Consider the following 135,941-nt stretch of genomic DNA (forward strand, 5'->3'; position numbering starts at 1 on the left):
AAGGCTATTTATGACCTCATTTTGCTGTTTCTTTTAAAGACCACTGCCCTTTCATTACTGCCCGTTCTCATTTTAGAAAAGAATTCCTATCTGCAATCTTATGAAGGCATTGCTTTTGGATGTAAAGAGTGGCTGCCCAAGGAACTATGCAAAATCTTAGTGTCAAAGAAAGATCCTTAAAATTATTTATGAGGACCATAATTCTGTGTTTTTCCTTAGCTCATACTGAACGTTCTATATTACCAGTTCTAAGATAAGCATTTTTTCACATTGTAACCTCTGAAATTGGTCAATCTCCTCGGTTAGGAAGATCCCTCACAGAAGGAAATGGCTATGCACTCTAGTATTCTTGCCTGGAGAATCCCACGGATAGAGGAGCCTAGCAGGCTATAGTCCATGGGGTCACAAAGAGCTGGACATGACAGAGCAACTAACGCAGTAATAGTAACACACTATCCTGTAAGCCCAGTGGCTATTGTTATTACCTGCTCTTGTGCATTTTCACAATCATAACTTGTAGAATGCATATTGGTGGTACAGTGGAGCACTTTTTATCACTTAAGAAGCAGGGCTATAGTGAGAAAGTGGACAGTGGGTGGTGAATCAGATGAGGTTAACAATGTTACTAAAACAGGAGACAAATTCTTTTGTGTAGAATAACTCTTAGATCAAGAAGTGCTCATGCTCAGACTCTGGTCATGTCTGACTCTTTGTGACCCAATGGTCTACAGCCCATCAGGCTCCTCTGTCCATGGGATTCTCCCAGCAAGAATACAGGAGTGGGGTGCCATTTCCTCCTCCAGGGGATCTTCCCAGCTCAAGGATCAAACCCATGTCTCTTACATCTCCTGCATTGACAGGTGGATTCTTTACTATTAGCCCCACCTGGAGTTTCTAAATTTAAACCTTCCACCAAGACATACACTCCTTGTTGCCAACACAGTTTTGATGCCTTAAAAAAGTTCTATAAGAGCAGTCTATAAGGAAATATTCAATTCCCAACTCTCTTTCTTATTTGCTAGGTTGCCTGAAGGCAATTTTCCTCCACCTTACTTTCCTTGAACAGATATAGGTTTGGGAGTAATTTCAACAGTATTCAACAATGAATCTGCTCTTCAAAAGTTTGATAATGTGATCACTTCAACAGGAAAAAACAGAAGACATACATTCTGAAAAAAAAAAAAGATATACATTCTGATTATAACTTTATACAAATGCATGCTTACATAGTAATAAGGTTCAGAAGTGAATTTTGAGTAATACCTACAATCTTATTTCCTGAATTTTAAAAATAACACTCCCATAGCAACTCCCCTCACTGACCTCCACTGTAACAACCCAGCAAGTAACCAGTTCTCTCTCCCCTTTCTAAACTATTCTGCATGGTCCCCATGCACACCAACCACATACTAGTAGTCTACCTTCTGTGCATAAGCACTTTTGTTGCCCTCTCTCTTTGGATCAAGCAAACAAAATATGAATATGAACTACAGAACCAATAGACTTGAACTAATGAACCTCTAGAAAACATTTTACTCAACAATTTCAAAATACACATACTTTTCAAGTATACTCAGAGCATTTAAACACACTGTCCATATATACGGGAACATAAAGCAAATTTCAAGTAATTTTCAAGGGCTGGAATTGTATAGATCTCACTTGCCATGGTGTCATCAAGTTAAAAATCAGTAATTGAAATATAACATTTGGAAACCAAGAGAATCACTTCTAAATAATTTGTGGACCCAAAGAAATATAATAATGGAAATTCAGATCTATCTTGTAATTGAATAATGTTTCTTTATTCTCCAAAAGCTGTTATTAAATTGAAGATGCATCTTAAAATCAATTTAATGTAGCTTAAAATCAATATAATAATGGAAATTAGAAATAAATGATAATGAAAATAACACTATAGTCAATTCTATTATTGTCCCAAATAGTTTCTAACTTCCCTGCATAAAAATAACATCCCTGACACTTTCTCTGTCTTAACTATTTTGTTTTTCTTCATAGAACATAGCACTATATAAAAATTACATACTTATTGGTTAATCTGTTTATGCTTTATTGACTCTGCCAAAGCCTTTGACTGTGTGGATCATAATAAACTATGGAAAATTCTGAAAGAGATGGGAATACCAGACCACCTGACCTGCCTCTTGAGAAACCTGTATGCAGGTCAGGAAACAACAGTTAGAACTGGACATGGAACAACAGACTGGTTCCAAATAGAAAAAGGAGTACGTCAAGGCTGTATATTGTCACCCTGCTTATTTAACTTATATGCAGAGTACATCATGAGAAACACTGGATTGGATGAAGCACAAGCTGGAATAAAGATTGCCGGGAGAAATATCAATAACCTCAAACATGTAGAAAGTGAAGAAGAACTAAAGAGCCTCTTGATGAAAGTGAAACAGGAGAGTAAAGCATCTGGCTTAAAGCTCAAGATTCAGAAAACTAAGATCATGGCAACCAGTCCTATCACTCCATGGCAAATAGATGGGGAAACAGTGGAAACAATGGCTGACTTTATTTTTTGGGCTCCAAAACCACTGCAGATGGTGACTGCAGCTGTGAAATTAAAAGACACTTACTCCTGGGAAGGAAAGTTATGACCAACCTAGACAGCATATTAAAAAGCAGAGACATTACTTTGTCAACAAAGATCCGTCTAGTCAAGACTATGGTTTTTCCTGTAGTCATGTATGGGTGTGAGAGTTGGACTGTAAAGAAAGCTGAGCACTAAAGAATTGATGCTTTTGAACTGTGGTGTTGGAGAAGACTCTTGAGAGTCCCTTGGACTGCAAGAAGATCCAACCAGTCCATCCTAAAATCAGTCCTGAGTGTTCATTGGAAGGACTGATGTTGAAGCTGAAACTCCAATACTTTGGCCACCTGGTGTGAAGACCTGACTCATTTGAAAAGACCCTGATGCTGGGAAAGATTGAGGGCAGGAGGAGAAGAGGATGACAGAGGATGAGATGGCAGGATGGCATCACCGCTTCAATGGACATGAGTTTGGGTAAACTCCGGGAGTTGGTGATGGACAGGGAGGCCTGGCTTGCTGTGGTTCATAGGGCTGCAAAGAGTTGGACACAACTGAGCAACTGAACTGAACTGAACCTGTTTATCTTCCTCAGCATAATGTAACTGTCTGGAGAACAAAAACTTCACCAGTGTATCTCAAGTTCCTGGCACAGAGTATTCATTAAATATCCACTGAATGAATGAATACTGGTATTACTTTACTATTTGGATGTTCTCTTTATCAATATTAATTCTCTTCTTTAATATGGGTTTGCTTTCAGTTCTTCTCTGCTATTAATGTTGTAATGCCCTTCTTTTTGTTCATCAAAGCATGATCTACTTTTCCTATCTTTTAATTTTTACATCAGTTTATCTTACGTTTATCTATTCCAAGCAACAAATTTTGCATATCTTACTTTTTCTTATGACTGTGCCATGTGACTTGTGGGAATTGTAGTTCCCCAAACTGGGATTGAATCCAGGCCCTCAGCAATGCAAGTGCAGAGTCCCAACCACTGGACTGCCAGGGAAAGAGAAAGTGAAGTCGCTCGTGTCTGACTCTGAGACCCCATGGACTGTAGCCTACCAGGCTCCTCCCTCCATGAGATTTTCCAGGCAAGAATACTGGAGTGGGTTGCCATTTCTTCTCCAGGAGGCCTTCCCGACCCAGGGTTTGAACCCGGGTCTCCCACATTGTAGGCAGACGCTTTACCATCTGAGCCACTGGACTGTTAGGGAACTCCCTGCATATCATTTATAATTCAAGGACCTTTGTCTTTTGTAAGCAACATAAGGCATTTACATTTTTTTGCTGTCTTATTTCTGTAATCCTGCTTTATGTTCCTTAAGTTTTGTTTTCTTAGTATTTCCTTCCCTCCACTATTTTATAAAAGTTATTTATTTTCTCAGAGGAAGGGATAAGAAGTAGGGAATGGTGGAAGAAGTTACGACTTCCTGATCAAAAGCTAGTAAGGCCTGGGACTTCCCTGGTGATCCAGTGGTTAAGAATCTATCTTCCAATCTAGGAGATGTGGGCTGATCCCTGATCAGGGAACTAAGACCCCACATGCTGTGTGGCAACTAAGCCTGCACATCACAACTAGAGAGAAGCCCATGCACTGCAATGAAGAGCCACACTCTGCACTTAAGACCCAACACGGCCAAAAATAAAGAAAGAAAGAAGCAAGGCAGGCCTATATTAGCTCCCATGTCTTCTTCCTTATGATACATTTCCACCAAATTCCTGTTCTTAACCCCATTTTTCCTGCTGCTTTCTATATGTGTTTGTTGGTTTGGGAGCTGGACCCTTCAGGCCTATAAGGCCTGTGCTTGCCCAGCTTCAAGGCTGAAGAGCCAGGAGTCAGCAGCAGAGACTCAGTGTGTGACAGGCCGGGACCTGGGACCTTTGCTGCAATGTTTGCACCTGGACAAACGTCTCCTCGAACAATATAATACAAAGAAACTGTAAGGGACTAAACGTAACTGCGTGCATGCACAATTTAGGCAAATTCTGGACAAAAATACAAAAAGTCCAAAAAAAAAACCCAACTGCTGCTTCTGGAGAGCTGAGAGTAAAAACAAGGTTTCAGTCCCCACGGACAGAGGAGCCTGGTGGGCTACAATCTGTGGGGTCACAGAGTCGGACATGACTTAGCAAAAAAAGAAAACAAAACAACCAGGGTGTATCGGGACAAAAAGCAAGGTACTGTGCATGCCCCCTGGACTCAACACCAATAAAGAGGTGAGCAAAACACCTAAGCCACCGCTATGGCCTGACCTCTGGACTACCCCTACCCTTACCCCATATAAGAAACCAGCTCTCCTCACCTCTGGGAGTGAGCAAGGGAACTGTTACTTATTTTCTCTCCCCACTACTGTGACAGGCCTCTTATCAATTTGTGTTGACTAGGGAAGGCCAAGAACCCTGGTCAGTATTAAATGGTTTAATAGATCATGGGGACTGAAGCAAGGTCCTGGAGTGACACCCCACCATGGGCAGTGGTGAGCAGGCAGGACAAGACGGCAGTCTACGCCAGAGCGCAGGGAGATGACCAGTGATGGGGGAATTGACATCAGGTGGGCTCATTAGTTACCAGGGAAACTAGTGGACAGGCACACCACTCACTGCCTCTTTCACAGAAACAATCACCAGCTGGGGCCTGGAGCAAGCCTACTGTAGGAAGGTTAGCCATGTACACAGGGTGCTGGTAGGGCAGGCACAGGATGTACAAGCAGCAAGACAGCAGCCCTCTTGAGTGGCCTGACCATTCAGTGGTAAACTTTACAGTCTCATCCTTATGTTACAGAATATAAAGTTGAGATTTTTGACTGAACTAGAAAAGTCCATTGCAAGAATGAGGGTAGTTGTTTGGACTTTGCATCTTTCCTGTGGAGGAGAGAAGCATGCTTTTGTTTCAATGAGAGCAGTTGTGAGTGGCGCTGTTCTTGCTGGTGTTCTTTGGACGTACAGCTAAAGGAGTGGCTATAAATGTTGAGCACCAAAAAGATGGACCCTTGAGGATGGAGTGGATTGGAACTCATGATCTTTCCTGAACCTCCTTTCAGTTTACCTTTTTTAGTGTAACCACACTTTCCAGGTTCTCGGAACCTCAGGTTTTAAAGACAAGTTGGGTTCTGCCAACTAAAGGCCCGGTGCCAATTTTTTTCTGAGCACTGCTTTGACGTTCAGCATTTGCTTTGGAGGTGTCAGCGAGATTGGCTGTAAAGGTAGTGGCAGTGTAGCAGCCAGTGTCCTTGAAGTCCAAGGTCCAAGGAAATCTCCTGAATCCCTCCCTTCCTGGCTATAGCAGAAGGAGCAGCTCTGCTGGCTATTGGTAGCATTTATTTGGAATTTTCCTGAAGACCCATTGTCAAAGAGCCTTGACCTTCTAATGACTGAGAAGACATCTGACTTCCTATATTCAGTCCTTTTCTTCTTAAACTAATGTTTCCTGATTCTTAAAATCAAACCCTGATTGATAAACTGAAATATCCAGAATTCTATATCTTTTACCAGATTCATGTCATTTCAGAGAAGTGTTTGAAATGTTTAGTCAGAACTTTTCCCTCTAGGTGATAAACCTAGTTTAGTAAATAATTAACCTTTGGAGCTAATTATTCCCAGTTATTCTAAGTATAAATGCATGCTACAAAATGTGGTCAAACAAGCTATTTCATCTTTTAAGGAAAAGAACTTTCTCGGAGTTTCAACACAGCTATTCTCTGATGGTTTTTAAGTGATTGGACAGGAACATAAAAGTATTGCAGTCTGATTTTCAGAAATGTCAGGATTTTCATTATTTTTATTTTCCAAACATCAGTTTAAAAGAACATTAAAAGCATCAGTAATACAAATCTGGCTTAATGGTTAACATCAGAACAATTATAAAATGTTTGAATCACATACTTTGCATCACAATAAAGCATTAAGAGAACTAATTAATATGCCCTGCTTAATTAGTCATATAAGTGAATTCTCATTACTTGTATAAAAGTTTTCATTTTAGCCCTTATGGAGAAGTTATATATGCCTATTTATATCTTTATCTCCAGGTAGATATAGATATGGCTAGACATATATAACTTATGAAGAGACAAGTTACATATTCCTACCTCTATATCCATATCTACATATACCTACATATAGACATAGATACAGAGATATAAAGAATCTAGCCCACTATGTACTTCATGCAAGTTAAATCCATAATTTCTTGATGAGCATAAAGAGACTGAAACCTCATATGCACATGCTTAATTTTCTTTATGCTATGATTTTTACCTGCCAAACATGGGTCAAAATCATCTCAAACTCAAAAGTCACAAAGGAAACCTGTAATTTTTAGTTTTACAAGTACAATAGAAAATTTTTAAAAATATCTTTTATTGAGTCACATTTGAAATGCTTGGCCAAAAAGAGATTCATACCTTAAAAAGTATGAAATAGCTTCTTGATTAATGTTATTACTTAAAAGCTGTTAGGCTTACTGAAATAAATACCAGGTTCTGAATTTAGATAAATGTTTAATTCCTAATTTGCCACCATTCTTCAAATGATCTTGGGAGAGGATATTAGATTTCCTAATTCTTTGTTAAAAAGAGGTTATATACCAACCTATTTCATGGTAATATTAACAAATGAAAACAGAGTTGTATTAAAAATATAAAAGCACAGTTGAAATAGGTCATAGTGACTTCCAAAAATAGCATTCAATTACCCAAAAAAAAAAGTGAAAGTGGATATTTTTTCTTCTGTTATAAAATTTAATAGTAAAAATAAAGGATAGAAGGGAGAGAGGGAAGGGAAGGAGAGAGTCCTAAAAATTGAATTTAAAAACAAAATAAAATCCATATCTCATACTTAAACCTTGGAAATAGAAATGACTGGTTGATACTGGAAGGTCAGAATTATTAGACGAGACTGAGGAGAGTTCTAATTGAGTATTAACTATCTTCTCCATGCCTCTCATAATCTCTGATTTTAGGAACAGCATGGGAGAGGATGCTATAACCTGAACACCTTTCATCCAAAGGGACAAAGTGCCTTCCAATCTGTAGTAACAGTTCTTGAATATAGCAATTTATAAAGATAGGTTTTGTATCTTGATGCTCATCTTTTCTAGAAGCTATAGTTCCAAAATCGTACTGAGTTCAAAAATCAACTACATCATGAAAACATTTCTACATTAAAAAAATAAGTTTACAGTTGTTATGCTAGGCATCACTGAGTATATAATAAAATTAGTTTTAAGTGTAGAGATACTTAATCTATTTCCCCTTACTGCCCATTTCCAGTTTAAGATTCACGGGAGAGAAGTAACACAATTAGTTTGAAAACAGATCATCTTAAGAATTTTTCTACCATGGTAATATATAAACAAAGATCAAAAAAATTTTTTCTAAATAGTTATTTAGATACTCTTTGTCAGGTTGTGAACAAACCATCCTCACACAGAAGGAAAGCATAAGTTGAAACACCCCCATTTCATCCTTACACCTTCTTAGACAATAATTAAAGATTGTCTAACACATACAACAGTCTAGCCCACTTCCCACATAACAGAACAGCACCCTAATGAGATGACCACAGTTAGCGCCTACTCTCCCAGGAAGAGCATCACTCTACTATAGATGCAGTCCTCTTCACTAAGTTTCTTGGGTAAGATCATTCTGAAATAGAATAATTCATTTTTAGCAAGAAAAAACGGATTTCTTTTTGAAAGAACTATACAGCTACTCAGCTGACACAAAAGAATAATATCTATAATTAGAAATGGTAATAATCATAGTACTTTATTCTTAGATGACTGTCTTATGAAAAGAAAGTAACTAATGCTTGTGCATTTTTGGTAAATATAGCTAAAAATAATACATTTCTGATTTAACAATGTATTATTTATTCCAATAAGCCTGCTACCAAAAAAGAAAAATATTGACCCCATTTGAACGCTTCAAAGGATTAAAATTTATAATCCAGTTAATAAAAATAATACCTCAGTAAAGATGATACCTTCATAGTCTTTAAAAAATCCAGCTCATACTTCAAAGAATCATAACATTGGCTCAAATGATCATAATCAGTTCCTTCCCTACTTTAATACAGTAGCAAAACCATTCCCTGGCATCTATTTAAAAATTTAGTACAAAAGATTGGAGTACAGGTCAGGTGTAAAATAATAAACTTTTTCATCAACTCTTAAAATGTCAAGAAACTGCAAAGCAAACCAAGAGATGCCAATACTTCAGACAAAAGATAGTCCTAAGTGTCAACTGTCTAGGTCTTTAAGTTTTGATGTACCTCTGGTCTCCCAAAATTTTTAAAAAATCAATTAGTATCAGAAACCAAAACAGTTTATATAAGATTCGCTAGCCTCCACGACTCTAAACAGAGGGGACTGGAATCTGCTTGGCTGATGTGCTGTCATATTCTTGCATTAAATCATTAGTGGTGTGATAATGCATGGCAATATACGAATTGGCAAACCCAAAGGAGTTTACTGGCTGTAAGTTATGTGGGATGCTCTCCTCCTGGGATGGGCTGCTGTTGTAGATACTGTAGTACGGCTCAATTCGAGTGTTGATGGGGGTAGAGCTGCTCTGACCATAGTGTTGATGTCCAGCAGACATCTTAGGACTGACCACACTTTCCTTTGAGTGACTTGGGCCACAGGCCTGGTCCACAAATTTCTTCTGGGGCTTTGGAGACAACATGTAGGCAGAATTCGTTTCATGATGGGAGGATTTGTTTCTGTTGACTTCGAGGTTCCCTTTTCCCATGGCACGAAGTCGGGTCTTCTGTTTGCAGCAGAAAAAACCCAGGCCGATGTACTGGAGGCACCACAGCACTTTCCTTCTCAGCCCTGCACTGTTCCGAGAATATATAAAAGGGTTTAATCCTGACTTGAGAAATATAAGCGTAAACCCCAACAGTTCAAACTGGTAAAGGATGAAGCTTCCATTGCTGGACAGAACCACCTGCACCAAGGAAATCCCCAGCGGAAGACAGCACACCAGGACCGAGAGCACAATGATCACACAGGTGACCACTGCCCTGGAGTCCTGAGCCGTGGACAGATTGACAGCCGATACCAGCTGCAGCCGGCTGGCCGCAGGGGTTGGCAGCTGGTTGGGACTCTTGGTGTATCCGTGGGTCTGAACGTGCTGCAGTTTGTTGTAATTCTGGTTCCTGTACAGAGCCGGCATGGTACACTGGATAGGCTCGCCACCTCCCTTCACAGGGGCCCCCATGAAAGGCTGTGGTCTGGAAGCGTCAACAGTGATCACAGCGGGGCACTTTCTGACTTGAGCATTCTTCCGCAGTGTCTGAGCGATCATAACGTAGGACACGAAGACCACCGCCACACAAAAGGTGAAGTCGACCACGTAGAGAGACAGGATGGCTTTCCCTTCTCCGGCGATCAGACTGGACATGGGAAGGCAGAGGTGCGACTTGCTGGTTTTCAGGGTGGCCAAGGTGGCGAGGGTGAAACTGGTGGTCCAGAGGAGCAGAGTGAGGAGCAAGGTGCAGGGGAAGGAGGCCGTGCGGTTGGGCTGCTTCCCCAACACCATGCGGAGCCGGTGCAGGGCAATCACCGCCACTGTCTTGAGGGACATGATGATGAAGCCCGAGCTGGTGAGGTGGAAGGTGAAGCAGAAAGTGTCCGGTATGCCACTGGCTGAGCTGAAGAACAACACGAAAGTGAACATGGGGGCTGTCACGCCACAAATGAAGAGGTCACAGAAGGACAGGTTCAGGATCATGAAATCAAAGTTGGTTCTGAATTTCCTGAAGGCCGGATCGAAGAAGGACAAGAAGACAATGAAGTTGCCATAAGAGCCCAGGCAGAAGATGACTGCGAGCAGAAAGGTACAGGTGACCAAGGTGGCCGTGTGGACGGGTTCCTGGAGACCCTCCTGGATACTGGTACTGTTTCCTCCCTGGGCGTGAGGCACGTGGAGCAGGGTGGTGTTGGGCACATCCTGAAGGTGGCCTGTTGAGTTCATCTTCAGAGACGACTCTTCCTTCTGTGGGAAGGCAGTCAGGGCCTCAACTCACAGACGAGCGACGACTGACAAAAGGGGCCCAAGGCAGAAAAGCCTGCGCACGAAAATGCATCCCCAGAAACAGAAAGGAATGAATGGAGACAGCAGAGCGATCTCATGATCTTTTACAAAAGCACTAGGCTTTTTCAGCTCTGACCCAGTGCCCAGAAAGCATTTCTCCTCCCAAAGCCCCACACAGAAAAGACATAGGTACCTTGAAATATATTTATCCAGCTATGTTTAGGTTTTAGGACACAGGGGTTTTCAAACTAGTTTAAGCATCAGCTGGAGAGCAGGTTAAAAAAGAGAAAACAAGATACTGAGGCCTCGCCCCCTTGAGATTGTAATTAAAGGGTGAGTGTGCAGACGTTACCTTCAGAAATTCTGATACCAGACATTGGACACCAAGAATATAACCTCTCTACCAAAGAGATCACAGTCTAGTTGGAGCAGATCAATCTATGTAATTACAACCAAATGTGGCAAATCAGTTGATGGCAGTGAAGTGTGGAGAGAAGAGAAGGGGGGATTGATCCAGGCCAGGGAGGAGGCTGAGAGAGGCTAAGGGGGTCTTCATGAGGAGGGGCTAGGTGGGTGAAAGGTGAGGGGTATGGAGTGGGGGACAGACAGGCTGGGAGAAGGGAGCAGATCTTCACAGCAGGACTGAGGCAAGAAACAGCATGTGCTTGACATATAAGCAAGAGTGAAAGTCACTCAGTCATGTCCGACTCTGTGCTTTGCCCATGGACTGTAGCCTGCCAGGCTCCTCTGTTCATGGAATTCTCCAGGCAAGAATACTGGAGTGGGTTGCCATGCCCTTCTCCAGGGGATCTTCCCAACCCAGGGATTGAACCCAGGTCTCCTGTACTACAGGCAGATTCTTTACCATCCGAGCCACCGGAGAAACCCATAAGCAAGAGGGTACCACTGAAGCATACTGTGGCCTTTTACAAAACTTCCACACATCACTAACAAATCCAATTTATTTCTCTAGGAAGAATCTTTTATTTTCCATTATTTATATTTTCTCCCTGCTTGTGATTTCTTGGCCAACTCCATATTCTCCTCTGGAAAAGAACTTTGTGTAGGACTATATAAATGGAAGTAATGAATGATGTCAGAATTATATTTGAGATTTTTACCAGTTTGCTCTGTAAACTCTATATAAATGTGAGTTATCATGATCCCAGCAGGAATATCCTCATGATGAAGCAGGATGCATACATTCACCCAGTACATGCATTCATCCAGTTTATATCTACGTGTGTACTCTCTGCCAGCTTTCCATCAGGTACTCTGGGTGCATAGATGAGCACGACACGGCATCTACTTCTTTTTTTTTAGCATCTACTTCTAAAGCATAATTTATTTTTCATTTTGGTCTTTTAACTTTCTCTTCCCATCTTGCAATGAGATTTAAAATACCTTCACACAGTCTTTTGTTGTTCAAAATCGCAAAGCCCCATTGGCCTGATGTCCACCCTTCTCCCAAAGATGCTTCCAGTGGTACATCCAAAGAACTTGGCAACAAAAAAGAATGTGCTTTAATTCATCATTTTAAGAATAACCAATGGTACTGGGGAGGTCCATGGGTGATGTTCAGAATATTTAACCACCAGCTCAAGCTGAGTCCCAGGGCCTCCAGCGAAGCCAGGGGTAAATCGTTTAGTTGCTGAATCATGGGGTGCAGAGGAAGGGGCCAGATCAGTGAGGGATTACTGGGGACCACCCAATACAGAAGTCTCCCAGCATTCAGCAGTAGGTACACCTGTGCCAGCCTCAGACACATTTCAGTCCTGGGGAGATCCAGAAAACTAACTGGTGTCCTTCATGAAGGAAGAAGATAACCTCTTCTATATTCTCAATGGTCAAAAAGTACAGATCATGAAAATATCATGTATTTCTCCACTGGGAAGTAGGACCAACTTTTCTGTACTTCCCTTGTAAGAGTTCTATGGGAGAGAAGAACTAGTCCTGATCTTTAGTTTCCTGATGATTAGAATTAAATAATAATAATAATGGACAGCTTATTGTTTTCACTTAAAGACTGTGTGCCTGTTTCTGAACACTTTATAATACCTGTGTAGTGAAAGAAAAAAAAACTTTTACTGTTAAGTTTTTGTTAATTGGAAGATTGGGGTTAACCAATGAAAAAGGAAGTAGAAAAGAAAATCCAATTTGTAGAAGCAGAAAGGTGATACTCCTGTTTATAGAAAATTCCCCTGACTCTGAAGAGGGAAGCAGGAATTTGGTTTGGGAATATTAAAAGGATAAAGTCTGGAATTAGGATGCTAAGAGAAATATCGAGTGAGTGATAATAAAGGACAGGGTGGGCTTCCCTGGTGGCTCAATGGTAAAGACTCTGCCTGACAGTGCAGAAGACATGGGTTCAATTCCTGGCCCAAGAAAATCCCACATGCCTCGGAACAACTAAGCCTGTGTGCCCCAACTGTTGAGCCTGCGTTCTAGAGCCTGGGAGCCACAACTACTGAGCCCATGTGCTGCAGCTCCTGCAGCCTGTGCACTCTAGAGCCCGTGCTCCACCAGCGAAGCCATCACAGGGAGAAGCCCATGCACCACAACGAGAGAGTAACCTCTGCTCTCTGCAACTAGAGAAAAACCCCATGCAGCAACAAAGACCCAGCACGGCCATAAATATATAAATAAATGAAAATTATTAAAAAAAAAAAAAAAAAGAAGTGGTTGATGGAAGTTATGAAGAGTCCAGGCTGGGAGACATTTGGAAAGGGGAAAATAGAATGATGAAGCATCAACATTAGCCAAAGATAAGAGGCAGAAGGAAAAAAAAGTTTTGGAGGAGTTGAGGGGCAACTTTTACTTTCTCTCCAATTATAATTTTTTCAATAGATTGATAAAAGAATTCTGAGTCAGGAATTCTGGGGCAGTATCATCATTAGTATGTTCCCTTTACTAAGTGCTTGTGATGTGCCGGGCACTGCTCCCAGTGCTCCACACTATTGACTTATCAGATCGTCACAACCCTAAGACAGACAGTATAACTTATCTCTGTTTTACAAATGAGGAAACTGAGGCAGAGAGAGCACCTATCTTAAAGAGGCAGAGCATGGATTTGAACCTAAGCAGTTACTCTCTAAAGGCTGCACACCACCAAGCTAAACAAAATAGCAATCAAGGCAGGGAGTCCCAGGTCAGAAGACAGTTACAGCAGCTATAATGCACTGGGTGGTTATTGTATGCCAGAGACTTCTACTAGAAGCTTTATATAGGTTATCAACTTTATTTTATTCTCATTATAATCCTATGAAGTAGGTATTGCAATTCCTTCCCAACTCAAAGTTCCATGTACATATCTGTATATATATTTGCATGTACCTTTTTGGCGAGGTTGAAAAATTATTGTTTGGTATAAGGTAATTATAAATCACTCTGATTTGGGATAATTAGGAAAAAAAGGAAGGAATCAGAGACAGGGAAGAGAAAAGAGAAAAAGAAGAAGACATATCAGAAGTAAAGGTTTTGGCAGAGAAACTTTTGAAGTAATAAGGAAGTGAGGGGAAAGTAAACCTATGTCTTCGTACTAACTTTTGAGACTTTAAGAAAAAGGAGGCTGAGATAACAATTTGGGACAAAGCTATGCTGGCAGAATTATACAACTCAGTTATTTGGGGTGGGGTGTAAATGAATGCATCTGCTACTTATTCCTAAATATTAAATAGAGGTTACCAACATTCTTTTCAATGCAAGCATACAAGCTACTCTTTATCTCTGGGAGCATAAACAGGGCCTGGAAGAAGATGCAATAAAAACAATAAAATCAGAAAACTTTTAAGTTGGAACATCAGTCTTAAGAAGAAGGCATATTGGACATAATAAAAAGGAATGAAATCATATCATACGCATCTTATTACAACTAAGGAGGAGAGACCCTCAAGTAACTAGTAAGCGAGGACTAGTAAGTGAAAATGTACATCAATGATTTCGCATTATGATATGTGTGAAGAGCCTCTGATAATTTAGTGTGTTATCTTAATAGTTTAGTACATATTCAAACATTTTACATGAGCTTCTACAAGTCAACTCATGATCTGGTTTCTTCCAACTCTCCGCACCCCCCCGCCCCGCACCAAATAATGCCTTCAATTCCTCCAGGGCAGGCATTTTCAGACTCTAACCCTCACAAGAGAACAAGGTTTTGTACTACTGTTATTACTCCCACTGGATTTGTATTGAGATATCTGGAAAACGGCAGGGAAGTCAGATGACTTGTCCAAGGTCACTAAAACTCAAGCCAGACTTATCTGCGTTTCAGAGGCCATGCTCTTTCTCCCCACTAAACTACTTTTGAAGCCCGGAGCGGCTGATGGGGTCGGGTCGGGTCGGTTGGTGAGGGAGATGGGAGGCTGTGGAGCATCCTCCTGAGGATGAGGCTGGACTAGGAGACTGCTGGGAGGGCATGGCGACCCCGATTGGGCACTTGAGATGGGTAGGGGCTCCGGGGCTGGAGAAGGTTATGGAGGAGGGCCTAGGCCAGTCTAGGGAAGCATGTAAAGGATTCTGGAAAGGGTCGGTGAGGTGAGGAGGGTTCAGGCAGGGTATGGGTGGTGGAGGAGGGGTTCCACAGGCCCCGCGGGGCCCGGGGACGCGCAAGGCAGGAGCGAGATGGTTTCTCCGCAGGCCTCGCCAGGAGCGCAGGTGCGCGGCGGCCGGGCCCGAACCCACGCGGCTGCTGGCTCCCTCACCCGGCGGCCCTCCCAGTGCCCGCGGGGTCATCCTCCTCCGGGGGCCCGCGGCCTCTCACCTGCCTGGTGGCCGCAGCGCCGCCCCTCCTCCTCCATCTCGCAGCCCAGACCCCAGCTTCGCCCGCCGCCCCGGCGGATGCCGAGCTGGAGGCATCATGGCCATCGCTGCCGCCTCCGCGCATCCCGGGAGCCGCGGCGAGCCGGGGCGCGGAGGCGCAGTCACGGAGACGCCGAGGGCGCCGCCCCCTCCGCTGGACACTCGGGCTCTGTGCCCCGCCTGCCCCCGCGCCCTGGCCGCCTCGCTGGCCTCTTGGTGCACCGGGGCCGGCAGCTCCCGCCGCCGCGACCTCCGTGCCCCGCGCCGCGCGGTCTCAGGAGCGCCGTTTTGCCGCTCGGGAAGTGGGGGCTCCCTGAGGCTGGCAAGAGCTGACATATGGAGGAAGAGGGGGGCGGGCTGGGTGGAGAGGAGGGCAAAGGTGGGGGCGCCGATAGCACACAGCGTGACCCATGGGGGCCTTGGCCTTAGAGAGTGAAGACCGTGGACAAGGCGGGGTGGCGGCTTCACGTCGGTCTTAGCGGGGTCCAGGGCCCTCCCTTGGCTTCTGGCCGGCCCGCCACCGCCCACCTCTCCCCATTCCTGGTGCTTCCAAGTGCGCCTGCCTAGCTCCTCTCTACGCTGCAGCTAATACTTTGCCCCTAGATTAAACTGGCGTCCCCTTCCAGGGTGGTACCTGGAGACCCAGAATTTGTAAATCACGTCATTGTAACAGACTTCAAGTCAAACCAACTTTAACATTATTATTTTTTTTTTTTCCTTCTCTCAGCTCACTGGGAGGTTAAGTATCTATTAGGAAACAAAAGCAAATTGCAAAAGTACCCATGCAAATGGGTAGGAAATGGGCAAAAGCCAAGAAATCATGGACATCACTTAATGCCATGTTGAATGTAAAACATCTTGAAAAGCCATGTATGCAAAACTAGATAAGCTAGTTTTAGTAAGAAAGAACAGGAACCAAAAAAGTAACCAACCTCCCATCCTACAGTCCAGTGTGTCCAAAATAATGAACTCATTATGTGGGTTGTAGTCTCAAGAGCAAACAAGTAGCATTCCCAAGTATGTTTGCTACTGGGAGACAAAAGGAAGAGGGTTAAGCCCTTTTTTGCTTGTGTGCCAGCCTGCTAACTAGGATCTTGAAAATTCCATTCAAGCGAAGTACTTAGGGTATTGCCATTGAAACTCTTTATTTTGGCTAACGGTTATCTTTTAAAACAGAACTGTTTGGTACCAGCAAGTACCAAAGAATTTGATTTATGTGTATAATGTATTTTCCCTAAGTAACCGCTCCCCAACTCTGCTTTCATCAAAAGAAAAATCAAGAGGGCTGGATAATTTATGAGGTAGATATTCTGTCCAGGAGTTGATTGTGCTATCAGAATTTACAAATAACTTCAAGGAAAATTTCCAATTCCCACAAAAGTCTACTCCCCTACCACTTGCAGCAATTCTAATCTATGTTGTAATAGTGACCTCAGAGGCTAGGAATAATCGACCAAAAAACATCGTTTAGTATTTAGAGTGGAATTGCCATTCAAAGTGGAAACTAACCTAATGTTACACTCCTCTCCATATAAATTAGCTATTGCATAATTCCCAGCTCGTTTCCCAGCATGTGGCCATATGACAGAAGGATAATACAATAGGTCTTGGCGAGAATGCCACGAGTTACACTTAGGGGAAAAATTATCTCATACTGGACACACACACAGTCATAAGTTGTAAAAGATCAGACGGTCTAGAAGAGAGAATCTGGAATCACCAGTTCCAAAACTAGTATCAACAAGACTAAAGCTACTATAATTATGTCTACAGAATGTACCAGCAGTGTGTCAAATGGGAAAGAACACTGGCTTCACAGTCAGAAAGTGGAAAATCTACAAATAAACAAGCAGGGCTGACTAAAAATGTTAAGATAGGGACAGACTATCAGTTTGCAGGGAAACTACCATTCTGGTACACATTGACAATGGAAACTGACACGTGCGCTTTGAGGAAAGAACATCAGAGCCCTAAAAATGTTTAAATTCATGACCCACAAATCTCACTCCTTGGAATTTATCCTAAGGAAATACTTGAATATAAGAAAGTTTTAAGCATGAAGGTATGAAAATGTTCACTGTGGTGTGATCTGCAGCAGAGAAAGCTGAAAACCTTGATGTTCAACTATGATGGAATACTCGTTAACAGGACAGGTGGCCTTTGGCCACAAAAACAATTACAAAGACTACAGAAAGTTAATTTTTCCAGTAAGACAAAATACCTCACTGGTCTTTTCTGGCCACATTACTGATCATTCACAGTAAGAGAAGTAGGTAAATTTTCCTCCCAAATTTTGAAACACAACTTGCAAAGTCTTTCTTTTTTAAAGTATGCATTTGGAAACTAAAGACGATTTATTGGCTCTTACAACATTAAGAATGCAGGCTTTCTCTTTCCCTTACTTCTACCTACCACTCGCCCCCACCCCAAACTGGCCTTAACTAAGTTTTCCAGGCCCAATCAGCAGTTTGGTCTGCCTTCACACACCTTTCCCCAAAGTCTTAACACTCAGTTCAGTTCAGTCGCTCAGTCGTGTCCAACTCTTTGCGACCCCATGAATTGTAGCAGTCCAGGCCTCCCTGTCCAACGCTGGCCTTCCCTTAAAATGGTTCCTGCTGTCATTCTCCATCTTTTTGAATGCAGCATATTTAGACAACAGTTGCCATTCATCCCTTTTCTCCCGCTCCTCCTTTTCATTCCTGAGGTCACTGACAGAACGTTTAGGAGGTAAGTAATTCCCAATATAAGCAGTTAAGGTATCAAAGTAATAAGCAACTGCTAAACCTGGTATTAGAATCACTGGGGGCATTTTAAAAACTCATTAAGGTACCTTGATTTTAGGTCTCGAACGGGCCTTCGGGGTCTTCACCAGTGGTTCTCAATCATGGCCACACAACTGAAGCATTGACGGAACTTTTAAACACTGATACCTGAGTCCCAACCAGAAAAACTCTGATTGAGGGCCACAGTGGGTACCTAGTAGGTTGTATTTTTAAAATTTCCCCACTTTAGGAATCTCACCTAAATACAGCTTAGCTAGGACGAAAGTGAAGTGGTCAATATAACATAAAGCCTCACTGCTCAAAGTATGATTTCAGGACCAGGTATCAGTATCATAAGCTGGGAGTATGAACTGAAATTCACATTCTAGGCCCATCAATCTGAGAATCAATCACCCAGATAAGTGTTGTCGAACTTTCCATGCTGACAACACTCATGTGCCTACTGAACAGGGTAACCACTAGCCCCAAGTGGCTAATGAACGTGTGAAATGTGGCTATTGAGACTGAGTAAGTTTTACTTTAAATGTAAACAGTCACATGTGGCTACGAGCTACCATAGCTGGGCAGGTCTGATCTAGATGATTCACTCTGGTCAGAGGGCATGAATTTATAGATCCAGATCTATGAATGCAAAAGATAGTCACCGGCTCCAGAACTGTCTTCTCCTTGTAATGAAGACCAAAAACCAGGTGTTAAAAACAGTCCATTTATTGGGTTTTAAACTAGTTACACAATTGAAATAATCAGGTTGGCACTACTCTATACAGGGATTACGCCTGTGTATGCTGACACTTAAATACTGTACCAGGACCTCTGCTGTGCTTAGGCCTGTAACAAGTCATTCAGCAAGTAGATACTAAAAAATATACCGTAGTGTTCCTTTAAGGAAGACTGTACAGGGTGTGCTGCAAGATGACATTCACCACCTTGTGAAGTACTTCAACCTAGAAGATACCTTGCATTCTATAAACTGGTCACAGGCAAACACGTGGTGTTCGCATTTAGAGATACACACAAAAAAGTTACATAAAAATTCAGACATTCTAAGGATAAATGAACTCAAACAAACCCACACCTCAGCTTTTGGAGCATGAAAAGATAAAGAAAATAATTTAAAAACACACAAAAAATGCCATTCAATTGGTACAAAAGCCAAAAGTCACTATAATAAAGAGCTACATGTGAATCTTTACAAGTTAATTACACAATGGTGTTTTGTAAGAGGTTGCATCTGTACAAAGTCTTGCCAATGCTGTCTCTACAGTTTATACAGTCTTTTACATATATGTAACATTTATTAAACAAGTCAATTAAATATTAAGACTTATTAGTCTCTCAACGATTCTGCAGGCCAAAAAAAAAGGATAGGGGGAGGGAGAAAAAGATTACAGAATTTCCACAAACACAGCAGTCTTCCATTAGTAAAGTATAACAGTTTTCAAAGAGGGTCAAACAATATTTGTAAAGAACACAGGTAAAAATCATTCAGTCAGGGTTTTTATTGTTGTTGCTGTTTATTTTCAAAATCACACACTTGTATACATACATAACAATCAATCAAAAATTTATTCACCAAACCCCTGGTTTTTCAGCAACTGCTCTTCTATTCAGCACCAAAAACTCCAGTCTGTGGGCGACACGTGGACACAGGCTTCACTTCTGTGTCTGGGTCGAGCAATCCATCAGGTCCTTGGCTGAGTTCGAGACTTGCCCTCTTTTCTTTCCCTCTTCATGGCTCTCCAGGCCCAAGGCTCTCAACGCTTCAGATTTATGGCTCACAGCCCTACCACCATCTAAACTCAACAGTCATTTGGAAAGAATTCAAAATAATTTGAGATGAATGAAATGACAGGACCTGTGTTACAGATGGGCATTCTCCATTCCAAGTAAATGGTTTCATAATGAGTTCCTAGACTCTGTCTGGTCTTGTACGTCATGATCATACTGGGTAATTATTTCTAGTCTGAAACATTGTGGCTTTGTCAGATGCCTCAAAGAAAAAGTGATCAATATACTGGAAATACTTCCGGACAAGTTAGGAAATCAAATGGCAGCTGAGAACCTGTGGAATTCAGACTAATTAGACCAGACAAAGAAACCACCAAAACGATGAGAACTCAACAGTGGCAGAGTTTTTAAACCTGCAGAAAACCACCACAGATGGTACCTGAGGATCTGGAATTTTTGATGAAAAGAGCTCGAAGTGAGGACTACTCATCTGTATCAAGGAAGAAAAAGGGTGGGGGGGGGGGGCGGGGAGAAGCTTCAGTTAGACAACAGAACATCCAACTCAAAGAGGCAAATAAATGAAATCTTTTTTCATCCTATTTCAATAGAAAGGCTTCTGGGTCCTACCTCTTTAATACAGAATGGATAACAAATACTTAAGAACCGAGATGAAATATTTTCACAACTGTAGAACCCAGAATCCCTAGGACAACCCAAAATGGCCAGGCCCCACTCAGAGGCAATTATGAGTAAGAGCTCTTTTCTTCTATTTAACCATAAGCCCATAAAAGCTGTCACATCAATTCTCTGCTTAATACCTAAAGCAGAGAAAAAAAAGTATAAAATTCTCCGGGAACTTCCACTGGGTCACAGCAAAAGTCGTGAAAACAGACTTTTGTATGCTTCGCTGCCTCACCTTTCTATGCATAATAGCAGGGTGACACAAGGAGATCGGTGAGAACGAGCAGCTGGTCGTCAGTGAATTGCTGTTTGTGTTCTTGCCAGTTGTCATGGTGTGTCCTTCGGAAATTGGATAATGTCTTTTTTACAGTCATCTGTAGGATAAGCAACCCACATACATTTCACTTTAACCTCTCCAGGATTATGTTCAGGATACCTTTAAGTAACAATCCTTCGGGACTTCAGATCTTACACTTCACCAAGCGCTACACAACCAATAAACCAAACTTACCTCAAAAAGCCACCACGATTATTTCTTTAGAATTGGTACTAGCTTCACTTTGGGACAAATGACTAGAACTCATACCACATTGTTAAATCAGTTTCAATATATAGTTAATATATACTTAGTCAAAGTGAAAAGAACAAAGTCATTGGTCTTTCAAGTTGTTTAATGTAGGAACACAGGTGTTCAGTAAATAATACCATCACATTTTCCTGTTTAACATTAGCCTTTGGTTAGATACTTCCTAGGTATAAAATGCAAGCGAAACAGAAGTATAAAATTTAAATATCCTGACAATACTGGCAATACACTTTGCTTCCACTGGACTGGGAAGGGCAGAAGACATGGTAATTTTCTTGCTAACAAAAGATCTCAAATATAGAAAACAGTGGGGTCTCTGCAAGACTTTAGTAACTACTGACGAGCAGACTTGGCTCTGGCAGAGGCAGTAGTAGTAACCTCATCGAAGATGACGGCCCAGAGTATACAGAAAATTATTAGTCTAAATGGTTTCTTAGAAAATTATCACTGTTAATATATGTGCAAAGAAACCAACAAGGGAGAATTTTACCTCGATTGGCTGAGGGTCATTCAGATGTGCACTGAGATTCATAAGGAGCTGGGGCATCCAGGTGGGAACATCATAAGGACTAGAAAGAACACATGCACCCAGTCCCAGCACCCCAGCATGGCGTTTCACCAACTCTGCAAAGAAAAAAGCATTTATATAAACAGATATGTACAGGACTCTATTGTACTTGCTACAGTGAGATAAATTAGTTTTCAATTATGCTAGTTGTTTCCAATGTGTGAATTTCTACCTTTAAATGACCCTGGATATGCACACATTATCAAAAACATGCTTTTAAGCCTAAATTAAAACATCCTGCATCCTATATTTTATAGGCTCTCTATTCTTTCTTTTCAGTGATACAAGTTAAAGTGTTTTCAAATTCTCAGTACAGACCTAAAAATACTTTGGTACTTAATTATTAAAAACAAAGTGTTCAACTTAAAAAAAACTAGAATTTATTGTATGCTGGTATTTCATTTGGACAGAGGAGTCTGGTGGAATACAGTCCATGGGGTCACTAAGAGTCAGACACAACTGAGCGACTAACACTTTCACTGTTATGTTATTGGAAATTCCCGTTAGGTAACTATATGACATAATTAAAACCCTGCTAGACAAAGAGAACAGACTTGTGTTTTTGGGGGGAGAGAGAAGATTGGATTCTGGGATTACCAAAGGGAAACAACTGAATACAGGACAGATCAACACTAGGGTCCCCCTGTACAGTGTGGGGAACTATATTCAACACCCAATGACAAACCATAATGAAAAAGAATATGAAGAAAAAATATATACAACTGAGTGATGGGATTCCAGTTGAGCTATTTCAAATCCTAAAAGAGGATGCTGCCAGCAAATCTGGAAAACTCAGCAGTGGCCACAGGACTGGAAAAGGTCAGTTTTCATTCCAATCCCAAAGAAAGGCAATGTCAAAGAATGCTCAAATTGCCGCACAATTGCACTCATCTCACACGCTAGTAAAGTAATGCTCGAAATTCTCCAAGCCAGGCTTCAGCAATATGTGAACCGTGAACTTCCTGATGTTCAAGCTGGTTTTAGAAAAGGCAGAGGAACCAGAGATCAAACTGCCAACATCCGCTGGATCCTCAAAAAAGCAAGAGCGTTCCAGAAAAACATCTACTTCTGCTTTATTGACTATGCCAAAGCCTTTGACTGTGTGGATCACAATAAACTGTGGAAAATTCTTCAAAAGATGGGAATCCCAGACCACCTGACCTGCCTCTTGAGAAACCTGTATGCAGGTCAGGAAGCAACTGTTAGAACTGGACATGGAACAACAGACTGGTTCCAAATAGGAAAAGGAGTATGTCAAGGCTGTATATTGTCACCCTGCTTATTTAACGTATACGCAGAGTACATCATGAGAAACGCTGGACTGGAAGAAGCACAAGCTGGAATCAAGATTGCCGGGAGAAATACCAATAACCTCAGATAAGCAGATGGCACCACCCTTATGGCAGAAAGGAAAGAACTAAAGAGCCTCTTGATGAAAGTGAAAGAGGAGAGTGAAAAAGTTGGCTTAAAGCTCAACACTGAGAAAACTAAGATCATGGCATCCAGTCCCACCGCTCCATGGCAAATAGATGAGGAAACAGTGGAAACAGTGTCAGACTTTATTTTTTTGGGCTCCAGAATCACTGCAGCCATGAAATTAAGATACTTATTCCTTGGAAGGAAAGTTATGACCAACCTAGACAGCACATTAAAAAGCAGAGATGTTACTTTGCCAACAAAGGTCTGTCTAGTCAATGCTATGGGTTTTCCAGTAGTCATGTATGGATGTGAGAGCTGGACTATAAAGAAAGCTGAGCACCGAAGAATTGATGCTTTTGAACTGTGGTGTTGGAGAAGACTCTTGAGAGTCCCTTGGACTGCAAGGAGATCCAACCAGTCCATCTGAAAGGAAATTAGTCCTAAGTGTTCACTGGAAAGACTGATGTTGAAGCTGAAACTCCAATACTTTGGCCACCTGATGCGAAGAGCTAACTCACTGGAAAAGACCCTGATGCTAGAAAAGATTGAAGGCAGGAGGAAAAGGGAACAACAGAGGATGAGATGGTTAGATGGCATCACCAACTCAATGGACAAGAGTGTGGGTAAACTCTGTGAGTTGGTGATGGACAGGGAGGCCTGGTGTGCTGCAGTCCATGGGGTCGCAGAGTCGGACACAACTGAGCGACTGAACTGAACTGAGTTACTTTGCTGTATAGAAAAAATTAACACAACATTCTAAATTAACTATACTTCAATAACACAGATCAGATGCTTTTTGGCTATGACATTTAAATTTCTCTTTAAACATGACACAGTCAATCAGATCTCATTGTCTTGTTTACCTTGATGCTCAATTAGAGTGCAAGCTTCTATAGAATGAGTCTTCTCACACTCTCACCAAATGCCTAGTGAAGTAATGATATTCCCCTCTCCAAATGAAAGCAAGAATTGGTTTGTCTACTTAGTTTCTTCTCTAAGTGTGTGTGTGCTATGTGTGCTAAGTTGCTTCCGTCGTGTCCAACTCTTTGAGACCTTATGGACAGTAGCCCACCAGGCTCCTCTGTCCATGGGACTCTTCACACAAGAATAATGGAGTGGGTTGCCATGCCCTCCTCCAGGGATCTTCCTGACCCAGGAACTGAACCCGTGTCTCTTACGTCTCACTGGCAGATGAATTCTTTACTACTAGCACCACACATAAGTTGTAAATTCTAAAAACAAATATTTTAACCCTCAAAAATAACTAATTCTGGATACCTCTCTTTATAAAGCAATTTCAGGTGAGTGGGTACAGACTTGATTTACTCTAATAGCTGTATGCAGCAGTGTACACATTCCTTCGCACCTTTCTCAATTTTAGCTTTTATATCCCAGGTCTTCCCTTCTATATATGCAAAGCTTCTCAAAAGCAGCTATTCCTGGTACCTAGCATGCTGCTAAGTTGCTTCAGTCGTGTCCGACTCTGTGCGACCCCAGAGACGGCAGCCCACCAGGCTCCCCGTCCCTGGGATTCTCCAGGCAAGAACACTGGAGTGGGTTGCCATTTCCTTCTCCAATGCATGAAAGTGAAAAGTGAAAGTGAAGTCGCTCAGTCGTGTCCGACTCTAGCGACCCCATGGACTGCAGCCCACCAGGCTCCTACAAGCATCCAATAAATATTTGTTGAGCAAGCCTGGTTAATTCCCAAAAGGTATTTTCTACCAGTATTGTTACCTGCAGAAGGAATGGTATCTCCTACAAAACCAGGGTCACGCTTCCTTTTCTTCGGTAGTTTTGTTTTGCAAAGTTGCTCAAAATGAATCTGCATAGGACTGTCCATGGTAAGGAAGTTACACTGTAACAGACCACTTAAGGTGGTAGCAGCCATTTCTCTAACCTGTAGAGATAATCACTTCCATTAGACTTGAGATCCTAAGCCTGGGGAGGTGGGGAGGGTGGTGTGGGAATTGGGTGGGGACTTTCCCTGATATTTGTATTCAAACTGTGTGAATGCTCTTTTGCAGTTTCTTAATGGAGAATCCATCAGGCTCTTAAAGGGTCCTGGCCTCAAAACAGATGAGTCACTAACACCAGGCTTACAGAAAGTAAACGCTTACCCATGCTATAAAAAATTTTCCGTACATTCTTTTCCCACTGACTGAGTTTTTCTTATCTGGAGTTTAACTGTAAAAGCAGTGCCAGAGCCTGACATTAAAATAAAACTTTCCTAGACTCTACATCCCTTAAAACAACTGCCGTTGTTATTTTCATTGGTAATAAAGACACAAGATAATTTCTATAATTGGCATACACAGTAGAGATTTATATCCGTTTTAATTCTTACAAACTTCATAGGCTGTTTTAAGACTATAAATACAGTCTATAGAAATACTAATAGTTTTTTCAAATTGAAGTGGGAACTCAAGTTTTGGGAAGACAAAAAAAAGCTGTAAAAAGTTATACACATCACAATAGTTTCTCCTAAACAGTTGTAAGGAAAGGCAGTAATAATTTGAAAAAATGCTTTGCCACTTATTCCTTCAAAACATTTTTTCTTCAATTTTTCAGTGTGACAGTTTGGGGGTACTTAACATATTCTTTGCTATTTTCATTATAATATATGAAATACATTATAAAATTTTTTATTATTTCATACTTGGTTGCATAGAGTAACAGCTAAGTTTAAGCCTACTACATGGAATAAAATATAAACATAATCTATAAAAGTGTTCTAAAACAAGATTCAGAAAACAGTCCATTTTGCTATAATATCTAAAGGTAGGAAACACTGTCCTTGGAGATTTCCACCTTTCCATTTCTATTCTTTAATGAAAAAAAAAAAAAAAACAAACCCTCTAAAACAATTTACAGAGAGCTGCAAATATTTTAACTGGAGCTTGTCAGAGTTATGGCTACGGTGTAAGTACTCAGTAACTCGACACATCTGCTCCAAAGGACACAAGCAAGCTGGAATGCAAAATTAATAGGCTTCCAGTCCCAGTTTCCTATAGATACAAATGTATTTTCAGTGCTCTCAAATAAAATATATATAATCACTGGGAGTGCTCCACTATATGGAAAACCCATAAAGTCCACAAAATAAAATAAACAAAAATTTCACAAAACTTTCAATTACTTTTTCTTAACCTAAGGCCAATTTAGAAAGTTACGTCTTATTCCATAATTATCACATCATGCTTTTCTTGCATTAGGCTGATGTGAACTAACATGGTCTTTTTGTACAAATATTAATGTTTCCTTAGCAAAAGCTGACTTCGATTTCTCTACCAAGGAAAATAAACAGGGATAACAATCTTTTCTTAAATCTACTGAATAATAGCACCTATGTGTAGATTTTCATTCTCTTGAAACTGCTCTCATACACATACCCATTAGCCCTTTAAAAATCAGTAAAATAAGTAGAGCGTTATCATTTGCAATTTCATAGATAAGAAGACTTTGGTTCATCAGTGTTATCTGCCCAACTGCAAAGAGAAGCCAGAACAAGAATGTGTCCAATGTTTGTTTACACTTGGGGTATCAAAAGTAATTACAAAGGGCTATGTTAAAATTAAAGTTGCTTTACATATTAGTGTGTAAATACTCTTTTAGAGGCACCAAAATGCTTTCTTTAAATTTATTCAAATTTCAGTTTGCTATAACTTAAATTTTACCTCTAGCTGTTCATCCTCCAAAAGACTTATAACCAGCCACCTGATGTCTTTAACTGCATCTTCATTGTTTAGGAAAATAAAGAGGTTATAAAACACCATGGTCTGGAGGTAGGTCAGCACTGTGTATCTAGCATGCCAAGAACTGCTTCTTGCTGTCTGTGAATGAGAAATTAGTAGAAATGACCAGAACATGAGATGACAGTGGCATTATCCACAAATAATAGAAATTTGCAATGTAACTCTACTTTTACAAGTACAGCCAGAGCAAGCTCATCTTGTATTTCCTTCTAAACAAAAGGGCACACAAGCTGTCTCAGGTGAAGTTAAGTATTCTGAATATACGAATGAGAGTGAAAGGAAAGGAACACATGGATGAAAGTCAATTTTAGAAGAGTTATTTATAATTAATGACTTAACTCCTCCAAGGGCTGCATATTGTTGTATTTTACTTTTGATAGTAGTAGGTAGGGTAGTTAAAGCAAACAAAATGGAGAACTACTATAGTCTACTGCATAAAAAAATACCATTTGAGGCTATTAAAAAATATTTTTCAGTTGTAATCAAACTTAAAAATCTGAAAACTGAGGGAAAGTGTCCATTTTCTATATAACACACATAATAACTGGGTAAAGCTGAGCACAGAGTCACTAAAAATGCAGCTATGGGACTTCCGTGGTGGTTAAGACTCTGAGCTTCCACTGCCGGGGGTGCAGGTTTGATCCCTGGCTGGGGAACTAAGATCCCACAGATCCCACATGCCATGCAGTGTGGCCAAAAAAAAAAAAAAAAAATTTAAATTTAAAAAAATAAATAAATAAAAATGCCAGAAAATAGACACTCACTTAGGTCTTTTTACCACAAATCAGAAAACAGAAATGAATAAAATAAAGGGGAAATGGTAAAAGAGAATGCTCACCCCCACCCCAATAAGCACTTTGTATCCAAGGTGTTCCAAGAATTAGCTCCTTATGTATACAGAAAACATGGGGGTTGAGTGACCTGCACAAAGTCACAGACGTTGGTGGCAAAGCCATGTACAGATTCTAAATCTGTTTCTTTGGCTGACATATGTCTTCTCTCATGCTAAAAGAAGATTCACAATGAATGCAAATAGCAGGTATTGTGTGTGTGTATCACAGGTGACTTTGTGAAATTCTTAGAATGGTAAACCAAAATTCTAACCAAAGATACAAGTTTCTGATATACACTCTTACTTGATTTAGCACCTGAAGTACCAAAGGCACTTGATGAGGGTAAAGCAACCCCTGAGACATTAGTGATAAACATAACTTTGCATCTCTTTTCAGTTCATCATAGCTATTGTCATTTTCCACTGGGGCAATCTAGAGAACAACAAGAACAAAACAAAACAAAGACATAAATTAAAAAACAGCCAGTAAGTACAAAGGCATCCTTACATGAAAGAAATCACATTTTTAACAACTTCTACAGAAAAAACAAACATATACAAAACTAAAGAACAGTTTAATGAATTCCCATGAATCAACCAATTCTTCAACAATGACAAATTCATGGCTATTCCTTTCATTTTCTGCTCCCCTATTGTTCCCCCTGCCTCAATTATTTGAAACAAATACCAAACATATTTCATCCATAAGTATTTTATTTTTATCACTGAAAGACAAAGTCTCTTATTTAAAAAACATGTCATGAAATTATACATAAAAACTCATTACAGCTAAAATATGTTCAGTAGTGCTCAAATTTCTCCAAGTATTTCATACATGTTATCACAATTACTCTGGGGGAATCTGGTTCAACATAATAACCATACAACACTGCATTTGGAATGTCTGTTAATATTTAAGAACAATCTATAAATTTCCTCTACCCGCTTTCAAAATTCCTTTCTTTTAAAACAAGGGGGATGGGGCAGGTCCTTTGTTTTTACAGTCTCCCTTATTATGACCTCCCTTTCCTGACTACATTCCTTTGCGGCATCCACTGGCTCTAGTTTGTCCTATAAAGAAGCCATTAGATCCAGAGGTCTGATTTTATTCAAGTCTGACTGGGCACAATATAAGTATTAATAGTACTGTGTATTTCCTTCACTTACATCCAGTTTTCTCTTTTTGCGATGAACTATTATAAAAACATAAGTTTCCAAAATAGTGACACTCATTCCTTCTTCGTTGTTGCCTAGAATGCTTTATGGGCTTCTCTGGTGACTAGTGGTAAAGAATTCACCTGCTGATGCAGGAGACATGCGTTCAATCCCTGGATCAGGGAGATTGGAGATCCCCTGGAGAAGGAAACGGCTACCCACTCCAAGATTCTGCCTGGGAAATTCCATGGTCAGAGGAGCCTGGCGGGCTACAGTCCATGGGGGTGCAAAAGAATTGGACATGACTTAGCAACTAAACAACAGTGGAATGTTTTATACAAAAACCTCTTTCTTACTCAGAATGACTTCCCTAACCTCCAGATGTGAAAAATGAAACAATTTTTTAAAGTATCATTAAGAACCAATGCATTTCAACAAATTTGATGGTTTTAACCCACTGTGGTTACTCTTTTTTATAGAGCTCAAACTGGCTCCAAGTCCTTTGAACAACTACAGCATCCTTGGTTTCTGGTATGACAAGATGACCTAGGTTTATTCTGTACATTTCTCGGTTCAAACCATATTTTTTAAAGAGAAAGAGATCATGTATTAGCACACTTTTTCTTTTGAGTATCTGAATCTTGAAGAGAAAGATGCAAGGAGACAGCACCCTGAAGAGACTATTAGATGCTGTTACCCAGGTCTTCAGAGCTGCTGTGGTTCCTACTCTGTTCTTAAGCTGTTACTTCCATTCTACGAACTATGCAGGTATCTCTGAGTAATTGAGCTAATTTACTAGTTTTGTTGGCACAGTCACTTAGTTTCTAATGCTTACAACCAAAATACAAAATAAGAATACAATGGTATAAAAAAGGAATGATCCTAATCTTTCTTTTGCGTTATCATACAAATTTATTATTTTTAGTGTATCACAGATCAGATTCAACTGCCATTAAACTGTGCTAACCTGTAGAAAGTGCTGCTCCCTTAAGATGGAAACACGTCCCCTCTCTCGCCCTGACCATTAGCATTTGAGCTCTTGATTATTCCAAGTTAAAGTCTGGTTAAAGACTTGTAACAGACATTTTACACTGTGCTCTCTAGGTCACAGGCACTATCTTATTTCCACCTCGTGAGGGATACTGCTATTATTCACACTACATAGAAGAAGATAACCTTAGATGTTCAGTAGCTTGTCTAAAATCACCAAAAAACAGCGCCTGTCACAGAAAGGATTTTAAACGAGATCTCTATTCAAAGCCTGTGCTCTGTTAGTTATTCTTGGTTAAAAATCCTCTTCTCTCATTCTGAAGCAAAATGGAGAATCTTAAAGTAGAATACACAAATAACTGAAACTTGCACCTTGTATTTCCAAGGGTTATTTTGGGGAAGGGGGGTATAAAACTGCTTTTCATGGGACAGGAAAAACAATAGTTCATTTAGAATCAAATAAATACCTCAAATATGTCCAAAACAAAACTACTGATCTCATCTCCACTATTTCTGTGCTCCTCCTACAGTTTAGTCAATGGTATAGTCCCCTCTTTATCTTTACTCTGTACATCTCATCTGTCTACACAATAATGCTGTTCATCTGTGCTGTGAGACCTGCATAACCCGGACCCCTTTTACCATGAAGACCTAAAAGAGGTTCTCAACCTCAATATTTGTATACTGAGGTCACGTGTTAGGCCTGTTACTAGCAAACTATGCAGTACAGTATTCTAGTGATTTACAGTTTTTATAAATTTCAAGTGGATTCAAACCATCCTATCAATCTCATTCTCATACACTATTTGCTTGCTGACTTTTTCTCTGAGTGAAGAAAAGGGGTGGAACTCCAGCTGGTCTAACATTCATTGCATATTACCCACTAACAAAACTATAAGCTCATATTCCATACCCACTGTGAAAGGCAGTGGAAAAAACTTGAAGCACCACTGCCCTAAAGACAAATCAAATCTACACCAAGGACTCACAAGTTACAAAGGCATATATATACATATACTAATAGCCACCGTCCACTTTTACATAGAGAAGACCCCAAAGGTATTCTGGGCATCAGGCCCTACAGGGCACTTTAAAAAGTATTTTAGTAGTGAATCCTTTGAAAATTACCAGGAGTGTTATCTTTTGGAATCTCCTAAAGACAAAACCGGAGAAGGCAATGGCACCCCACTCCAGTACTCTTGCCTGGAAAATCCCATGGATGGAGGAGCCTGGTAGGCTGCAGTCCATGGGGTCGCTAAGAGTCTGACACAACTGAGCGACTTCACTTTCACTTTTCACTTTCATGCACTGAAGAAGGAAATGGCAACCCACTCCAGTGTTCTTGCCTGGAGAATCCCAGGGACGGGGGAGCCTGGTGGGCTGCTGTCTATGGGGTTGCACAGAGTCGGACACGACTGAAGCGACTTAGCAGCAGCAGCAGCAGCAGCAAAGACAAAACACACTGTGGCAGATCAGAAGTTTAGCATGCCATTTGCTTATAAATAGTAACAAGGGCCCTGGTTCTTAAACAGCAACAACTGGACTGACCAGTAGCTATCACATAGTGGTGATATTTGTACTAAGCCTTCCCAATCTGCAATAAGACTATACTTATCCACAACCAACCACAGCATCACTATCAACTATAATTCTGGAAACTACTACATTAATCTTAGTTTACCAGCTTCAATCACTGAGTGGATGAATGATTAAAACCACCTCAGGTTGTATCTTGCAGCAAATAAAACTTCAATATGATCAATGGAGACAGGTTACTTTCTGCAAGTGTTCGTTAGAACCAACGATATACAGTGCCATTCAACATTATAAAATAAATACAATATGCACGCACGTTAAGTCACTTTAGTCGTGTCCGACTCTTTGCGATCCCCATGGACTGTAGCCTGCCAAGCTCCTCTGTCCAAGGAGTTCTCCAGGCAAGAGTACTGGAGTGGGTTGCATTCCTTTCTCCAGGGAATCTTCCTGACCCAGGGATTGAACCCGGGTCTCCCACATTGCAGGCAGGCTCTTTACCATCTGAGCCACCAGGGAAACCCAAATACAATATACTGAACATTTTGATTTTTGGATTTATTACACATTGAATTAAAAAGTCAGAAACAGTTATATTCAAAAATGCCACTGTAACTTTCTTTTAAGCAAGCAGTATTTTCCTAAACTATTATTACTTGCAAATTGGCTCTCAGTGAAACAATATTCTGTCTTTAGACTTTTCACATTAACTGTCAAAATCTTACTCTTACCTAATATTAAAAAGATAATTTCAACAAATATTTAACTCAACGGCACAGGAGCGGCAGCTGCGACAGCGCAGGAATGGCTGAGAGAAGCTACCCCACGTCCAAGGTCGGGGCGGCAACCGAGAGGAGCTACCCTACGTCCAAGGTCAGGGCGGCAGCCAAGAGGACCTACCCCACATCCAAGGTAAGGAGCAGTGGCTGTGCTTTGCTGGAGCAGCCCTGAAGAGATACCCCATGTTCAAGGTAAGAGAAACCCAAGTAAGATGGTAGGCACTGAGAGAGGGCATCAGAGGGCAGACAGACTGAAAACACGATCACAGAAAACTAGCCAATCTGATCACATGGACCACAGCCTTGTCTAACTCAATGAAACTAAGCCATGCCCTGTGGGGCCACCCAAGATAGATAGGTCATGGTGGAGAGGTCTGACAGAATGTGGTCCACTGGAGAAGGGAATGGCAACCCACTTCAGTATTCTTGCCTTGAGAATCTCATGAACAGTATGAAAAGGCAAAAAGACAGGATGCTGAAAGATGAACTCCCCAGGTCTGTAACTGCCCAATATGCTACTGGAGATCAGTGGAGAAATAACTCCAGAAAGAATGAAGGGATGGAGGCAAAGCAAAAATTACACCCAGTTGTGGATGAGACTGGTGATAGAAGCAAGGTTCGACGCTGTAAACAGCAATATTGCATAAGAACCTGGAATGTCAGGTCCATGAATCAAGGCTAATTGGAAGTGGTCAAACAGGAGATGGCAAGAGTGAACACTGACATTCTAGGAATCAGCGAACTAAGATGGACTGGAATGGGTGAATTTAACTCAGACGACCATTGTATCTACTACTGTGGGCAGGAATCCCTTAGAAGAAACGAAGTAGCCATCACAGTCAACAAAAGAGTCTGAAATGCAGTATTTGGATGCAACCTCAAAAACGACAGAATGACCTCTGTTCATTTCCAAGGCAAACCATTCAATATCACGGTAATCCAAGTCTAAGCCTCTACCAGTAACGCTGAAGAAGCTGAAGTTGAACGGTTCTATGAAGACCTATAAGACCTTTTAGAATACCCAAAAAAGATGTCCTTTTCATTAGAGGGGACTGGAACGAAAAAGTAAGAAGTCAAGAAACTGCTGGAGTAACAGGCAAATATGGCGTTGGAGTACAAAATGAAGCAGGGCAAAGGCTAATAGAGTTCTGCCAAGAGAACACACTGGTCATAGCAAACACCCTCTTCCAACAACACAAGAGAAGACTACACATGGACATCACCAGATGGTCAATACCGACATCAGATTGATTATATTCTTTGCAGCCAAAGATGGAGAAGCTCTATACAGGCAGCAAAAGCAAGACCGGGAGCTGACTGTGGCTCAGATCATGAACTCCTTATTGCCAAATTCAGACTTAAATTGAAGAAAGTGGGGAAAACTACCAGACCATTCAGGTATGACCTAAATCAAATCCCTTATGATTACACAGTGGAAGTGAGAAATAGATTTAAGGGACTAGATCTGATAGAGTGCCTGATGAACTATGAACGGAGGTTCGAGACACTGTACAGGAGACAGGAATCAAGACCATCCCCCAAATATACCCATTTGAATGCAGAGTTCCAAAGAATAGAAAGGAGAGTAAGAAAGCCTCCCTCAGTGATCAATGCAAAGAAATAGAGGAAAACAATAGAATGGGAAAGACTAGAGATCTCGTCAATAAAATTAGATACCAAGGGAACATTTCATGCAAAGATGGACTCAAAAAGGACAGAAATGGTATGGACCTAACAGAAGCAGAAGATATTAAGAAGAGGTGGCAAGAATACACAGAAGAACTGTACAAAAAAGATCTTCACGACCCAGATAATCATGATGGTGTCATCACTCACACTCACCTAGAGCCAGACATCCTGGAATGTGAAGTCAAGTGGACCTCAGGAAGCATCATTACGAACAAAGCTAGTGGAGGTGATGGAATTCCAGTTGAGCTATTTCAAATCCTGAATTATGATGCTGTGAAAGTGCTGCACTCAATATGCCAGCAAATTTAGAAAACTCAGCAGTGGCCACAGGACTGGAAAAGGTCAGTCTACATTCCAATCCCAAAGAAAGGCAATGCCAAAGAATGCTCAAACACAATTGCACTCATCTCACATGCTAGTAAAGTAATGCTCAAAATTTTCTAAGCCAGGCTTCAGCAATACATGAACCATGAACTTCCAGATGTTCAAGCTGGTTTTAGAAAAGGCAGAGGAACCAGAGATCAAATTGCCAACATCCACTGGATCATGGAAAAAGCAAGAGAGTTCCAGAAAAACATCTATTTCTGCTTTACTGACTATGCCAAAGCCTTTGACTGTGTGGATCAGAATAAACTGTGGGAAATTCTGAGAAAGATGGGAATACCAGACCACCTGACCTGCCTCTTGAGAAACCTGTATACAGGTCAGGAAGCAACAGTTACTGGACATGGAACAATAGACTGGTTCCAAATAGGAAAAGGAGTACATCAAGGCTGTATATTGTCACCCGGCCTATTTAACTTATATGCAGAGTACATCATGAGACATGCTGGGCTGGAGGAAGCACAAGCTGGAATCAAGATTGCTGGGAGAAATATCAATAACCTCAGATATGCAGATGACACCACCCTTATGGCAGAAAGTGAAGAACTAAAGAGCCTCTTGATGAAAGTGAAAGAGGAGAGTGAAACAGCAGGCTTAAAGCTCAACATTCAGAATACTAAGATCATAGCATCCAGGCCCATCACTCCATGGCAAATAGATGGGGAAACAGTGGAAACAGTGGCTGACTATTTTTTGGGGCTCCAAAATCACTGCAGATGGTGACTACAGCCATGAAATTAAAGGATGCTTACTCCTTGGAAGGAAAGTCATGACCAACCTAGACAGCATATTAAAAAGCAGAGACATTACTTTGTCAACAAAGGTCCGTCTAGTCGAGGCTATGGTTTTTCCAGTGGTCATGTATGATGTGACAGTTGGATTATAAAGAAAGCTGAGCACCAAAGAACTGATGCTTTTGAACTGTGGTGTTGGAAAAGACTTGAGAGTCCCTTGGACTGCAAGGAGATCTAACCAGTCCATCCTAAAGGAGATCAGTCCTGGGTGTTTATTGGAAGGACTGGTGTTGAAGCTGAAGCTCCAATACTTTGGCCACCTGATGAAGTGCTGACTCATTTGAAAAGACCCTGATGCTGGGAAAGATTGAGTGCAGGAGGAAAAGGGGACGACAGAGGATGAGACTGTTAGATGGTATCACCAACTCAATGGACATGGGTTTAGGTGGACTCCGGGAGTTGGTGATTGACAGGGAGGCCTGGCATGCTGTGTTCATGGGGTCGCAAAGAGTCGGAAATGACTGAATGATTGAACTGATCACCTAATGATTTTCCTGTGATGACTTTTTTTAGAGATGTACACAAATCATACAGCCTGAAAACTTATCAACCCTCTGATAATAATTTCTTTTGAAGGTCAAAAGGGGATGCAGCTTTAATTTCAGACATAAACTTACCTTAAAGAACAAAGGCAGAAGCTGAAGTTGTTCTGCGACTGCTGTAGAGAATGATCTTCCTGCACTTGCCATCAGCCATTTCAAAACTTATGGAAACAAAAACAAAGAGTCAGTCTTCACTACTGAGTTAGAGACTACATAAGGTAGAATAATTCTATGATATAGTGCAACCCAGAAAAGCACTCTGAGAGCTCTTCAATGTAAAGAAAGAGATCATCTGTGTTACTTCACAGATTTGATCAGCAGTGTGACAGGATCCTAAACAAAGGTTATCAACCAATCCAGGGAACTGAAATCACTTTCAAAAGAATCAATCGGCTAGCTATTGATAACTATTTATCTACAAACAACCACATGAAGTACAGATGAAAACCAGCCTTCAAACATCCTCACAAAGCAAAATGATAATGAAATTGGTTGTTTACACTCCTAGTAAAGATCTACAACTCAAAAACAACAAAACAACCTAATTCAAAACTGGGCAAAGACCTTGACATTTCTCCAAAGAAGAAACAAAAATGGAAATGAAAAGAAACAAAAATGAAAAATGAGGGCAATGTAAATCAAAATAAGATACCTTCTTCACACCTACTAGGAGAGCTATTGTCATAAAAACAGAAAACAAATGTTGGCCAAAAGGTGCAAAAGTTGAAATCTTTCTAATACTGCTGTTTGGAATATAAAATGATGAGGCCACTGTAGAAAATACCTTGGTGGCGCCTCAAAAAATTAAACATAGAATTACCCTATGGTATAGCAATTCTGCTTTCAATACCCAAAAGACATGAAAGCAGAGACTCAAATATAACTTTATATTAACATTCATAAAAATACTATTCATAATAGCCAAAAGGCATAAGCAACCTAAAAGTCTATGAATAGAAAAACACTGAAAACATTACACAAAGTGAAAAAAGCCAGACATAAAAGGAGAAATATTTTATGATTCTCCTTACATGAGATACCTAGAATAGGCATATTATAGAGACAGAAAGTAGATTGAAGGTTGTCTGAGGCTGAGGGAGGGGAGAATGAGGAGCTATTTTTTAACGGGTACAGAGCTTCAGTTTTGCAAGATGAAAAGAGTACAAAGATGGGTGAAAGTGATGGCCATACAATAATGTAAACTATTTGATGCCACTCAACTGTAAATGTTATATTATGTACATTTTACCATAATAATTAAAAAAAGAGAAAAAAGTCAGTAGGATAATCTAAAGTATCTGTTTTTAAAGGGGGTTTCTACTAACTTGAGCCACTCACTAGTTTTTAAGAGTTTAATGCCCTGGGTTCGTTCATCTTCTTCACCAATTCCATTTTCTTCCATAACATGGTTCTGAATTTCTTCATCTACATCCATGAGGGGTTTCAACTTCTCTAGAATTCGAGCAGTAAACTCAGGGACACGAGGTGATGCTGTTGGTGCAGTGTTTGGCAAAGAAACATCTATCATGAATATATAGGTCAGCACACTGTAAAATAAAATATATATAGTAAGAATAGATCCCACATTATGGATAAAACTAAGGTTCAAAAGTATGACCCAACCAAAGTAAATCTGCCCAGGACAATTCCTGGAGAGGAACTTGTGCCTACAACTTGTGCCTGTGCCTACAACTCTGAGGTATTAAAAACTGCAGTGTGGCAACCACTCCCCACTTGCTTGTGAGCACAATACCATTCTATTTTACATTCAGAAAGTGCAAGTGTAGTTGCTCAGTCAAGTCGGACTCTTTGGGACCCCAAGGACTGTAGCCCACAGGCTTCTCTGTCCATGGAATTCTCCAAGCAAGAATACTGAAGTGGATTGCCATTCCCCTCTCCAGGGGATTGTTCCAACCCAGGAATCGAACTGTGGTCTCCTTCCGTTCAGAGCCTCTCATCTAAGGTCCCACAATACAATATAAAACAAAATCTGAAGAAAAGTATATCACAAAACTCAACAGTAACATAAACAGTATGTATTATTTGACACCAAAATTTAATAAAAAGGACTCAAGAGGTATACCATACCACAGGGAAAATAATACCCACCTCCCTATTCTTTCCCTAACATTTTTGTAAACCTGGGTGAGTTTGGGCTCCAAATACTTCAGTAGTCTATGCAATAACTCAGGCACTCTCCACTCTTGCTGGGCAAGGCCGCCTTGGAGGACATAGAGTCGACTAAAAATCAAAACAAATGAGAGCTGGGTTAGTGCCCCTCTCCACCTTTGCCTGTCCCCCACTCCCCCACTCTGTGGCATGTGGGATTTTAGTTCTGTAGCCAGGGATCAAACCCATGCCCCTTCAGTGGAAGTACAGGGTCTTAACACTCGAACACAAGGGAAGTTCTGCCTTTACATGTTGACAGTCTGTATTCTACCTAAAACTGTTTCATTTTCAAGCTGACAGTATAGAACAGCATCTTTAGGAAGACTTTATTATTTTTTTCTACATCATTTTCTCTGTATTCCATTTCATCTCCACTACTATACAGACAAAAGAAACAGACTTTAGAATACTCACTGAGTTAATCTCTAAGCATTAGAAGTTTCCTTACTAATTAATATTAATAATAAATGACTTTTCTTATTAACAGGATTATCTAGATTTCCTTCTATTGTTCAGTAATTTGTTTTACAGCTCCTTATGCCCAAGTATATTTTTCCTTAAAAGGATTACTATCTTCTTTCCTAATAGGAAAGTATAAAAAATTAGATCATGTGATAAGGAAGTTAGTAATATCATAATGGTACAAAAGAGCAGTCCTGATAGAAAAGATGTTAACAATAGAGTAGGCTGGACCTACTTTTTGTTTGAACTGCTCAGGCTGCCTTCATTTCTCCTACTTGTTCTCAAGTGAGAAATAACTCTACTTAGCATCATAGGTTGTATGTAAATGGACTATGGTCATCACTCAGAAGAACGGGGTTACGATATGTAGCTGTTAGAGGTGCAGAGCTTCACTTCCACTTCTACATCAAGAACAAAGATGTTATCTTTTGTTAACCTCCTCAGTTTCCTTCTTATTTACCATGCATCTACAAAGGATCCTCCTTCACCACTCAGTGGTGATTCCAACAGCAGTTCAAAAAGCCAATGAAGTTTCCGGGGATCTCTGCTTTCCTGTGTTGAAAACATAAAGTAGCAATTAAAACAGGGGCCATATAATTCTGCAAATAAATCAGACATCCTTACTTTAGAAATATAAACAAACCTAAGTCTTGAGGAAGAAAATCAAATTAAAACTTATGGGTGAGTCAAATCCAAATGTAGCTGATGTTAGGAAGAGCAACAGTGAGAAAACTGTCAGCTAATCAGACTGTTTTAAATCAAAGTACAACTGCTCTGCACGTTTCTGTTGTCAAAAATGACACCTATAACCTTGTATCATCTGGCTTTTACTATATATAAGTGACACTTCTAGGTATATGAGTTGGCTTGTCATTTAATCTAAAAATGCAATTATCATGGCAAAGAAGGTATAATTATTACTTAAGAGTTATCACTCAAGGCTTGTTTAAAAGGCTAAACAGCACCATCTCTCCAGTTATGTAAGAGGACAAAATTTCAGGATCAAGAAATATGAGATTTTACATATTTTGAGATAGGGTATGAAATAGTTTGAATAGATCATTAGTGAGACACAAAAATGAAGAGAAAACTTACACAGGATGTTGCTATACAAGTTCCCCAGTCGTTGTAAGTTTCTACTGTAATGTTGGACAATGCTGTTCGAAGTAGAGGACATAGAAGTTCCCAAAGCTTCTCCACCTACTCAAATAAAATATAGAAGTTAACGATACTCAGAACACTTTTCTTAAACTATCTGTTCCTGCAAACCCACACATACAAATACACAAACTGATCTTTCCTTTATTTCTTAAAAGACCCAAAGAATTGAAGAAGGTACCATGATACATGAAAACATGGCCAGATAATACGGCAATTTCCTCCCCTCTTCCCCCCGCAAAAAAAAAAAGAAAAGAGGAGACAACTTATATGGTTCTGTACAAAATCTCTCCTACTATTGAGAAGTTATCTATTCAAATGTCTGAATAACATAGTACACTGAGCTAAAACAAAACCTCAATCATCTCTGTATTTTGCATGCTTACAGTCACAGGATTGAATTCTAATACAGGAACCAATGACATTTCAATACAATTTAGTATTACCTGAAAGCATCATCTTTACATTCCAAGTTTTGGGTTATTATAAATAGCATTTAAAAATGTGTTCCAGTTACACAGGCAGTGAATATATGGGTCTAAACACTGAACTGCTTCTCATAGTTTAGTGAGAGCACAAATATCCTTGACAAAATGCAGATTCTGATTAATTAGCTCAGGATGGGTCTTGAGATCCTACTTTTCTAATAAACTCCCAAGTGATGCTTAAGCTACAGGCCCATGAACCCTACTTTAGTCAAAAGGACCTATGTTAAGACAAATGGGGAAGAGATGGTTTGTGATAAAATTTCCAGTTTAGCATTAGACTCTGAATAAAAAGGAAAACAAGCTATATTTTATAACAACTAAAAAGGAAAGGAGCTGTATTCTGGGATTGAGGTAACTCAAAAATGATAGAGAAAGGATGACAAGGCTACATATTAACATATTTACATAAAACTGCTTCATGATATACCAGGAAAATGGCAATGTTACAATCTAACAAATTCTTTTATTTAATACATGATTTGAATAAGTATAAAATAATATATTAATATATTAAAAAGTGTTCATAATCCTCCTACGTGTAATTAAGTATGAATGTTTTCAGGCATTCTGAACATTTTACCAGGTTACTTTCAGTCTAGTGCATTTTGCTAGGAAAGAAACTAACCTTGAGGTGGATATGTAAAACTTAATCTTACAATTCAAAAGAGGGATACTCAAAACAAGGCTGTCAAATTCAAAACCATCTACAAGACCAAATGAGTAAAGCAGCACAGAGGCTAAGAGAAAAGACTTCAGGAGAAGCTAGAGAGCGCCTCATGAAGGGAGACGCTCATGCACAGCCCCAGCCAACTGATACAGTGCAGCAACATGGGAGCAGGGTTCTAGGAGCTTCCTGTTTTTCAAGAGAAACTAAAGTTCTTTTTGCATGACATACCTGGATGGAAAATAATTCAAATTGTAAAAGATATTCAGTGCCACCTACAGAACATGACTCTGTGACCTATACTCTAAAGCAATGGAGAGTCAAAAGTGAAAGCCGCTCAGTCGTGTCTGACTCTTTGAGACCACTTGGACTATACAGTCCATGGAATTCTCCAGGCCAGACTACTGGAGTGGGTAGCCTTTCCCTTCTCCAGGGGATCTTCCCAACCCAGGGATCAAACCCAGGTCTCCCGCATTGCAGGCAGATTCTTTACGAACTGAGCTATCAGGGAAGAAAAGCAATATGGAGTCAAGCATTTAATCTTTTAGGTGCTAATATCATTTTTTTTTAAAAGATGCGTGTCTCCTCGGTGCAGCAGTGAAAATGTTTTGATAAACACATACTCTGCTGTCCATTTTGGAGGGCATGGGCACCGCAGGCTGACCCCGTGGAGATGAGATAAGCACACAGGACCACTGGCTGCTCCACTGCTGTTCCCACCACCATCCCCGTCAGACACCTGTCCGACCACCTGCCGCCTCACTCCCTCAGCAGGACTGCTGGCCCCAAGGTGGCACTTGAACACAGGCAGAGGGGCAGAGGAGGCTGAGGGGACTAATCCAGGTGTTAATACCCAATGCGTTGGGAATTGCTACACAAATGGACAATGCAACTTTAAGAAATGTGCTCCACAAATTACATCACCTTTTCAAATGTCCAATGCTTAGAGCCTCTGATTAAGCCAGCTATAATTTCTGCAACACATCGCTGGGTGCTCTCATGTGAATCTGCAACCAAACGTTCTAAATGGGGCTTCAGAACTGGGAGGAAGGCATCATCAAAATTTCTGAATATACCCTATGCAAATAAAGAAAAAGTTCTTCAGTACTCAAATGACTACATCTCCATTATAACATGCTCATATTTGTTTACTATATTACTACTGTGCTTAAAATAATCTATGTTCTCACCTTAGAACTTAACTGCTTTAACAATGTAAGTTAAAATGATAAAACCACTTGTTATTTGCCACATCACATTAAAATATAATCAATGAAATAAAACTTAATAATCTTTCTGATCTTACAAATATCACACACACCTCAAGAAAAATCAAACAAATATGAAATGCATACAGTCTTGTGGGTTTTGGTATTTTATCTCTACTGCTAATTACAAATATTAGAGATAAACACTAAAAAGCCTGGTTTTTTGAATCCTAAACCTTAAGCCAAGATGAATACGACAGGCATTACTTCTAAAGTAATTTTAAATAAAGGTAACAGGTGACTAAACTCAAACTTTGATCAAATACTTTACAACTCACAAACCTACAAACTGAGAATCACTAAGCTTTATGAAAAGGGTATATAAATAACAGTTACCTTAAAGAGGCAAAAACGTCGAGGATTAAATTTATCTTTTCCTTTTCTGTCTTCTAAAGATAGAAAGGTAATTAACTGTTCGACAAATTTAGGATCAGAAAAATGATCAAATATAATCTGTTCTGCCTATAAAATTGGAAAAAAAAAAAGAACATTCAGGGATTAAAATTTATTCAAAATTATTTCCATATTTATAAACTACCATAAGTTAAAAGTAAACTTTGTTCAGAATTACAGAAGCTACAGCATAAACGTAACTGAGGAAGACATAAATTTAAAATTCTTCAAAATGATAAAGAAGTTCTATGAAGACTGAGAGGTTCCAACTTAAATCTATAAATAATTATTTACTGATTATCCACCATTTATATGCAATAAAAAACTAAAAGTCAGTACCTAAGTGAGTGCTAATTAGGCAGTTGAGAGTGACTTAGAGACATAAGCCTTGTGACAGCTGGTCCTAAGAGAAGGGAGGAGGGTTGGGGCAGGGGGAGAAAGGGAGTATACATTTGCCAGCACTTACTGTACTACACTGCAGGACACAAATTTGGGGGAGAAAAACGTGAACTAAGTTCTAATAAATCAATAGCCAAAAGCAAGACGCATGTGAACCAGGTGTGTTCACAAATGGTGAAATTAGATGCTTACCTCTGTCAAATCCTCCCTGCTTCTGCCAAGCTTAGGTTGCTCCTCCACACCAGCATAAACAACCATATTCCTACACAGTAAGAGTTTGTATTGGTAACACACGTAGATAGAAAACAACATTAGAGCTTCATGGATAAAAAGCATGAGATGTCCACCAGCAGACGAATGGGTAAGAAAGTTGTGGTACGTATACACAATGGAATATTATTCAGCCATTAAAAAGAATACATTTGAATCAGTTCTAATGAGGTGGATGAATTGGAGCCTACTATAGAGTGAAGTAAGTCAGAAAGAAAAACACCAATACAGTATACTAATGCATATATATGAAATTTAGAAAGATGGTAACAATGACCCTATATGCAAGACAGCAAAAGAGACACAGATGTATAAAACAGTCTTTTAGACTCTGTGGGAGAAGGCGAGGTTAGGATGATTTGAGAGAACAGCACTGAAACATGTATATTTTCATATGTGAAACAGATCGCCAGTCCAGGTTCGATGCATGAGACAGGGCGCTCAGGGCTGGTGCACTGGGATGACCCTGAGGGATGGGATGGGGAGGGAGGTGGGAGGGGGTTCAGGATGGGAACAGATGTACACCCATGGCTGATTCATGTCAATGTATGGCAAAAACCACTACAATATTATAAAGTAATTAGCCTCCAATTAAAATAAATTAAATAAAATACAAAAAAAAAATCTATCAGGTCGCGCATCCTAATAACATAGATTACTAGGGTCAATAAAAGACAAAGAAGTATTTCTTGGGGCTGGTTTAGACAGGTGTAGTATTTTTTTAATAGGCAAGAATATAATTCAAAGCAACTATTAACAAACTCCTTAGAAGTGTAACGGTAGGACTAAGAAAGTCTAAGGGAAAGACAAGAATAGAGGCAGGATGAGGCACAGCACTGACAAGAACAAAGAAAAGAAGAGCGGAAAAGCTAGAGATTGTGTATCTTTGGTGACAGAGTGCCTATGCTTCAACAGCCTCAGAACGTCCACAGAAATCCAGATGACAAAACAAATTTTATTGAAGATAAGCTGTTCAGTAGTAAGGTGCGTGGCAAGCTGCAACTTACTGTGGCCAGGTGTAGTATCCCCAATGAGTTTTTTCCACAAAGCAACTTGACTCCCATTCTTTTTTAGTTCTTGGTATGCTTTTGCTATCATAATGCAACCAGTGGTTATCAGGCCTATCACCAGCAACAATCTGGGTGGGTTTAGGATATCCACCTAAGAAAAAGACAATTACATTTGATGAACTTCAAAATATCTGTGCAATAATTATTCTCAACAACCAATCCATAGTGCTAGTGTGACTTTATCTTCCTAACAAGATTCTATGAAAATTCAGTCAAGCAAAAAACCACATACATATGAAGCATTTCAAATCAGAAGAGGAAAAATGGGCTTATCATCTACTAAATGGTGCTGGGATAGTTATCTGAGGGGGGAAAAAAAAAATCAAGTTTGATCCGTACTTCATTCCTTTTACCAAAATTTAAAAAATTGTTAGGTTTGATTAATTCAATTAGGCTTGACTTAATTACAAAGCTCAAAGAATTCCCATGTATTCTTCAACCAGATGGCTTCAATTTTTACATTTCACCATGTGTACACTTTCACATTCTCTCTCTGTTCCAAAATAAAGATGGTGGCGCATAGCTAAACTCCCCTCCTAAAATGGGGTAGGGAGGAAAACTGAAGATAGCTGTTTGAATATCTCAGGAGTTACCAGACATTAAAAAAAATTTGATAGTCAAATGATAAATTTGGTTAGGATTTGGCATGCTCACTGCTGAGGGCCTGGGTTCAATTACTGGTCGCAGAACTAAGATCCCAGAACTAAGCATGAGGTGCAGCCCCCCCAAAATATTTCCCCTTCCAAAATCAAATTAACTTTGCCCCTAAACATTTATTGATGAATTAATGGTAATGGTATTTAAGTCTGTGAAATACTGTTTGAGAAATAACTAGTACAACTGCTTAACTGGTGAGATAAATAAGAAGTAGATAATGTGTATCCAGAGTGTGTAAAAGGTACACATTTTACGTATTATGAAGACATAAAGAGCCATCTGTTTTATAAATATCGTTATCACTAGTTTTTACCAGGTCAACTGTTTTCCCTTTATAATATTATTTCATACTTAGAATTAAAATCTTCCTAGGGGCTTTCCCTGGTGTCCAGTGGCTAAGACTCTGTACTCCCAATGGAGGGAGTCTGGGTTTGATCCCTCGTCAGAGAACTAGATCCTACATATCACAACTAAGAGTTTGCGTGCTGCAGCTGAACATCCAGCATGTTAAAACAAAGATCTTGCGTGCTACAACTAAGCTCTGGCACAGCCAAACAAATATCTTTTTTTAAGTAAAAAAAAATCTCCTATACTTCTATACTTGGTACAGAAAAATATGTGGATCAAGAACTATAATTTATTCATTTCAAAGAAGCTTTCCAAGTCTGACTAAGAAGTACTATTCATCACATTTGGTAATACTTACTGATTTCATAGGGACTGATGGTCAGTTTTTTGTGGGTTCTTTTTAGCTGCTTAAGAATGCCAGCAACAGCTGAGATTGCCATCTAGAAAAGAAGCAGGTAAGGTACATTTTACATCTCTCAAAGGGCTGCTACCTTGACCCAAAGCAGAAGCTGAGTTTTGTTTCTCTCAAAAGCAGAGAAATACCTCACCCACTGACGGCACAGTCATGTGAGTGCTAACTCTGATTTGGGCTGAGTCGTTTGCAGTTCTTACTGTTGAACCCTCAACCCATGCAAGGCTCTGCCTAAACAACCTGTATCCTTTCTTTGTTCCTGCTTATTCTTCCTATCTCAGCCTAGACATTTCTTCCTAGGGATCTTTTCCCAATGTGCCAGGCCAGGTCACCCGCCTCAGATAGTTTTCAAGTAAAACCAAAAATCTTTATCCCTCAGACACCTTTTCCTTCCTGTAACATGTTATAATATACCTGTGGTTAATTTTTCAAAGTCAGGCTGTCCAATAACCTATAAACGTGTTTCCTGCTATATCCCCAGTGTTGAAATTCACAGCGTCTGAGAACACCTCTTCATGTATTTGTTGGATGAATTATTACCATCTCTGATCCAAGAGAGGTAGATTTCAAATCAATATACTTCAACATGTAAAAATTCTCAAACGCAAGATCATAGCTAAAATAAAATATGTACCTTTCGAACTACAATTGCATCATGGTTGAGATTCTCAACAAAAAAACGTATGGCACGAAGAGGCAACACTCTGTCATCTCTCAAGAGTAGAGACAAAAGCCCAATGCCTATATGCTCAAATTTCCAGGGCCTGAAAAGGGGAGAGTGGGAAAAAAATCAGAAAACACACTAATAGTCATTCATGGTCTTCAGGGTAGAAATCCCCTATAACATTGAAGATAAAAGCATTGGGAATTAAAAAAATACTTTTTTTGCACTTACAAATTTCTCTGCTCCACACCATCTAGCAAAGTGTTAACCAAATTTTCATAGTTCCTTAAAAAAAAAAAAAAAAAATTCAGGTGAGCTACTATTTTAATACAATGCTAAGATGAATATCAAAAATGTAATTCAAATTCCTACCAAATTCACCGTCCTCATTACCAGACTATAAAGGGTCTGATGAAAAATAAGCCAGAGTGAAGTAAGCAGACGGGTGACATGGAAATGAAAATAAGAAAAGAGAGGAAAAAGTAGAGAGAGAAAAAAAAAGTAGTGCTAGGTACACTGAGCAATTGAACTGTTCCTGGGTGGGCATTCAAAAGGAAATCTGTGAGTGGTGATCAGGAGTGGTCTACCTACACAACACCCAGGTATACATGAGGTAGACTATAAAGTTTTTTATTTATATAGAAATGCTGGGAAAAAAATTAATGAGTACATTTATAAGGCAAAGAAAATAATAAAGTTGGGAAAGCTCCTGCTTAAGTGTTACTGCTGAAGTACTTTGGTTCCAAAAATCTAAAAGCAATTTACTAATATCGTGATAACAAATTCATATAAATTTGATCAAAAGCTTACTACTGTAAGAGCTATGACAGGATAAATATTGAACTTAAATTTAAGATTTAATGAGTGGAATATGTATACTATAAGAAAAATTAATTCATGTTGAAAAAAACATATGACATGATTATTTTAAGATGGTGTTTTTCTATCTCCATAGCTAAAAGTGACAAACAGATCTTCACAATAACTACCTAATATTTTGGTATCTCTTCAGTATTAATGTGTAAATTTCATTAGGTAGTTATAGTGCATCGCTATTTGAGAGAGATTTACAACCTACTGTCTATAATGTTACACATTTGGATAAGCAGGCATTAATAATTACCTCAGGGCATCAACATTCCTCCCTTGTTGGCGTTTAAGTCCTTCTTTAATTTCTTCTGAGCTAAGCATTGTCTGGTTGATAGAGGGGTTTTTTGATTGTTGAAGTAATTCTGCTATTCCAACACATGACTCTGGAATCTTATTAAAAAGAAAAGCCAGGAAGAAAATGAAGTATGGACATACCGTGGATAAATCTTAACAACATTATGCTAAGTGACAGAAGCCAGATATAATTGGCCACAAATTGTATAATTCGATTTACATGTAATCTCCATAATAGGCAAATTAACAGAGAAAAAGAGCAAGTCAGTAGTTTCCAGAGCCTAGGGGTATGGGGACAGAGAAGGCGATGGCACCCCACTCCAGTACTCTTGCCTGGAGAATTCCATGGACGGAGGAGCCTGGTGGGCTGCAGTCCATGGGGTCGCGAAGAGTCGGACACGACTGAGTGACTTCACTTTCACTTTTCACTTTCATGCATTGGAGAAGGAAATGGCAACCCATTCCAGTGTTCTTGCCTGGAGAATCCCAGGGACGGGGGAGCCTGGAGGGCTGCCGTCTATGGGGTCGCACAGAGTTGGACACGACTAAAGCGACTTAGCAGCAGCAGCAGCAGCAGGGGTATGGGGAAATGGGAAGCAACCATTATTGGGTATAAGGTTTCTTTATTTGAGTAATTATAATGTTCCAGAATGAGAGTACTGATGGTTGTACAACCCTGAGAATAGACTATTGTGATTATAAGCACACAACTGTTTTGTTAAAAAGGTTTTTGTATGTGAGTTACATCTCAAGTTTAAAAAAAAATTTAAAAAGAAAGTATAATCTGACAGTTACAAATAGAGTATATTTTGCAAAAAAGGTATACATTTAGAGCAGAGGTTTTTAAAACTGAGGACAGATGTAAAACAAAATAATTTCAGAAAAGAGGGGGATTCAACTGTACTCACATCTCTTACCCATCCCCAATTCTGTTGGGTGTGTAAATAGGCATTTGAAAATTTTTAGATGATAATCTGCTCTGCATCTTCATCTTAGCTCTATTGAACCCGATACTTACTTTTTCATTTGTCAAATCATCCAATTTTAATTTTCACTATAAATTATGAACCCTGTAGTCAATCTTCTGTGACTTTGACTAGTGAAACTGACCTCCTAAAACAGAACCAATTTTCAGAAAAATGAGGCCACAGATATACAGGGAATAATGGCAAATACCAACAATGTAATCTACTTTGTGGCCTCTTGGTAGAAAACCACACAGTTCTCTCCTGGCCATGCTTCAACTTTCTACTTCTCCCTGCCATTTACAGTAATGATCACTAAAGCATTAAAAGGAAAGAGAAATAAAATGCTTAAAAAAAAAAAAAAGAATCAAATGCCAAGAAAATGATTACTGAAAAATAGACAAGAAAAATCAGAGCATTTTAACAAAGCAGTGTTTGCACTAAAGTTTGAATTTAAAAAATGATTTTGCTTACTGTGAAGTCCAAGCCAATTGTTTCATATTGCCGATGAATCTTTTCTGCAAGATCATCAAACAGCCTCACTATCGATGGCTTTTCCAGGGACATTGCTTGGCTAAGCCCAGAAGAAACAATTGCTGGCCAAGTCTGTACAATACAGTCCCAATCATGAAGGTTTGCCAAGCATACACCACTGTGATTTCCAAGGAGACAATACAAGGCACCCTGCAGGGAAAAATGAAGTTGAAAACTAAGGCATGGTTTAGTTGTAGCCAACAAACCTACATGTGGTTTTCACATCTACTCAACACTGATTATTTAAATGCTTGGTATTGGTTAGTAAAACAGGTTCACACATTTAACATGTTACTTAAGTGCAATCCATTAATATTTTCTCTAAGTCATTTAACAGATGGTTAGCTCAAAGAACGGCTATTAGTATAGAAATGTAAAGATTTGCTTTTATTAGCTTCCATTCTAATTCTCTGCTACTACATTTATAAAGGCTGTGAAATCTGCCACTCTTTGCATTTTAGGGTATAATGCCTGAAGTACTTAAAAAAACAGTAGTTAAATCTGGTTGCCAAAGATCTCCCTAATTATATAAAAATTAGGTTACTTAATTATACTGCATACTTTTTATTAATACTAATAAGGTCCATATAGTCAAAGATATTATTTTCCAGTAGTGATGCATGGATCTGAGAGTTGGCTGCCAAAGAATTGATGCTTTTGAACTGTGGTGCTGGAGAAGACTCTTGAGTTCCTTGGGCTGCAAGGAGATTAAAGCAGTCAATTCTAAAGGAAATCAATCTTAAATATTCATTGGAAGGACTGATGCTGAAGCTGAAGCTCCAATAATTTGGCCATCTGATGCATAGAGCCAATTCATTAGAAGAGATCCTGATGCTGGGAAAGATGGAAGACAGAAGAAGGGGATGACAGAGGATGAGATAGTTGGGTGGCATCACTGACTCAAAGGACATGAGCATGAGAAGCTCTGGGAGAAGGTGAAGGACAGGGAAGCCTGAGTGCTGCAGTTCGTGGCGTCACAGTCAGACACAACTGAGTGACTGAACAACAACAAATAGGAGTTCAATTAATCAAAATGATTCTGATGACAGTAGATTCCTCTTTTTAAGGTACCCTATTTTAGTGACGATGTCCTCAAAGGCTCAGCGAGCAAAGACTGCCTGCAATGCTGGATACACAGGAGATGCAGGTTCAATCCCTGGGTTGGGAAGATTCCCTTGAGGAGGAAATGGCAACCCACTCTAAATATTCTTGCCTGAGAAATACCATGGACGGAGGAGCCTAGCGGATTACACTCTATACGGTCGCAAAGAGTTAGACGTGACTAAGTATGCATGCATTTTAATAAAAAGAGACATTAGGATCAAATCATTTTATTTCCTGAACATTCACAATTCCAATCTGGCTTCTTAACCACCTTGGACTCTAATCCTCTTTAAGGTTCTTATAAGGTCACTGTAACTTCGATTTTACTGATTTCACAGTTTCCAATTTTAATCTTACTTGACCTGTCTGATTTTGTCCATTTAAACTGCTCTCAACAACATATCACCCAGTGAGTTAGACTGTCTATAACCATCTTGAATTAGATACCTGCCTTGGGGGTCAGCAATTCCATCACTGTGAAATTCTTTCAACTTTTCTCCACAGCTGAAAAATTTTGCAGTAAAAACAAAAACACTGTACCTTGAACTGCTGTTGAGTGACATCTTGTCTATCAGGTCGTAAGAACCCCAAAACCAAGGGAATGATATCTCTGCAACAGAAGTTATACGCTCCCAAGGCAGCAAAAAATGTTTGCTGGGCCTTATTTCTGACCTAAAGAAAGAGTAATGAACAGACGCTTATTAAATGGCAGAAAAACGACAAAAAAAATTCCATATGAATGTTTAAAACAAAGCAGTAGTAATTTACATGCTGTTGTAATAACAGAAAAATATACCAAAGCACATAACAAAAATGAGTAAATAATCATCTTTTTATCAGAAGGAAAGCAAAGTACCACCAACTACATCCAAAGTTTAAGTTACACTCATTCAATCATTTTTGGTAAAAGAGAGACTGAATGGAACTGATATGCATTTGTTCAGTAACATAATCAGCAGACTATTAAACTTTTTATTCTGAGTTATTCTTAATGAGAAAAGTCAGACTGTCTTTTGTGTCTACATGAGGAAAATCAAAGACTTTCCAAAACACAAAACAACTTAAACTTTTTAATGCAAACCTTAGGTATAGGCCACATATTTTGAACCCAAACAAAAGATTCAGTATAAATTCATAACCCATGAACTAAATGAACTAAATTACATTACTAAATGTAATGAACAACAGCTCATTATAGTAAAAAGCAATACACTGTACATTTTTCAAACTTTTAAAAATAATACTTCAGGCAAAATCTCTGGGTTAGACTGGTTTCCTAATTTACAGACTCACTGGCTATTTATAAATCTCTTATGAATTTTTGGTCCTATGCTACCTAAAAGGATGCACCCCACAATTCACATGGTATCAGCTTCCTAAACTCGGGCATAATGGCATGGAAGAATTATATGGTCTTCAAAGGCTGGTATTCATAATATGATTTAAGTGGTATCAACATTACACTAGCTACATTAGCATTATCTACCTTAGTTATATTTTTCAAAAAAAAATTTGAGAAGCAATTATAAACAGCAAAAATAAATGTTATTCTAAAAAGAGAAGCAAAACTAATTTGAATATATTTGTAATTTAAAACAAACTTTTGGTGCTAATAAATTATTTAAATCCCCTTGTTAAAATGGGGATACTTAATTTTTTAAAAAAACTTTTTATTCTATATTAGAGTGTAGCTGATTAACAGTGCTGTGACAGTTTTAGGTAGACAGCAAAGGCACTCAGCCATACACGTACATGTATCCATTCCCCTCCAAAACTTCCCTCCCATCCGTTCTGCCACCTAACACTGAGCAGAGTTCCACGTCTTTTACAGTAGGTCCTTGTTGGTTATCCATTTTAAACACAGCAGTGTACACATGACATTCCCAAACTCCCTAACTATCCCTTCCTTAAAATGGGGATACTTTAGATGGAGTGTTACAAAATGGGTAAGAGGGGGACAGGCCCAGAGTGTGTGGACTAGCCTTACCTGACTGTATGAACTTGTAGATAAACGAAGAAGATCTCTAATCATCTCTTGATGTATCTTTTTGTATTCGCAACCCTCAACAGTTAGTGTTCGCAGCTAAAAAAGAGACCAGTGTAAATCAAATCTCAGAGTTTTTAGTAAAAGTTCATTTAATTATGACATAACACCAATAATTAAATATGTATCTGAAAAAACTGTCATTTAAAAAAAGTCATCATGGTGAGTTCCTTGGTGGCCTAGTGGTTAGCATTCCAGGTTTTCACTGCTGTGGCTCAGGTTGAATCCCTAGCTGGTAAACTGAGGTCTCACAAGCCGCATGCAAGGCATGCCCCTCCCCGCAAAAGGTATCTTGATTTGAAAAAGCTATTTACCTCATGCTGCAACATTACTCTGTCAATCAATAGTGCTCTGATATGTTGTTTTTTCCCATGGAGCTGAAAAAAAGAGTAGCAAACACTTCAACATCTTCCATGAATGCCTCAACAATGGGGTCCTCTGAATCCCTTAACAAAAAATTAGCTCAAAGAAGGTACAGGAAGGGCTTGTGGGCAGTATTTTGTAGGTATTTCACTTATACTAAAATAATATGAGACATATTTAAAAATATATTATTAATTTTATGGCTAATTATAGGAATATTCCCTTTAAATAGCTCATCCAACACTCACTTTTTCTGATGATTTATTAACAAATCCATGTGTGGGAGAGCAGTGCAGCTGGTCTTTATTCACCCAAATACAATACTAACACTATAAATACAACACCAGCCCCTAAAAAAAGTTGACTCTATTACATTTATAAATAGCCTTTCTGGGTAATTGTATATGTTTACTATGGAATATAACATCCTTTACTTTTGTAAAAATTATCTTTAAAATTTTCCCCTACCCTCAATCTTCTACCCAGTCACTAAAGGAAGAAGTCTGGAACCCAGATTCCTCTTTATCTCATTGGTTATTAGTTCAGTTCAGTTCAGTCGCTCAGTTGTGTCCAACTCTTTGCGACCCCATAAATTGCAGCACGCCAGGCCTCCCTGTCCATCACCAACTCCCAGAGTTCACTCAGACTCAAGTTCATCGAGCCGGTGATGCCATCCAGCCATCTCATCCTCTGTCGTCCCCTTCTCCTCCTGCCCTCAATCCCTCCCAGCATCAGAGTCTTTTCCAATGAGTCAACTCTTCACATGAGGTGGCCAAAGTACTGGACTTTTCAGCTTTAGCATCATTCCTTCCAATGAAATCCCAGGACTGATCTCCTTCAGAATGGACTGGTTGGATCTCCTTGCAGTCCGAGGGACTCTCAAGAGTCTTCTCCAACACCACAGTTCAAAAGCATCAATTCTTTGGCACTCAGCTTTCTTCACAGTCCAACTCTCACATCCATACATGACCACAGGAAAAACCATAGCCTTGACTAGATGGACCTTTGTTGGCAAAGTCATGTCTCTGCTTTTCAATATGCTATCTAGGTTGGTCATAACTTTTCCTCCAAGGAGTAAGCGTCTTTTAATTTCATGGCTGTAGTCACCATCTGCAGTGATTTTGGAGCCCAGAAAAATAAAGTCTGACACTGTTTCCACTGTTTCCCCATCTATTTCCCATGAAGTGATGGGACCAGATACCATGATCTTCATTTTCTGAATGTTGAGCTTTAAGCCAACTTTTTCACTCTCCTCTTTCACTTTCATCAAGAGGCTTTTTAGTTCCTCTTCACTTTCTGCCATAAGGGTGGTGTCATCTGCGTATCTGAGGTTATTGATATTTCTCCCAGCAATCTTGATTCCAGCTTGTGCTTTTTCCAGCCCAGCGTTTCTCATGATGTACTCTGCATATAAGTTAAATAGGCCGGGTGACAATATACAGCTTTGACGTATTCCTTTTCCTATTTGGAACCAGTCTGTTGTTCCATGTCCTGTTCTAACTGTTGCTTCCTGACCTGCATACAGGTTTCTCAAGAGGCAGGTCAGGTGGTCTGATATTTCCATCTCTTTCACAATTTCCCACAGTTTATTCTGATCCACACAGTCAAAGCCTTTGGCATAGTCAATAAAGCAGAAATAGATGTTTTTCTGGAACTCTCTTCCTTTTTCCATGATCCAGTGGATATTGGCAATTTGATCTCTGGTTCCTCTGCCTTTTCTAAAACCAGCTTGAATATCTGGAATTTCATGGTTCACGTGTTGCTGAAGCCTGGCTTGGAGAATTTTCAGCATTACTTTACTAGCGTGTGAGATGAGTGCAATTGTGCAGTAGTTTGAGCATCTTTGGCATTGCCTTTCCTTGGGACTGGAATGAAAACTGACCTTTTCCAGTCCTGTGGCCACTGCTTAGTTTTCTAAATTTGCTGGCATATTGAGTGCAGCACTTTCACAGCATCATCTTTCAGGATTTGAAATAGCTCAACTGGAATTCCATCACCTACACTAGCTTTGTTCGTAGTGATGCTTTTTCTTTTTTTAATTTAAATTTATTTATTTTAATTATAGGCTAATTACTCTACAATATTGTATTGGTTTTGCCATACATCAACATGAATCCACCACGGGTGTACACGTGTTCCCAATCCTGAATGCCCCTCCCACCTCGCTCCCCATCCCATCCTTCTGAGTCATCCCAGTGCACCAGCGTAGTGATGCTTTCTAAGGCCCACTTGACTTCACATTCCAGGATGTCTGGCTCTAGGTCAGTGATCACACTGTGATTATCTTGGTTGTGAAGATCTTTTTTGTACAGTTCTTCTGTGTATTCTTGCCACCTCTTCTTAATATCTTCTGCTTCTGTTAGGTCCATACCATTTCTGTCCTTTATCGAGCCCATCTTTGCATGAAATGTTCCCTTGGTATCTCTAATTTTCTTGATGAGATCTCTAGTCTTTCCCATTCTGTTGTTTTCCTCTATTTCTTTGCATTGATGGCTGAAGAAGGCTTTCTTACCTCTCCTTGCTATTCTTTGGAACTCTGCATTCAGATGTTTATATCTTTCCTTTTCTCCTTTGCTTTTTGCTTCTCTTCTTTTCACAGCTATTTGTAAGGCCTCCCTAGACAGCCATTTTGCTTTTTTGCATTTCTTTTCCATGGGGATGGTCTTGATCCCTGTCTCCTGTACAATGTCATGAACCTCCGTCCATAGTTCATCAGGCACTCTATCTATCAGATCTAGGCCCTTAAATCTATTTCTCACTTCCACTGTATAATCATAAGGGATTTGATTCAGGTCATATCTGAATGGTCTAGTGGTTTTCCCTACTTTCTTCAATTTCAGTCTGAATTTGGCAATAAGGAGTTCATGATCTGAGCCACAGTCAGCTCCCGGTGTTGTTTTTGTTGACTATATAGAGCTTTTCCATCTTTGGCTGCAAAGAATATAATCAATCTGATTTTGGTGTTGACCATCTGGTGATGTCCATGTGTAGTCTTCTCTTGTGTTGTTGGAAGGGGGTGTTTGCTATGACCAGTGCATTTTCTTGGCAAAACTCTATTAGTCTTTGCCCTGCTTCATTCCGTATTCCAAGGCCAAATTTGCCTGTTACTCCAGGTGTTTCTTGACTTCCTACTTTTGCATTCCAGTCCCCTATAATGAAAAGGACATCTTTTTTGGGTGTTAGTTCTAAAAGGTCTTGTAGGTCTTCACAGAACCGTTCAACTTCAGCTTCTTCAGCGTTACTGGTTGGGGCAAAGGCTTGGATTACTGTGATACTGATTGGTTATCAAGCCCCTGCCAATTCTTTCGTTTTCAAGTCCCCTTAACTCCACCCTAGCACAGGCTATGCTTTCCCATCTGAACTATTACTAAAGCCTCTTGACTTCCAGGCTTGTTTGCCTACTGCTTATTCTTACAGCAGTGGCAGAGCTTTTTAAAATCCACTGAATTTAATATTGATCCTTTCAATATTCACATCAGATCTACTCAAGAACTTTTAATGACTTCCCCACTGCTGAATGTAAAACTGGAGCACATTCTTGGGACAAAACTAGAACTGACCTAGTTTACCTCCTGCCACTCTTACCTACAACTAGTGTTCCCTAAGGCATGCCATGTTGGTACATCTCCCTGCCTTTCCCCATGTCAATCTCTTTGTTTAAAATAAGAAGTACCCCATGCCTAAACAACAAACTCGTAAACCTTTACAGTCTCAATTTCCAAAAAAAGTCTCCCAATGAAGAACTGTGCTATGATCATCAAATGGTTGATTTAAGTTATTCTTTCTTCCGTGCTTCCAGGAAATCTTATATTGATCTCTCCTGGAGAACCAATTAAGATTAAATAAAACACAATGCTTTAAATTCATGCCTATGGACAATTCCTACTTTTCATCCCTTTAGGCTCTTATATGATAGTGAGAATGCAGTTGCCAAGTTATCATACTCCAAATTGCCATTGAGAGTTCGGAGACTAGCACGGAAATTGACAGAAGAGGTTCCAGTAAAGTATATTTATTTCCAGGATCCTTTTGATTATACCAGGATATAGTATTTGAAAATCTACTATTTTTACGTACAGGGAAACTTCCTCTGTATGCTGAACAAATGCTAAATTAGATGGTTATATCAGTATTATATACCTTTAAAATAAATTCTGAGTTTTAAGTGAAAATACTGACCCGATTTTCCATTGATTTCTTTACTAGGTTAAAGCTTTTCCAACGAGAGTCAAATTCATGCTTGTGAGATCCTTGGAACTGCAAAAGGTCTCCAATAATCTGTGCCAAACAATTTCAGATTTTATATTTAATGAGTTGTCACATCAAATCTGGTCATATTAATAACCATGCAACTGTGTAAATAACAATTGTACCTTTATGATAAGAAATAAGGACTTGGTATCATCTTCTGAATTATTAAGTATGTGGTCTATAATAGGAGGAAAAGAATTTTTGTTAAAATATTTTAAATTACCATAGGACTCCTGATATACTAAAAAAGAACGGGGGAAAAAAAAACCCACCACCTGATATTCTCACCATTTATAATTTTTAAATGGTTAAGTAAAAGCACATATGCTATAAAATTTCTAAATACTTAGTAAAAAAAAATAAATACATGTATGTACTTACTAAGAAGTTTCCTTATGACCCTAGCAATTGTTTCTCGGTAGTTCTCTCTGGATAGATCTATTTTTAAAAAATGAGAAAAGGCATTTTACACACACTGAATGCAGCCCAGAGCTTTCAAGTTTATACTAACAGTTATGTCAAGAAGAGATAATGTATCCAGGAAGAAAATAAATGGGTCATGGAAAAGAATCTAAAAAAAGTAGATACATATGTGTAACAGATTCACTTTGCTGTACACTTCCAATTAATACAACACTGTAAATTAATTACAACTATATCTCCAATAAAAAAAATTTTTTTTAAATGGGTCTGTCTTTATCACAGTTGGTTAGTAGCTTGGCATGATACAGAATATCTTTCAAAACCTGCACAGTTATAAGAACCTGCTTATAAACCTTTATTATTAGGCAGGCAAGGAGGAGGGAGACAAAACTGTCTCTGCCAATATTTCAGAGGCTCTAGTCACTAATTACGGACCAAAAATGCATAAGATTCTTTAATCAGCTGTGGTGACCCAAATCAAACAAACAAAAATTACATTAATTAATATATGCAATGAACTCCAATGTTAATCCAGCAATAAGGAAGTGTTAAATTTATTAATGTTAGATTCAGAACATTAAATTAATGCTAAATGTTTTGCATAAATCGAATATATAAGGGTTTAGCTCAAGTATAAAATAACAATTCTAACCATAAGTGAGCATTACAATATATGGAAGTCTCCCTTTGCACATAGAAAGCATCTATCCTTTAATGGCTATTCTTTATATAATAATTTCCCACTTTCTCCAGAAAAAGCAAAGATAATATTGTGTAATTAATATTCATTTTACATAGAGACTAGAAAAGTTGTAACTACAGAATTATCCCATCTTAACTCTTATAAAGTAACTGATAAAAATAATCCACACAGATTTACTCAGATTAGGATTCACATACCATATTCAAGTCCAGTATATAACTTTGTCTCTTCCAAAGACACCATACTTGGTACCCTGTATAAAGACAAGAATGCCTGTATTTATTAACAATACCAAAAAGGAGGTTTAAAGGGAAAAATGTCATTGCTAGAATGTTTAGATGATCATCTTTAACACAGATCTCTCATCTTCAACACTTCAATTCTTTACTCTAGCCTTCTGAAGACTAATGGTCTATCTGTTTCAGTAAATACAGTATTATTCATCTTCAAAAAAATGTTAATTAAATATAATGACTTTTGGGGGGATTCACTGCCCAAATGAACATAACACTGATATTCAATATACAAGTGTAAAAGCTTAAGACTGATGATAAACATTTATACAAGAAAAAGTAAACTTTCAATGTTATAATAATGGTTAAAATAAACACCAAAAAAATCACCATCAAATTTTACTGTAAAATATACAGCAGACAAGCTTCTTTAGATAATCATTACTCTTCCTCTTACAACCAGCTAAAGTGATCTCTCCTAACATCTGCAATAAAATATCACTACTTCTGAAGATGTTCAGATGTAAAAATACTACATTCAAAGTCACATTTTAGGTACCTAAGGACAGATTCTACTGGGGAATATGAATTTTTATATCTGAAATATAAATTTTCTTTAATGAAAAACATTTTATTTCAAAATATGATTCAATTCAATAACTTTTTATAAACAAAGATTTTAATACTTTCTAGGAAAAGGAAGAAAGGAGCAAATTGCCAAGGAAATATGAGATAAGCATATCCTATATAGGCCTAATTAGTAATAAATAGAGGTTTTATAATTATTGCTTGTAATTCATGAACTACTACTTGTAAAGAAGAAAAACACTATTTTTAAATCAACACCCCCCGCCGATACTGTATTTTTTTTTTTTAAGTTGAGCTAAGTTATCTCTATCCTAATAATTGGTTGCTATGGATTCTGGGATTTATCTAAATGGGTAAATAACATTAAGATTACTAAAACCCAATTATTTAACTATGTTCCTTGCTATGATGTAGCGCCTAGGACGGCAATAGTACTGTCTCAAGTTTCAAAACTAAATCTACAGAATATAAACAAAGAATGGTAATATTTCTTAATATAAAATGTTAATTTGCTTTTCAGAGAATTTCAAGTTCAAATTCAAATTCTTCTTAAAATCTTGTTTTCACTCCATAAAGTTTCAGCTTTTGGCAACAGCATGCAAACTTGAACATTCTGTAAAAATGTGTATGATTGAAAAATATATATGCATAGAGTCTAGTCAGTAAAAAATAAGATCAGATTCTTTCACAGTGAACTTCAAGGGGAGTTCAATATCTTTACTGAAATTAGATTTCACCAAGAAAGAGAAAAGGCTGTGCTCAAAGAATAACAAGCATTAGGCATAAAACTGTTAATCCCCAACCCCACAGAGCAAGGGAAGTACTTGTCACAAGCTATCACAGGAGAACACAGGTCTCCTCCTTGCTGCTAATAAACGTAATACAACTGTACCTTGCCCACCCCATGCCTAGTACCACATAATATTGAACCAAGCATGCATTCTAATTATTGTCACAAAACTACTCTTAACAAATGAGTTTTTAAAAAGCAATCTCTATAATAAACTATCCTGAAAATTTTTGTACTGTATCAAACACACAACCAAACAAAAGGCTATCAGTTAGGAATCTGAAATATTTTTTTAATATGCCTTTCTGATTCTACTACTGCCAATTAGACTGCTGCTGCTGCTGCTGCTAAGTCGCTTCAGTCGTGTCCGACTCTGTGCGACCCCATAGACGGCAGTCCACCAGGCTCTCCCGTCCCTGGGATTCTCCAGTCAAGAACACTGGAGTGGGTTGCTATTTTCTTCTCCAATGCATGAACGTGCATAGTGAAAGTGAAGTAGCTCAGTCGTGTCCGACTCTTCGCAACCCCCTGGACTACAACCTACCAGGCTCCTCTGTCCATAGGATTTTCAAGGCAAGAGTACTGGAGTGGGTTGCCATTGCCTTCTCCGAATTATACTGTAACCATATTTAAAAACAAGTCTCATCTAAGGGTCCCAATGCTAATTGTAAAAATCCATGTGTCACTCTGAACTGTTTCCCTATCAGAAAATTGAAAATATTATCACTTATTAAACAATTATTTAGAAACATATCAACCTGTATGGGATTTTAAAATATTTAAGTAGTTTATTTAAATTAAAATGGCTTCAGCTTTTACTTTTAAAACCTGAATTAAAACACATCTTACATATCTCAAGTGCATAGAAGGCATCTGTTTAGACATATATTTCAGCTTCATCTGTTTTTATCCATCTCAAGTTTCTTTTATGCTTATTTATCTAAGATTCAGCTTTAATTGATCTCTTATTTAACAAATTAATTAAACTGTACTGACAACTTTGACACTGAATGTTTCTCAGTACAAATATTTATATTAAATATTTCTTCTGATCTTTCTTTAAAAGAAGAATTTTCTAAAAGAAATCTCTCTCCATTACTCATAAGACTCGTATCTCTTTGTGGCTACTACATTTTAAGTCTATGTGTGCTGGGCTGTACTCTCCCATACTTAAAACTGCTCTTGTAACTTTTAGTTATGTACATAATCTTTGCCAAGTAGATTTAAAGTGCCATCAACAATTATAGATCTGCATTCTGACTAAATACTGTAGTAACAATACATATAATTTAAATCAAATACCATGACTCCTCCACCTCAAGTGAAATTCATTCTACTCATTCATTGGTTCATTTTTACAAACAGTAATATAAAATTCTGACAAACTCAACACAGCGTATTATAAATAATAGTAACTATACAATAATAATCAAGTTAAATCAGGTTCACAGCAACTACACAGTACCACCAAGCCACCTAATTTGTAACAAAATGTGTTTAACATTTGCACCACTTAAAAAACAAAGTTTTCTACAACGATGTTATTTGTACCACAGGATGACAATCTTTAGATCTGATTAGAGTAGAACTATCAAAATAATCACTGGTGGGAAAGAAAGGATGATGAAAAAGGAAGAAATGACCAATAACATAAAAACAAAATATACAATACAAACCAAATACGCAAATGGAAGCTAGCTGAACTGTCACAGAACTGCAAACAATAATTCTTCCTGTCTGTAAGTGGAAGAACAGCTTACCCTTCCCCAAATCCCTCCCCTCCCAAATGAAAACAAACATAAAAGGTATAAAAGCCAAGCCCCTAACAGATCTTTTTTTTCCCCTCAAGGTAACAAGTGTTTCACAACAGACAACTGACCTATTTCTGTGTTCTGTTATCCTGTTCAATCCTGGGCACCGGCAATAGCTATAAACACAAATGAAAGGCTGGCTCTTGCTCTACCATGTGAAACGGTTTGCCAAGTAAAGAGAACCTTACATACCGCTAGGTTTAAAATGAACTCGGAGCCTAAGAACTACTTCCATGTCTGACACACAAATTTTTAAAAATCAATGAAAACAGTCAGAAGGTGAAATAAGGAGAAAACAGGGTTACTCACCGTGGAGTAGTAACTGTTTCCTTTTCTGTGTGCAGCTCCCCCAGCAGAGCTGGGTAGTTTCCTGGAGGTGCCAAGAGAGGTTAGCTAGCCCTGCCCCTCAGCGCATAACAACACATCCTTTCACATATTCATGAAATGGTCTCAACTCTTAGACCTTAAGTATGAATTTTTTTCTTTCCAGTAAAAAGTTAGTAAAAGCTGAGATCCTAAGAATGATTTAACTAAGAATGACTTAACAGATCTATCAGAGAAAAGGGGGCACAAAGTAAAGAAGAAATATTTGAGATGAAAAATGATGACTCCTCTACCTTGAGTAACCCTGTTTTTACAGATGTTAGTTTTTTGCGTCCTGCGATAGCTGGTTAGACCTAAAAGAGTCTAAAAGAATGGACTGCAAAAGGAGAAATTAATGACGATTTGAGGATTAAAGGCAAGTGTCCAAAATTCCTATATGACCCTGAAAAGACATAATCCAATTTCCACACCTTTAAAGGCAGAACTATGAGTATAAATTATATCACAGGTATTTCTATGACATCATTAACTAAAGGTTCCAAGAGCAAAATAGAGAGGTCACATTTTAAGATTAATTCAGTAACCTTGGTATCTGACAAAACTGTTAAAATTTCACACTGAACTAAAATAATTTACTCTTAATTACCCTCAAAGGCCCTTATTTCATCCATCCTTTGAAACAGTAAAATTTATAGTATGTACAAGATACTTAGTAACCTTATAATGCAAAAGGCCAAAAAGTACAATGGAGATACCATTAGGTATGTAATTAATACTTAGGACAATCAACTCATCTCATCTAAGCTTTTCATTTTTTTTTTTTCAGTCTCTATAATTACACAGCACAGAAAATTGTTTTTCACATGTGGTAGCTATTTCCCTCAACAATGGGGTTTTGAGACCATCCCATATACTTTATCAGGAACTAAGAGTTCCTTACAGGAAAATTCAGAACTAAACTCATGGTTTTTTATTTGCCAGCAGACTAATACTACTAATACATGTGCAAGACAAACTTAATAATAAGTGATCTGACAAAAAATAATTAAAGCAGCTAGAATATTTTACCTGAGATTTATGTAAAAAAAAAAAAAAAAATGTAAGGTTAATTTTTTTTAAAAAAGAACTAAGGTGCTAGGTGCTTCCAAAAATTGGTCTGGTATTTCAGAAAATGCATTATGTCCTACAATAGCACAGCCAATTACCACAGTCACTCTTGACATTAACAGGAGTGACTTCCTCAGACATCTCAGGCATTACACTAAAGCACTGGTCACCGTTACGTGTTTCCTTTTCTCCCCAACTAGGTACATTTTATTCTATCTCCTTTGGAGTAACTCATGTCCAAAATAGAGAGTTCTTTTCATCTCCTAGTTTCCAACTGACCTGCTACTGATCATCTCCAAGAATTATGCTGCAGATCTTCTTCCTTCACACTAGGCAGTATGATTTACCATCACAACAATGCACCATCAACTGACACTATTTGATTAGCTCTTTCAAATCAATTTACACTGAAGAGATTTTAATAATTATTGACTGTACTACGATAAGCGTTTTAGAAATTTAAAAGGCCAACTTTGTTTTATTATACTTTGGTGAAAACTATCTTACTATCTGCAAAAAAAAGGTGAAATGTTATATAAAGTCAATGTAAAAACTCACACATTGCCAAAATAAATTAAAATTTCAGACGAAGGTGATCCCAGTTAGAAGTTGGTTTAAAAAAAAAAAGAATTCTGTTACAAACTAATTCAAGCCCAGGGAAGACTTTACAAACTCTCTTTTCTTACAATTCAAAGGCAAAGAAATGCTCATTCATCTCTGACTGTCCTTTGTATAATCATGACCCTGAGTAGGGTATGTAACTACAAAGAACCCTAAATATGTGTATCGTTCAAGGATTAAAATGACTGAAGTTTTCCTTGTTTTATATTTTATTTCATTACTATGTGCTATTAAATATACAAGAAAACATTTTATATTTAAAATCAAAACATTAAAATATATATAAACATATTTATATTAACGTAATTTTGTATTACTTCATTATATTTTATTACGTTAAATTTTTACTCTAAGTGAAAATTCTAAAATACAACATGTTGAACAAATATTTATTTATTTATTCATGGTTGTGTTGGGTCTTAGTTATGGCACAAGAGCTCTTGGGTGCGGCGTGAAGGCTCTCTAGGTAAGAAACATGGGTTCTGCAGCCCCGTGGCAAGCGTGATCTCGGTTCCCCAGCCAAGGATGGATCCCATGTCCCCTTAATTGGAAGGCAGATTCTTAACCCCTGGATCATCTGGGAAGTCCCTAAACACCACACTTTTAAGTCTAAATTATCTTTCCTGGAAAAAAACCTATAAAGGGATACTCGTGTCAATTTTATAGCTTATAATGTACAGTAAAGGGGGTCTTAATACACTTTTTATAATTAGGCACTGTTGTCCTTATTGAAAATGCATTTCATTATATACAAATCTAACTAGCTTTGTAATAACCAAATATATGGAACTTTTGTCCTGACGTACATTAGTCGGAGAGGATAAAGACTTTGCTTCCTTTTACTAACATAGAGTACTTGGCTCTATGCTGATATGGACTTCAACCGAAACCTCGAAGCCTCTTGAGCTGACCCTTCAGAAATGTATCCTAATCATCATTCAATACTAAAGAGTCCTCTAATTACATACACAAAAGGTACATGCCTTTGTTCTTTGACAAACTATTGAATTAAAGGACCACCCTTCTCCACATGTTTAAGCAGAACTAAGTTTACTGATATAATCAATTGACGTGTGAAGCAGCTTTTTGGTACGCCTTAGCCTTAAGTTATGTTCTCACTATATTATATATTGTTAAAGAGCATCAGGAAAATCAAAACCATTTCTGTAGGTCTCTCACTTTAAAACAGTGTTTAGAATCTCTTGAAAAAGTGAATTTTGGTAAAGTTGCTCTTATATCAAACTATAAAGCTTGATAAAAAACAAAAGTTCTTTAAAAGAATTCAGTAAATTTCTAGACAAACTTAAAATTGATTTCCTTACCTGAAATGACCCTCCTTCTCCCTCTTAAATCTAATGAGTAATTTAAAAAGTTCAGTACCTAGAAACAGTTTTTAGATAAGTGAAATAAGTGGGAATTATGAATAAAGTATGACTCCAAATGACTAACTATGTAGGAAACAGAAAGACAAGCAAGCCATTTTAAAACCCCTCCTTGAAGCTTAAGATTCTTGTTGCAAAATCAACAAATGATTCTCCCCTTGTGTTCTTCTCAGAAGGCAAGGGTTCCTTCCTTATTTTTGTGTGATTTTCAGTAACTTTCTCAGCAATAAGATATTGGAGTTCAGAGAAAATGATCTAAGATGGGATGCTGAGACTAGCATCTACATACTTGGTAAGTGACCTACAAGTTGGATATTGCTGATTTCATTTTAATTTTTTCAACTTAAATGGTAGTACTGACAATGGGCTAAATCAAGGCATTCATTCAAAATAATACTCTGAAAAGCACTTAAATTAATAAAAGCAACTTGGTGGGTCTCAAAGGTTCAACATCCATGAAAAACAGAGAACAAATTGTTATTAAAAATAAACTACCCCAGGTTTTTTGCTACAAAATCCTTACCAGTGGTAGACAAAAAAAAGTGCTTTTCTTTCTTTTAAAAAAGAATTTATCTCAATTAACTCAGTAACCTAACAGACTTAATAGCTGTAAGTTGATATTTTATAACTGATTATCACTAGAAGTTATTTGATCCTAGTACCATATGCAAAACCTGAATAAAGCCCTAAAGTTTATAGACCTAAACTGTGCTCAGTTATTTTTAGCCTAACATTGACAAAAAGGTTAAAGTTATACAGAAACAAACCAATAACAGAACCAGTGACTCATTATGTGACTAAGTCTTAAAATATATGCCAAATGGCAAAATAGCAAAATATATAAAATAGTTATCTTTACTTACAAGTTAGTAACCGGCTCTCCTTTCAATGGAGGTAGGAGGTTTCCTGAGCCAATTAAACAGTTGTGGACTATAGTCAGACTCTGCAGAACATCATCTCTAGAAGAAATAAAAACCATTTTCATATTTGAGAAGACTCCAAATCTCTATTTAACAAAAAGCCTTGCAGAGTCTAAGGTGAAGTACAAGAACTTTTTTATCAAGTGGGAATATACAAAATTAAGCCATAAAAATGATGAACATTTTCAGTTTACCCACTTAATAGTACAAGATAATTAAACAGATATTTACTGATAATATCAGACCTACTTACATTTAAATAATCTAAATAATCACAAGTAACAACAACTGCTTGCCCTTTGTGAAGCAATTCTGAATCTAATTCCCTGTTTATCCAAAGATCACAACCATTAACAAAAGGGAAAACTATTATAGAAGATTCCCTACTACAGTCTATCTTTTAAAATGGATGAAATAGGGCATGGCAAGCCACTCCAGTATTCCTGCCTGAAGAATCCCCACGGACAGAGAAGCCTGGAGGGCTACAGTCCATGGGGTTGCACAGAGTTAGACACGACTGAAGTGACTTAAGACAGGGACTGCTCTGGCGGTCCAGGTTAGGACACAGCACTTTCACTGCTGAGGGCCCAGGTTCAATTCCTGGTCAGGGAACTAAGATCCCACAAGCCATACAGCAAGGCCAAAATTTTAAAACAGACTAGGTAAACATTTACTCCAAAAAGCAGTTCAGAGTAACACACAGCTGACATAAGTCAACTATACTTCTTCCTCTTCCAAGCCCATTCCTAGTGGATTTGCTTATTAAAAATCTCTTGTTATTTGATACATACTAATTTTCTTACTATATATAAAGCAGTCTCAAATAACTGTTTGTTGTTAAAGCTCTTTGGGACAGAAAAAAAAAAAAAAATCGCAGGGATATTTCTCTAGGTAATAGTAATACCAAAATATGAATGTCTAAAAAGAAATGAGCCAGTAAAAGCTACAGTGAATCTAGAAAAACAGGCATTTCCTTACAAAGCAGGCATATTCATACACACTTCCCAAAATATGCACAAGTGAAAATGCTAAGCAGAAGGCACTAAAAGCAAACTAGAAAAAACTCCGAGCTTTCCTATTTCAGATCTTTAATTATGAGAAACTTTCTGTTGCTAAACTATAAACCATCTTAAATGATTTTCTAATCACATTTATGGGAGGCATCCAAAACACACCTTGAAAATGAATACATCTGATATGCCACAGAGAGAGGGAGAAGTGTGAAAAGAATGTTTTAGTCCACAACTATACACCACTAACTGATTATAAAGGAAAACTAACCTAGACATTTCGAGTTCTCCATCCCCACAACGCTGGAGTTTGATGAGCTCAGGCTGAAGGAAAGAGTCCAACAGATAGAAGGCGAAAGCCACCTCTTCAGAAGAAGGAACATGCCACTGGATTCCCAAATTCCACAAGTCCCCTGGTTTACCCCAGTCCTACAAGACAGCATTTAACCAGCAATTTGAGAAGCTGAGGTGGGGGGAGGGGGGAAACACACACACATAATTTCAAAGGCTTAAAAGAAAATGTATAAGCAAACCAAACCTAAGGCAACAAATGCACACCAAAAAAACATTAGACATCACATGATTCCTTCATTATCATTCCTAAAAAAGGCCTCCCTGAAGAGCCACTCAAATGTGAGTTTACTGAAACAGTCACAGTAAGTTTCTGTGAGGCTATTATTGCACTCTGCCCTCAAGTTACATCTCACTTTTCAAGTTTAAAACATTTTAATTATAGTTTTAGTAATCTATGTTAAAAATAAAGAATTTTTTTTTTTTAAAAAGCAACACATTTGTACACAACAGGGGAAAAACCCACACTTTGAATCCCTTAGAAAAATAACCCAATATATTCTGGAATCCTAGATTATTGAAAATGCTTGCCTTGATAGGAAAGTATTCAGAAGGAGGCTTGTCAAAGCCGCCTGGCACACTGCAGTACTCGGTAGGGTAGATAAGTGTAGTAGAACGAAGAAGGTGATGCAAAAGGTTACAAGACAGAGTGTAACCCTGCTTACAGGTTAAATGTAGGGTTCTTTGGAGAATCTTTACAAGCTGCTCCCTATAAAGAAGCAACTTCTTCCCATCCACTCGAGTAATCTAGGAAGAAAACATTTGAAGATACTCTGTTTAGAAGATCAGGAATCAATATTTAAAGTCTATGTTTGGCTACTAAAGTTGTCTAAAATAGTGACAATGTTTCTTAAAATGGATTTAATTAATTTTAAGATTGTCATTTTAATTATATTCTAACAATGAATCTTTCTTAACATCAAAAACACATTTTCTGTGTTTAGGCTCTTAAGTGCCATAGTAACATCCTTTTCAAGAGTGTACCCCCTGAAGAGACAAAACTTAATTGGATTTCTCTGTTCTTTGGTTCCTGAACTAAATTGTACAGGAAACTGAAGTTTGATTGATGGCCAAATTTAAAATATGGGGAAGGGGAAGATGCTAAATCTGATAAACTTTTCAATTAATGAGTTATCCACATTAGAGTAAAAAACATTAGGCATGAAGTAGTCAACCATTATCATACTCCTTTCAAAACAAGAAAATGGGATTATCTGCTTTTTGTAGTCAGATTCAAGTCTTTCTAACTTTACATGTTTGAAAGTCAATTTTTCAAAAACAGAGGATACATCCTCAGAGCAACTCAACATTTTCACAGAAATATTTTCTTATTCCACAGATTTACAATACCTCAGACAAAAGTTGAAGATTCCATAGTAACTCCTTATCTAGCTCTTCTTCATTTAACACATCATCATCTAAAAACAGCAAAATAGTATCAGTGGGGAAAAAAAACAACATCCAATGAAATCCATCATTTAAAAATATTTATATTTAATACTTCTAATAGCTGAGAAAAGTCTGTTTTAGGAAGCTTTTCATTCTTTCGTTGTTAAGCTGGGCCTGCTCCAGCGGAGGTGGAAACTCAATTTTCAAAAGATAAACACACCAACCAGGACTCCTGCCCCTTCACGTCTCACAAAATACCTTTTATTTTTATGGCAACCTCTGAATGGTTCTTGTATGTATGAAAACATTAATTTAATAGGGTAAAATTTCTAAGCTACCTGTCAATCTGGATGATAACCTTGTTTTAAGCAATTTCACCCCAAACTGCAAAATTAAAACACCGCACAGCTTAGAGAATCTGTTTTCATCAGTAGAGTTGTAGACACCAAGAAAAAGTTCCAAAATCATAAATATAGATAATAACCTTAAGACTTACTCATTGTAAGCTGAGTTATAACACCGCAGCAGTGGGGAACAAATAGCTTCAAAGATTCCTCTGGGCAGCACTGAAAACATATTTGTTTGTATAAGTCAGTTTTTTTTGAGAGGCACAAATATTTAACAGTCACAAGTACACACCAGCACTATTTTCAGAGACAAATAAGGGCTGTAAGCAGGTATGAAAGAAATATGTGTATTTTAAGAATGACAAGCATGTCTAAAATAATTAACCACATAAAACTGCTGGCTACTGATTCATTACTTCATCGGTCCAAAAACCCCAACTCACCTTGACTGCAGCACGGCACATGTCTGCCACCATGCGTCCTGCGACTCTTGTTTCAAATATATGTGAAATAGAAAAATTAAAAACCTTCTGAAGGGCCACCTATTAAAAGATAATGTAAAAATGAAAATGTCTAACTAGCATTTTTTAAAAAATGAAACATCTTTTTAAACATGAAAGAAAATGTTACTCAGACTATACTAAAAAATAATCAAGTAGGAAAAATTTAACCACCTGAATATATAAAGATTTAATAATATTACATTCAGGTCTATAGAACAGCCTTTGTACAAGACCCTAATGTGACCAAAACACTTGAGGCACAAGATTTTATTTGCTATAGAAATGCTGAACACAAAACTAAAGCTGCTGGAAGCAAACGCAATTTAATTATCTTGCTGATCAATTTAAAACAGAGGGAATATTGAGGAGTATCTAATATTTAGTTTGTTATTCTGACAACTACAAACTGTAAGTATTTCTCTCTCCTCTAAATGATGTGAAGCATTCTACTTAATTTTACAATTAGATAATTTTAATTACTGAATGAAGGAATTAGCTCTAGACATGGATTGACAAGGCTGAAAATTATAAACAACTCCTTTCAGAAGACTCTGGTTAAATAAGAGATTATTTATGTTAACTTCTTTATACTAACATAATCTTAGTAAACATCTCATGCAGCTGTAAGGCAGTTTAGCTTTTAACAAGGACAAACACTGTATAATGATAATCTCAGATGGAGAAAGAACAAACAGAAATGGAAACAAAGTAAAAGGAATAAAAATATATAAAGTTTCTTCACAGTCAACTCTTGTTATGTGTAGTAGTTATGCTCTACAAAATTGCTGTGGGCACTGAATTAGCAAATACTGAACCAAAGTTCTTAGTGGAAACACAGGATTAAGTTCCCATAAGCCTCTCATTACATTTTCATCAACTGATGGATACATAATTTTATGTTTCTGTTTGAAGATGCCTTTTTTAACATATATTTATTGTTATTATTTCGGCCATACCACACAGCATGTGGGATCTTAGTTGCCCACTGGGGACTGAACGCATGCTCCATGCAGCGGAAGCATGGAGTCGTAACTATCCAACTGCCAGGAATTCCTCATCTTTTTCAAATTTTCAGATGGAAAGGAAGGAGAAGCTGGTGTGATATGCACACAAGTAACCTGAAGTTCAATTTTTAAAACATCAAATAAAAATACAAGTTGGAATTTAGCTCTCTGCAGCAATGCACTCTTACCATAAATATTTCTTTGGAACATTGTGTGAGGATTGTACTAAACGTAGAAGACAGACCTAATTCGACCAAACTCTCCAAGTGAGTCATTTTCTCAGTCTCTGTCTCTTCTCTTGTTTGCTCCAACGTGCTACTTTCTATGAGTCCAAAGCATCTAAATAACCCAAAGAAAATAAAATTTTAGCAACTAAAAACTGGCTTAACTTTTTTGGTTGATTTGATTAGATGAATCTCTATTGTCAAGATAATGCAAATGATAGGTATTTCATTTGTACATGGCTCACAAATCAATTGTCCCTTTGTTACCTCAGAAGAAGCACCACCCTTGCATAGTAATTAAGTACAGGTTGCAATGCAGAGCAAGGCTACAGTCTGCTGAGACAGGACATTGTTATTTTTTAATATCTATCAGATATTAAATAGATCTATTTAAAAGATTTAAAAGATTTAAAAGATAATATCAGATATTTAAAAGATAATATCAGATATTAAATAGATCTGAGGTACTTGCTTACCTGTCCATAAACTGTAAGACGAAATCCTCAAATTCAGCTGTGGCAGAACAAAGTTCTCGCTCTACCTGTAATATGTCAATGTGCAGAAAATTTTCAAATAGGCTTTCATTTTTTCCCCCAGAATAAAACTCAACTATAGTCTACAAAATATGTCTAATACTACATTATTACACTGAGCACTGTGAGAAACAGCACCAAATTCCCCTATCAACTTAGAATAACTCATCTACTTCCCAGGAACCAAAATAAGTAGTAATTAACATATTTTGTAAGGGCCAAAAACAGAAGTTCAGGCAGCCATATTTTAAAAATCAGTAACGGTTTTCAAACTGATTGTGCATGTATAAAGGATTATCTCACTAGCTAACCATCTAAATGCCAAAAGTAAGGTAATAACATACATGTCACAAAGAAAATAGTTCTGAAAAAACCAGACAGTAATGATGCTAATTTCCTCAACAGATTTATTCCTAACATAAAATGGAAAAACAAAATGCCATCACCTTTTGCTTAACAAGACAAAAAGTTGAAATACACCATTTCATTTCAGTTGTTTACTGGAATAGCCTATTTTCACCCACCCTCTTTGGTGGGTGCTCTGCAGACTATCCTACCAGTGATGACCTGGCCCTCCATTCATATCATTCTAGTCACAAAACAGTAATTTTAATTTGTCAGCACCTCTGCAAAGCTGCTTTTAAACTTTCAAGTATTACTATTCATATACAGTAGGAATTAGAACTCAGCTGACCAATCTTTTTACAAGCAGAAAGCATCCTTACTTCTGTGAGGTCATTCCTTTCCTGCAGTACAGATGAACAATCTACTAAAGGCACCAGGGTGGAAAATGTTGCTATAAACTGGAATGTGATCTATGGAAAGACGCAAAAGAGCAAACATTAATTACACAGAGTTCTAATTCCAAAGTACACATATACCATAAGCTACTATCAAGTGCCAAAGAAATTATTCTGAGGGAAATACCACAACAATTTTTCTGAAAGCTTTTTGCTTAGAACTGAACATTTTAAGGTTCCTCACAATTAACTAGCTGTTAACTGAGTAATGAAGTTGTACTAAATTTATTTTCATACAGTTATTTATTAGATTTAAGCACAAAGTTCTCTAACCTTTGGTCACTAAGAAGTTACTTGGCTTCCCACCAAAAATGTAATATTAACTAAGTGCAGATAGAAAATGCTAATGGAGAAGCTGGAGACCAGGGAAGAGGGAAGATGAACAATATGTAAGTCAGGTTTGTATATTAAGGGAATCTAGCAGTTCACACCCAGTAATTTTTATCATGCTCCTTGTGACCAGTGCAAAGAGAAGTACAAATAATCATATGCTATCATTTTTAATGGACCTGCTTACACAGAAGAGGAAATCTATAATAAGTTTAAAACACTGTATGATCATAAATGCATTTAAGTTACGGGAAATGACCTAACCTAAGGAAGACCTGATATAGGTCAACTAAGTGTTCATGGATATAAGCTTGGGCATCTACAGGTATAATTCTGCTACCATTGAGAAATTTTACACTTTACTGTGTTCTAAAGAATATCTGAAGAAAAAGTAACAGGATATCCACTTACACAATTAACACTTACACAGCAAACAGAATCACGAACATGCTCACCATGCATTTACTGAAGTCATTCGGGTCCACCCCCGGCAGCGCTCTCATCAGCAGAGGTAGCATGTGTGTTGGGCCTTCAGGAAACCACCTGCCCCCGGACACCAGACTGCGGGCTACTCCAATGACACAACTTAGAGTGGCTGTGAGCTGGTGGGGTTCTGTTAAAGTCTCTAGTGCAGGATATGTTCTGCGGTTTGAAAACAGAATTAAAAACATTTTCCATGACAGATAAACATATGTAACACATTGAACAATTTTACTAAATTCATAAACTGCATCTTGGATTAAAGGTTTGTCCGCTAGCAGAGTATTCTGAGTGAACGTTTGCTTTCAAGGTTAACAGAATCACAGAAATAAAGGAAAGGTACATGTTTCCCTAATTCCCTGACATCTCACCACAGTTCCTCATGCCGATTCCACAGTATAAATAATATTAGCTGGTAGATTTCTGTATTCTTTCAGCATCTTAACCCGTTCCCACATTCCAACAGGACTGCATCTAATCTAATCATCAGTGATTATTAGAAATCAGCAATAACACACAACTATTCCACTCTTCCCTTTTAAAGGAAAAAACAATCTTACTAAAATGTTCAAGTGTTTCCTATTTTATACTTTAAAAAAGGATTGTGTTCTAAAGTTGGAAATAACTTCTCAAAAACAGAAGAGAATATTCTTAACAGTAGAGTGAATAAAACAGGGGGACTAAGACAGATGCAATCTTTGATCACTAAGTCAGTATTTAAGAACTAAGAACACTCACTCTATGGTTCAGTGATTTCACTTTTGAGACTCTCTCCTACAAGGGAAAAAAGTCCGAAATGCACTCAGTTTAAGTTCTTCTTAATAGAAAAGGTAAATAAATAATAAGGAAATTTCTAAATAAAGTAGGAAAAAAGGAGGATTTCTAACTAGAATTAAAAAATATAACCAAACCTATGTTTATTTTAAAAGATGAATAAAACAAGCCAAAAATGCTTTAGCAGAGATGTCTTCAGGAGATGTAAAATCAAGTGTCTAAAATTTTTTACTTTTTAAAAGACTTTAACTTGGAGATTCCCTAGCAGTCCAGTGGTTAGGACTCGATGCTTTCATTGCCTTGGTGGCCCAGATTCAATCTTTGGTCAGGAAACTAAGATCCCACAAAGCATGTGGTGTGGTTAAAAAAAAAAAAAAAAGGTTTCTGTTTTTCTAAAAGAGAAAAAAAAAAAATCTACAAAAAATGCTAGCCAAGCCACTTCTAAACAGGACAAAATTAAAACTAAGTCTCAAAAAGTATCATTGCATTGTCAATTTTGTCAATTTAGCATCTTGGTTGAGATTAAATTTGTCCAAAAATTAACTACTAAAGAAAAACGTGACAGATAATCGTATTTGTATTTATAAGCTTTGTTCCTTCAACTAAAAATTTATCTCACCAGTCATAATTCACCACCTGGAAAAACAATGAAATAAGGCAAAACAAAGGGAAAGCAAAGGAATACCAAAACACCTCAGAGTTCAAAATTTTAAATCTGCAAACAACTGAAGTCGTCCCTTGAGGCAAGTCTCTCCTCTCCAAAGAAAATCAGGGGACTCGCCACTGACCAAGAGCTCCTGCTGCCACGTGGAGACCAAGCGGCAATGAAGAGTGAAGGCTGAAGATAGAGCAGAAACTGCCTAACTTTCTCATCCCATTTCCTAATTAAGTTGGACACACTCGAAGTTTCAATGCCCTAAGACATGTACACAAAAAGACAGAGGAGGTTGGAATAGTGACGCCCAACTTAAGTATTTATGGCAAAGAAGACAGGGCAAGACAGCACAAGCAACTCCAATTACAAATAATGGAGCCTCATTTTGGTAGGATACCCTTCGCCAAGTAAACGTCACCAATTTTCCTTTCTCAACAGTGAGTCAGAAAACAGGCTGTCATCTGCATGCTGCCAGTAAGGACCTTGGACAAATCTGAGTCTTAGGAAACTCAAGCCATTAGATTCCTCTGGGCTCCAAAATCTAACATTCTTCTGCTTTTAACAAAGCCATTTAGAGAAGAATCCTAAACCTGAAGTTCAGGCAGCAAAGAATGAATAAAAGAAAGCTTAAGCAATCTGCTCATGAACACTCAAGACCACTGAGAGTGGCTCTCTCCTGTGAAGCACACCAAGCTTGTATTATGTCAGCCATGGGGCAAATGGAGAACTATTTTTGTTACTATTCCAACATACAAAACAAAATGAATACAATGAAATTGACACAGTAGAAATAATTCACACAAAGTTATACATACAATACATGAAAATAATAAAGCTAAACAAATTTTCTTCTCTATCACTGACCCTAAGAAGCAGACATCCAGAATTATTGTCACTGCCATGTTCTCAATATTTAGTGACACTCACATTTTGTGAAACAAAACAGCCAGAGGTTTATTTATGAGCAAAAACTTCAATAACTAAAATGAGCACATAAGTCAAAATATTTTACATAAGTCAAAATATTCATTTCATGTCAATTTTTTCTCGTCAATAAATCTTTATCAAGTTACCAATCATTAGGTTAAAATATCTTGTTTCCTCTCTAGAAACAGGAATAAGTACCAAGATAGCAAAACAAGCCACAGAAAAGAAAAGAAAGCCAAGCTGAAGAGTAGAAGAGACAGATAACCAGAGTAACAGTGAACACAGCTGAGGCTTCAAGGAAACATGTGAATCTACACTTACCTTTCAAGTACAGGGGGTATTACTAACTCCGGTCTCATGAGTGCAAGGTTCTGCAGAGCCTGGGCTGCTTCTAAACTACCAGTTTTGCTAAACATAGCCAAGAGGACAGGCTGAATAATGCATTGTACAAAGTCTGTAACATCTTGATCTGTAAGCTTATGGCTATCAGGCACAGGAGTTAACCAAGAAGGTTTCTTGTATCTTTCACGATGTAATCTTCTAACAACACTGTTTGGCAACCGCTGAAGTAGTTTCATTAACTTGTTCTGGGGACACAGAAGCAGAAGGTCCTAGGTAGGTTGTCATTCTCACAGAGATACTCACAGTTCCTCTCTACTGTCCCAAGTAAAAATTTTTCAAATAACAGCTTGTATAATAATTTTTAAATACAACCTATCTTTTTATTTTTTTAATTTTATTGAAGTATAGTTGATTTATAATGCTGTTAATTTCTGCTGTACAGCCAAGTGACTCAGTTATACACATATATTCCTTTTCATATTCTTTTCCTTTACGGTTTATCACAGGACATTAAATATAGTCACCTGTGCTACACTAGGACCTTGTTGTTTAACAGTTTGTATAATCTTATTACAAAGAACCTGTATGGTCTAACTAGGTAGAATAAAATACTCTTACCGATTAATCATCGATAATAATAAACACTTTCAAATTTCAGTTTTAATTTCTAGCATCACATGAGTCTTTCATTACTTGAAAAGCCATAACCCAGCAACTTAAAAAAAAAGCATACACACAATAAAACCGAAAAGATGATTCCACTGTTTTGTGGCATTCTGTCACCAGTTACTAGTATTTATTTCTATATGTTCTATAAACACGGCACCTTAATGTAAACATAATCATGCTCACACAGGAAAAGCTTAGTTGAACGACAGAAAATGTACACAATAGGCAAGTAGTCACATGTGACTATATCTTAAAATAAAATTCCAAGCCGTCAGAGTAAAATATGAACATTACTCACCAGCCAGCGGCCATTATTTGAAGGATGGTAAAAAGATGTGATGCTGTTAAACAAACCAGCCAAGTGCTTTTGCACTAGCTTACTTGGTCCACCCTGTTCAGACAAAAGAGCAGCAACATTAGTACCCACGTAATTCTGTAAAATTCAAGGGGTGAACAGGCCCAGGCCTATACACAAATCACTAACGTGGCTCACATTCATCCTGCTGGCAAAAACCAGTTCTACCTCTGAATAAAAGTCAGAAGCAATTCCCAGATGAATTTCATACAAGTCAATTCAAGACAGTCTACTAAAAATAAGGGCAACTTATTGAAATCGAATTATAAAATGGAAAAGATATCTTTCAATTCAGAGTTAACAGTATCTTTTACTGTTTGCAGTTAAATAACTTTTGCAGCTAAGGTATTCATCTTAAAATAACCAATTATGCCACAGTAAGCATAAAAAGCATTCCTTAAATGACTGAAGAACTGAAGAATTTCTCATTGCAGGAAATATAGATTTAGACAAATGCATTCACATATTTATTAGTACTTCTAAATGTTTAAAGTGATTAAACTTGTTATATTTGACCATATTTTGACTCAAAAGAAAAAGATTTTTTTTTTCTTAATCTATTACCAAAACAAACACACAAAACAACCAACCAAAAGCAATATAACTAGGGTTGCAGGGGGAGGGGGAAAGGAGAAAAAGGCTAACATTCACTTTACCAAGTTGAACAACCTTGGGAATACAGGACTAAAATATAATAATAAAGGCCTTGAAACTGTCTGTTTCAAGATGATCTTTTTCAAGAAACAGCACAGATTCATAATGTATGCAAATATCAAGTCACTGTGTCACATACTCAAAACTAACATAGTATTATACATCAACTATATTTTAGTTAAAAAAAGAATCAGCACAGACCTAAAGTAGACTATCCAGTTACACCAGGAGCATTTCTTTCTGCTGAAATGAAACCCACACTCACATTTCCCAATTTAGATCAAACTATTGAGACCATAATTCCATAGCAAAATACCAACAAAATTTTCAAACTTCTAACAGTAATTAGCATTGTTGACTTTTAATTATATTAAATGTTCATATTTAACAGAAAATGAAGCTGCCAATACAAACAATTGTGTGAGCAACAGTAACTAAAATGATACCAATCACTATCTAATCCTGTGGCCCCTAAGGTCCAAGTTTCAACTCACTGCTTAAAAAAGATAATAAGTATCCAAATGTTTTTGCTCTTACAGAATATCAGAAAGAAAATGGAATTTCCCCTCTGTTTAATAATAAAATAACAACCAAAAAAAGAAAAGCTTGAAAGTTTCTTTTCTTTTAATCTTACAATGAAATTTACTATCTAAACTTCTGAGTTTCTCTGCTGGCTCTGTGGTAAAGAATCTGCCTGCCAATGCAGAAAATACAGGTTCGATCCCAGACCTGGGAAGACCCCATATGATCTGGAGCAACTAAGCCCGTGTGCCACAACTATTTAGCCTGTGCTCTAAAGTCCGGGAGCCACAACTCCTGAAGCGCATGCGCCCTAAAATCTGTGCCCCACCACAAGAGAAGCCACCAAGGGAGAAGCCCGCACGCTGCAGCTGGAGAGCAGACCCCACAGCTACGAAAACCCAGCACAGGCAAAAATAATATTAAATAATTTAAGAGCCGAACTTCTCACAACCATTCTGTCTTTTCAACAAAAACAGCCAACTGAGCAGTGCAACCAGGGAGAAAATAGCAAACACAGAACAATATCAAGTTATCACATGCTGCTGCTGCTAAGTCGCTTCAGTCATGTCCGATTCTGTGCGACCCCAGGGATGACAGCCCACCAGGCTCCCCCGTCCCTGGGATTCTCCAGGCAAGAACACTGGAGTGGGTTGCCATTTCCTTCTCCAATGCATGAAAGTGAAAAGTGAAAGTGAAGTCGCTCAGTCGTGTCTGACTCTTAGCGACCCCATGGACTGCAGCCTACCAGGCTCCTCCATCCATGGGATTTTCCAGGCAAGAGTACTGGAGTGGGGTGCCATTGCCTTCTCCAGTATCACATGCAGAATAATTCAAAAAGGAGATAACTGTGAGGCAATATGAATGAAAACTTAGAGAATTATGGTATAAAAGTTGTTCTAATACTCTTATATGAAAGATGATATAAAAAGGTAGATTGTATTTTTACTTCTCTTCAATGATGTCAGAAAAATAATCCTTTATGCTTCTCTCCCTTCACTAAAATTATTTTGTCAACAAGCTTTGTGTTCAGTGTAATGTTTTATGTGAACACTGACAATAAATGCATTAATACTGAGAATATGCTAAACTCTGCTTTCAAATCTCACCTTCACCAATTTGACTTGGGAAAGCTCTTTTACCCACAACTCTGGTTCTCAGTCTGTAAAACTGTTACAGACATTCTGAATCTCTTGAAACTCTGCCCCCCTACTTAGAGTATAACTGACCTACAACACTGTTAGTTCTCGCACATAACATAGTGATTTGATTGTTCTATACATTACAAAACGATCATTATAAATCAAAACTCTGAACTTCTGACCTTACTTTAAAGGTCCATTATTTAAGGAGATTTATAAATGGTACATTATGACTACATTCTGAGTCTGAGAAACATAAGTTTACTGCATCAGAAAATATCCAAGAATCAAATGACCAACTAAGCCACTAATTTAGACTTATGCAATTATGCAGAATTTCTGTATGGTTAACCCCAAATTTATAGGAACTATATAAAACAAACAATGTACTACAAACCATCATGGCAGTGATCCATACTACAGCATGTCCTATATCATAAGCATTTGTTAAAAATCTTGGAACTAACACTTGACTGCTTCCCACTGGGAGGTTCAAGCTTCTCAGAATTCTTGTAAATACCTTTAAAAAGAAAAAAAGAATTAAGGATAACTATTGACAAATAGAAAGTAATTCGTTCATTAAATAACCTACGTGTTGTATATTGGTGTTACGGTATATATTTTCATTTGATTGGTTTTTATGACATATTGTTTGGTAATCTGCTTTATTCCTTAGGAATTCATATAAATAACTGTATACCTTTTTAAAATGACACTCTGAGGTCACAGGCATGCAGTTACGAAGCACTCATATTCAGGTACCCCAAAACAGGCCAGTGGCACATAGTTAAGCATAAAAAGGCAAACAGTAGGTAAGTGTAATTCAATGTGAAATATTTTGACTACTTTCTGCCTCTCTAAATGCACACAAAATTATTCTTCCTATGCTTTCATTCCAAGCCAAGGATGCACAAAAATATTTTCTAGCTGATTTCTCTACCTCTTTCAACTTTAAGACTTGATTTTCCTCTAAGAATCTGCATTTTAATCAGTCATGTAATATCTTAATACAATTAGATTTATATTTAAAACATAATTAAATATGTCAAATACGGGGGCTAAAGGTGGGAGAAATTTACTTCTCCATCTTAGTTTCTACTGGCTGGCAACAGAGGAAGGCAGCACAAGCACAGGCACTCGGAGCATTTGCCTTCCGCTGCTCCCCAGCCCTGCTCTAGTCCCCGTGTGCACCAGAACCAACCACAGCCCGACCACGATCCTCCTGAAGCTCCAAGGTGATTCCCTGCATGGTAAACAATACCCAAGATGCAACACCCCTAGAGACATTGTCCAGCTTTACTTACTCTAGGAAGGTATACAATGTGATTTTAAAAGTGGGGAGTACTCTAGAAGAACTAACAATATAGTACAAAAAATTCACTGGAAGGGACCAATGTATGACACCTTGAATAATATTCTTAGTACTTTATAAATTACTCACTCTGAAACTTAAAGAGTTCATGCCCTCCATTGGTAAGACAAAAAAAAAAAAAAATCAAACATTTATGATAGCTTGATATGATCTAATTACTTTCTGAAAAGAAATGACCCATCCTTATAAATTACTTATGTTTTTACTAACAATCAAAGCATTTGATTTTTCTGTGGTGCTAGAAATCAGCAACCACACACACTTCTCCTTAAAGATATGAAGATGATGTCAGTGCTATTGTACTTGTTCAAATGTTCTTACCTTTGGTACATATGGATCCCAGTCTATGTACCCTATATTATCTGTAGCCAATCGAGCAAAGAGATTTACTAGTTGCTGAAAGTAAACAAAAAAGAAACAGTTAAGTAAATATATTTGTTGTTTTTAGGGGTCACAGTCACATCTTTTATCCATTTGTTCTTTTCAGAACAATTGTTATTGGCACAACTGAATTTAATATTTATATCTCAGTCTTTTCAAATCTCCAAATTTAGGTCCTGATTCTCATCACCCATATAAAATCAAATGCAGCTGAAATGCTTATTTTTTAAAAAAGGAGATGACAAAGCATCATCCACAGTGCAGAAAACAGGTAAAGAAGCTTTTAATCAAATACACGCAGAAAACATCCACCAGGTGTCCAGCACCACACGAATGGGGGTCCAACAGGGCCTTCCTCTTCACCTACTTCACAGTACATGCGTATACTTCCAGATGGTGATAAAACCAAAATAAAGAAATGTCTAGTTCTCTTGCTGCTAAGCCGCTTCAGTCGTGTCCGACTCTGTGCGACCCCAGAGACAGCAGCCCACCAGGCTTCCCCGTCCCTGGGATTCTCCAGGCAAGAACACTGGAGTGGGTTGCCATTTCCTTCTTCAATGCATGAAAGTGAAAAGTGAAAGTGAAGTCGCTCAGTCGTGTCCGACTCTAGCAACCCCATGGACTGCAGCCTACCAGGCTCCTCCATCCATGGGATTTTCTAGGCAAAAGTACTGGAGTGGGGTGCCATTAGAATACAGCAAATACAATTCTAAAAAACTGATTACAACATCGCTAGTAGCCAATTTTAAGGAACTGAGAAGGGGACAAGGAAAGATGAGATGGTTGGATGGCATCACCAACTCAATGGACATGAGCTTGAGCAAGCTCCAGGAGCTGGTGATAGGACAGAGAAGCCTGGCTTGCTGCAGTCCATGGGGTCGCAGAGTCAGACACGACTGAGTGACGTAAGTTACTTATCAAATGATCTGATAGTTACTTCCAAACTAAAATGTATATAAGAAAAAAATGGGATACTCACCCCCTCCCACTGTGGGAGATTTTGCACTGAAACCCAAAGGCCAATTAATTCATCAAACCAAAGTCTGAAAAGAAAAATGTTATGAATAGCAAGTGATTTACAGAAAGTGGTTTAAAGCCAGGTATCTTTTGTATTTTTTTTTAATCTATTTTTCTCACTGATACTATACCACCTAGAAAAAATAACACTGAAAGTTACAAACTTAATGGAACAAAAGATTACTTTTCTCTGAATATTCCCTTTTCAATTTATTTAAGCTAAAAGGAATAATCTCATCAAATTTCTACTTCATTGCTAAATAACTGTCTGTCCCTATCTAACACTGGTAAGCTTCTCCTTCCTCTCCATGCCCTTCTCCTTTAATGCTTTCCTTTTACTACCTGTTCCTGCAACTCTCCCTTACTCTTTTCTTTAATAGGCCAACTAGTAATTACACCATTAACTAGCACTACAGTAATAGTTCCATAAAAGAAATGAGTCACAAAGTGTTAGAAGCAGTTAAATTAAAGTGGGAAAAAATATTTCAAAGTAAAGAAAGTGAAGAGAATACAGGGGCAAAAACACACTTGAATATTAACAAATTTTCACAAATGTCAAAGAAATTAAAAGTTTTTAGAAGTTTGTAATTAAAACTAAAATTTCATAAATATATAGCTAGATACAAAATTTCTGACTTGACAGATATAAAAGATGTGACATCTCACTATAGAAAACATAGAAAAGAGAGATGGTGGGAGGGCCAAGCATAATAGCCCTTCCACCCATAATATACTGATATGTTCTATTATCCTTCTAGTTTTTTTTTACACCTGTTACTTTTTTCATAAAAGTACAACCTAAGTATTTTTCATTCTAGGGTTTATTATATACCTGCAGTTATGAGAGAGAGAGACCCAAGAAAAACTATACTACATGATGGGAGTTAAAATCGAGGTTTAGAAAAATATTTTTCCCTTCCCTAAACTCTATGCAATGTAACCTTTCCATCACTGCCTATTTATTGAAATTTTCAATTCCTTTTTGCAGTTATCATTCTTCCTTTCCCAATATCTTTGAAAGCCCACATCTTATGTGGCTTGATATATAAATGCCTTATTTTCTCTTTATCTGCAAACCGATATTTAATTGTTTTAGCTTTCACACACATTTCAAGTGTAAGAAACATAATGCTTGAGTTGGTCATTTCTTTTTTACTTATTACTGTACTAGTTTGCCTACATACATACATATATATATGTATATGTGCATGTGTGCATACCTACACATATGCATTCCCTACTATATTCTAGAATCTATCGATACACATACACACACGCATATATATATATACACACTTACTTAAAACCTTTATGATGAAGTTCTGGAGGAAGGGAGGTAGGAAGAAATATTTCAAAATAAGTGATGGCCTTTTGCATTGTTACATCAAAAGGACACATTAAAGGCCGCCATTCTTCTAGCATCTCAGCTGTGGCATCTGCTGGAAAATACCTAATAAAAAAGAAAGTTTTCATGTATTTGGTCATTGACTAAAAGCTCTACATCATTATATGACTGACAAAAAAGGGGGAGAAGGGGAATGTACTCATAAGATAATATCACACATTACCAATGTCAAGTTAGCTGACAAGAAACACACATTTTTACAATTCTAAAATAAACAGCCTGTCACACTTAAGTTAGATAAGGTAAATTTTCTTCTTGTCTTTGGACCTGGAAAAATGCTATAAAGCTGATAAATCTCAGATTCAAATCACCTACAAATTTAAAACATGATTGCTGTTATTTTTTTCTTCCTGTGTGCTATATAACAGCAATAAGAAAAAAAAAAAAAATCCTGTCACAGGGAACCCAGTCTATATAAGAAACAGATAATCAGCAAAGTGAGAAAGAATATCAGCCCAGGAACCTCTTGGCACCTAAGGAACAAACCATTTACCCTCACTAGACCCTGAGTTCTCCTGTGTGTAAGAAACGACTGAGCTAGATGATCTGGTCCTACAGGCTCTAACATTCTAAAACCCTAAGACATGGGCAGGAGCATCCCTGGGGCACGGAAGATTCAGAAAAATAAAAGCGGAAGTGTACAGACAAACACAAAATGAAGACAAGGGATAATGAGGACCCATTATCCATTTGGGTATGGAACGGATACCCAAATGGGGAGGCAACTGGGGTTTAAAATAATGACAAGCATCTTAAAATTTCAGATTTGAATATGGGCCAAAAAAAGGAAACCCTTTCAAATACACTTGGAGGTTTGGCCTATACATTGTATTATTAATCTTATTATATCTTTATATCTCTGTGTTACTAGAATCACACTTCACTGCCTATCTTCAGAGATCTTATACACTGAATCCTCTTCCTAATTTTTCATAGTCAACTGTCAGCCAAGTAACCCAGAATAAAAGCTTGGCATTCTACAAATTACCTAAGAACCTAAAAACCAGTAAATACCTCAGTGATGATCAAATTTCACAAAATAACAATGCTCACTAGTAGCTTATCGAATAACTTAGGTTAGTTCTTAAGCTTCTTAAAAAGGAGACATTCTATATCTTGAAAATACATTTGTCCAAGACTGAGTAGTATAGTAGGTCAGCAACAAAATCTGATCTATAAACTAATTTCAACTCTTATAATAAGCATATGATAAATACACAAATTTCCATTCAAAAGAATTCACTGCATTCATAGCAGAAGTACATGTCTTAGAACAGCCTGATAAATAAGAATGAAAAAATAGTTCAAGACCATACATCTAGACTTTAATTAAACTAAATTCTATCCACATTTATCTTTAAACATCAGAATACGGGATATTCAAAGTCAAACATTCTACTGAAATGGAAAAAAAAAAACATATGGGCCATCTTCTTATTATTCATATTTATATAATACCTACAAGGCTCATTTTGGAAAATAATTTTGACTTGAGTAACAATACTCCAGGGATATCTTTCAAATGAAGCCAGTTATACACACATTATTGCATTCTTACTTTCTAATGGGTGACTGACACCCACACCACTTAAACCTTTCTGAATTTATAAATGAAATCTGAAAAGTTCAGTTCAAGAGTTGGAAATAATATTGTGCTCAGTGACTAACATCACAACGTCAGACACTATTTATATCTTTAATTTCCTTTTCAAGGCATACTAGAGATGGGGAAAAGTCCACAGAAACAATAAGAAGATTTATAAATTGAGAAGCTACTTACGGTCGGCAGCTCTTCACGAGTGTTTTGAGAACATTTTCTACAGAACTGGGGGGAAAAAGCCATTTGGTAAATTAGGTTGGTACATTTTAAGAACAGACATAATTCAATTAATAAATATCTCTAAGATACACAGTTATATATTATCTGTGTACACGCAATAACTAATCCTTCTCCTTCATATGCATAAAAGTCTAATGACTACCTAAATGCTGTAATCTACTCTTTCCTTTGTCTTCATTTTGTTCATTCTGTACAATGAACGAAAGGGAAGAAAACTGGAAAAAGGGCAAATCATCTTCAATCTTTACAAAGTGGGCAGCAATGACCATACTTATCAACACATCAAGAAGTATGCTCAGAGGCTTCAAACAAACAGCAAAGTCTAGAGTGCTTCTATCAGCAGCTGCCAGAGACTAGTTTTCTGTATCCTACTGGTGAGAATTTTACAACCCTCCAAGGCACTTTATTGCCAGGAACAATTATCAAAATAACAACAGCCACCTTTTTGACCAGCTACTTAAAAAGTTAGTTGATGAATATTAAAGGCTGTAATTTATTTTCCAACTTGTAGGTGGTTCAAGTGACTTTAGTAAAGCAAAATAAACACTGGTATATGAACTTATAAATAACACTTCTATTTTAATGAAAAGTCTAGTGTGTACTAGTTTAAATACACATCACCAGAATGGAATACTTAAAATATTAACTAGGCCACAGTCAAAAGAGGTCAAATACAAATCAACAAAACAAAGAGTGATTTCGAACTGGAATTTTAAAATAAATCTGTGCCTACTTATACTGTGATGTATACAAGTAAAAATAAAGCTAGTCCCTACATCTCAAAAGAACAAATTATGGGGGAAAGAGGTAACTTTTAGGCAGTGCTTCCACCTGACACTTTCTCATTAAGCTTCTTGGAATTCTTAAGTCCAGAAGTCTATCCAACGTCTCTGAAAGCTTAAGAACTAATCTTAAGAAATTCTTCAGGAAATTATAAGGAATAACACAAACCAAACTCAGCACAAGTAATCGATGTAGTATATAACCGAGAAAGAAAACTACTAACTTCATTACTTGAAGCAGTAAGAATCTTCTTTAATTTCAAAAGTAAATATTTAGAACAAAATTAACTGAAGAGGAAACTGGGCTACTAATTACATGAGGTAATTCTAAAATAAAGAAGATGACCACATGGCTAGAGAGCCATCGTGGAGCATTTTCTGATTATCAAAGAGAGATATTAACTTCTCTCACATAAAAAAACTCACCAATTCAGAAACAGTTTAATTGAGGGAACATCTAAGCTTGCCTAGTTTTTTTTTTTTTTTTTAAAAGGTGGGGAGAGGGTGGCAAACTTCTCTCCAACTACATTTACAACTCCCTGAAGACCACAACTATGATTTTTACTCCTGGGCATTTCTGAAGGGCTTATAACAAGGCTGTGTTCATTTACATATATACATATATTACTAATATATTTATATATTTATTCATTTACAAAGCTCTATAAACCTTTTCTATCAGGGCAATAAATAAAAGCATGGATCTTTGGACCTTCTTTTAGTTTGGACTGAAGACCCCCACTGAAAAACAAATTTTAGAACTCATAGATAAGATGTGAAGGTCCATCAGGTTACAAACAAAACAAGAGATCAATTTAAATATAGATTTAAAAAAAAGGTAATTCTAAAAAAAAAATATTCTAAAATGGTAAACTTATGATTCAAGGAAATAAGCAGAAGATCTATAATTCTACACTTCCTAATGTCTGTTTTCATGTTAACTTTACATTTATTTTTAACTATTTCTGTGGCAGTATTTCTATTTGATAGTACAACACAGAAAACCTGCTATGCTTACTGGTATTCTACCAACAAACTTTCATATAATATGAAAAATGATTCTAGAAAACCAGTCACAAAAGGCTGCATAGCTCTACTTTCTCCACTTCCCCTCATGCTTCAGAAGAACAGGTGGTTAATTGTAAGACTTGATAGCTGTCACTTCACTCACTAGAGGAATGGGGTGTGTGGGAATGTGATTCAGTTCGTCTAAATGAAGTCAAATTCAACCTCTCCTTATATATAGGCCTGTGCCAATGGATTTATGCTCTTTATCCAGAAAAGGGTACAATCTCTCTAACCTGTGATATCTGTATAGTGACCTTTTGTGATTCTTGTAATCTCTCAAGATGAAGGGAACAATGTTTCTGTTTAAAAATAAAATAAAAGGTTAAGGCTAGATGCTACTAGATTATATTTCACTAATTTTTAGAGGGAGTGAATAATCACTAAAGTTTTCCCAACTGTTGGAAATTTCTAATGTTAAAGTGACAACAATTCAAAACATTTCTTTTTTTTTAATCAATCAAAAGGGATCTAACAGAGGAACTAAGCTTTGGGTGGGTTTTCTCAAACCCTCTTCCCTCTTAGTAAAGGCATGTTAGGTTGGAAAGAAAGCCACAGTATATCATGTAATGAATGGTTCACAGCTTGGGCTCAGAGTCAGACAGATTTGAAGGTGAACACTTGTCCAACTATCTACTAGGAGAGAAATATTATATAACCTCATATCTGTATAAGAGAAGTAATACCTACCTCTCAAGGCTTTTATGAAAATTAAAGATAATGTAAAGAAAGCAGTTACCTGGCCCAGAATTAAGCACAATAAACGTTAACTATAATTATTTCATATTTAGCCAACATAAATTATATTTTCAATCTCAAGAACTAAAATTTTGTACTAATTTTGCTTTTACACTTGTTCTACTGCCTCTGAGTAGCTATTAATTTATATTTAGGAAATGGCATCAAAATAGTAAAGTCTTCCCCCAACTGACACCCTATTTATCAGGGCAGAACGTAAGTTCCTGTCCCAATTCTTGAGCTCTTGTCCCAGTTTCAACAAATGACTCTGTGTGAACTTTTCTTTTTGGGAAGCAAGTTCCTTATGATTCCTTATGTTAATAAAGTAAATGCCAAATATGTAGCCGAGAAGCCTGAGGAAAGCCAAAAGCTTTGGCCTCGAGTTACTGAGATAGTGGACTTATATAAATCTGGACAATGTTCATGACGAATCAAAGAAATGTACAGCAAATGATATAGTCAAAATGAGAGTAGATGGACTGCCCATGGCCAGAAGAACATTCAGCTTCACTTCACAATTCTTGAGCTAAAAATTAACTTCAGAGTAATCAGACTGGCTTTCTTATAAATGAACTAGGAAACTGTAACCCTGGTATATTCTACATACCTCTCCTTCAACCTCCCTGTAACTTAATACATCCATTGTTTCCTGTTTTTCCTAAATCAAACAAATGTACCATCAGTTAGTCAAACACTAGCCATCTCAAAGCTAATCTTTTAAAATCTAACACTGCTTATCAGCAAGTAGTCATCCATCACAGCCACTTCACACAAAATTTTGTTGTTGTTCAGTCGCCAAGTCGTATCTGACTCCTCGTGACCCCATGACTGCAGCATGCCAGGCCTCCCTGTTCATCACCATCTCTCAGAGTTTGCCTAGGTTTATGTCCATTGAATCTGTGAAGTCATCCAACCATCTCATCATCTGCCATCTTCTCCTTTCCTTAGTGAGCTGCCTACATTTGTAACTTGTAATATGCTACTCCAATTAAGTGCATGGAAGACTGTTTCATGACATAAAACCATGACCCGAAGATTCAAATGCTTCTTTTATGAAGTAAACAATAAACAGCTCTTAAGTTGCTAGTATTAAGTTCACAGCTACCTAGATCTTCCCCAATTTTAATTTTTCTATTGAATAATAATAAACAAAACCCCTACAAATTGTTTATCCAGTAGGAAGTAAGACAGATGAGAATAAAAAGGGTATCTTGCCCCTGAGGCAAAAGGAAAGGAGGACAAAGAGGGAAAGGAAGCAAAGGAGGAGGAGGAGGATGGGACAGAGAAGACCAAGGGAAAAGAGAAGCAAGTTTATAATCCTTGTTCCAAACAATGGAACCAGCTTTTAAAATCATGTTGAAATGCATGGCATTCTAAGCAGTGGTTTCAGTAAAGACAAATACATAAGGCACAGGAGTTTAAGACTTGAAAGACAAACAGTTAACAAATGAAGCAACCTTTCACTTTTGATTACTAAAATAGTATTCTAAAAATAGTTATGAACACATGCAGTCAGCTGACAGAACTGTTTCAAAATGTGTCAGAATACATCTAAGACGAAAGTACTCAAAACAAAATACCAATTCCAAAAGCATGTCATATTAAAGGGTTCTTTAAGAAATTTTCTAAAATAAAATGTTTATAAAAAGTCACACTTCTATCCCTTGTTTATGAACACTTGCTATTCTACTGTATTATTGATAAATAGAATCTTAAGTGGAAAGTACGTTTTTAAATGTTTTCAGTGACCCCACATCTTAGAAATTCAGTGGACAGAGACTATCCATGAGGAACCAAAAGTACTGTTATCTGGCTCTCCAAATAGTATCTCTAATATTTCTGCATAAGAACCAAGACCATTAGATTCCTCTGGTATTAAAAATCCAGGTAAATGTGATGAAGAAAAGTCCAAGAACCAATGAATTAAAAAATCTTTCAAAGTTAATTGTTATAACTTTATACAGTGTGACCTGAATGGAAATACTATAACAGGTTCTCCTTTGCAGAGAAGTAAAATATGATAATAACAGTAAAAAGATTACAAGAAATGAGAGACAATGAATAAAAGAATTATAGTCCTGAAAAACTGTTTTAAGTATAATTTTCTACCTTGTTTTTTAAACAGAAGACACATTAAGCTTCACATTTTGTCCTACAGTGCGGCCTCTCACCAAGAAAGTGCCCCCTCAAAAGTAGTTCCCAGTATTATCTCTGATTCCTTAAAACTGGAACAATAATCTCCAGTTTTAAAAAGAGGTGCATCAACAGAGCTGCACTTCACAATGTGTGCTCCTTTTAGTGGAAGCATACAGCCCGGCATGTAAGTACTTCAAGCCACTAGGCCAATATAGCTCATCTTCTTGGAGCATCAACTTTAGTTAAGAGATACATAGGGAAGAAATTTTTACTTATGAAAACATGACTTAATAATGAATGTTTATTAGGCCAATATAGCTCATCTTCTTGGAGCATCAACTTCAGTTAAGAGATACATAGGGAAGAAATTTTTACTTATGAAAACATGACTTAATAATGAATGTTTAAGATAAAATGTAAAAATTCCAAGAAATTTCTCATACCATACCTCTTAGGAAACCTCTTTGGGGAAAGGATAGGAGGTATTAAATGGACAGTCTGAGATGCATAGGAACAGGAAGAATACTAGTTTGGAAACTAAAAGACCTGCATCTTACAGAATTAAAAACAGAAAAAAAGAAAGTGCTGGACTAGTGGTAAGAAAACAGGAAGGGCTGATTTATGAGGCAGGAAACTTTAACTTGCATGGAAGCAAGAAAAGAGAGAACAAATCCCTAAGACTTTAACCACATGCAGGGAGCATTCTGGAAATGTTAAGGGACATTTTTGATTATCACAATTAGTAGGGAGGACTCATTGAAACTTTAGTGATTAAAGCCATGTATACCAGATAACCGGCAATTCACGGAACAGCCAAACTCAACAAAAAATTATTATTGCAAGACTTTCAAATATCTCAATACATGGTCATATAGATTAAAACTTTTTGAACATAAAAGATAACTGTTTTAACATTAACTATTTTTCACAGTTTATTAACGGACATCGAATCTCTAGGAATACAACTAACATATAAATTGAAGGAAGTCTGTACTTTGTTTTGCTGAAAATTTTACCTAAGGTTATTCATGATTTCTAAAGAAAAAAATTACAGCATAATGACAGTTCTGCTGCCACATCTGATTTGCCAAAACCAAATCCTTGAGCATATACTGCTGCTACTGCTAAGTCACGTCAGTCGTATCCGACTCTGTGTGACCTCATAGACGGCAGATTTGCATATAAATATTCCCTGGTAGCTCAGACGGTAAAGCATCTGCCTACAATGCTGGAGACCTGGATTCAATCCCTGGGTCGGGAAGATCCCCTGGAGAAGGAAATGGCAACCCACTCCAGTATTCATGCCTGGAAAATCCCATGGACCAAGAAGCCTGGTGGGCAACAGTCCATGGGGTCGCAAAGAGTCGGACACGACTGAGTGACTTCACTACATGTAACTAATATTAATGATTAAGTCTTAGAACCAAGTATCATTGGTAGTTAGTGATATATAAAAAATGAGGACATCACAGAACTTCATTAATAGTTTGTTGTTGAAATGCGTCATGTTTTTTTGGACTGTCATCTTTTTTGGATAGGGCACAAAAGGCTATTCATGCTGTAAAAATTGCACACTGACATTATTTATGTTGGCAAAAGTCAACTGCACAAATTTTATATGGCTTCATATACTAATGTGTCTTTTCTCAATTCATCCTTTGCCTCTATTTCTTTCACATGTAATAATGTTCAAAAATAATCTTTGGAAATACTAGTAACTATCCCACATAATTACATAAAGAATCACTGTGACACTATGTTATAAATAGGGGCTTCGCTGGGGGTTCAGACCGTGAAGAATGTGTCTGCAATGCGAGAGACCAGAGTTTGATCCCTGGATTGAGAAGATCCCCTGGAGAAGGGAATGACTACCCACTCTGGTATTCCTGCCTGGAGAATTCCGTGGACAGAGGAGCTTTGTGGGCTACAGTCTATGGGGTCACAAAGAGTCAGACATGACTGAGCAACTAACACTCTTTTTTTCACTATGTTATAAATAAGGCCAGCTCACCTGCCAGAGTATCTTACTTCCTTTTTTCCCAGGCAGTAGTCTGAAGTTAAAAGTTATTTCTCTCTCTCTCATCAGATGTATGATCTGTAATTTTGTATCCTAGTACTAAATTTTATTTTAATGTCCACTAAAATACTGCTCTTACCTTTTCTTGTACTTCTGATACAGAATGTTTTGACCTTTTTTACTTATAAATTCAAACTTACTCATTATAAATAGATGTAAAATCTGAATACCATACTGTTTTACAGTGTAATAGTGCATACATGTTTGAAATACAGATTGCTTCAAGTAAACTTTGTTGTTGTTCAGTTATTAAGCTGTGTTTGACTCTTTGCAATCCATGGACTGTAGCACATTGGCTCCTCTGTCCTCCACTATCGCCCAGAGTTTGCTCAAATTCATGTCCATTGAGTCGGTGATGTTATTTAACTATCTCATTCTCTGCCACCCTCTTCTTTTGCTTTCAATCTTTCCCACCATCAGGGTCTTTTCCAATGAGTCGGCTCTTTGCATCAGGTAGCCAAAGTATTGGAGCTTCAGCTTCAGCATCAGACCTTCCAAAGAATATTCAGGACTGATTTCCTTTAGAATTGACTGGTTTGATCTTTGCTGTTCAAGGGATTCTCAAGAGTCTTCTCCAGCACTACAATTCAAAAGCACCAATTTTTGACACTCAGCCTTCTTTATGGTCCAACTCTCACATCTGTACATAACTACTGGAAAAATCATACCTTTGACTAGATGTACCTTTTTCGGCAAAGTAATGTTTCTGCTTTTTAATACGCTGTCTAGGTTTGCCATAGCTTTCTTTCCAAGGAGCACGTCTTTTAATTTCATGGCTGCAGTCACCATCTGCAGTGATTTTGGAGTCCAAGAAAATAAAGTCTGTCATTGCCTCCACTTTTTCCCCTTCTATTTGCCATGAAGTGATGGGGTCAGATGACATGATCTTCATTTTTCGAATGTTGAGATTCAAGCCAGCATTTTCACTCTACTCTTTCACCTTCATCAAGAGGCTCTTTAGCTCTTCACTTTCTGCCATTAGAGTGGTATCTTCTGCATATCTGAGGTTATTGGTATTTCTCCCAGCAATCTTGATTCCAGCTTGTTCTTCATCCAACCTGGCATTGGCACAATGTATTCTGCACATAAGTTAAATAAGCAGGTTGACAATATACAGCCTTTTCATACTCTTCTCTCAATTTTGAACCAGTCAGTATTCCATGTCCAGTTCTATCTGCTGCTTCTTTACCTGCATACAGGTTTCACAGGAAGCAGGTAAGGTGGTCTGGTATTCACATCTCTTTAAGAATTTTCCAGTTTGTTGTGATCCACACAAAAGCTTTATTTAGCATAGTCAATGAAGCAGAAGTAGATGTTTTTCTGGAATTCTCACTTTTTCGATGATCCAACAGATGTTGGCAATTTGATCTCTAGTTCCTCTGCCTTTTCTAAATCCAGCTTATACATCTGAAAGCTCTTTGCTCACATACTGATAAAGCCTAACTTGAAGGATTTTGAGCATAACCCTGCTAGTATGTGAAATGAGCCTAACTGTACAGTAGCTTGACAATTTTTTGGCACTGCCCTTCTTTGGAATGAAAAATGACCTTTTCCAGTCCTATGGACACTGAAAAGTTTTCCAAATTTACTGACATAATGAGTGTAGCACCTTAACAGGATCATCTTTTAGGATTTTAAATGGCTCAACTGGAATTCCATCACCTTCACTAGCATTGTTCATAGTGATGCTTTCTAAGGTCCACTTGACTTTATACTCCAGGATGTTCGGCTCTAGGTGACTGACCATACCATGGTGGTTATTAGGGTCTTTGACCTTTTTTGTATAGTTCTTCTGTGTATTCTTGCCACCTCTTCTTCATCTCTTCTGTTTCTGTTAGGTCCTTACCTTTTCTTTCCTTTACCATGCCCTTCCTTGTATGAAATGTTCCCTTGATATCTCCAAGTTTCTTGAAGATATCTCTAGTCTTTCCCATTCTATTGTTTTCCTTTATTTCTCTGCACTGTTCATTTAAGAAGGCCTTCTTATTTCTCCTTCCTAGTCTCTGGAACTCTGCATTCAATTGGGATATCTTTCCCTTTATTTCTTTTCCCATTATTTCTTTTTTGGTTAAAACATAATTTATATTTATTTTTGAGTGTAGAAAGGTCACGTTACTTATGAATTTCACTTTGGAATAGTTATCTATAGAATACAACAGGAGTTGCTGAGTCTATTTGAGTCAAGAGTCATGGCTTTAAAGCAAAAGATTTTGGCAAAGACTCGATGTCTCCTCAAAATACCAAGAACAGTTAAGGTGAAACTTTTAAGGAAGGTTTCCATAGCAACAGGGATAATGTGAAGTTAAGGAAATAACTTGGTAATTAGTACCAAGATGAATGGGAAGAACTACAAACAATACCTAACACTAACAGTTATAAGCTTTAACAAAATTTCCAGGAAAACAGTGGCATTGCTGGAGAGGAAAGCCACAGGTATTCATGAATAACCACATAATACTTAAAAAAAAAAAAAAAAGTGGCTGTCTCTGGAAAGTTACACCTGTCAGGACAGTGGCTGCCTGTGGAATGTTACACCTGTCAGGACAGGAGGTATGACACTTGGTTATAAAGAAGCAAGTAAAAGAACTACTGAAAAAGGAGAAATTACTGAAGGAATTGCTTTCTCTCCCACATGATTTATCAAACACTTTCAGAGGTAGTCAAAAAATTAGCCAGGAAAATTTCAGAAAGATAACTGATTTGAACACAGTTTAAAGGTTTCTGAAATCTATGAAATGGTGATTCTAATCAAAAGTTCAATGGGCTCGTATTTTAAGGTCTAGTCAATCCAGTCTGTGCCACGCTCCTTCCAGCAGAAATAAAACTCAAAAGTAATCCTTCATGTTAAATTTTGAGTTTTCATAATAAATATTAGTAAAAACACATTTGGACATTTTACCATTTAGTTTTATGACAGGTTTTGCCATTTTTATCACTGAAATGGGTTTCTTTGTTTTAACACATGGAGTCTTCAGGATATAAATGCCTTCTGACCATTATATTTGTGACCACTGTCCAAAAAGAGTTAGGGCCTAAGTTCACAATTACCTATATTTATTTACTCTTTTCATTAAATCATTTCACTATTTACCTATGACATGAATATCTTTTAGAGTCTGCCATTTGCCGTCATTTTCCAAATAAATTCACTTAAGACTGCTGACTTAAGTGAAGCCTAATAATTAAATGCACTGACCTGGGTAGGCATGTAAACATGTCTAGGACTGAGAGAAAAAAGAAAGAAGTAAATGTTTAAAGATTTAATTTATAAAAGAGAGAAAGGAAAAATACAGGCATATAAAATGATGTTCTTCAGGAAATGAGTACATATATATATATAAAACAAACTACTCTAGATAATAAAAGGAAATAGCTATTAAAAGTTGAAGAAAAGATTTCCTAAAAATAAACCTCAATTACAAATTCAAGTAAAACATGCAAAGATTAAGAAATTTAAGGGGTAGATCACAACCAGACAAATTGTTAACAGGGATAAATGACACTGTGCAGTCAAGTCTGAAATCACTATTATTCAAAACAGGACAGATCATCATACTGTGCTCTATAAAGGTTCTGAATAAAATATAAAACGTACCAAAATGAGAGATCTGGAAGAGTCAAGATGTATGCACAAGAAGCCATAAACACCCAGAGATTTATAATCTTGGAATGTCTAAACATTACTAGGAAATTATATAAACCAAGGAGCACATTTGACCGTGCTCTGAAACTGATGCTTCTTTAACTATAAGTGTTTGTGCTCTGGGATGTGGGTCCCCCTGGAATAGGCAAAGCTCCTCTCTGAAGCATTCATTTTAGCTGAAGAATTAAAACACATGTGGATATACTATGAAGAATGCCAAATGTGCATTACTTTTAGTGACAAAATACTAGATTTCAAACAAAAATCTCTCGTTTTCTTTGGCAGGTATGCTGATGAACTTTAGTTGTTAAGAAATACAGTGGTGGGAAATTCTTAACTGCAGTTTCAGATATAAGTTCAGTTCAGTTCAGTGGCTCAGTCGTATCCAACTCTTTGCAATCCCATGGACTGCAGCACACCAGGCCTCCCTGTCTATCACCAACTCCCAGAGCTTATTCAAACTCAAGTCCATTGAGTCAGTGATGCCACCCAACCATTTCATCCTGACGTTCCTTTCTCCTCCTGCCTTCAATCTTTCCCAGCATCAGAGTCTTCTCCAATGAATCAGTTCTTCACATGAGGTGGCCAAAGTATTGGAGTTTCAGCTTCAGCATCAGACCTTCCAATGAATATTCAGGACTGATTTCCTTTAAGATGGACTGGTTGGATCTCCTTGCAGTCCAAGGGACTCTCATGACTCTTCTCCAACACCACAGTTCAAAAGCATCAATTCTTCGGCACTCAGCTTTCTTTATAGTCCAATTCTCCAGCAGTCCATACATGACTACTGGAAAAACCACTGCTTTGACTAGATGGACCTTTGTTGGCAAAGTAATGTCTCTGCTTTTTAATATGCTGTCTAGGTTTGTCATAGCTCTTCTTCCAAGGAGCGTCTTTTAATTTCAAGAGGGCAATAAATGGTTTTAGGAGTCAAGTTACATAGAAATGAGCACATTAAAATGTATATTTGATTGCTTATCTCAAGTAATCCAACATTTCTCAACTAGTATCAAGCCCCAAAAGTGCTCTCCCAAAAGTACTTTAAATGGAAATACTTACTTAGGAAACCAATTTAATCCCAGGTGTTCTGTCTTGGAATATAATATTCTTTCCACCATGTCATAAAGTGGTCGCCAAGGTAACTCCAAATCATCTCTTGAAAGAAGTTCCTTTTTCCTAATTAAAGAAAGAGTGTGCACATTACACACTATACAGGGCAGGCAGTTGTTAAATGCTGCTGTCATCACAGTGGGTTTTGCTTTCCCCCATCCTCAGCCATTCACTGGTAAAACATGTCAGTAGGAAGAACAACGCACAGGACTTTTGCTGCTGCTCAAACCTCAAAGGGCACCACATAAAAAGAGGCATTACACAGCCATTATGGAGAACAGTGTGGAGATTCCTTACAAAACTGGAAATAGACCTGTCCTATGACCCAGAAATCCCACTGCTGGGCATACACACTGAGAAAACCAGAACTGAAAGAGACATGGGTACCCCAATGTTCATTGCAGCACTGTTTACCATAGCTAGGACACGGAAGCAACCTAGATGTCCATCAGCAGATGAATGGATAAGAAAGCTGTGGTACATAATCACAGTGGACTATTACTCAGCTACTAAAAAGAATGCATTTGAATCAGCTCTAATGAGGTGGATGAAACTGGAGCCTATTATACAGAGTGAAGTAAGTCAGAAAGAAAAATACCAATACAGTATATTAACGCATATATAAGGAATTTAGAAAGATGGTAACAATGACACTATATGTGAGACAGCAAAAGAGATACAAAGAACAGACTTTTGGGCTCTGTGGCAGAAGGCAAGGGTGGGATAATTTGAGATAACAGCATTGAAATTTATATTATCGTATGTGAAATAGATCACCAGTCCAAGTTTGATGCATGAAACAGGGCACTCAAAGTCGGTGCACTGGGACAACCCTGAGGGGTGGGATGGGGAGGGACGCAAGAGCGGGGTTCAGGATAGGGGACCTGAACCCTATAGGGACATAGACACCCATGACTGATTCATGTCAATGTATGGCAAAAACCACTACAATACTGTAAAGTAATTAGCCTCCAATTAAAATAAATTAATAATTGAAAAAAGAGGCATTACAATTTGTGCCACCATTACTGTAGATGAATTTCATACTTTCCCGTACTATCTATGGAGTACTCCCTGTTTCTGGAATTGTGCTTGGTGTCCAGGATAAGAAAAGAATAAATGATCCCTGTCTTCGCAAGGAACTTACAACTTACATAAGGGAAGCTAATTAGTATAAATGAAACAATCAGACAACATATAGTTCAGTGTGTGTGCTAGAGAAGAGAAGGCTTCATGGAGGAAAAAGAATTTTAGTTAAAAGGTTAATTAACACATGTAGTTTAAACTTATGATAAAGTCTTCTACAATCTTTCTCCAAAATGGTAACCTGGGACTTGGTCTTACCAAAGAACACTTGGCTTTCCTCATTCCCTTAAATCTTGAAGAAAGAAAAAAATCTTACCAGAAATTACAACAAATGGACTTACTTTAACAAGTTGATCAAGAGACGGGCAAATCCCTGCATCATGCTGATTTCCAGTTTTGGAATTGATACCAGCTCATATAATAACTTGATAAAAAGAACATGATCTTCTTTGCTAAATTTTCTCCCATAAAGTCGAATATATCTGGAAAAGAAAAATTGATACAGACTTTAAAAATAGATACATGGTGACACATTTTTGTTCACTGGGGCATTAGTCACATGCCCAAAGTGCAGAAGTAATGTAAATGTCCATCAACAGATGGATAAAGAAAATATGGGTGTGTGTGTATGTGTGTGTATGTACACACACATACACACACACATATATATGTGTAGGAATATTATTCAGCCTTTAAGAAGAAGGCCATCACATGCTAAAACATAGATGGACCTTGAGGACATTATGCTAAGTGAAATAAGACATCAAAAAAAGTCAAATACTGGATGATTACCACTTATATGTAATATCTAAAGTAATCAAACTCACAGAAACAGAATGATGGTTGCCAGGGGCTGGAAAGGCAGAGACAGGGAGATAACAGGGTTTCAGTCATACAAGATGAAAAAGTCCTAGAGATCTGTGGCATAACAATGTACACACTTAACAATACCACATGCTGCTGCTGCTGCTAAGTCGCTTCAGTCGTGTCCAACTCTGTGACCCCAGAGACGGGAACCCACCAGGCTCCCCCATCCCTGGGATTCTCCAGGCAAGAATACTGGAATGGGTTGCCATTTCCTTCTCCAATGCATGAAAGTGAAAAGAGAAAGTGAAGTCCCTCAGTCATGTCCGACTCTTAGCGACCCCATGGACTGCAGCCCACCAGGCTCCTCCATCCAGGGGATTTTCCAGGCAAGAGTACTGGAGTGGGGTGCCATTGCCTTCTCCAACATATTACACTTAAAAATTGTTAAAAGGGTAAATTTAAGAGCTTGCCACAATTAAAAATAATATGTATTGCTACACTTTAATTTCAAATGTCTTTGATGTTATTTTGTATCCATTCATCATTGTGCAGGAAAGATTTACTCTGGATTTTAATTGAGAGATTACCAAATAAGTATTTTATTGACAAGAAACCTCTCATGATAACTGAATTCTCATCAACCTTTAATGACCTGCAATCCCATTCCTGGGCATGTATCCAGAGAAAAACATGATCTGAAAAGATACACACACTCCAATGTTCATTGCAGCACTGTTTACAATAGCCAAGACATGGAAGCAACTTAAATGTTCATCAACAGAGGAATGGATAAAGAAGTGTGGCACATATATACAATGGAATATTCCTCAGCCATTAAAAAGGATGAAGTAATGCTACTGCAGCAACATGGTGGACCTAGAGAGTGTCACACTGAGTGAAGTAAGTCAAATACAGGGGAAATCATGTATGACATCTCTTATACCTGGGATTTTTTAAAAAAACTGATACAAATGAACTTACTTACAAACAGGAAGAGACTCACAGACTTAAAAATGAACTGATGGTTGCGGGGAGGGACAGTCAGGGCCTTTGGGAAGGTCATGAACACACTGCTATATTCAAAATGGATAATCAAAGGACCTGCTGTATAAGCACATGGCACTGTGCTCACTGTTACGTGCCAGCCTGGATGGGAGTGGAGTCTGGGGGAGAATGGGTATGTGTACATGCATGGCTGAGTCCCTCTGCTGTCCACCTGAAACAACCACAACACTGTTGATTGGCTATATCCCAATACAAAATAAAAAGTTTAAAGTTCGGGGGAAAAAAATTCTAATGACCAATTATAACACTGATGCTTTATTGTTGTATGGTCTTAACTGGCTTTTTGTCACAATAACCTGAAAAGAATCCCTCTGGACCTTTCCCTTATTAAACAATGCTCATTCAAGATAACAACCTATTTAAGGACTTACTGAAACTAATTTAAAACACCACATCAAAGCACAATAAAACAGAAGAAAAGAGTATAGACATAAAAGTTTACTGTTTTAACCACAAGAATCTTTGATGCAGGCTTACTAAGAATCTAAAACAATACAGCAAGTTATCTAACTTGTACTATTTGTTTCTAGACTCATAACTATAATAAAATTAAATTGCTACAAAAAGTACAGTTTTTAATCTCAAAATTGTACGTTTTCATTCTTTTTTTTAACTTTAGAGACTCAATGTAATCAAAAGTGTCAACCATAAGCAAACTGAAGGAAAAAGTGTCCCCAAAAGCAAGAATGACCATGGCATAGTTAAGGATTAACTACTTAGAAACCAAACTTAAACTTAGAACAAATTACTGGATGCCTAAAATCATAAAATCCTTTGAGGAAGACCATTCTACAGACAAATACACAAATCAAGAAAAAAGCATTAATATTCCTTATATGATTTTTAGCACTTCCCATTAACTATGATCAAACTAAACTCACGTTTAATTTCTAAAGTGAGAATAATTGTTTTTCTTTTTCTAGAAAATCCTCAAAATTCTTGGTTCAGTAAAAGCACTCTTTATTTTCTCAGGCAGCTGTATATTTATTCAGCTCTTGTCTGTCCATCCAAGGTATAATCCCATGATTTCACCTTAGTACTAGACAACTAACCAGTATAGGGTGAGCAGCAATGAGACCGGAGATGTTTTACCTTTCAGTGAATGTTTCTTAAGCACCTAGGCCAGGGAAAGTAACTGGGCTAATGAAGACAATACACAAAGACCCTAAGCCCAGGGCTGCCAGAGGTACTTCAAACTGCTGAAAAAGCCTGGTACAAACTCCTGAAGTCTCTCTCAATTTCACTCTAAATTGAGGAGTAAAAGCTAGAATCATCTAAATGCTACTTTCAAACGAAAACAAACCATATCCATAAGAAACAGTATATATCTTAAAGATAAAACAGAATTTTGCAAAGAAACATCTCTTGTTTCCAGTGGCTACCTCAGGCCTTGTCAGGGCTCCAAGTGCCCTTGTGGTTAGGCACTTACTCTCCCCTGTGGCTAAGACATTTCTGTGGAAAAACTGGAGAAACACTGCTCTAAGCCTTTGAAATAATTTACCTACAAGCACATCACTTTTGCTGCAGTATATAAATTGTGTAAAAATGAAGGACATAAAATTCATAAACTCCAAAATTCAATACTATGAGGAGACCAACAGGGGAATCCTCAGAGGAGCTAGGACTGCTAACAAAACCAAAAACTTTAGGGGGATTACTCACAAACTTATTTCCCCTGTTAACAACAAATAGTTCTTCCCAACCAGAAAGTAATTCCTGTCTCAGAATTTATCAAAACACAGCCCAAGAATGCTACTTCTGAAAAGCACAGAAGTACTAAAAGAAGAAAGTTAACTGGTCTTCATTAAAATCAGGAACTTCTATTCACAATTAAATACCATGAAAAGTGAAAGACATTTCGAAGATACTTGGAATCAGATATTTGGAACACATACCTATCTGATAAAGCACTCACTCAAACTGCATTAGAACTCCTACAAGTCAATAAGAAATAGCACAAACAAATTAAAAAAAAAAAAATGGGCAAAAGACTCAGGTAGGCACTTCTGGAAAGCCAACATCCAGATGACTTGATGAGCACATGAAAAGACACTCAACATCATCACTCATCAGTAAATGCAAATTAAAACTACAATAGGGTACCACTTCACACCACCGTACTGGCTGAAATTAAAAAGCCCACAATACCCAGTTTTGGTGAGAACAGGACAAAACCACTTTTTATAGCCACTCTGGAAAAACTTGACATCACCTCATAAATGTTCACTAGACATTAGACTGTTTAAGACACACATTCCTGGGCTCTATCTTAAAACTGTATGTGTTAATCACTCAGTTGTGTCTTTGCAAACCCATGGACTGTACCCTGCCAGGCTCCTCTGTCCATGGGATTCTCCAGGCAAGAATACTGGAGTGAGTTGCCATTCCCTTTCTCCAGGGAATCCTCCCAATCCAGGGATAGAACCCAAGTCTCCTGCATTGCAGGCAGATTTTTTACCATCTGAGCCACCAGAGAAGCCCATCAAAACTAGTCCATCAAAAATACCGGGAGTGGTAAATGCAATAAAGTTGCTTCTTTTTTCTTTCTTGAAAAAGGAAATTTAAAAAACTATTCAGAGTGGAGACTGAGAGTCTTCACTTAAAACCACTCTAGTTGTTTTTTCCTTATAGTTATTCAAAAATTCTACTTTAGATTGTATTTAGAGACAGTCCATTCCCTTTTCCCAATTAATTTGCACATTAAATTTTAGGACTAAAAATTTCTATCAAAATACTTCAAAACCTTAATAACAGTCATGACTGAATTTTCAAATAGGATATTTTCTTAAACTATCCAGAATATATAGGTGACAAGTCATTAGGTTCCATCCTCCCACAGGAGGAAAACACAGTAAAATACAGAAGCACTTTTCAACTGCTTCCTCCTCACAACCTTATAGTGTTATTAGTAAAACGCTTTATGTTTTAATCTCAAGTAAAGACAGCAGCATACCAGGAACAGTCATTATATAATCAAATGTGCAATGCTGTCACGGTTTTCTACTATACATCCTGAAGATAAGTTTACTATATATTTCTAGAAAATTTAAGTAAAAAGTATAAGATTATACAGTACTATTGACATGAACTAAGAATTAGAGCTTAACTAGAGGCTAAAAATAATTGGTTTTCAATACAGGCTTTGTCGTTCATCAATTATTTTTCTTCAAGGCAGTCACTTGGTTTCTAAGGTTCTAAATATATCCACAAATAAAAGTAAAATTAACATCATTTTAAAGCAACATTAAGACTGTGTTATTATAAAACATGTAAGACATTTGGCAAAGAAATTTAATCTTAAGTAAGTGCTTTACTTTGGGTAGTCCTACTTAAAAGACAAAAAATGAAACTTTAACTTGAAATTTTAAAAGCCAGAATTTAAATACTGTCATTGAAAAGTACTTAAAAGCATTTGTGGATGATTTAAAAAAAAAAATCACATCCAGCAATATGCCCTAAATAAAAATTCAGAATATCAAAGTCAAAATACCAAAAATCTTTTCAATGCACATTTGCAATAATAAGTATTTCTTGGAAAAAACCCTAAAAGTCAGATAAAGGAATGATTTGTTAAATTCATTTGTTAAATAAATTTGTGGTTTGTGCCTTTAGACTACAGTGCAGTCATTTAAAATTGTTTTCAAAGAATTTTATAGACGTCAAATGTAACATCATATAAAATATCATGATACAAAACATTCACAATATGTAACTAAACAAAAAGAAACATTCATGCATTAGGATTAAAAAATAAAACAAACACTATAAAATATTACTTCTTGATGATCATACTGACTCATGTTCTTCTGTATACCTCTGTTTATACAAACTGTTTTAAAGGAAACAGGCATTATCTATTATAATTAAAATTAACATGTAGAAATATTTCATATCAACTTCTGCTGTACAATGCTTATAACTAGGTAATTAATATTTCTGCATTTCTACTATTATCTTAATTAAAAGACCCTTTATCAAAGACTACTCAACTCCTACTTAAAAGGGCACAGGAGAGATTCCTTGGAGGTCCAGTGGTTAGGATTCAGCACTTTCACTGCTGTGGTCCAAGTTCAATTCCTGGTGGGGGAAGTAAGATTTTTCAAGCAGCACAGTAGCCAAAGCAATTTTTTAAATAAATAAGAGCATAGGAGTCAAGTTGTTCTCATCAGCCAAAAGTGAGACCATAAATCACAATAAATGAAGTGAAGTTGCTCAGTCGTGTCTGACTCTTTGCGACCCCATGGACTGTAGCCTATCAGGGTCCTCTGTCCATGGGATTCTCCAGGCAAGAATACTGGAGTGGGTTGCCATTTCCTTCTCCAGGGGATCTTCCCAACCCAGGGATTGAACCCGGGGCCTCCCGCATTGCGGGCGGACGCTTTATCATCTGAGCCACCAGGGAAGCCCCATAAATCACAATAATTAACTGCAAAAGATGTTCAAATTAAGTTCATAAAGAATAAAAGGTATCACCATTTTGCAATCTATAACAGATGCAGGATGGCCACTAACATCACAAAAAGAGAACATCGGAGGTTACTCATCTCCTGATACAATTATACAATATCAACTATTATACAGTCCTGAAACAGAAAATTAAACTTTATGTGCTGAAGAACAGCAACAAAATCAATTAGTGTGTCTTTACCACTTCAATCTGACTTCCACTAAAGCAGAAGTGGAACTGTAATTAGAATTATATAATTAATAAAGCTGACTTTAAAAGACACAAATAAAAATTGTAAACTTACAGAAACTATGCCTTTTTTTCGATCTTTTTGTGGAACACCTATAAACACTGGTTGTAAAATACACTACAAACAAAACCTTACTTAATTCTAACATGTGGATATTACATTGGCCTGTGTCTGATTACAATAAAATGTAAATTAGAAAATATTAACCAAGTGTAACAAAAAGAAACCAAATCATTTAAAGGCATGCATATGAGTCAATTAAATAATCCCTTTCAGACTTAAGGTAGACTCCTCCATGAGGTACTTCCTTTAAAATCATATTCAGTCAATAATGACTATTCTTACTGTTATCAATCAGCATTATTCTGAATCTAGATTAAAAAGTAAACTAGGAAACAAAAATAATGATAATTGTTTCAGGAAAGGCAGAATAGTATGACTTCAATGCTATAATTATACCTAAAACATCTGAAAGTATTAGTCGCTCAGTCGTGTCCAGCTCTCTGGGACTCCATGGACTATAGCCTGCCAGGCTCCTCTGTCCATGGAATTCTCCAGGCAAGAATACAGGGGTGGGTTGCCATTCCCTTTCTGCAGGGGATCTTCCCAATCCAGGGATCGAATCTGCATCTCCTGCATGGCAAGGGGATTCTTTATCATCTGAGCCACCAGGGAGCCCTGAAACAATCAACTAAAAAACCGCTTTTAGACTACATAAGAAAATTTGCAGAACAGTTTTTGTAAAAGTCAGCAGGCTTCCTGTATGGCTCCCAAATAAAAAAGAACAATAGTTGAATACTGCTCCATTCATAATACCAACAAATGATTAATTAGAAATATCTCTAAAGAAAAGTGCAAGAGTTAATCTTAACATAATAAAAACTACTAAAATGTAAAATATTTGAATAAAAAGTGAGGCATAACAGGGAATTCTACTCAATACTCTATAATGGCCTATATGGGAAAAGAATCTAAAAAAGAGTGAATGTATGTACAACTTACTTTGCTGTACAACTGAAAGTAACACAACAGTGTAAATCGACTCTACTCCAAGAAAAACTTTTTAAAGAGACACCCACAAATGCAAAAAAAAAAAAAAAATTGTAGACAACAGGAATTTTTTAAAATGTGTTTTAATACCTGACAGCTAGGGCTAAACGACAAGTATTTTATAGCCAGGAAAACTGAGATGATCAATGAAATCCTTGATCAACTCCAAAATTAACTTATTTCACACAGTAACTTCAACTCCTCCCTCTACCAAAAAAATAAATATATATACTATCTCTACACCATATCAGCTCCAGTCTTTCTCTTCTGTTCCTAAATACAAGTCGCTCAGTCATGTCCAACTCTTTGTAACCCTATGGACTGCAGCCTGCCAGATTCCTCTGTCCACGGAATTCTCCAGGCCAAAATACTGAAGTGGGTAGCTGTTCCCTTCTCCAGGGGATCTTCCCAACCCAGGGATCGAACCCAGATTTCCTGCACTGAAGGTGGGTTCTTTACCGTCTGAGCACCAGGGAACCGCTGTTCCGAAGGTGCCACAAAATAGAAAAAATTTAAAAAGGTAAAATTATCAGATAAATCTAAAGGAGAATTACTTTGACTTCATTCCATGACTAAGTCCTGAAATACATTATGTTAAAAATGTAGATATAGCTTCTCACTGCTAGAAACAGTAAATGAACAGATAAAATGAAAGGTTTCCTCATAAACCCACCTCTCCTCTTTTCGCTCAATTATGTGTTTATTCAAAAAGCATTTCTAGAACAAATGACATGTACAGTATGACCCAAATTGTTCCTTTAGGTCAAACTCAAAATCAGATGTAAGGAGACATTTACCAGAAAACTAAGTAATATACTGAAGGAGGGGCATAAATGCAGTTTATCATTAGAATTTTGTGATTTTTTTTAACCAAAAGTTTCATTATATGTAAGTGATTACTGAACCCAATCTTGAAAGATTAGAGAGCTGTCATGACTCTGAATAGGGAACTAAAGTTCAGTATAATCTGAGCAGTTGGGGAAAGAGGTGGCAGGAGGCACAAAAGACAGCTCTAGGTAGCAAGAAAAGCAACCTTCTGTGACAAGAAGACACAGCTGGTGGGGTGGGAGGGAGGCTCGAGAGGGAGGGGATAAATATATACTTATGGTTGATTCATACTGTTGTACAAGAGAAAACAATACAACATTGTAAAATGATTAAAAATAAATTAAAAAAAAAAGAAGACACAGCCAAAAGAAGATTACTTGTTCTATTTCCCCTTCAAAAAAGTCAAACTGAGGATCAAGAAAAGGAATAGATTATCACAAACAACCAAATAAGGATTTTAATTCCAAGTGACTGCTGCTTGGGACGAAGGCAACAAAGATGCTATCTACAGGGGAGGATGTCTTACGTTTCCATGTTAAGTTGCTTTGCAACTCCCAACATTATAATCAACTCTGGATAGAGAGGACAGTTATGTATTTCAACACAATAGCCAAGCAAGCATGAACAAAATGGTTTTACAAGCTTGCTAAGAATTCAAACTGCTCTATGTCAGTCCCATGGGCAAGTCATTTAACCTTCAGTGCATGTGTATGAAACCTGAGTTTCCTCACAAGGCTATGGGGATAGATAATTGATTAACAGGTATGAGAGACAGTCTTTGATTTAACTATGCTAGAATGGGGCTCCAGGTACCAGCTGTTTTCTTGAAAGTTTCCCAGATGTCTCACTATGTTTGAGAACCACTGCACCAATGGCACCCCACTCCAGTACTCTCGCCTGGAAAATCCCATGGACGGAGGAGCCTGGTGGGCTGCAGTCCATGGGGTCGCTAGGAGTCGGACACGACTGAGCGACTTCACTTTCACTTTTCACTTTCATGTATTGGAGAAGGAAACGGCAACCCACTCCAGTGTTCTTGCCTTCACTTTTCACTTTCATGTATTGGAGAAGGAAACGGCAACCCACTCCAGTGTTCTTGCCTGGAGACTCCCAAGGACGGCCTAGCCTGGTGGGCTGCCGTCTGTGGTGTTGCACGGAGTCGGACACGACTGAAGCGACTTAACAGCAGTAGCAGCACCTAAGCAGACTGATGGGAGCATAATTTATGCTTTTTAAAATCCACTTAAATCATTAAAAATATAACACTAATACAATGTTTCAATTTATATTTCTCTAACTACTTGTGAGGCTAAACGTATATTCTTAAGATAATTTGCCTTTAAAAAATATAAAAAATTAATACCTTAAAAAAGGGGGGGGGCAACCCAGAGAATAAATAATGAGTTAAGTTATAGATTATAAGACAATGTTCCTTCAACATCTATACTGAACCATGCTGGAAATCTGTGGATGGGACAATAAACCTATACATTTTCTTCCCTTTATTTTTTTAACCAACTATAAGTTGCATCCTTGAGAACTGAGAGGAAAATATTACTGGGGAGGAGGGGAGTTATTATTTTATCAGGAAAGCAATATATACTTATTTAAATGATTCAAATAGTACAACAAGCATACAAATTTGAAAATTGTTGCCTATGACTGTTAATAGCCTAGATAATATCCTTCCAGACTTTATTTATATACAAATGTACATATGTATATACTTTTCAAAAACACAAATGTAATGATAATACAGATATTGTTTACTACTTATTTTTTTTTTTTTACTCAACGGAAGCTCAAACCACTGTTCAATGCCTATAAAATGTGGTGGCAGGGACCTCTGTATCACTAATATTTCACTCTCAGCTCTTAACAGAGATGAAACAAGGTGAACACTGAGAAACTTTTTTGCAACCGACTGTACAAGTACACCTTGAGAAATACAATGACTTAAGTATTGTAGCTCCTCCACGGCTAGTTCTATTTTTAAAACAAAAAACCAAAAAACCTTCAAACTGACAATGAATATCTGACCAAGTTAAACAAACTGGTTTAACACACTGAGAGCAGGTTTCCAAAACCCTGAAAGCCAGGTCTGTCATCAAGTGTAGCATAATACCTCTGATGGAAGGCACTAAAGGAACAAAGAGACCCGAGGTTTACTCTCCTCTTTACCCCCACCTACCACAGGCTGAATAACACACTGGAGCTTCAGCATATTATATGTCAGAGTTATGTCCTCTACCACTTACTAAAATTGACACAACAATCTCTAGTAAAGTCATTCACTATTAACACCTAATGATGCCTCTATTTTTCTCCCAGTTGCTTCTCTCTTGAAGCACAGAAGAGCGGCATTCATTTCTTGAAATGTTGTACTATCATTTAAGAGCCAGACATGGCAACAGGCAATGGAAACAAAAATAAATAACAAATGGCCCTACAGCATGCAGCCTAGAGAGAGGGACAGACAACTGATTATTTCAATATGATGGTCTGAGTACAGACTAACACGTGTGCTCAATTTGCTCCACCTCTGTTCCCACACATTAAACATCTTCCTCCAAATTCCTCCTTACCTAATCAAATCCTATCTCAAGGCTCAGCTGCAGTTTTCCCAGGTGATACAGCCCAGGCAGCTTTCCTTACTCTGGACATATGGTTAAGAGCAAAAGCCCTGTGGTCAGCAAGCAAATTGGCTGTTACATAACTTAAGATTCATTTCTTCAAAGGTAAAACTGAGATAATAAATGTCAGTCAGTGAAGTTGCTCAGTTGTGGCCAACTCTTTGCAATCCCATGGACTGTAGTCTACCAGGCTCCTCCATCCAGGGAATTTTCTAGGCAAGAGTACTGGAGTGGGTTGCCATTTCCTTCTCCAGGGGATCTTCCTGACCCGGGGATCGAACCCAGGTCTCCCACACTGCAGGCAGACGCTTTACCATTTGAAATACCAGGGAAGCTGAGATAATAAATGTACCTACAGTTAATTGTGAAAATCAAATGAAATAACAAATATAAAGCCTTTAGCATACTGCTGGCACATACTGAGCCCTCAACAGATGGTAGGTAGTATCTGTATCACTCATTTAACAATCTGTGGGGCTTCCCTGTGGCTCAGTTGGCAAAGAATCTGCCTGCAATGAAGGAGGGAAAGTGAAAGTGAAAGTCGCTCAGTCGTGTTCAACTCTGTAACCCCATGGACTGTCTATGGAATTCTCCAGGCCAGAATACTGGAGTGGGTAGCCTTTCCCTTCTCCAGGGGATCTTCCCAACCCAGAGATCGAACCCAGGTCTCCCGTATTGTGTGCAGATTCTTTACCAACTGAGCAATCAGGGAAGCAATGCAGGAGACCTGGGTTTAATTCCTAGGTCAGGAAGATCCCCTGATAAGGGAATGGCTACCCACTTCAGTGGTAATAGGGAATGCTCTCTTGCAAAATCCCTTGGGTTACTGATATTTTGGGGGCTTCCTTGGTGCCTCAGCGGTAAAGAATCTGCCTGCAATGTGGGAGACCTGGGTTCAATCCTTGGGTCAGGAAAATTCCCTGGAGGGGGACATAGCAATCCACTCCAGTAGTCTTGGTTGGAGAATCCCGTGGACGGAGAAGCCTGGCAGGCTACAGTCCACACGGTCACATAGAGTTGGACACGACTGAGCATGCATGCTCACACTGATATTTTTAAACTGTTGAGACTTTTTATTTTCATCTTTTGTATCTTGATAGCTCAATAAGTAGGTGTGGATTATATAGCTAAAGTATTGAAAGAAACTTGAAAAATGAGTAGCTTTCAAAATTTTTTGGCCACAATCCACAGTAATAAATATAGAATGTAGCATACACAAAAACATATGTATAATTGAAACAAAGGTCATGATCATTCACCTTTATTACTTCTAAAGTCACTCTAATAATTCTAGTTCAACAAACCAAACCAAATCACACCCAAAGTGGTTGAGACCTACTAAACTGAATTCACAGGTCTTTGGTCATAACCCCAAATTTGGGTTAAAACACTTAAAAATGAACCTTTGGATGAAATATGATGAGAATTTCACGCACAAAAAAAAAAAAAAAAAAACAACACAGTGAAAAGGTCTTAGGATATCTGTCTGTTAAACTTTGAGTTTATTTTAAAAATCACACTTCTAAAATCATTCCTAGATTGTTAAATCACAACTTTTCTCCTGCTATACACCAAACAGGGACCTCTGTTTTGTATATGTTGACAGAACTTTGAGAACATTTTATTAATTAGGATCTCTGGAAATAACCTACCTTCCCTTAGAACACAAGCTATGCCAACTAAACTCTTCAGGAATGTGTCCAAAATACAAGCACTCATGAACATTCATAAAATTTCTTGCTATAAAAACTTCCTTCATCCCTGGCTTAAAAAAGGAAAATGTCATACAGAGAACTAGTGGTTACCAGTGGGGAAAGGTAAGAGGGAGGGGCAATATAGGAGGAGAGAATTAAGAAGTACAAACTATTATGTATAAAATAAGCTACAAGGACATACTGTACAGTACAAGGAATATAACCAATATTTTACAGGATAAATGGATTCTTTTTATAAATGGATTTATAAATGGATTCCTTTGTGGCTAAGCTGGTAAAGAATCCACCTGCAATGTGGGAGACCTGGGTTCGATCCCTGGGTTGGGAAGATCCCTTGGAAAAGGGAAAGGCTATCCACTCCAGTATTCTGACCTGGAGAATTCCATGGACTGTATAGTCCAAGGGATCGCAAAGAGTCGGACACGACTGAGTGATTCTCGCTTCATAAATGGAGTACAGTCTTTAAAAATTGTGAATCATCTTGTATACCTGTAACATACATCGAAAATCAACTATACTTCAACTAAAAAAATTAAGTAGAAAGGAAAAAAGAGAATTGTCAGAAAATGAAATCAAACACCCACACTTAACAACCCAAAGATTCCTAACATTCTAGTTAAGCTGCCTACCATTACAAGATTATAAAGCATTTTTAATAATTCTTAAGCAATTTCAAACTTACTTGCACTAAAATACTATTTTCACATCCATTTCACAGCTGCAATGGTGTTAAGGTTTTTTCTTAGAAAGGGAAAAGGCTTTTATTACATTTTCTTAACTCTAAAATTTAGGATCTAAGTATTATTATTATTTTTAAAGCCAAATTAGCATAAAAAGGTAATGACCATTGCAAAATTTTATGGTTCATCTATCAAAAAATTGTAGTAACAATACTCTAAATTTTTAAACACTAAATATTTAACAATAATGATAGCTTTATTTTTAAATGAGGATTTCAAAGTCCCTGATGCAACCGATACAATCTGCTCTCTTCTCTAAATAACTGTTAAAACCCATTCCCTTTACACTCCCTCTCCCTTTAGGTTACACCATTCTCTTCCTCAACCAAGATGGCTCCTTCCCTCCACTTCTTTGGTTAAATATACACTTTCTTTTGAACCCAATATTAAAATAGAAGTGAAGTGAAGTTGCTCAGTTGTGTCCGACTCTTTGCGACCCCATGGACAGTAGCCAAGCTCCTCCGTCCATGGGATTTTCTAGGCAAGAGTACTGGAGTGGGTTGCCGTTTTCCTTCTCCAGGGAATCTTCCCAACCCAGGGATCGAACCCAGGTCTCCCGCAGTGTAGACAGACGCTTTACCGTCTGAGCCACCAGGGAAGTCAATATTAAAACAGATCTGACCCCAAATTCATTTTTCTCCATTTTGACTGTCAAAGTAATAATTCATTACAAACTGCATAATGTTTTAGTTGACAACAAAACTGTTAATTCTAACATTACTGAGTACCTATGAATGTATATATGCTATCCAATATGCCGGGGGTGCAATGCTGCTGCTGCTGCTGCTAAGTCGCTTCAGTGTGTCTGACTCTGTGCGACCCCATAGACGGCGGCCCATCAGGCTCCCCCGTCCCTGGGATTCTCTAGGCAAGAACACTGGAGTGGGTTGCCATTGCCTTCTCCAATGCATGAAAGTGAAAAGAGAAAGTGAAGTCGCTCAGTCATGTCTGACTCCTAGCGACCCTATGGACTGCAGCCTACCAGGCTCCTCTGTCCATGGGATTTTCCAGGCAAGAGTACTGGAGTGGGTGCCACTGGCAGTGCGATGAAGGAGAGGTCAATATCAAAGACTCTGAGCCCAAAAGAGCTCACAGTAGAGGGAAGGTAGGTAAACAAAGAACGTAAAAGCAGGAATAAGGAATCACAAGAGAGTACACTAAAAGGGAAGAAATGCCTAGGCCAAATATGGAAGTAGCCAACTTTAGGATTCCAAATGGGAATATTTACAGGATGTGCTGCTTTTAACACTCAGAGGCCAGTCTCAATGAATGCAGAGGGTTTTGGTGGTTGTTTGCTAGATGTCGCTCTCATTATCATGTTCTCAGCTTGCTTTTCACATGGTACACATGAGATTTAGGTCTAAATTTCCTACAAAGGTTAGAGGGAAACACAGATTTGAATTTTATATTTAAAATTGGGGAGGGAGGTTCACTAGAAATGAGTAGCATTTAACAGCAGAAAGAGAACCTCTAGGTTCTACAATGACAACAACAGGTTTAGAAGTCACTAGTAATTGCCCCTTAAAAAACATTAGGAATTTGCCTCTTTCACTTCAATTAAGACCATTTACTTCAAGACAATTTCATTTAATAAACACTTCATCAAGAGCACTTGAAGAAATTGTTTTTAAGTAATAAATTCAGATCTCAAAAGAAAACAAATGGTACTGTTCTACCAATTTTTTTCTAACTGCCTTTTTCAGTGTCTCAATGTAGGGCATGAAAAACATACTTGTCAAGAGTGTGAATTTTTAAGTAATGAGCTTAGCATTCATATTTTCTTCACCCTCCAATTTTTTGATGGAGTTATACCTTGCTTGCTCTGTTCTAAATGAACAAAAATGTGCACTAAAAGAAAAAGAACACTCTGGAACTTCCCTGGAGGGCAAAATTCTTTCACTGATATAATCCCATTGTCAAAAACAGTGCCCATCCCATACAAGGCACTCACAAAATAATTTGCTCAGACTCCTGCCTCTACTACTTTGCATCAGGCTGCGTATTAATGTATGAACCTCACAGTACAGCCAAAAGCAAAAAAGAGATAATTCAAGGCAGACCTTTGTTACCCCAGGACTGATTCTATGTCTTCAAAGTTGAGGGGGAAAGAAAGATGTTAAAATATGAAAACATTCATGAATGAACATTTCTTTTCTCTCTGTCCACAAGGTCTGTTTACAGTAAACCTTAAACAAAACCATGCAAATGAAATGGAAACTCAAGAGTAAAATCACAAATTCTACAAAAAAGTCAAATCAACTTCATGAGGCTGATCAACATAAATTGTTACTTTTTTTAAAGTTTGAAAATGCCATTGGTATTGATTTTTTGTTTCATTCCTTCTCCCTTAAAGATATATACCAGAAATATTTATGAATGAAGAATATGCTTCAAAAAAAAAAAAAGGTCTAAGGGTGTGGTGGTAGGAGGAACATGATTGGCCCTGAGTTGATAACTGCTGAACACGGGTGATGGGTACACCTAGGTTCATTATACTATTCTTTCCTCTCTTGTGTATGTTTAGCATTTTTCCATAATAAAAAATACTTAAAGAAAAAAGTCAGACAACTATTCACATCAGAATCTGTCAATGACAAAGGAGCCAAAAATATACAATGGAGAAATGGCAATCTCTTTAACAAGTGGTGCTGAGAAAACTGGCCAACCACTTGTAAAAGAATGAAACTAGAACACTTTCTAACACTATACACAAAAATAAACTCAAAATGGATTAAAGATCTAAATGTAAGACTAGAAACTATAAAACTCCTAGAGAAAAACATAGGCAAAACACTCTCTGACATAAATCATAGCAAGATCTTCTATGACCCTCTATGGAAATAAAAACAAAAATAAACAAATGGGACCTAATTAAACTTAAAAGCTTTTGTACAATGAAGGAAACTATAAGCAAGGTGAAAAGACAGCCTTCAGAGTGGGAGAAAAAATAGCAATTGAAGCAACTGACAAAGAATTAATCTCAAAAATATACAAACAGCTCATGCACCTCAATTCCAGAAAAATAAACGACCCAATCAAAAATTGGGCCAAAGAACTAAACAGACATTTCTCCAAAGAAGACACATAGATGGCTAACAAAAACATGAAAAGATGCTCAACATCACTCTTCATCAGAGAAATGCAAATCAAAACCACAATAAGGTACCGTCCCACCCTGGCCAGAATGGCTGCTATATTAAAAAGTCTACAAACAATAAATACTGGAAAGGGTGTGGAGAAAAAGGAACCCTCTTATACTGTTGGTGGGAATGCAAACTAGTACAGCCACTATGGAGAACAGTGTGGAGATTCCTTAAAAAACTGTAAATAGAACTGCCATATGACCCAGCAATCCCACTGCTGGGCATACACACGGAGGAAGCCAAAACTGAAACAGACACAAGTACTCCAGTGTTCATCGCAGCACTGTTTACAATAGCTAGGACACGGAAGCAACCTAGATGTCCACTGGCAGACAAGTGGTAAGAAAGTTGTGGTACATATACACAGTGGAATATTACTCAGCTACTAAAAAGAACGCATTTGAATCAGTTCTAATGAGGTGGATGAAACTGGAGCCTATAATACAGAGTGAAGTAAGTCAGAAAGAAAAACACCAATACAGTATATTAACACATATAATATGGAATTTAGAAAGATGGTAACAACGACTGTATACGCAAGACAGCAAAAGAGACACAGATATAAAGAACAAACTTTTGGACTCTGTGGGAGAAGGCAAGGGTGGGATGATTTGAGAGAACAGCATTGAAACTTGTATATTACCATATGTGAAACAGATCAGCAGTCCAAGTTTGATGCATGAAACAGGGCACTCAAAGTCGGTGCACTGCGACAACCCAGAGGGTTGGGAGGGATGGGGGACACATGTACACCTGTGGCTGATTCGTGTCAATGTATTATAAAAACCACCACAATATTGTGAAGTAATCAGCCTCCAGTTAAAATTAATTAATTAAAAAAAATTTAATGGGATTTGCCACTTGGCAAAATGTGACTTTAGCAAGCTATTTAATCTCTACTGGTGATAGTTTTTTTAAATCTTAACATGCTAAGTTCAATATACATGTAATCTAATAAAATGGAATGTTTCACTCTATCTTTAAAACTCAGGAAAAAAAAAAAAGAGTCTGTCAATGACAAATGAGACTCTGGCAGAAGCAGCCAGTTAGCTAGAGAAAAGAAAACTGACAAGACATGTTAAAAGAAAAATCCCTGGAAAATGGGAAGGGCCTCAAATATTTTTAAAAATCGATGTTTGACATTGCTATGAAAAATCAAACGTATGCCTATGTAGGGACAGGGGGTAAATGAGAACTCTGCACTTTCTGCTCAATTTTGCTCTGAACCTAAATCTGCTCTAAAGAATAGTATGTTAATTTAAAACAAAACAAAAACGTGAAAGATAACTCATCATACAACTTTAGCAGAAAAATTCTTGTCTCCAAAATCAATTAATTCATTTATTTTGTTTTTCCCTATGAACAATCAACTTTCTCACTACAAAATTTAGGGTCCTGTTTTGAGTGTGGCCATTTAATAACAAAGACAAACTTTTTTCTATTTCTATCACTTTCTCTAACTGGTTCTCACTGACGAATATGGCAATTTGCCAAGATTTCAAGATTCTTTTACAAATAAAAAGCTTATCTTTATTGTGTACTTCACAATTTCAATACTCAAATATTAGATATTCTGTTAAGTACATCATATTAATGGACAACTGAGATTTAGTGTTTAGCATTTTCTTCTTTCTTCTCCAACAGAGAGATGATGTGATTTGGGTGTTCCTGTGGTCACGAATTACTTTCCAGAGAGGAGGTTAATATATTTGATAATGTTTATCTTGACTAAACAAGTTCCCAGTGGTTATATAATCTAATTAAATACATGATTCAGTTTAATCCAATTCCTATCTAGTAAGGCTACATAATATTCTTAATAATAATTAACCATGGGAACTACAGTTTAATTAGCAAATGAAATGATTCTCAGTGTAATACAATCATTTCATTATAAAACTGCAGAAAATTGTAACATTTCCACTGAAACAAAGCATCTAAATTTGTTCTATAATACTCCAAATTCACATATTCTGCTAAAATAAAAATTCTACTTAAAAATAAGAAACACAAAAGAAATGATCGAAATTTGTGTTTAAAAAAAAAAAAAAAGAAATTTGTGTTTAATATTTTGCTTTTATGAAACAGTCTGCTGCTAAGTTTAGGTTTGAAAAACCATTTCTAGTCTACACTCCCACTCTCCAGAAGAGGACTCTAAAGCTAAGAAGGGTTAAGCAAGACCAAGATGGCAACAGTAGCAAAGCCAGGTACAGATAAACCTCTTTAGCCTAGACTTCACTGCCTCTCAGGAAAAGTCCAAGAGGACAAGGAAGAAAACGCAAACTTCAAGATTACCTTTCTTCAACTCCTTTCATTCTCCACATGGGCCAAACCAATTATTTACAGATATCTTTTGCTCAGTGTCCAGGAGGTGTCTTGACAGCTATGTTCCAAAGACCACTAGTTTGTACCTCTTTTCTCTGATTTGTTTCCTTGCTTCTTAAAAACTAGTCCCCTGATGTATTATGTCACACAATCTCTCCTCAACATGCAGTACTAATACTTTAAGCTGTCTGAACAAGAGACCTTGAATTATATCACGAGGACAATTTCTAAAATACACAGAAATAACTTCTTCACAGAGAACTGCTAAAGAGACCTGCAAGTCTTAAGAAGGCTTGAAAGGTAATTACAGCCATCAAAATAAAACAGAAAGTAAAAAAAAAAAAAAAAAAAAATTGGAGGGGAGAGTCTGAGTATTTCCTGAAGGAGAACTCTACCCAGTCCTGCAACACCAAGATTGGGGATGTACTGGTCGGGGATCCACTCCCAGTATCCCTGAACAGTATTTACATTCTGGGCTTCTTTGGGAATGCACTTGATCTGGGCAACTATTTCCAGTACTTTACAAACTGCTCCAACAGTCCTTGTAGAAAGATACACACTGGCTTATTTTAGGCTTTACAGGATAAAAAAAAAAAAATCATACCAGAGCAGGAATGTTTCTCAGGAATTATTTAGTCCATCTCCCTCACTTCTCTCACACGCATACTGACACACAATCACAGAGCTAGTGGGAGAAATTAGATTTTATTTTCACTACTACTTTCCATTTTTCTACAAAGTACTACGTATGGTCACTACTAAGGCAACTACCAGCGATCATCACATGTTTTGGCCTCCTGTAGATGTAAACTTGTGCAACACACACAAGGCTTAAAAAACAAGCACAACTATAAGCAGGTCACCTTAACACGACAGGAGAAAAAAATACACCCAAGATTACAACATGTCCCACCAAGTTCAAAATGTCATAGCGCAATCCCAAGAATCAGCTTGCAGAATTTAAACAAGGTTCCAAAATAAAATTCTATCTACTAGCACTTCTTCCTGGTTAATTAAAAAATAAATGGTTTGAGGTTTGCAGGTTTTTAAGCCTTATAACTGCAATCTTGCCCTAAAGACCAAGGACTGTTCTCCACTGTATTTTTAGCCCTTTCCAGGTAAAGATACCTAACAAGCCCAAAACAATAAATATCCTGGCGTTAACTTGCAAAGCTTAGTAACAATTAAAATGTCAGAAAAAAAGTGCTTAACTATGCCTGTGTAGATTTTCAATATATCCAAACCTGATACAAATTCACACACTGGTCTATTTATACATCCTGATGCTAAAAGGAGCTGTTTGTGTCCCCAAAATGGTTATTCTCTGAAAAATCTAATCTAAGTGATTAAAATGAGGAATTACTGGAACTGACAAAATAACTTTATTTTTACAGTGCCCAAGTAATGCAAAAACCTAGGAAACTCACTTGAAAAAAACTATGAATTGTAATCATTTATAAAACATTCTTCTGTTGTGACTAAAAGTGATTCTTTTCCCTACCACAAACTTCTTTACACTTTAATCAAGAGAAGAGTTGTTAACCTTGACATTTTATGGTCACTCTTTGAAAAGGGCAAACTAACTGTTTTAGTTTTACTCCTTAACTTAAAAAGTAATTATTTCCACCACCACAGCCATTTAGGAATGAGAAATTTGTCAGAGGCTCCCTAATAATTGGCCGGTAAGAATCATCCTGTGAGGAAATGTAGAGAAGACTATTGCATTGCAAAACCCTGAGTCATCACCCAGTTCACTCAGCAGATTTGGGTAAACACTGGATAAGTGACTTATGTCTTGTGTGTTCACCCATCCATACCCACAAGCGTGATCATATAATGTTACCGGATTTTATGTACAGTTAACCAAACAAGATACAGCAAAATTCTCTTTTAAAAAAGTTCTTCTGACACAGTGAAGATGCCCACCTAGCAAATAAAGTCTCTAACCTTTCCCCCAATTGTATTTTACTCTGTTTACAGCCAGGTTATGCGCTCCCCCCCCCCCCAAAGTAACAAAGAATAGAACTGAAACTGATTTAAGTAATCTATATTCATCTGAACAGCTCATAAACTAACACAAGCCCGATACTAATAACGCCCAGGACAACCTGACAGCTCTCTTCTCTGTTTTCCTTAGTATCGCACATTTCCAAAGGAAATGTCACACAGGAGTAACACACTTTTCCCGAGGTTCTCAGACTCGCCATTCTCAACATCAACGTCTGGTACACGGCCCAAGAACGCGCTTAGGGCTAATTTTAAATCAATCTTTTCAAGCAAACCCACAAAGCCTGAGAAAGCCCCCAAAAGCAGAACCTACAAGTTCCCTACAGCCTCCTTCCCATTCAGAAAGTTATCAGACACGAATTGAGAGATAGGAAGAGGCAGGGAACCGTAGGGGAAGAAAGAACCGGAGGCAACACCAGGAAAAGTCAAAAGTTGTTCGCCCGAATCCTCTGCTCCCTCCCGTCACCCGCAAAGGTTCAAGAACCCTAGGGGGACCGCCCATCTCTTTCCCTGGGGGTCCAGTGGCCTTCCGGCTCCCTGGGGCCCCGAATATCGGAAGACAACAACCCGAAACCTTGGGGAGAAGCACCTGCGAAGGACGTAGCGGGCTGGTGAGGACCGGGGAGATCCCGTGGGAAAGCGGCAGGGAGGCTCGAGTCGCGACTCTGGGGCTTACTGCACAGAAACGATCCGCCCGAACCGAGACAGAGTCGGAGGGTGTCCAGCGGTCCGCTGCGGACAAAGAGCCTCCCCCCGACCGCGGACGCCCTCACACCGAGCCTTTGCCTCCGGCCCATCCTGCAAGCCCTGGCACACTTACGTGGAGAGTTTCCTGGTCCAGAAGAGGCCCCCAGGCCACAGCTCTTGGAGCTGCACCGCCCGGCCCAGGTTGCTTTTGATCTGGGCCAGCTGCAAGTCGGACTCGGCGTCCAGCCGCTCGGCGTAGGGCAGCAGCTTGTTGTAGACGATCTCCTTCTGCGGGACGAACCCTTGGGGGTCCGGACCCGGGCGCCCGCCCGGCTCCAGGGGATCCCTGCCGCCCGCCCGTTCGGCCGGCTCCATGAGACCAGGAACAGCCCCCTAACCCCCTCCCACCCTATCCCTCCCCGGCCCCCACCCCTCTCCGGGCTCCGCCTCCTCCGCGTCGTCGTCGCCCTGCGGCCGCCGGCGGCCCGTCGCCCTCGGCCCGATCGCTGGGCCCCCTCCCCTGGCCGGCTCGCTGCTGTCTCCGCGCGGTCCCGGGTTCGTTGGCGGCTGCAGCGGCCGCTCCGCCCGCCCCGCACCGGCTAGGCTGGTGACGCTGCACCACCCGGCCCGGAGGTTCCGGATGGGCCTCAGGTCACTTCCGGGGCGGGGCGGGGCGGGGCGGGGCGGGGCGACGGTGAGGGAGGAGGGGGCGCCGGCGGCGGCGGCGCGACGGTGGCGGCGGGAACGCTGGGTGCCGCGCCTTCCTCGCCGTGGGCCGGGCTCGAAGCCCCCACCCCAAGGTCTCACCGGCCGAGCGCGAGCCTGTCCCACCGGAAACACGAGGCTGAGTTCCAAGCTATTGTCCTTCCTTGCGTGGGGTCGCGCGCGCTCCCTGCGATTGCCTCGCGAGCCCTAAGTCGCCGTGGCCTCGGTAGAGGCAAACAGACGGCGTAGTGCCCCACGCCGTTTATGGAAAAACCTAGGTACTCTGCCCACCCTACTTGTTGCTTATAGACTTTTTACCCTGTCCCCTCTAAACTCTCGTCTTTCTGGCGTTCTTCTGGCCGCCTTCGTTTCAGAAAAAGGAATTAAATATTCAACAAACATTAATTGAGCCACTGCTGTGTGTCAAACACTTTTAGGCCCTTGAGGTGCAAAGTTTCAGAACACCTGGTTTCTGCCTTCCAAGGACTTTACAGTAATGTGGAGCTGTTGACTAAGGAGTAAGCAATTACAAAACAGTACTGCTGTTAATGGCTAGATAAGTATAGGATGTCTTGAGAACATCTAAAGAGGACTTCAAACAGAACGGGGTGTCAGGTAGTTCTAGAAATGATACCTAAAGTTGAGCTTAAGGATCGAGTGCAAAATTTATTAGAAGAAAAAACAGCGTTCAAGAGGGAAGGGACATATACCTGTGGCTGATTCATGTTGATGTTTGGCAGAAACGAACAGAATTATGCAAAGCATTATAGTTTAATTAAATAGGCAATTTAGAAAAAAAGAGCTGAGGAAGCCGCTCAGACTGCAGCCTTGCATTCTAGGAATTCAAAGTTCAAAATAAAGATTGCTTGCAGAGAGGGGAGTGAAGAATGAGACTTCGAAGGACATGCTAAGGGGTTTATAGAGCTGTATCTTAAAGGCAACAAGAAGCTGAAAAATTTTAAGCATAAGAGTGGTATGATTCTGAAGATTCTGAAGAATCACTCTGATTTTGTGTGGAGATGGATTAGAACAGACAGGGTCGGAAACTGGCAGATCCCTTAAGGAGATGTGACATAATGGTGGGCTGCATGTTGGTTGAAATGATTCAAGAGCTATTTCAGCAAGAATGGCCTGAGTTTCATAGTTGATAGGATATGAAGAGTGAAACAGGGAAAAAGTCAGGATGGTGTCAGATTTTTGGGTTGGGAAACAGATGTAAAGCACAGCAGAAACATCAATGGAGGCAGAATGCCTAAGGAATTAGAAAGTATTTTCATGTATGGATCAGGAGGGTCATCTAAAAGGGGATATAGCATATAGGTGAATTGGAGGGAATGAGATACAGAGTATTGTTAAAAAATAAACGGAGGCATAGTAAAAAATTTAAGGATTTACATGAGAAAAATTGATTGGAATTGGGCAACACCAAACCTGGAGCAGGGACAGAAGCCAGGGAATGACATAAAAAGTGCAGAAGCAAAGGAAGGAAATTATTTGATTGGCTACAGCTGAAAGCCTAGTTAGCTATCTTTGATTGTTGTCTTCAGTGTTTAGATTTCATAATCTTGAGGCATATACACACTTAGACTTGGGTTTGCTTACATAGCCCACCAAGGCATTAGAGACACCTTGGTCTAATGGCCTCCTTGTTTAATTAATTTAATAGTATGGATAGAATAGAGCCCTTGACCACAGTGTTAAGGAACTCGATGTTTAGAGATGGATAGAGAGGAGAGATGGCACCCCACTCCAGTACTCTTGCCTAGAAAATCCCATGGACGGAGGAGCCTTTTAGGCTGTGGTCCATGGGGTTGTGAAGAGTCAGATACGACTGAACGACTTCACTTTCACTTTTTACTTTCATGCATTGGAGAAGGAAATGGCAACCCACTCCAGTGTTCTTGCCTGGAGAATCCCAGGGACGGGGGAGCCTGGTGGGCTGCTGTCTCTGGGGTCGCACAGAGTCGAACACGACTGAAACGACTTAGCAGTAGCAGCAGCAGAGAGGAGAGAGACTGCAAAGAATACTCACAAGAAGCAGTCTGAGAGGTAAGTGTTCTAGGAAAGTGAGCTTTTTAAAAAACTGTTTCAGTTAGAGGAATTGGTTAATAATAGCAAAGGTGGCTGGGAGGTTAAATGAGATCAGAGAATGGCTTATTGGAGTTACTGATAAAGCAAATAACAGTTTCAGTGGAATGTAGGAATGGAAAAAGCAGATTGCAATGATAAAGGATGAATGGAAAGTAAATAGAGACAGCCAAGGTGGACAACATTTTTTGATAGTTTGGGTGGGAAGAACAAGAGAAAAATAAGGTAGCTGGAATGAAAAGAATTTTTGAAAGTGGACTGTTTTGAAATATTGATGAGAAGGCACCAGTGGAGAGAGAGATTGAAAATATGTGGGTGAAGATGCAGAGAGTGGAAGAGAGCATGGATTCACTGGCCTTTAGCAGTAAACCATCCTCTCCTGTTGGCAGAGGAGGAAAGCAGGGGAAAACAGGTGCAAAAGCAGAGGGGTTTGCAAATTTGGTGCCTGGAAGTTGGGGGTCTTTCTGGTGGTTTCTATTTATTTTTATTTTTGGTGAAGCAAGAAAATGACAGTGATGGGAGTAAGTGGTGGATAGGAGATTTGAGGTGTTGGGGAAAGGGTTTGGAGTCATCTTAGAATACAGAAAATTGACTAAAAAACCAGAATTGCTTGGTAGTTAAGGGTGGAAGCATGAATTTACCATTATCTGACTACATGACCCAGTGACTCCATTAGTGATCTATTATTTCTACAATAATGTTTAACAGTCCAGGATTATATGCTATACAGGCTGATATGATCGAATGACAAGCAAGAGGTTATATATGTTAGCAGTAGTGATGGTAGTGGTTTTAGCTGTCATTTCTTGAGCACTTCCCTCAGCCTGTGCTTTATCCTCTTTATCTCATTGAATAAGAAGAGATCTTGGAGTTGAGAATATTTGAAAGAGAATGGTTAACATCTAAATTGGTTGAAGTCTAAGAAGAGAGAAGAGGTGAAGCAGTGGTTCCAGGTGATCTCAGTTTCCCTGGGAATGGATGTCTGAACTGGAAAGATCAAAAGAATTATTGGAGCAAAAAAAGATGAAGTCCCTGTTATTCTATGTGAAGTTTAATAGAAAACACCATTCAGACCCCTTCAGGTGAGAAAGGTAGGAGACCTTAAGTTTCTCCAGAAGACCAAGGCTACTCATCATTAGAGATGGTATGCAAAGTCTGGAGTTAATTTTCTCTTCTCAGACCAACTCCCAAGCATTTTTTATCTCCTAGAGCTCAGGATACTCTGCCAAAGGATAACAACTCAGTATGCTTTCAGCCAGACCTTCCACAGAGGGAGACTCTGACTTCTTATCAGACTCCTCTAGGAAACAGACTGTGATCACTTTTCTTGGAAGACCTCGAAAGTGCAGTAGCCCTTCATGAAAAACATTCTAAAGAGAGAGGCTTCCCCTCAAGCTGGAGGATTTGGCAGGGATAATTATCATCAGATATTTATGACATGGATGTACTTGCTGGCCCACTACATGATCAACCACTTATTAGTGAACAAAAATGACAGGTTGTTAGTTTCACGCCTTCTCCTGCCTTGGTTTTTTCTGTATATGATGTATTTGGGACCAGGGGCAGGGGTATTTTGACAGGTATTAATAGATGAATCTCTGTTGTCAGAGCATAATACTTAGAAATATTTGAATTCTATTAGAAAGACTCTAATCAAATACCTAAACTCCTGTCGTGCAACAGTTATTAAAGTCACAAGATTATTGGATTTGAGAAATGAGGGGTTTTTCCTCCTCTAGTACCTATATGATTTTTAAGTTTTGAATTTTTCAGCCAAAAACCCTCTAATCCACGCATAATACCCATTTTACTAATTAGAGTATATTTAGAACTCAATTTTTAATAAGAAGGCAATCACAGCTAACAATGAATTTTCCCGTGATTATTTTAGTTGTTCTGTTTCTTGGACATTTTACCATTTCACTACAATGGAGTTTGCTGTAGGTTGTTTTTGTTTTTTTTTTTAATTTATCTTGCCGTGGATTTGTTTCATAAAAGATTATTATGGTTTACCAGGCATGCAAAATTTTCAGCTATTTTCACAATCATTTTGTTCCTCTTCTCTCCTTATCAGATCAGATCAGATCAGTCACTCAGTCGTGTCCGACTCTTTGCGACCCCATGAATCGCAGCACGCCAGGCCTCCCTGTCCATCACCAACTCCCGGAGTTCACTGAGACTCACGTCCATCGAGTCAATGATGCCATCCAGCCATCTCATCCTCTGTCGTCCCCTTCTCCTCCTGCCCCCAATCCCTCCCAGCATCAGAGTCTTTTCCAATGAGTCAACTCTTTGCATGAGGTGGCCAAAGTATTGGAGTTTCAGCCTCAGCATCAGTCCTTCCAATGAACACCCAGGATTGGTCTCCTTTAGGATGGACTGGTTGGATCTCCTTGCAGTCCAAGGGACTCTCCTTATAGAATTCCATTAGACCTGTGTTGTACTTTTCATTCTGGTGTTAAATTTCTTACTCAATGTTTTGCAAGTCTTTGTCTCTCTACCTCATTCCAGACAACTTTTCAGTTCAGTTCAGTTCAGTGGCTCAGTCATGTCCAACTCTTTGCGACCCCATGAATCGCAGCATGCCAGGCCTCCGTGTCCATCACCAACTCCTGGAGTTCACCCAAACTCATGTGCATTGAGTCAGTGATGCCATCCAGCCATGTCATCCTCTGTCATCCCCTTCTCCTCCTGCCCCCAATCCCTCCCAGCATCAGAGTCTTTTCCAGTGAGTCAACTCTTTGCATGAGGTGGCCAAAATATTGGAGTTTGAGTCTCAGCATCAGTCCTTCCAATGAACACCCAGGACTGGTCTCCTTTAGGATGGACTGGTTAGATCTCCTTGCAGTCCAAGGGACTCTCAAGAGTCTTCTCCAACACCACGCTTCAAAAGCATCAATTCTTCTGTACCCAGCTTTCTTTATAGTCCAACTCTCACATCCATACATGACCACAGGAAAAACCATAGCCTTGACTAGATGAACCTTTGTTGGCAAAGTAATGTCTCTGCTTTTGAATATGCTATCTAGGTTTGTCATAACTTTCCTTCCAAGGAGTAAGCATCTTTTAATTTCATGGCTGCAATCACCATCTGCAGTGATTTTGGAACCCCCAAAAATAAAATCTGACACTGTTTCCACTGTTTCCCCATCTATTTCCCATGAAGTGATGGGACCAGATGTCACGATCTTAGTTTTGTGAATGTTGAGCTTTAACTTTATCATATCTATTACTTATAATTCTTACAACTTAGTTCACTTGTTTTTATTTTTTATTTTATTTTGTCTGTGCTGGGTCTTCATTGCGATGCACAAGCTTCTAGTTACAGTGAGCAGGCTTCTCTTGTCTCTTGTTGCAGAGCAAAGGCTGTAGGGCATGGTGGCTTCAGTAGTTGCTTTGCATGGGCTCTGTAGTTGTGGTACAGGGTCTAGTTGCCCCAAGGCACATGGGATCTTAGTTACCAGACAAGAGATCAAATCTGTGTCCCCTGCCTTGGAAAGCAGATTCTTAACCACTGGACCACCAGAGAAGTCCCAAACTTGGTTCATTTGTATTGATCTGCAGTTTAACTTCTCCATTGAGCTTCTAATTCCAAAGATTATATTTTAAAGTTTGGAATTTCTACTAAGTTCTTTTTCAGGTATCCTATTTTGTTTTTCATTGAGTTTTGTTCTTTATGGTTCCAATGACTACTTTGGAACTGTGACTACTTTGGACTACTTTATGGTTCCAACGACTAGGTTCCCTGGTAGCTCAGACAGTAAAGCCTCTGCTTGCAGTGCGGGAGACCTGGGTTTGATCCCTGGGTCGGGAAAACCCCCTGGAGAAGGCAATGGCAACCCACTCCAGTACTCTTGCCTGGAAAATTCCATGGATGGAGGAGCCTGGTAGGCTACAGTCCATGGGATTGCAAAGAGTCGGACATGACTGAGCAACTTCACTGACTGACTACTTTAACCATCTTGCTGCTGCTAAGTCGCTTCAGTCGTGTCTGACTCTGTGCGACCCCATAGACGGCAGCCCACCAGGCTCCCCCGTCCCTGGGATTCTCCAGGCAAGAACACTGGAGTGGGTTGCCATTTCTTTCTCCAATGCATGAAAGTGAAAAGTGAAAGTGAAGTCGCTCAGTCGTGTCCGACTCCTAGCGACCCCATGGACTGCAGCCTACCAGGCTCCTCCGTCTATGGGATTTTCCAGGCAAGAGTACTGGAGTGGGGTGCCATTGCCTTCTCTGTTTAACCATTTTAGACATACTTAATAATTTTCCATGCCCAGTCATGTCCAACTCTGCAACCTTTGGGCTGTAACCCACCAGGCTCCTCTGTCCATGGCATTTCCCAGGCAAGAATACTGGAGTGGGTCGCCATATCCCCCTCCTCCAGGGGATCTTCCCAACCTAGGGATCAAATCTGCGTCTCCTGCATTGCAGGCAGATTCTTTACCACTGAGCCATCTTATTTGGACGTTCTTTCTATTATTTCTAGTAATAATGTGTTGTGTGTTTGCTGACTTTTGGTCATGATGGCTCATTTACTTGTGTTTTATAACTTTTTATATTCGAAATCATCTTCAAATGGCTTGTCCCCTTTCCGTCCCCCCACCCCCCACTGTGGGAGTCTCATGTGACCCAGAGTGATTTTTTGTTTGCTTATACCAGATCCACAGAAGTATCATAGATTTGTACTAACCAATATATATGTTCATTTTCCAGCTAGTATTAACTTGGATTTCTGTCCTATGCAAGTTACAAGCCTGGGAATTCAACATTATGGAGACTTCTGTTTTTATGCATTATTTCACTTCCAACTCCCTTAGGTTCAAGACTTTAACTTCTATCCTTCAGTGGGTATTAAAGCCCAATTCACTTGCTGTTTCCAGATCAAATAACTACCCCAAAGTTGATGCAGGGTTAACTCATACACTTGTCACTCTGACTTTCCTTTCTTCTTTGTTTCAGCATCCAGAGATTTTCCTTTTCTGTGCATGAACTTATCTATGGTTATCACTTACTTTTATGTTTAATATACCATTCCTGTATAAGAGGGGTTTTGCATTAACTCAGTCTGCCATGCTACTGGAACTAGAGACCTTTAAGGAATGAACTTCTACTCTAAAATATTAGACATCATGGGAGCAAAAGGAAGTTGTTTAGTCTCTAAGTTGTGTTTGACTCTTTTGTGACCATGAAATGTAGCCCACCAGCCTCCTCTGTCCATGGGATTTCCCAGGTAAGAATACTGGAGTACTTTGCCATTTCCTTCTCCAGGGGATCTTCCTGACCCAGGGATCAAACTTGCCTCTCCTGCCTCTCTTGCATTGCAGCCTATTTTTTACCACTGAGCCACCAGGGAAGCCACAAAAGAGAGTAATTATGGGTAATTGGAGCCTGCCGGGCTGCAGGCTGTAGGGTTTTAAAGAGTCACACACGACTGAAACGACTTAGCATACACACAGGCACGAGAGCATTTTTTAGAATCCTCATATCACATAAATGGCCATTGATGATATCTATCCATCAGCTCTATTTATTGATAATTTAAAAATAATCTATTTTTTATTATTTGTAAAAAAACCTATTTGATATTTAAATGCAAAAAAGGGTTTTTCAACAAACTGAAGCTCTTTGTTTTCTTCTTTTTTGACAAGCTGTGAATAATGTAGGAGGTCGTAGCTTCCCTCATGATCAAATATAGTAAAGAGATGTATTGTACTTTTTAACAGTAGTTGAAGAAATTAACAATAGAGTCATTGGAGAGATAATAACTAATGCACAAAGAGGATGTACACTCTTTCCACTTACCTCAGCTTTAACATAAATAGAACAGTCCTTGCTCATGGACGGAGAATGGGATTGTCTGCATGAATAATATGAATACCAGCAAGACACTCATATGTTATCGTATACTTGGAATGCTACCCTTTGCAGTCTTTTACTTTGTACTAAGAAGAATCACTTTTGAAATTTACAGACTCATAAGAGGGGTACTGTAACAAATCTTGAATTCTCCATAGTGAATTATTGCCGGGGTCCAGCCCCGGCTGATCCAGGGTATTCAAAGCGGGGACGGCATCAGCAAGGATCAGGATACAATAGCTTCAATTAGATATTAATTAGAGATACAAAGAGTAATAGAATGAGGATAGCTCAGCAGGAAAATTCAGTTGAGAAAAGAGGCTGAGTAGCTTGGTTTACGCGGGAAACCAATAAAATTTCAAGACAAGAAGCTTGCACCACTTACGTAGGCCGCAGGCATCCTTCCGTTGTCCCGAAGGAGAGGAGACACTGAGGCCTCCTCGGTCAGATCTTAGAAGCCCAGGCATAATTAGTAAGCATGGCAGGCTCCGTGCTCCAGATGGAGACTCAGCCAGAGTTTGAGGGAGAGAGAGACATGGGGAGACCAATCTTTCAAGGAACTGATCCCGATTCTTTATTTTCCATGGTCTACTTTTATACACTGAGATGTTATGCAAAAGTCACGTGGGGTCAGCAGTCCTGACTTTTATCAAAGTCAGGTGCTTCATACAAATGTATACAGAGGTCTTAGGGGTGTTATATCATCTTCTGGCCAGGGGGCCTGCTGACAATTTATGACCCTCTCCTTGTGACAGCGGTCAGTCAACCAGGACATTTATTTCTCCAGGGGTGATTATTCTTAAAACAGACGCCACCCAAATAAAGTTACATTCCTATAGGGTGAGGGTGTAGTGGGTTTTAGTTAAGGAAAGAATTTACTTAGCCTAAGGTCTAACGTGGTTTATATGAAAGGTTAATACTTATTTCTTCTATATATTCATTAATGTGTGTAAGGGCAGGAGATGTGGAGACTTAGCAACAAACATTGGCTCAACAAATGAAAAACCCTTCACCAATACAATTTCTGATCAGCCCACTATACGTATACTAATGGTTTTCTAACTTTTCTAGGGAACCTGTTTTTAGAAGGTTTAAAGCATCTCATGCCTCTCACGGTTGGGAGGCTGTGAGCAATCACATGTGGCTGGACAAGCCTGTCAGGCAGGCTAGAGAACCTTCAGAGGAGTTTGTAGGTTAAAACGCTCTTGTCACGCCCAGGAGTTTTTATTAACTGGAGCTCTAAGTTAACTCCTTCTCCAAAAGAGGTGGTGGGGGACAGCCCCCCGTAAAGTCAGAGGTGTAGGTGAGAGCACAAAGTAGTAAAGTAGGCAGGCTCTGGTTATGGGGGTAGATGCTCGAGGATTTCCAGGGGGACTCCTGAGGCTTGATCCCGCCTTTGCGTATGTCGAGCCTCCTTCCTCATGACCTTTGCCATGGGCGAGTGCCTCATGCTGGCCCCCAACAAATTATATCAATATATTCATTCATTCAGCAAACATTTATTAAGTGCCTCTTGAGTACCAAGTTTGAGATCATAAGATGAATGACATAGTACTTGTCCTCAAGGGGCTCACTATCTAGTGGGCTGACAGACAAGTAAGTAGGTAAATTAAAATTGTAACCAAATGTCATCTGTGATCTTTCTATCTCTTAAGAGCTCTAGATAAAACTCATGTAAACCTCTCTATCAGAGAAGGCAATGGCACCCCACTCCAGTACTCTTGCCTGGAAAATCCCATGGACGGAGGAGCCTGTTAGGCTGCAATCCATGGGGTCGCTAGGAGTTGGACACTACTGAGCGACTTCACTTTACTTTTCACTTTCATGCATTGGAGAAGGAAATGGCAACCCACTCCAGTGTTCTTGCCTGGAGAATCCCAGGGACGGGGGAGCCTGGTGGGCTGCTGTCTGTGGGGTCAGACATGACTGAAATGACTTAGCAGAGCAGAGCATAGCATAAACCTCTCTATAGACCGTGAGAAATCAATGCCTCATCCAATAGTTCTGCTCAGTTTTGGAGGATGGAGGCTTCTGTATTTATGGTCATTCCCAGCTCTAAACTTTTGCCTCTGCTAAACTACTTCTGTTTACAAGGCTTCTGTTGTCCCTTTCCCAGTACCACTTTAAATCAAATATGGAATTCTGCTATCTACTTTCCATAATTTCCATACCTCCAACCATTCATACAAGGTTTTGTGTGTGTGTGTGTGTGTGTGTGTGTGTTGTGTGTGTCATTAAATGGAAACAGGTTCAAGGAATTTATATGCTAGGAATACACACAACTTAAAATTTAATGTAAAATATTTTCCCAAAAGATCTATGTCTGTGTGGCCCTTGACATTACTGAGCTCACTGTCTGATGGGGCAGTCAGACAGTAAACAATCCATTCTGTAGGTATTTAATTATACTTTTGTTAAATGCTTTCATAGAATAAAGGCTGCTCTGATTGTGTAAAACAAGGAGACCTAGCCTAGACTGGGAGGCCTAGAAAGATTTCTTTGAAAAAGTAGTAGTTGGTGAATGAAGAGTTGTGGAGACAGATAATAGAAATGATCTGACTAGAAAAACAGTATGAAGGGAGGCTTGAGGTAGGGGAAGAACTTCTCTTGAGAAACTCAGAAAAGATCACTGTGCTTAGGAGAGAAGGTGAGAGTGGCAGATAAGGCTAAGGATGCAAGCAGAGTTAGATCATGTAATACCTTGTAAGTTGGGTTAAGAATTTTGGACTTTATCCTAAAAGCTATTTGAGATATACAAATACAGTATTGCGGGAAGTAACCAAATATTTGGGGGACCTGAATGGGGGCTGTTAGGGTCTTGAAGTCAACTGGATAGGTATACCCCAGGCAGAGTCGTCATTATGCAGAAAGCCCTAGTGTTTTCAGGAAGCCCAGTTAGGCCAGGGAGCAGTGAGTATAATGAGGTAAGAGCACAGAAAGGGTGGATAATGGCAAAAGAAGAGGCAAGACAGTAAGCTGATAATAGGTAACAAGTAGCCATGTGTCTGTGTATGACGGTGACGATGGTAGTAGCTCATGCCCACCCACAGAGAGTAGACTGCCTTTCCAAAGGATCCGCCTGCCAGTGCGAGAAACACAGGTTCATCCCTGGGTCGGGAAGATCCCCTGGAGAAGGAAGTTGCAACCCACGCCAGTATTCTTGCCTGGGAAATCCCTTGGACCGAGGAGCCTGGTGGGCTACAGTCCGTGGGGTTGCAAAGAGTCAGACACCACTTAGTGACTAAAGAACAGCAACGAAGTCATGATCTGTGCATGGTGGTGTTGACGGAAATAGTGTTAGCGCATTCCCATTCACAGACAGTGGGCTGCTTTTCTGGACTCAGAATCTAATTCATTGTTTTCAGTTCTTGCTTTGTTTTGTAAATTAATCTTTTTTTCTTCTCTCTCTCTCTTTTTTTTTTTTTTTTTTTTGATGCATACCACAGCTTGCAGAATCTTAGTTCCTTGACTAGGGATCAAACCCAGGCCCCTGCTGGTGAGAGTGCTAAGTCCTACCCACTGGACTGCCTGAGAATTCCTATAAATAAATCTTTTTATTTTGAGATTTTATTTTGTAGATTCCTATATAGTCATAGAAATAATACAGAGAGATCCCTTATATGCTTTACCCAGTTTCCCAAAACTGGTATTTTTTGTGATCAATGTCAAAATCAAGATATTTACATCAATACTCTCAAGCAAGACAAGAACATTTTCATCATCACAAAAATCCTTCCTGTTGCCCTTAAGATTCCCATTCACTTTCCTGACCCCTCCCATGCCTCTAAAGCCTGGAAAATTACTAATCTGTCCTCTATTTATAATTTTATCATTTATAATTAAATTTATAATTTTATCATTTCAAGGCTGTTAATATAAATAGAACAATGCAGGGTGTAACCTTGTGGGATTGGGTCTTTTCCTGCTCAGCATAATTCCGTAGAAATTCATCCAGGTTGTTGCATGTACTAATAGTTTGTTCCCTTTTATTGCTGAATAGCAGTCCATGGTACAGATGTACCGTATTCTGTTCAGCCATTCACCGTTGAAGGACATCTGGGTTGGTTTTGCCTATTCCAAATAAAGCTGCTATGAATATTTGTCTACAGGTTTTTATGTGAACGTAAGTCTTAATTTCTCTGGGATAAATGCCCAGAAGTACAATTGCTGGGTCATGCTGGATTGCATATTTAGTTTTATAAATAAGAAACTACCAAACTGTTTTCCAGAGTAGCTGTACCATATTACATTCTTACCAGCTATGTATGAGTAATCCAGTTTCTCTGCATCCTTGCCAACATTTGGTGTTGTTACTGTTTATTTTAACCATTTTGATAAGTGCGAGTGATGTCTCATTGTGGACTTAATTTGCATTTTCCTTTTGGCTAATGTTGCTGAGCCTGTTTTCATGGGCTTCTTGGCCACCTGCATGTCTTTGGTGAGATCTCTGCTCGTGGTTTTTGCCTGCTTTCTAATTGGATTGCTTGTTTTTTTTACTGTTGAGTTTTGAGAGTTCTTTATATATTCCAATTGCTATTCCTTTGTCAGATAGGTGACTTTCAGATATTTTTCTCCTTGTGTGTAGCTTGTCTTTTCATCCTCTTATTAGGGTCTGTTTAAAATTTTTTCATTTATTTTATTTTGGTTGTGCTGAGTCTTTGTTACTGCAGGGGCTTTTCTCTAGTTGCAGAGGGGGCTACTCTCTAGTTGCAGTGCTTGGATTTCTCATTTTGATGGCTTCTCTTGCTGCTGAGCAGGGACTCTAGGGTGTGCGGGTTTCAGTAGTTGGGGAACATGGGTTCAGTAGTTGTGGCTCCTGGGCTCTCGAGCACAAGCTCAATAGTTGTGGTGCAAGAGTTTAGTTGCTCTGCAACATGTGGGATCCTCCTGGGCCAGGGATTGAACTGGTGTCTCCTGCATTGGCAGGCAGATTGTTTACCACTGAGCCACCAGGGAGGCCCCTTAAATAGGGCCTTTTGCAGACTAAAAGCATTGAATTTTGATAGGGTCCATTTTGTCAATATTTTCCTTTCATGGTTCAAACCTTTGGCGTCAAATCTAAGAACTTGGCCTTGTCATAGATTCAAATATTTTTTTCTAATAGTTTTATGTTTTGTATGTAAGTACATCTAGTCAAGGCTATGGTTTTTCCAGTGGTCATGTATGGATGTGAGAATTGGACTGTGAAGAAAGCTGAGCACCTAAGAATTGATGCTTTTGAACTGTGGTGTTGGAGAAGACTCTTGAGAGTCCCTTGGACTGCAAGGAGATCCAACCAGTCCATCCTAAAGGAGACCAGTCCTGGGTGTTCATTGGAAGGACTGACGCTGAGGCTGAAACTCCAATACTTTGGCCACCTCATGCAAAGAGTTGACTCATTGGAAAAGATCCTGAAGCTGGGAGGGATTGGGGGCAGGAGGAGAAGGGGACGACAGAGGATGAGATGGCTGGATGGCATCACCAACTCGATGCACATGAGTTCGGGTGAATTCCGGGAGTTGGTGATGGACAGGGAGGCCTGGCATGCTGCAATTCATGGGGTCGCAAAGAGTCGGACATGACTGAGCGACTCAACTAAACTGAACTGAACTGAAATCCATGATCCATTTTGAGTTATATTTGTGGGAGGTATGCCTGTGAATGTCCAATTAATTCAGTTTTAAATAACACTATTTGAAGGCCACTAAGAGTTTAGTCAAAGTGGCAGTGTTCTTTACCCAATCATTTTATTTCATAGTGTTCACTCAAACATGCAGCGGAAAGGTACATACTGGCACCATCTACTCTTGTAGACCACTGTGAGCCAATACTTGTATGAAAAGACATATCTTTCCAGAAATAAGGAGGAAATATTTTGGACAGTTCTTAAGTCCATAATTAGTAATACAAAGGACATATTTGACTAATTCTGCCAGAATATGGTCCTGCCAAAGTTATGACCAACCTAGATAGCATATTCAAAAGCAGAGACATTACTTTGCCAACAAAGGTCCTTCTAGTCAAGGCTGTGGTTTTCCAAGTGGTCGTGTATGGATGTGAGACTTGGACTGTGAAGAAAGCTGAGCGCCGGAGAATTGATGCTTTTGAACTGTGGTGTTGGAGAAGACTCTTGAGAGTCCCTTGGACTGCAAGGAGATCCAACCAGTCCATTCTAAAGGAGATCAGTCCTGGGTGTTCTTTGGAAGGAATGATGCTAAAGCTGAAACTCCAGTACTTTGGCCACCTGATGCAAAGAGTTGACTCATTGGAAAAGACCCTGATGCTGGGAGGGATTGGGGGCAGGAGGAGAAGGGGATGACAGAGGATGACATGGCTGGATGGCATCACCGACTCAATACACATGAGTTTGGGTGAACTCCGGGAGTTGGTGATGGACAGGGAGGCCTGACATGCTTCAATTCATGAGGTTGCAAAGAGTCGGACACGACTGAGCGACTGAACTATCTGAAAAATACACCTAATTGACTGTATTCAGAACACTTAAAGTAGTGGGCATCTGTAACTGTCTGACTATGCAGCATCTGAACCCATGTGCTAGATTTAGGAAACTGCAACCCCCCCACCCCGCCCCATTGCATAGGTCTTGGTGAGAAATAAGCTCCTCCCTCAGAAGCCTAAGGAGTCCCCCTCTAATCACTCCCCGACAGCCTTGTGATCCAGGTTTGGCCACCATGTACTTTGAATCTTGAGCAAGTAATGCCAAGATGAGGGAATGATGGATCGATCTGTGGTAGCTGTAGTGTAGGCAGCCTGGCATTCGTGGCTGTGTGTTCAGCCCTTCAGGAACAGTGACCATCTACAGTGACCACTGTGTCAAACAGAATATATGGCATACATTGGTGGTGTCAGCAGCATCTCAAGCAGTCTATTTCACTACCCTGACTCCTTTGACCCTGGTCTCTTGTCTGAGACTGTTCCTTATCATTTCTTGTCAAATCTGCGAGTTATCTGATGCTTTCCAATAAATTTATCTTCAACTTAATTAGCCCAGAGAAGATTACTGACAATAAAGAACACTGACATATTAGGAACCTTCACTGATACTTTCAGCAAATGAGCCTAAAGCAGGGTTTAGAGAGCTCCCACCCCCAGAATTTCTGATTCAGTAGGTGTAAAGTGGAGCCTGAGAATTTGCACTTGAACAAATCCCCACTGATGCCGATGATCAAGTGACCGCACAGTCTTCTTCAAGGTTAGTGTGATTTTATGTTTTCTCTCAAACACTTGCTGATTACTGTTTCATTGTTTGAAAATACCACAATGTGCCCATCCATTCATCTGATAATAAATGTTTCAGTTATTTCCAGTTTCTGTCTGCTACAAATAAAGCTGTTGTGAATGTTAATACATAAGTCTTTGTACTGACATTTATTTCCTTTCCTTTGGGATAAGTACCTGGGAGGTGAATGGCTGGATCATATGGTAGGTATATGTATAACTTTTTAAGAAACTGCAAGCTGTTTTCCAATGTGGTTATGTCATATTATGTTTTCCCAACACTTTATGGTCAGTCTTTTTATTAATAACTTTAGCCTTTCTAGTAGGAATATAGTAGTATCTCCTTGTGCTTCCAATTTGCCTTTTCCTAATAACTAATAACAATGAGCATCTTTTTGCATGCTGATTTAGCATTCATATATCTTTCTTGGTGAAGCAGCTATTAAAATATTTTCCCCCTTTTTGTTTTTTCATTATTAAGTTTTGATAGTTCTCTATATATTCTGGGGATAAATTCTGTATCATATATGTGATTTGCAAATATTTTTTCCCAGTCTATGGCCCCTTTATTTTCCTTCATTCTCTTCATATGCAGAGAAAGTAATTTCTTCAAAAATTATCAAGAGCCTCATCAATTTTTCTAACGACCTCCCTTCACTGCTTGATATTCAAATGTTGCCTTTTGGAAACACATTTCTGTTTCTCTGCTTCCATTGTTAACTGGTATGATTGTGGAGCCTCAGTTACCAATAGCATTGTATATGATTTGAAGAATTCTCTAATATCACTTTCATAAACTTCATGAAATCTTGTACCTATTGCAGAATCTGTAGTTAAATTCTTTTTGATTCATTTGATTTGTTTGGTTGATATTTTTGGATGTTTACCATAACCTCAAAGTTCAAACAATGAGCTTGTCAACTGAAGGGCCACTGAATGAGCTAGGGTGGGGAAAATAAGCACTAGAGTTTTGTATGGAAAAATATTTAAGTAGAGGCTTGTTTTATAAATGATCAAATTCGCTAGATAATATTTTAGTGTTGTATGACTTTTGCTTCCATATGCCAGCACAGATTTATGTAACAAATATTCAAAAACAAGGCCCTGCAAGAAACACCCCCTACCTCTCTTAATATTTTATCTCATATCTTGATCCTTGCCCCTCTCCCCATGCCCATTCTACTCCAAGTACCCTGACCTTCACACAGTTTCTTGATCAAGTCAAGCTTTTTCACAATGCAAGAAAATCTACTCTGTCTCTAACTCAATAAGTGGGCCAAGAATCTAGATTTGCTCTTAAGTGCAATGGGTATCAGTAGAAAAGTTTTTAATCACGAAAATGACATCCTTTGATTTAAA

General features: G+C 38.4%; 2 protein-coding genes across 4 annotated transcripts; both read right to left on the bottom strand.

The window, feature by feature from the left end:
* Positions 1–6,320: 6,320 nt before the first annotated feature.
* GPR75 (G protein-coupled receptor 75) lies at positions 6,321–16,074 on the bottom strand. 2 transcript variants are annotated; one of them, XM_015473447.3, is made up of 2 exons: positions 15,359–16,074; positions 6,321–10,560 (listed from the first exon to the last, which is right to left on the bottom strand). In XM_015473447.3, the coding sequence occupies exons 1-2, from the start codon at positions 15,479–15,481 to the stop codon at positions 8,917–8,919; spliced, it is 1,767 nt and encodes a 588-aa protein (XP_015328933.1). In that variant the 5' UTR covers positions 15,482–16,074; the 3' UTR covers positions 6,321–8,916. The 2 variants fall into 2 exon arrangements, with proteins under 2 accessions (XP_015328933.1, NP_001191990.1); NM_001205061.1 differs by having other exon boundaries at positions 8,699–10,633; positions 15,359–15,564.
* Positions 16,075–18,866: 2,792 nt separating this feature from the next.
* On the bottom strand, positions 18,867–119,101 carry PSME4 (proteasome activator subunit 4). 2 transcript variants are annotated; one of them, XM_059891311.1, is made up of 48 exons: positions 118,851–119,101; positions 97,362–97,502; positions 95,884–96,000; positions 86,467–86,532; positions 84,324–84,368; positions 82,439–82,588; positions 81,101–81,164; positions 80,062–80,136; positions 78,766–78,888; positions 75,997–76,089; positions 75,009–75,274; positions 72,307–72,493; positions 71,447–71,536; positions 70,665–70,729; positions 70,153–70,303; positions 68,901–68,999; positions 68,607–68,676; positions 68,072–68,139; positions 67,253–67,468; positions 66,642–66,799; positions 65,304–65,399; positions 57,782–57,837; positions 56,840–56,896; positions 56,581–56,636; positions 56,387–56,485; positions 52,159–52,221; positions 51,788–51,883; positions 50,341–50,472; positions 48,637–48,846; positions 47,157–47,293; positions 46,265–46,318; positions 46,004–46,133; positions 45,316–45,397; positions 43,890–44,043; positions 42,805–42,874; positions 42,157–42,282; positions 41,477–41,629; positions 39,338–39,442; positions 38,703–38,794; positions 37,721–37,852; positions 36,950–37,158; positions 35,687–35,772; positions 28,050–28,178; positions 26,836–26,991; positions 24,896–25,058; positions 21,665–21,798; positions 20,824–20,962; positions 18,872–20,397 (listed from the first exon to the last, which is right to left on the bottom strand). In XM_059891311.1, exons 1-47 carry the CDS (start codon positions 119,090–119,092, stop codon positions 20,828–20,830), a joined length of 5,598 nt encoding a protein of 1,865 aa, XP_059747294.1. In that variant the 5' UTR covers positions 119,093–119,101; the 3' UTR covers positions 18,872–20,397; positions 20,824–20,827. The 2 variants fall into 2 exon arrangements, with proteins under 2 accessions (NP_001192881.1, XP_059747294.1); NM_001205952.1 differs by lacking the exon at positions 86,467–86,532 and having other exon boundaries at positions 18,867–20,397; positions 118,851–119,092.
* Positions 119,102–135,941: the final 16,840 nt, after the last annotated feature.

The sequence above is a fragment of the Bos taurus genome, chromosome 11 (genome assembly GCF_002263795.3).
Source record: "Bos taurus isolate L1 Dominette 01449 registration number 42190680 breed Hereford chromosome 11, ARS-UCD2.0, whole genome shotgun sequence".
NCBI lineage: Eukaryota > Metazoa > Chordata > Mammalia > Artiodactyla > Bovidae > Bos > Bos taurus.

Excerpts from the sequence above, each read along its gene's own strand:
- GPR75 (XM_015473447.3), bottom strand. The coding sequence starts at position 15,481 with ATGCGCGGAGGCGGCAGCGATGGCCATGATGCCTCCAGCTCGGCATCC. Across the intron at positions 10,561-15,358 it reads GCGCTGCGGCCACCAGGCAG|AAGGAAGAGTCGTCTCTGAA; the intron begins GTGAGAGGCCGC and ends GCCTTCCCACAG.
- PSME4 (XM_059891311.1), bottom strand. The coding sequence starts at position 119,092 with ATGGAGCCGGCCGAACGGGCGGGCGGCAGGGATCCCCTGGAGCCGGGC. Across the intron at positions 47,294-48,636 it reads CAATTGGCTTGGACTTCACA|ATTCCAGAGTCATGTGTTGG; the intron begins GTAAGCAAAATC and ends CTTTTTAATAAG. Across the intron at positions 38,795-39,337 it reads CTTGTATAGCAACATCCTGT|GAAAGCAGAGATCCCCGGAA; the intron begins GTAAGTTTTCTC and ends TTTTCAACACAG.